Consider the following 119,242-nt stretch of genomic DNA (forward strand, 5'->3'; position numbering starts at 1 on the left):
GAGCGGCGGCCAGCCCGGGAATGGCTGCGCGCGCTGCAAATCCCTCCCGTCCCAGCGAGGGAGCCCGGCTCCGGCTCCAGCCAGTGAACGTGAAAGGGGCTACGCCTCCCCCAGCCAGCACAGAATGCACCCCCCCCCCCATGTACACAACTCTTGTTTTTAGAAACAAGAGCTCTGTCTGTGTAAGCTCCGAAGTTTGTCTCTCACCAACAGAAGTTGGTCCAATAACAGATATTACCTCACCCACTTTGCGTCTCTAATATTCTTGGATCAGGTACAACAACAGTGCATACAAACAGTAGTATTAACTCTTTCACAGCTGATCAAAGCATGTAAGAAAGGAGAGGGAGGGTCATTTTCAGAACTGCCCTGTCTGCACCAGCGCCAGGGACAGTACTACTACTTATTTTTAACCCTTCTCAATGGGGGCTGGATGGCAACCAACGTGTCTCACAGCCCCTTGTTCCTGAAGGACAGCCAGGGCTCCCACTTTCCCCGGCACCCCAGAGGAAGTAGCAGTGCTGGCCTGGCAAGAGACCACCCAGTGGAGCTGGAAAGCTTTCTTCGCCTTGGACTGATGGCAGAGGTTCCATCGCCTCTACGGTGGGGTTTGGGACACATGAGGGGACACCTAGCTCCAACGTCAGGTACTAGTTTGACTCAGCCACATCGATATCACTATGGTATTGCCAACCCCAAATGTTCAAAAATCGTGAGTCAGGCCCCACAAAAATCATGACATTAGCTCAGAAATCATGAGATTAGTACAGCAAGGGGTTTTCTTTACCTTCAGATTTTTGAACCCTTAGGGTATGTCTACACTGCAATTACACAGCTGCAGCTGGCCAATGCCAGCTGACTCTGGCAAAGGAGCTTGAGCTAAGTAGTTGTTTAATTGTGGTATAGATGCTCCCTCTTTGGCTGGAGCCCAAGCTCTGGGACTCTCCCACCTCACAAGGTTCTTGAGCCCAAGGCCCCAGCCTGAGCCCAAACATATACACTGCAATTGTCCCCACAGCCTGAGCCCCGCGAGCCCAAGTCAGCTGGATGTCTAATTGCTGTGTAGGTGTACACACGGGGTACATTTAGGTCACATTTTCAAGCTTTTCTTTACAGCCAAGAGGGCTAGAAACTTCCCATTTTTTTACCTGATTTTTCTATCACAACCTTTCAGAAATCTGGCCTTTCTTCTCCAAATAGTTTAAATGCTTGTCCACACCTTGGCCTCCAGTCTTGATTACTGCAACCTCCTTCTCTCAAGCTTACTTGATATCAATATCTCTTCCTTCCAATCCAGCCAAAATACAAGTTAAAAGGATTTTCCTAACCAGTCTATGAGACGCACTACTTTCCTCTTTGAATCTCTCCCCACTGCCTGCTACATCAAATGCTCCTCATTCTCATTTGAAGAATCTGTACAAATTTGCCCCAGCCTACACCTCAGATCTGATTACAGGTTATATGTTTCCTCTTGTTTCCTTCTCTCTACCAATGATGTGAGCTCTGTCATCCTTTCATTTCCTTCCCATCTCCATGTCTTCTTCTCTGCCACTTCATATGTAAGGAACAACCTCCTAGTCCCTGTGCATCAGCCTCTACATTTGCATTCATATGCCTCATGTCTTGGTTACAGGGCTAATTGTACCTCTGACCCCTTCTCTGATCTTCCTGAGGTATCCCCTCAGGTGTCAGGGCAAGTAAGTCTTTACCTCTCCTGGGGAGGAATCATGCAATTCTCCCACTCTCAGACTGGATCCTGAGCCACAGTACCTTGTGGATCAACCCTGATTACCAAGTCCAGCTGAGTTCGGCACCTGCAGTTTTTCCCCTCAGGAGCTTGTAACCAACAGTAAATAGTGACCAGAGTGCCTTCTCAGATCACTTATTGTTTAATCATAACAGTAAGAACAAAGCATAACATGGGTGAAAAGGGTTTTAAAATAACCAGAGGTCTATATACACATGTATGTTGCCTGGGGAAGTTCTACGGCCTGTGTTATACAGGAGGTCAGAAAGGGCATCTCGCACCCCCCGGTCCCTACCCATACGCAAAGTACGCAGCTGCATAGGGTACCAGGAAACTTGGGGCTGTGTGCTGCTCCAGCCCCTGCTCCGCCTCTTCCCCGTGGCCCCCTCTCCTGCTCCGCCCCAGTCCCGCCCCCACTCCAGGCCTTCCTCTGGGGACTGCAGCAGGGATTGGGCCCACCCTGCACTCACTGGTGGCGGTAAGTGGAGTGACCCAGCCACAGCCTGCTCCACGCCGCTGGCTCCCAGTGGTGCTGCCAGTAAGTGCTGTGGGGCGGTTCCCCCTGTCCCCCAAGCCCCAAGGCTGGGAGCCGGGGGAGCAGAGAAGAACGGGCTGGGGCCGGGTCACTCTACTTCCCACCGCCCCATGAGTGCAGGGTCAGGCCTGCCTTGCACTCACCGGGTGGCAGGAAGTGGAGCGACCCAGACCCAGCCCGCTCTGATAGTTGTCATACATTTTAATAGAGCAGCTCCACATCCTTCACACCTCAAAAAGACTTGCTTCTTCTGTGAAGCCCACCTTTGCTAACTCATGTCAGCCATCTCCACCAGTTAAAAAAATGATTGTCAGAGACCAAGATAAAACTAAATAATAATAATAATAAAATAATTATAATAATTTAAAAAAAAATTGCCACCTTCCTCTGAGTTTCCCAATGCACTGAGTCTTACTTGTGCCTCTTGAACTATAAATGCCTTTGGTCAAGAACTGTCTTTTTATTTATATTTTGTACAGGGCCAAATACATCAACCATGCTTAAAAATAATAAGAATATCAGAATGGCCCTACTGGGTCAGACCAAGGGTCCATCTAGCCCAGTATCTTGTCTTCCAGCAGTGGTCAGTGCCAGGTGCCCTAGAGGGAATGAACAGAACAGGTAATCATCAAGTGATCTATCCGCTGTCACTCATTCCCAGCTTCTGGCAAACAGAGGCTAAGGACACCATTCCTGCCTGTCCTGGCTAATAGCCATTGATGGACCTATCCTCCATGAATTTATCTAGTTCTTTTTTGAACCCTGCTATGGTCTTGGCCTTCACAACATCCTCTGGCAAGGAGTTCCACAGGTTGACTGTATGTTGTGTGAAGAAATACTTCCTTTTATTTGTTTTAAACCTGCTGCCTATTAATTTCATTTAGTGACCCCTAGTTGTATTATGAGAAGTAGTAAACCACACTTCCTTATCTACTTTCTCTATACAAGTCATGATTTTATAGACCTCAATCATATCTCCTCTTAGCCGTCTTTTTTCCAAGCTGAAAAGTCCCAGTCTTATTAATCTCTCCTCATACGGAAGCCGTTCCGTATCCCTAATCATTTTTGTTGCCCTTTTCTGAACCTTTTCCAATTCCAATATATCGTTTTTTGAGATGGGGCAACCACATCTGCACACAGTATTCAAGATATGGGTATACCATGGATTTATATAGAGGCAACATTCTGTCCTATTATCTATCTCTTTCTTAATTATTCCCATCATTCTGTTCACTTTTTTGACTGCCGCTGCGCATTGAGTGGATGTTTTCAGAGAACTATCCACAATGACTCCAAGATCTCTTTCTTGAGTGGTAACAGCTAATTTAGACCCCATCTTTTTACATGTATAGTTGGGATTATGCTTTCCAATGTGCATTACTTTGCATTTATCAACATTAAATTTCATCTGCCATTTTGACAGGTTTCAGAGTAACAGCCGTGTTAGTCTGTATTCGTAAAAAGAAAAAAGAAAAGGAGTACTTGTGGCACCTTAGAGACTAACCAGTTTATTTGAGCATGAGCTTTCGTGAGCTACAGCTCACTTCATCGGATGCATAGCATATCGTGGAAACTGCAGAAGACATTATATACACACAGAGACCATGAAACAAAACTTCCTCCCACCCCACTCTCCTGCTGGTAACAGCTTATCTAAAGTGATCATCAAGGAGGGCCATTTCCAGCACAAATCCAGGTTTTCTCACCCTTCCCCCCCCCCACAGACACACATACAAACTCACTCTCCTGCTGGTAATAGCCCATCCCTCTTTGAAACCTCTCTTTATAATGCGCATGATAATCAAGGTGGGTCATTTCCAGCACTAATCCAGGTTTTCTCACCACCACCCCCCCCACACACACACACACACCCCTCCAAAAACCACACACACAAACTCACTCTCCTGCTGGCAATAGCTCATCTTACAATGTGCACAGCAATAATCCAAGTTTAACCAGAACGTCTTGGGGGGGGTTTGTAGGAAAAAAACAAGGGGAGATAGGCTACCTTGCATAATGACTTAGCCACTCCCAGTCTCTATTCAAGCCCAAATTAATAGTATCCAATTTGCAAATGAATTCCAATTCAGCAGTTTCTCGCTGGAGTCTGGATTTGAAGTTTTTTTGCTTTAAGATAGCGACCCTCATGTCTGTGATTGCGTGACCAGAGAGATTGAAGTGTTCTCCGACTGGTTTATGAATGTTATAATTCTTAACATCTGATTTGTGTCCATTTATTCTTTTACGTAGAGACTGTCCAGTTTGACCAATGTACATGGCAGAGGGGCATTGCTGGCACATGATGGCATATATCACATTGGTGGATGTGCAGGTGAACGAGCCTCTGATAGTGTGGCTGATGTTGTTAGGCCCTGTGATGGTGTCCCCTGAATAGATATGTGGGCATTTTGTTATAGATATCTGCCATTTTGTTGCCCAGTCAACCAGTTTTGAGAGATCCCCTTGTAGCTCTTCGCTGTCTGCCTGGGTCTTAACTATCTTTAGTAATTTTGTATCATCTGCAAATTTTGCCACTCCTTTTTCCAGATCATTTATGGACATGTTGAATAGGACTGGTTCCAGAACAGACCCCTGGGGGACACCACTATTTACCTCTCCACTCTGAAAACTGACCATTTATACCTACCTTTTGTTTCCTATCTTTTAACCAGTTACCAATCCCATAATAGTATTATAATAATTATATAATAAAAATAATAACAACACTAATAATATTAATAAACAATAACATTAATACACACAAAAACTAAATTAAAAGACCATTATTAAGATTTCAAAGTCAAGCACTCGAAAGTTAGGACATGCCAAAATTAAAGCTGACTGTACAATCTTAATTTAGCTCTCTGTGAAATTTTCCAAAAAAAAAGACAGTCTGAGGCAGATAGCTGGCATGGATAATTTCAGCCCAAATTGTTAAAGTTTGGCAAAGTTATAAGCAACTGAAAATACAGTCTTATAATGGGCAGTGTCAGGCAATCTTAATAATAGTGTCTCTACCAGTCCCACCTATTATAAATACTCACCCAATGAGATTTTGCAGGTGAAGTAGATTGGCAAAGTGTATCAAATGTCCTAAGAAAGACAGCAGAGGGAAGAATTTTGAGGACAACAGACCATTAGGAAACAATGCACAGGTACAGAGCTGAATCTGTTTTTATGCCCTCTGGGCAATAAGCAAACACAGTATCCACCAGCCAGTATCCACACAGTAACTCCATTTTTACGACTGCCATTAACTGTTGACTCTTCTAATGCACAGCCCAAGGAGAAACAAGTGAGAAATATTGGGAAAGTAAACCAAAAAGGAGTCTTTTAAAAAAAGAGAAAGAGAACAATCTGCTGCACTTTTGGATAAGTGTGGGTGGAACGCAATTAGAACTTATTTGGGGCTCTGATAACGCAATCACTAGTCTTAAAGCCATTGCGGGGGTGGGGGGAGGGAGTTAGCTATTAGGATATTTTTAACTGGAACTTTGTACATTAGTTTTATAATGTTTTATTTTCAGTGGTTCATCACCACCATTTGGATGTGTTCACCCTGGTATAATGGAACTTCTGAAGCACCTATTCCATAATGCACAGCATTGTTGCTGGAAGCAGGGTCTTTTGGGTAATTTTTAACTGCAAAGTATTGCATTTTGAGTGATGGAATTAGGAACCAGGATAGCTGGTCTGTGTCTTTCTACACTGTGGAGAAATTGTTGATTGCACTGGCTGTGCTAGAGATGATCTAAAGATGTTGGCTGAGATTTTCAAAGCTGCCTAAAGAATTGCTATTAAAACTGGTGGGAATTTCATGTCCAAATCCTTTAGGTGGCTTTGTTATAACCAGCTGAGCCAACAAATGCTGAAAAACACCTGAGCGGCTGTTTTGTGTGGATACTAGGAATGCATGTGTGTTGCAAGCTGTGTTCTAAGCAATGCTTTGTTGCAACACCTCTTCACCTAGAACAAACATATCCAGAGATCTATAAGTGCAGTGGCAAAGACATATATAATAAATGTACCTTAAAGGAACTCCTTGAACTTGAAATCTAGTCATTTAAAAAAAATAGTTAAAAGTCATTTCAGGAACACTTGGTTCTGAGCCCTCCCCTGCCCCTGGCCACTTTTTGTGGTTTTAAATTTCAACATACCCATTTTTAAAAGAACATTTCTGTATCCCCTGGTGTTGTCTGAAAAATCCACACAAACAAAAAGGGGGAAATAATTGAATAACTACATAGAGGATTGAGTGAAAAGTCCATAATTCAAAAAATAAACTGGAAAAATAAAGAAAATAATTTCTCTAATGACTTTCATTTATAGTGAAATAGATTCAAACAGCAGTAGAGAAACATTTCAGATAAAAGTCTGATTAAGTTGACAGCGTCATTTAAATATGTTTTTGTGGTTTAATGATTAAGTTTTTTATTCTATTTGGCCAATATCTTTACTTTTTACTCAGTAGCTTTTACCTAAATACATTTTAGGCATTTTACATGGGAGGGATCATTTAAGTAACATCTTATCAAAGGTTTGACTCAAAGATACTAGTTGGGAATCAGCTAGTGGTGGCTGAAATGACATTAATGTGAACCTTGGAGGGAGAGGGAAATGGGGAGTTGGCAGCAGTTGTTGAGCAGCATCATTTCTTCCAACATCTGTTATTGTAAGGGCTGGCAAAGGGAATTGGCAAAATGGTTAGATATGACTGGAACAAAGATAATTACATTGATTTTGAGCTGAATACAAGATGTGTTTCTCAGAGGTAAACCTAATAGTATCTGTATATTGAACAGAGCTTGAGGGAATCCCCAAATGTTCATGGAGACTTTTGACACTTGGGGTGAAATCCTGGCCCCACTGAAGTGTGGCTGGGGTTTCACTCTTAGATTTCAAATGACAAAGTGTTAGGACCCACTGAGAGTGACACCAGCCCTGTGGGAGTAACCTTGGTGCAGTGGTCCACTGTCAGAATTTCCACTCCGGGAGGCAGGGGCAACGCCAGCCTCTTCATAGTGGGTGGCTGAGGTGAGCTAGACAGAAAACTGGGGGGTCTGCAGCCCCTTCAGCATGAGGCCCCACCCCCTCAATGGCCCTGGCCCCTGCTCCTCCTCAGGTAAGTTCCAGCCCCATCTCCTTCCCCCCCACCCCAAGGCTCCACCCCAGGCTTGGCTGGCTGCTCCTCAGCTCCTCCCCACCTTCTGACTGCTCATAGCCGGTACAGCCACCAGGGTGGGGGGACCCACCTGCGGGGCTAGCAGAGCCCTTGGGGAGCAGCGACCATGGGCATAGGGCCCAGAAGCCTGGGCAGGAGCAGGTCAGTTCAGGCTGATGTGGGGAGCCCCTGGACAGGGAGGGGACGGAGGTGGGGCAGGGACTTTGGGGAAGGGGTTTGAATGGGGGCGGGGCAGGGGGAGAAGGCGGGACCGGGTTGGAGTCAGGGCGGGGCCGGGGGCAGACGGAGAGTTGAGCACCCACCGGCGCCTGCAGAAGTCGGTGCCTATGGCTCTTGGACCCTCCGCCTGGGCTTACTCCTGTGCTGCTGCTGACAGGAGCACTGCCACCTTCAGAGCTGGACACCCCGCCAGCAGCCACCACTTTCTCTGCTCTGCCTTCACAGCTGGGTGGCCGGAGAGTGGTGGCTGCTACCAGGTGGCTACGGGCAGGGTAAGGTAATTTTTGGGGTGGCTATAGCCCCCGCAAGCCCCCTCCAGTGCCGTCCGTGAAGGTAGGAGACTGAAGTGGAGCTAAGTGGCTGCAATCCCCCCTCTACTGGAGGAGTCTAGCTGGGTACATGACTACCTAACACAATTTGAAACCACATCTATAGTCAGTGCTGTGTGTAGCTGCAGAACATGCCAACTAACCTCATTCAAAAATAAAGCATCACTTTTTTCCTAGACTGGACAAGGCCTTAGAGGGGCGTGGAACCCACTATTCTGTCAGGAAGGGGATGTAGCTGGAGTGGCTAAGGGACTGCTGATACTGTGTAGCCCCTCATTAGCCACTACCAGTGGGACAGCCTGTGAAGCCCCTGAATGTTGAGTGGCAAACAGGGGATAGTCTTATTCATACATGAACTGCCTTTTTCACACAGATTTTTGGAAGAAAACAGCCATTCAAGTTTTTGTGTGAACCTAAGCCCCATTGCTCAAATGTTCATGCATGGTCTGGTTACTGTGAGCCTCATTTTCAACCCTATAGTGCAGAAAAGGCAGATATGTTCAATAAATGTCTCCATTCTGTATTTGGGGGGAAAAACGGATGGTGCAGTCTCATCATATGGGCATGAGAGCACTCTTTCCATTCCACTAGTATCTCTAGAGGATGTTAAACAGAAGTTACAGAAGTTGTCATGGGATAAGAGGGAAGATCCTTTCATGGATTGAGAACTGGTTAAAAGACAGGGAACAAAGGGTAGGATTAAATGGTAAATTTTCAGAATGGAGAGGGGTAACGTGGTGTTCCCCAAGGATCAATCTTAGGACCTGTGCACCATAGAGGCTGCCACACCATAAAATGACAGGGAAAAAAAGAAAGACAAGAAGGGGCCTGGAGGGGAAGTCTGTAGTCACTTCCTGGGAGATGGGAGGTGTCTGGCAAGAAGACAAAGAAAGGAGTAATCTATGTTTACTCCCTGGGAAGAGAGAGTTTGGGTTGTTAAACCCAGAGAAGGGGCCAGAGAATAGAGCAGGGGAATAGGAAGGAGTCCAGGGAAATAGCAGCAGGGTCTGTGAGCAAGCAGACCACAGTTCCTAGACAAAGTCCCTGGACTGGAACCTAAAGTAGTGGGTGTGCCCGGGTTCTCCTACCAGTTGCTTGGGATGTGGCATAGAACCTGGCCTTGGAGCAGAAGACTGTCTGGAACTGCATGTGACAGCTGACCCAGTGGGACTTTGATACCCCAGAAAGCGAAGACTGTACAGTGACCTGGCTGGAGGTCTGAGGAGAAACGTGGTGTGAGCAACCACCAGTAGGGGGTATCAGACTTGAATGGAGCTAGTCCCCACTCATGGTCACAAGGAGGCGCCACAGTGGTGATTGGACCCCATTACACATCCTTTTCAGAAAGCAAAGGTTGAGATCTCTTTGGAAACCTTCCAATAAACTTCACCCTTGCTAGAGGGAGGGAGTCATAGAAACTGCAAGTTTCAGAGTAGCAACCGTATCAGTCTGTATCTGCAAAAAGAAAAGGAGTACTTGTGGCACCTTAGAGACTAACAAATTTAGATTCTAAGGTGCCACAAGTACTCCTTTTCTTTTTATAGAAACTGCAAGAAAGTGAGTGGTGGAGCGAAGATGGCTTTTAGGACACGGCAGCATCAGAGTAGAAAGGGAAGCTGGTCATCGAAAAGAGTGAGAGGTGCAGGCGTTAGGGCTGCAGAATGGGCTGGGCATGGTGAGAAGGCTAAGGAAGCAGCTCAGAGAATCCCATGAGAAATATCAGAGAAGACCATGGGAGTAGTTGGGAAGGGACTGGGGGAGCATCCCAGCTCTCCAGGGAATATCCAGCATCAGAGCAGTCTCTGAATTTAAAACCAGAGCCCAAGCCACAGAGTTCTGGTCTAACTTGAAGGTAAGGGCCTGTGTGGGCACAGCTCTGAAGGTCAATAAAGATAGATCTCAAAGGACCACTTTGCCTTCCCCTGTTCCTTAAACGTTCCTCTGTTTATATATACTATTCTACCCAGCAACATCCCAGAGAGGGAAATGCCATAGAAGTGCTGAAAGAGATAAATGGAGCAGCTGACAATAAATAAGAGGGAAAAGGAATTCAAACAATGTACACTCCACCCTCATTGTCATGTCATCTTTCAGAGCCCAGCTGAAAGGGAGCCCTTATTTATTATTTGGGGACATCAAATAACATAGTGGATGTTTCTGAATCCCAAGTCTGGCCTCCAGACTACTAACCCTCCCACCTTTGTGAGACATATGTATGCCAGTTCCTTAGGAGGAGCGTAGGGGTGGACAGTGATGAATTAATCCTTTCTGATGCCCTAGGACAAGAATGCTGTCCTTTCATCCCACCCCTTCCAAAATTAGAAAGGAAAAAAATTGCCCCTCTTTTCCCTTCGCTATGGCCTCTGTCGGGCAGAAGCATTGAATTCAACAAACCAGCAAAATGGCAAGAACAAATGAATTGAACCCAGTGTCCAAGTGATCAGAATACAACCGGTATGTCATTGTGAAATATATGTCCAAGTCTCATAAAAATTCAAAGAGAAAAATGTTTTTAAAAGTCACCTGTATACCCCTGCTCCAGTTTATTTTGACCACTGGATTCTAGCAAAATAAACCTGTGCCACCATTTTTTTTCTTTTGTCCCCCCAGACATGTTTCTTCTAACACCTGGAAAAGAAAGAGTGATGTAATTCAAAACCTTTCTGAGAAGTAGGAATATCCAATGGCATCATTGCTCTTTACATGCGCCAATGATTCTTTGATGGCTGCTGAGTCCGATCCGTGAGTGACAGTCCCGTCCTGCAGGTAGGGCACACCCACAAACTAGCAATGCTCCGTGTGACACCCTGGCACCCCAATATTCACCACTGTCACGTAATTAGGATATGTTTTGTAGAAAGTATGTTGTGTGAGGTATCATAGAATATCAGGGTTGGAAGGGACCTCAGGAGGTCATCTAGTCCAATCCCCAATTTTTGCCCCAGATCCCTAAATGCCCCCCCCCCCCGAGGATTGAACTCACAATCCTGGGTTTAACAGGCCAATGCTCAAACCACTGAGCTATCCCTCCCCCCATTCTAAAAGTCTTGATCTGCTAGACATTAATATCTTGTTGGACTGTGTGTTATCATCATATGTGAAGTGATGAAGTTTGGTTATGTATGTGTTACTGAAACATGTTGTGAGGTTGAAAACACCCACAAGCAGCCTTTCAGGTACAACAGTAAAAAGGCCAAACAATGTTAATTGCTTAATGAGGAAATGCACACAAGCACAAGGATTACCCCAGGAACTGTATACAATAGTATACTGTATACAATACTCAGAGATAGCACTACACAATGGGAACTGTTTGACCCAGGTCACAGAAAAAGAGCTTTCCAGCAAGTGGGAAGAAGATTTAAAAGGGGGACAATGACATCATGAGGATACCTCTCTTTCCCTGCAACAACACACCTGGAAACACCTGAGGGGCAAGGACTGAACTGTGGGAAGTGATGGTCCCAGGGTAGAAGGATCTTTAGCCTGTGTATGAAAACCTGGGAAAGCCAAGGCAGCTTGTGCCTTAAGAGTCTGCCAGCCTGTTTATCACTCAAGGTGTGAATTGCTAATTTATATCCTACCTCTCTAGTGTGTTAAGTTCAGTTTGCGGTTTTTGTTTATTTACTAAGGTAATCTGCTTTGATCTGTTTCCTATCACTTAAAATCTATCTTTTGTAATTAATAAACTTGTTTTTGTTTTCTCTAAAACCAGTTTGTGGAATTCATAACTGGGGGGCATAAAGCTGTGCATATCTTCCTCCACATTGAGAGAGGGGGCGGATTTCATGAGCTTACGCTGTATAGTTCTCTGTGCAGCGCAAGATGACACAATTTGGGGTTTACACTCCAGACTGGTGTGCACTTGGGTGCTGGGCAACTCTCTAGCTGAAGCCTTCCCATGTGGTGCTGATTTCAGTGTCTGTGTCTTTCTGCAGCTGGGTGTGTCCCTACCTGTGTGTGTGCTACAGGAGGCTTGAGGGCCTGGCTCAGCAAGACAGTGTAAGGGAGCCAAGGCTGGTGGAACAGGTAGGCTCACTGGTACCCCAGTACGTCAGGTGGCACCCGGGGGGGCGGGGAGGTAATCTATCACACTCTGAATCCAAACAGCGATTCTTTCCTCCTCTGATGCCGGACATAACAAAGCTTGATCCAGTCCACCCTACAATGCCTCAGTCCATCTACAAGTCTACTCCTCCAACCAGAGGAGCATTCTGCACTCCTTTCCCAATCATCCACAGAGATTCCAAAGGATGCTAAATCATCTTTGCAAACATCCCGAAATCTGCACAGCAGTCTGCCTCTCTTTCTAGACCCTTCACGAGCTTCAGAGTACAGCACACTCTTTGGGATCCTGTAGTCCAGCATTCGATTGACATGTTCAAGCCACCTTTTCTTCCCATGAACGTTCCCATGAATGACATACCAGCACAATTTAACACTTCCACATTTGTCACCCTGTCTTGCCATATTATTCAAAAAATTTTATGCAAGCATCTGATATGAAAAGTATTTAGTCTTTTGGTATGTTTGGCATAAGTCATCCATGTTTCTGAGCCATATAGAAGAGTGGATAAAACACGTCTCATAAATATGGATTTTCACTTTAGTTGACAATTTGTTATTGTTCCAGGCTCTGTCTTGCAAAAGACCAAAGTTCCTGGTTGCTTTGCCAATTCTACTAGTAAGCTCAGCATCAAGAGCTATATTGCTGGTAACAGTAGAGCTAAGGTAGCAAAATTAGTCGACAACATCTAGATGAATACCATATTAGGTGATATCTGGAACTGGTTCTGAAGAGTCTTGGTGCATGATAATAGACTTCTTCAAGCATATTGCTAGCCCAAATATTTTGCATGAATCAGAGAACTTGGTAATAAGATAGTGTTGATGCCCTACAACAAGAGCCACAAGGGCTGCATCATCTGCAAACAACAGGTCCCTCATGATGATCTCCTTCACCTTCGTCTTAGCTCTGAACCTTCCAATGTTAAGCAAAACTCCAGCATGTCTAGTGCTAAAATAGACACCATTTCGAACATCACAGAACACGTATTGAAGCAGGAATGAGAAATAAATATTAAACAATGTAGAAGCCAGTACACAACCCTGCTTCACTCCATTGTTGATGTTAAATGAGTCAGACTCTTGGTTTTCATACATTACAGTTGCCTTCATGCTGTCGTGTAAGCATTTCACAAGCCTCTTCAGAACAATGTAAAGCCTTGACTGACGAACCATGTCAAAGGCTTTTGTTAAATCTATAAAAGCCATGTACAGTGGAATACGCTTCTCTCTGCACTTTTTCTGCAATTGTCTTACAGAGAAGACCACGTCTATGGTGGACTTTCCCGAGCAGAAGCCACACTGACTCTTGGGATATATTCTCTCAGCTAAAGTTTGAAGTCTAGCTAAAGATTTTTCCCACTATGTGAAGAAGAGATATACCTCTGTGGTTATTACAATCACTTCTGTCTTCTTTGTTTTAATAGAGTAGGATGAAACAAGCATCCTTAAAATCTTGCAGAACAGTTTCTTCCTTCCAACAGAGTAGCAACACTTCATGCAGTCTTTGCACATTTGTAGATTTCAGCAGGTAAACAGTCAGTCCTAAAGCTTTGTTGTTGGGAATCTTTTTGATGCTTTGTTCAAGTTCCTCCAGTGTAGGTTTGGCATCCAGCGAAGTCATAACTTCAAACCCAGGCAATTTGTCTAACACTCGGTCTACTACAGGCTCCCTTGAGTATATCATTCCATAGTGCTCAATCCACCTCTCCAGTTGCTTCCCTTTATCAGTTATAATATTGCCATCCAGATCTTTCAGTGGAGCTGTTTTGTTCTTTATCAGCCCAATGGCTGTTCTAATGCCCTCACACAACCGTCTACTGTCACCTGCATCAGCCGCCTGTTGCATGCTGTCACAGAGACACAACCAAAATTCTTGAGCACACCTCCTGGAAGCTATTTGAACAAACAAACAATATCACAAAACAAACAAACAAACTATAGACTTTGATTTCTTGATCAGAAAGCATGTGCATCTCATTGCTCAAAGAAGGATCAGAAAACTCTAAAAATATTGATTCATCACGGTAAGAATCTATAGATGGGACCACTGTTAGAATAGGCCAGTTAGCCACAATTAACCCATAACCTCCAAATGTTCAAAGATGGTTGTCTCTAAAAAGCAACACCTGAATAAAAAGTACTTCTGTCTTGTTTTACCTGTTTGCCTCGCCCATTACACTTTAATTGTCCTTAATGTTGACAATATAAACAGAAATCCATTCATTAGTGCAACCATCTGTTAAATTGTTTCTCTCACAGCAGAATTTATTATTCAGTTTCTCAGCCCAAAATGAATTTCTCTTGAAAAGTTTCCCCCACACATAAAAATTAAACTTGTATGTAGATATATGTTGTAAGTGAATACTAGTGCGTATGAAAAGCACAGTAATGAGACTTCTGAAGGCTGAAGTTACTGTTGGCTGAACCAGAGAAGTAACAATGTAATCTTCCACCTGCTGTCCTAACAATAGGCCTCAACCTCATTCTGACCAGATGGTATTTCATTCTCCAAACAAATTCAGTTCTTGGCCTTTCAGGTTCCACTGCCAAAGAGGTTGTGATGCCAAAAGTCATCGGGTGGGTGTTTTTAAATGCGGACTTGTTTTCTAGGACTTGATCTGAAGCCACCAATTAATTTCACGTAGCCCACCTAACAGCCACAATTATGGCAACTAGCTTCTTGGGTTGTATTCAAACCAGTGATCTCGGAGTGAAAAACCCTGAAATCCAGTATCAATTCCTTGCGTCATCAAAGAAACTAACATTACATTTTCATATGGATGTGGACATCATACAAATATTGTGTTGTTATTTTTGTGTGTGTATATGGTCCCTAGCACCACAGGGTTATGATCTTTGGTTGGCATTCCAGGTGCTGCCACAATACAAATAAATAATAAATAAAATAATAATAATTAATAATGAGACAAGGTGGGTGAGGTAATATCTTCTATTCGACCAACTTCTGTTGTTGAGAGACAAGTTTTCGAGCTACACAGAGCTCTTCTTCAGTTACCACCTTGTCTCTCTAATATCTTGGGACTGACATGGCTACAACCACATTGAATACAATAATAACAATCATACTAATAATAACGATCACTTGTCTGCCCCTGCTACTTTCCCCACAGTTACTCCTTCTCTTATCTCCTGATTTAGTGACAGTGGAACATGGATGCCAATACAAACATCTTAAAGTTTAACAAGAATGAAAAAGAATATTTACTGTCCTGCTCAAATGCAGCTGTCTTCATCTTTTTCAGTTTCTCTGGATGGTACTGATATTACTTTTGTTTATCCTAGCTAAAACCTGAGCATATTTTACCCTGCTGTATTAAATCTTAAACAAACAACACTGACAGATTTCCTCTCTCTTTTTGGCTATCTCAGGACTTGCTCGGGCATGTTTCAGGCTACATACAAAGACGCTGATTCATCCCAATTTGTCCTTCACTGCTTACTACCAATTTTTGATGTACACTTTATGCAGTTCTCCTTTAGGTAGGGTCAGAATTATGTCCTGTGTCACTGCAGCTGAGGCCTGGTACAAGGGTTGCCATTAAAACTTTACATGTGAAGGGATTCTGGTAACACAGAAGCTCTTATCTGAAACATAAGAAGATACCAGGATTACTGAAGACTGCTGGGGCAGTGAAGGTTGAGTTTTAAATGGTCCCGCTGCCCCACTACCCCTAAGTCTGCCACTGTCTTTTATATCAACATTGAACCCAGTAGTTTGGACAACTTGTTGTCACTCATGGAGCCCTATACATGCTCAGGAAAATCTAAGAATATCCCTAGCTCACAGTGTACTGGAATTAGTGCTCTGCTCTGAACTCCTACCTGAAGAGAGACTGAAAGCGTAACGCTCTGCCCCTTCCATTCTGATGTGTGGCAAATGCTCTAGGATTGATATGATGCCACTTGCATGGTCTCTTGTAGGCTGGCTGACAGGAAATGCATTCCCAACTCCCATTTTACAGCTGCCTGGTGAGGACTTGGTTACAGTTTGAGAAACAGGGCTAAAATGAGTTTGAGCTGGGTTGTTCAGTAAGGTAGCTGTTACAGTGTAGATGGGACTTCAACACTAGAGTTCAAACCATATTAGTCAAAGCCATATTGAAAAATGGTTCTTGCTTGAAAGGCACTAGCACTGTTTCAAACCCTAGGGTAAGATTGTGTCTACACAAAGATATTTTATCAAATTGAGTTGTATTGGTTCTACACTCCTAGCATTTGTTGCATTCATTTGTTGCATATTATCTCACAGTAGATTGAAAGCTATTTTAGGGCACAGACTGTGTCCTCCTGTATGTTGGTACAGCACCTAGCGCAACGAGGTCCCAAACCTCTGGGTGTTAATAGAATACAATTAATAAGTAAAATACTAATAGAAGTATATGGAAACAATCATATGTCCATGGAAATGGCTGGTGGGGATAGGCTCCATTGTTGGCCATGAGATACCATCGACAGCCATCCCATCCCATCCCATCCCTTCCTTCCTTGAACAGGAGGGCGTCAGATTTATTTTAAGGAGCCCAGGATTAAATCAGTGACTCTCAACCGCTTTCATGAAGTGAACTTACACTACAACAAAAACAAATTCCTTCCCCATCTACTTCTCTTCCCCAACTGAAATCAACCCATAAACAAAGGGAGTCTGTGAGAAATCATGGATCAGGTCACCTCCCCTTTCCACACAATCCAAGTTGCAGCCGTTACATTGAGGGAGGGTATGTTCTCCCTTTGAACAGAACTTCCATTCGCTACCCAGCCAGCACAACTTACAGTAGGAATAGCTAATGAGACATTCAGGTATGCGCCAGGGGAGAATGGGTGTACGGGTCACAACCCAGGCTGATAGCACGTCATCAATAAAAGTGTTGTCATAGAGATAGAATGGCTCAGAGCATTGACATACCTCGCATCGTGGCTCAGAGCCCCCACCTAGATCAGCAGTGGTTGTAAAGAGTAATCCTCTGGTAACTGTTTAGTGGCAGCTGTGAAATGAATTTGGAGAGCTCAGTTCTCAGGGAATCAGCCACTTCCCAAAAGCCACCACCAAAGCCATTGTTACTAATTGGCAATTGTGTTATCAGAAAGAACGTGGATGGCGCTGTTGGCTAACCCGCGCCAGCTCCTGCGGGGAGGGGCAGGGGCTCTCCAGCTCAATGTTGAGTCACCCTGATGGGGTAGGGTTGCTCCTGCCAGTTGTACACAGGCAAGGATTTATATAGATGCTAAGGATATACCTTGCTGCTTCTGCAACAGGCTCCAGGTTACTTTCTCTCTGATTCAATTTTAGTGACTGTTGTGGGATGCCAATTCAAACACCACAGGGCCAAAATCATCCTTGGTGTAAAGGGTGCAACTCTGCCGAGGACAGTTGCTTATCGGAGGGCTGAATTTGGTCCCTCATCTTGTTTGGTCTGCTTGGCTGTCACTGAGCTCACAGCTCTCTAAAACGTGGGTGCGTTTGATCCCAGGCTCTTATCTGCTTTTTGTTTAGTTGTCGTTGGCCTGTTTCTTGATCAAGGTTCATATGTACTCAAATAGCTGGGCAATTCATCCTTCCCACATGAGTTATTGCAAGGAAACTTACACAGGCCATTTGTTTTGACACCCTGTTTAGTTTGCTCAAAATGCCAAGTACCGCTCTCTCACATTACACAGAATGCCTGTGGATCACTGCATGGTGGGGTCAGCACCCAGACTCTGTGCACAGGTAAAAACACACAGCATTCTCCCCACTTCCCAGTTTTTCCCACAGCATTAAACAACCTCACACAATGGTAGTAAGCGCACTCAGGGAGGCCCCCCTCCTTAGAAATGGGCTCTTCTTAGCTGAACAAGGAGGTTGCTCAACCTGTTCCAAGAACCACAATGGAAAATTGCCTTTCTTGTTCTTTTGGGTCAGTTCTAGGACACCCAGACCTCTTTAAGCCTTGTGTCCCTCTTTCCATCTCTCGCATCCTGTTGGGTGATGCTTGGCTACCTACTACCTCACTGGTATTCTGATCCTGTTGTCTGCCCCAGCCACCCCACTAATGACTCCTTCCCCCTTCTCCTCCTGTCCATGTGTGACCCAGGTCCCAGTGGGGACCAGCTGTGGTCACTCAATTAGGGTGAACTGCAAAGAATGGAGCAATCCCCCAAAAGCTGGTCGCTATTCCAAAACTTAGATTTACCAAGCCAGCATAAAACAGCTTCTTTATTACCTTACTCGTTACTCAGAAGTCCAAACAACACAGTTCCCTTAAAGTGATCCAGCCTCAGGACTCCATCCAGGTACCTGTAGTAAGATGAGGCCCTGAAACATAAACCCTTGGTATCAGAGGCCTGGTATGAGACCTAAGGCCTGAGTTAAAGTAATGGTCAAGACTTTGCTAACATAAAGCAAAAAGTTAAGCTGAGAGCCAGAGGCAGGCCCTGCTCACAGAAGCTGGCAAGGAAAGGGCTGATGTTGCATAAATATATGCTGTTGCACAAACATATATCTAAAGTGTATTGGATACCAGAGCCATACACAAATGGTACAAGAACATTCTTATACCATCCACATAGATAACAAGGACAGGGGCAAAAGGCTAGTATGATGGATAGAGTTGTTTTGTTCGAACCAACATGTACAAGGTGAGAGGCGGCACCTTACTGCATAGAAGGGTGGTGCATTGTTACGTAAAGGGGTTGCACCTCAAGATGTCAGGAGTGTTATATAACCTGTGTATAAGAATACATCCCTGGGGCGGTGTCTCTGTCCAGCCTAGGGGGCAATGGAAAGTCCCGCCACTGACTGAGCTGTGTCAATTGTCAGGGAGCACATAGGGACTAGCAACAAACCGTAGATATATAATCTGGGGAGCTAGAGATTGTGTTTCTCTTCAACAATAAACCAGGCCGACGTGCCATCGTACCTTACTGGAGTCTGGGGTCATTGGGGGTTCTCTAGGGGTCTGCTGTGCCAGCGATCTGCAAGGCCGGGGCAGCACAGAGGGGGGACACACGCACGCACACAGCCGACTTATATCAACATAGAGCAAAAGCAGAGCACCACATCGGTGGCATCTGACAACAGTGCCCATGTCAAATATGATGATTTCTGAAAATCTTATTTCATCATATAAAAGAAAAGGTTCTACCAGTCCCAAAGGATCGGACACATTACCTCCCAGGTTATTGAATATTCCAGATCTTACCCAAATACATGCTATAGCCAATTCTTATTAACTAAACTAAATTTTATTAAAAAACAAAAGAGAGTATGGTTAAAAGATCAATATACATACAGACATGAGTGCAAATTCTTAAGATTCAGATTCATAGCAGAGATGGTGAGCTTTGTAGTTGCAAAGAGTTCTTTCAGAAATAGTCCATAGGTTATAGTCCAATGTTTATATTTCAGGGCGATCCAATTAGAACTGGGATCTCAGTCCTTATGGCTTAGGCTTCCCATGCATGAAACCTTAAGCAGATCTAAGATGAAAAGGATCAGGACTGAAGGATCTTTTATACAAGTTCATGTCCTCTTTGACAAGCTGGAATTCCTCTGGGAACTAAAGGTAATTAGGATGACTCTGAAGGAGGTCCATCACCCATACTTAGCTATATGAATTAACATAAGGCAATTGGCTTGTTCCTCCACCATTCACAGATGATTTCCTATACATTTCAAAGAGAGATGAATACAAAGATAGCCCGTGTTTACAATTCATTTAAATGCTAGGATGTTATTTTGATCTCTGAATTATCAGAATACAGCATAGACAGGGACAGTTGATTATATCATTTACCATTACCCATATACACATGTAAATATGCAAAAACACAAACATTATCTCCCCACAGGTATTTAAGGGTTGAATTTGAGCCATTTATTTTGCAGGATGTTTAACACTTTCTAGCCATGCGTCATACTGTGAATGCCCCAGCCTCCATCCTGTGTCCCTTATTTTCCCTACAAAATCCAAGTTGTCTTGCTTTCCCCTGCTCCACTTCCCCTACCCTTCAAGCTTCCCATTATTCTCTCTCTTCTGCTCTCCTCATTCTTTGGGGGTAGAGAAATTAACATCACTTTGCTCTTCCATTTCTCCCCCAGCCCTAGGAATGTTTCCCCCTCCATTTCAGCTTTCTTGTAGCAGAAATTTAAAGCTAAGAAGGAGCCACACCAAAAATAATCATCTTCCACTGCAGCTGAAAAGGACAATGGCAAGCATGAAGGGAGCTGAAAACCCCCAAGGAGGCACTATGCCAGGGAAGTCCCTTTGGAGAATGCCAGAGCAAAGAGCCTATGCTGAGGACAGTGGGGACAGGACAGAAAGTCTGACAAAAACTCTGTCCTTGGAACCCCATGGTAAACGTCAACTCCAACATGTGTCTTCCTCCTCCATGCAGATCTCCCTTCCACTGAGATGAGAACATGACTGTAAGATCTACAACTGTAGGGAGAGCACACTGTTGACACTAAGATCTACCATGTGGCTCTAAAGCAGAATTATGCTTAGTGTTTATTAAAAAGGCCTGGAGTCCATCTGAGCTTGTGTTTCTTAAGTCACCTTGCAGTGCACAAGACAGTGGTGATTATAAGGTGATCTGGTCTCTTCCACACAGACAATACCACAAACTGTTCATTGACCGGGTGAATTTTGGCCCTTAACATTCTATGAGCATTAACTAATTTTCAGTTTCTTGTTTTAGTGACAACCAAACATGCTTGCTAACACTGATGTGTTACAGTTTAAAAATAATAAACTCTGTGGCTATTTACCACTTCTGGTGCATGGCTGCATTAATCTCGGAGTCCCTTTGGATAGCATTGAGAGTACTCCTGCCTGTACAACCTGCCCCCGGGCACATTTACTTCATTGTTACATCTCCAATAAACAACTCTGTCAGATTTTTTTTAGGACTGCTTGTGGGGAAAATCCAGATGTGCTCAAAAACATGCTGATTTATCCCAATTCAAACTTCACATCTACTACATCACAGTAGTGCAGTGCAAGCTTGCTGTGGCCATATTTCACCTCCCCCCCCCCCCCACTAACAGAGGTTTCACCTGGCTTGTTCAAAACACTGGGGTTGAGATTGTAATGCTGGGCGGGAGAGTGGGAGAAATCACACTGCCTCATTGAAGCTGTTGGGAATGATAGGCACCTTCCATTCAGGCTAAAATGAGGGAATAATTAAGTGCCCCTTTGTTTAGGGAAAGCTAACACAATGGAAAACCACCACCTAATGACTAGAGCACAAGCAAGCCTGGGTAATGGCATTTCCCAGGCATCTGATAAAAAACAGATGCAGGGGATTTGATTTGATTGCAGGGGTGTGTGACAGAGAGAGCGAGAGAGAGCAGAAACACCACAGAAGCACACACAGGAGGCAGCAAGGAAGCCTGACACACAGCCAGAGAAGCACTTGTAATGTGACTCTGCGAAAAAGCTATGAGAGAGAGCTTTTGGGAAGAGTGCTGACTGGAAAAAGACATGGAACTGTGAGCAAAGAAACTGTCTCTTGTTTGAGTCCTACTGTGTTCAGGTGAACAAGGCTTTATGTAAATTCTTTGTAAATAAACAGGATTGCATCAAAAACATACCTTAACTCCATTATCATTTTTCTCCTCTTAAAAGATATAGCCAAAATTTGGGGTCTTGTGGGTTAACTACATGGGTCAAAAGAGGTAACAATTTCGTTATACGAACCAAAAGATCCACTTCAACTTGGTTCTCAGAAACCTCAGTGAAGAGATGGCAAAATTCTTCTTATTGCCTTATTGCCTGGGCCTGGATTATTTGTAGAGGAGGTCAGTACATAGCATAAGACCATAAGTGGTGCTTTTTGCACTGCCTTCCTGTACAACGCTATTTTTAATATGCACTAACTCATGATAGACAGAGATTCTGACAGATTTCCCAGCTTCTGATTCCACACCAGCGCCCTGGCAACTGTTGGTTACATGAAAACGTGATACAAGGACAATATTACAAAAGGACACATTTAAAAAAAAAAACAACAATACAGTTTAATATGATGGGTTACATCCACCTCACTTCATAGCTGTGCAGTTCATTTCCTCTCCCCGGGTACAGGACTTGACATAGGTAAGCACTGTGTCTCCCTTTGTTGCATGTAGTTCCCTCCACCCTAATGCCTCAGGGTTCTATCTTTTTGGGTGTTTGTGGGTCCTACCCACACCCAATTTTAAAGTGAGAAATGTAATCATGGTTGAATTTACATCAAACCACCCAACATATAGCCAAATGAGATGGGCAGCAACCAAGCAGGGTGGTCAGATTTTGATATTCTTACTCATAAGTTCCTTATTTTACTAGTGTCCTGTCAAGGTTCCTTCCCCACTCTGAACTCTAGGGTACAGATGTGGGGACCTGCATGAAAACCTCCTAAGCTTATTTTTACCAGCTTAGGTTAAAACTTCCCCAAGGTACAAACTATTTTCCTTTTTCCCTTGGACTTTATTGCTCCCACCAAGTGTAACAGATATATAACCGGGAAAGAGCCCGCTTGGAAATGTCTTTCCCCCCAAAATCCTCCCAAACCCTACACCCCCTTTCCTGGGGAAGGTTTGATAAAAATCCTCACCAATTTGCATAGGTGAACACAGACCCAAACCCTTGGATCTTAAGAACAATGAAAAAGCAATCAAGTTCTTAAAAGAAGAATTTTAATAGAAGTAAAAGAATCACCTCTGTAAAATCTGGTAAATACCTTACAGGGTAATTAGATTCAAAACATAGAGAATCCCTCTAGGCAAAACCTTAAGTTACAAAAAGACACAAAAACAGGAATATCCATTCCATTCAGCACAGCTATTTTATCAGCCATTTAAACAAAACAGAATCTAACACATATCTAGCTAGATTACTTACTAAGTTCTAAGACTCCATTCCTGTTCTGTTCCCGGCAAATGCATCACACAGACAGAGAGCGCCTTTGTTTCTCCCTCCCTCCAGCTTTTGAAAGTATCTTGTCTCCTCATTGCTCATTTTGGTCAGGTGCCAGCGAGGTTATCCTAGCTTAACCCTTTACAGGTGAAAGGGTTTTTCCTCTGGCCAGGAGGGATTTTAAAGGTGTTCACCCTTCCCTTTATATTTATGACATGTCCCCTTATCAATGAGATCACTTGTGGAGTAAGGGGTTTCTGAATGTGAGTGACATTATCGGAATCAGGCTCTCAGAGCTTTGGACTAGGCTACAGCTAGTACAAAGAGTCACTTTGAAGAATAAGAACTGTGACAGAGACAACTCTGCGCACCACATGGGAGTGCTCTGTGGAATATAGTTTGAGAATCCCTGCTGCAGGCCACACGATGTCTTTCTACTGATCTCAGTGAGAACAAGATGTAGGAACCACTGAGCAAAATCTATGGCTTTATGCAGTTGGTCAACCCCCATAATAAGAATGGCCCCTTCTGGCCTTCACATCCATGAAGACTGCACAGAGCAAAAGCGGTATGTGGCCTCCGAGTCACAAGATGGGCTACTATTTGACAGCCCAAAACAGCTTGCAAAATAGTCCAGAAGAAATAAAAAAAATAACGAGCTGGGTGGAGCTCCCCTGGGGATCACCAGTGATCACGGGCAGGACTCAACATGGTAGTGATACACCTCACACCTAGTTTGTACTGTTGGATTTTCTATGCCCTTTGCTTTTTCCTCCACCTTGAAGTGGTTAACATTTTCTCCAGGATCCTCTCCTTCTCCTCGTAACCAGGGGGCATAGTAAAAGCTGTGGGGAAACATGTTCGGGAACCATGGCTTCCCCTTAGTGCAGCACTGTTAGCTCCATTACGTCACACACTTGCAAGGTGCTGGGCATCAGGATGGGATTGTTCACGACATCATCCATTCACTGACCACACAACCTGATGCCATCAAATGTGGGTTTTTTGCATGGTGCCTCCAGCTCCCACATGAGGTGTATGTGGAGTTTCACATCATCTCTGAAAATAAAACACAGAAATTAATCAAGGTGGGAAGAGGTGGGGCTGTGGCAGAAGGGGTGGATGGGGGCAGGACAGTACCTGGGGCTGAGTGGAGGTTGAGCACCCCCGAGGAAAATTAGAAGCTGGGTTGGGGGGTCCACAAAAACTTTTAAATCAAAATGGGGGTCCTTGGGTTGCTAGGGTTTGAGAACCGCTGCTGTAATCCATTATTCTGAACAGCATCCAGTGCGATATTTATTACCTTGGCTCGACTTCGCATTTTGCTTGGTGACTTCAAGTTATGTCCCAAAACCAATGAGCAGCATATTCAAGAATGATCCTACTATTTTCATAACATAGTTACAGGAAATATGGAGTGAATTACTCTGCAGGCTGAAATAGGAAAACTATCCTGGGTGGCAGATCTGTTGGATAGCTCAGGCACTCCAAGCTAAGCTTTCCAGATGCAGAGACACGAGTTACAACAGATGTGACATGCGACTCCTGTAAATGCTACCAAAGCAAATGTTCAGAGTCAACAACTTGAAAGTAGGGGAAAGGTCAAAGCAAAGAGCGGGGCGGCCATGCTGTCTCAATAGCAGCCAAGTAGAAATGAACCTGAGAACAGGGCAGGCTGTCTCTTAACAAAGGGGAGGTGGTTTTGAAGGATAACTGGCAGGCTTTGGAAGTGAAGACAGCAGCTCGGTGTTCTCAGGCTCAGCAATGCAAATACGTGCTCTACGTTTTATATGGGGTTGTCCTGAAAAACGGGTCAAACGTACAGCCCAGCATGTGGATACTTAATGTAAACATAAAAGGGGATACATTCCGCCTCTGCTGGGGCGTGAGTAAATTTATCCCTTGCAGCACTGGGACTCCAGTGACATGAACAAAACAGGAACTTAATTTTTCCACCACCACCACTTAAAAAGGGGGTTTGGTTTCAAAAGGCCTGTTTGTTCTATCAGATTGCAGGAGTATCATTTCTGATGCAGTGTAAGCATTATATGCCTACCTGATGTCACCCAGGGATGTGTGCCAGAGCAGAGATTTCCTGCTGTTTAGAAACTGGAATTGCAGGCTTTTGTGGCTGATTCACTAGGCCAGGGATGGCCAACCTGTGGCTCTGGAGCCACGTGCGGCTCTTCAGAAGTTAATATGCGGCTCCTTGTATAGTCACCGGCTCTGGGGCTGGAGCTACAGGCGCCAACTTTCCAATGTGCCGGGGGGTGCTCACTGCTCAACCCCTGGCTCTGCCACAGGCCATGCCCCCACTCCACCCTTTCCCGCCCCCTCCCCTGAGCCTGTAGTGCCCTTGCTCCTCCCCCTTTCACCCCAGAGCCTCCTGCACGCCACGAAACAGCTGATCGGGAGATGCGGGGAGGGAGGGGGAGGCGCTGATCAGTGAGGCTGCCACTGGGCGGGAGGTGCTGGGAGCATGGGTGTAGGAGCTGGTGGGGGGATGCTGATGTCTTACTGTGGCTCTTTGGCAACGTACATTGGTAAATTCTGGCTCCTTCTCAGGCTCAGGTTGGCCACCCCTGCACTAGGCGGTCTCTCTCCCCTACCAAAATGGAGAGTCTTGGCCCTGGGCCCTTGTGCCCCACCACTGCATGCCTCCCATTCAGTGAACGATCTAATTCACAGCAGAGCACAAACCGATCCCAGGCTGAGGTTTGGAATAGCTCATACGCCACTGATAGGAACTGAATGGTGGGCACTGGCTGGTGCCTCTTACAAATTGGGCCGGATCATCAACTGATTTCAGTGGAGCTATGCTGAGGAACAGCCCATTGACTTCAGTATCACTGTGCCAATGTACACCAGCTTGGGATCTGGCCCATTTAATTCAGAGGAGCAATGCCAATTTCTGCCGGTTTGGGATCTGGCCAGTGGATTCAGCAGAGAGGCAGCACATACAATTGGATTGTGCATGGGACTAGGTACCACAAGCCCCTGCCCTGGTCACCGACTCACCGCTGGCCTAGAACGAGTCACCTAAGCCAAAATTTTCAAGCACAGGGGCCTAAAGATAGTCCCCTAAATCCATATTTAGGCACCTGATTTTCTGAAGCCTCGAACACCCAAAGTCAACAGCAGCTGTGGGTGCTCAGCATGTCAAAATCAGGCAATTTAGGACCCCACATTGGAAAAGTTTAGCCTTCCTCCCACTGGGGAAATACATCTTACTTCCGTCTCACATAGGGCTGTTGTGAAGGCTTGCTTAGTTGATGCTTTTACAGGGCTTTGAAGATCTAGAAGTAAACTCTCTTCTCAGTTACACCCCTTCAGTACCATGGAAGTGAACATAATTGCATTGGTGTGGCCAGACTGTACAGTGGTATGTAAATGATAAGAGTCTCATGGCTACCCCCTAAAGGCTGGGAACCACCGTGCTAGAAGAGATAAGGGAAAGAAGGACTATGTTATAACGACAGGTTTCAGAGTAGCAGCTGTTAGTCTGCACTCGATTAGAGACCTAAAAGTGACAATTCTTCAACAAAAAAACTTCAAAAACAGATTCCAACGAGAGACTGCTGAATTGGAATTAATTTGCAAACTGGATACAATTAACTTAGGCTTGAATAAAGACTGGGAGTGGATGGGTCATTACACAAAGTAAAACTATTTCCCCATGTTTATTTCCCCCCTCCCCCCCCGTTTCTCAGACGTTCTTGTCAACTGCTGGAAATGGCCCACCTTGATTATCACTACAAAAGGTTTTCTCCCCCCCACCCCCCCGCTCTCCTGCTGGTATTAGCTCATCTTAAGTGATCACTCTCCTTATAGCATGTATGGTAACACCCATTGTTTCATGTTTTCTGTGTATATAAATCTCCCCACTGTATTTTCCACTGAATGCATCCGATGAAGTGAGCTGTAGCTCACGAAAGCTTATGTTCAAATAAATTTGTTAGTCTCTAAGGTGCCACAAGTACTCCTGTTCTTTATGTTATAATGCTGCCTTCTGTGATACGCCCAGTCCCCAGACTAACGAGTAACCGGAGTGTGGGATTCTCAGGGAAGGCTGAGTTTGGTCTGGGATGTGGTTTATGTTAAATTAAGTTGGTTTGATTTTACAGGTGCTACAATAAAACCCCTTGGGAGCACGTTGAATCTTCCTGCAGCTTTTGGCAGTTTTTTGTTTGTTGGGGAGGGGAGTGGAAATTGTGAGCATTTGGGATTTTTTTGACAGCCTGGGGCACCCACCTTACAAAGTGCCTGGCATAGGCAGAGCCTCACTGGTGCCAGTGGGGCTCAGTACATACATAGGAGTCTATTTGTATGTGCACATTGCACGGTTGGGGTCTAGGCCAAGTACAAAAACTCAGCAATAGTTAATAATATAGAATTTCTCTTAAAGCCCAATTTTCTGCCATTTTGGCTTTCTTGTGGGCTGTGTTCTTCATAGCAAAATGTGACTCTCTGTTCTCATTACAGAAAAAACCTCTTAAGCCCAGCAATATGTCCAAAATCCTCCTTACTATATGTTGCATGAGATGCTAATTATTTTGGTATGCAGCCAGGAGAAAAGTGCAATAGCTTGAAAGAGTTCCCAGGAGTGAAAGAAGCTGTTTTCCACCAGATGGCTTACCCTAGTCACATACCGTTACTTGGGCTGCTTCTCACTCCCTGGGTGTTTTCTTTTCCCTCGTTGGTTTTGTTTGGTTTTAATCAAATCTGTACGTAAAACTAGTTGATAGATAAAAAACTGACTTTCTTTCCTGGCACTTTGTGTTTCTACCTAATACATAGAAATTTGGAAGGGGGGGAAAAAAAAAAAAAAAAGGAAGGAACAACAGAGATGGGCCCAAATTAAAACCCTGGATCCAAACTCTCTTGGGCTTTGGAATCAGACTTTGTGGCTTGGACCCATTTCTAATTAATATCTAGGGTGGTAGGAGCTGGGAATTCTTCCAAGTTCATGGGGAAATGGCTCTGCCCTGAAAGCAGGGGAGGAAATGTGTCATATTCTCCAACAGTGAATCCTCTGGCAGAGTAAAGCCATGTTGATGGGCTCGAAAGAGAGCCTTCGGCAGTCCTCTTCGGCTGCCTAGAAACTGGGACGTGTGTTTAGATGCATCTCTATGGCTCAGCCAGGCCACCAGTTTAATATCTGTGCATTAAAACATAATATCAATAACTCTATAATTTCAGTGCTCTGATTTAAATCTACAAATTCAAGTAAATTCAGAGGTAAACCAAGACCACCGCCCTTCCTCCAAATCTTTTCACGGTCCCTTTTTCTGCATCATGTTCAAGCTCACCAGTCTCATCTTCCCGGCACCACCCCTACCCCTGTTTCTTCCTTCATCCGATTTCCACCCACTCTTACTCCTTATGCTCAGACTCTCTCCTGACTGCTCTGTTTGTCTCTTTCTTTGACTCCCAGCCTTTCATCTTCTTTAGTACCCTGCACCATGTTTGGAACAACCTCCCAACCACCCCCACCCCCTATCAAATACTGCCTTAAAACCACATTTGGCCGAGCTGCGCTCTGTCTCTCGTGCATGTTGGGTCTTGGTTTTGGTTTTTCTGCACCAACGTAGCTGCACTGGTGTGAGGCTCTTGCGTAGTGCTAATGAGCTGCACTGGTATAAAAAATGCCTTATGCCAGCGTAATGCATCTACTAAAAGTTTGCACAGAGTCAGCTGCATCCATGTAGCTGAAAAAGCCCCAATGTAGACAAGGGGTAACATTTCAAAAGCAGCTAACCTTAATTCTGCCATTGCCTAATTTTTGAGTGCTTGATGTTGCAACCTTAATAGGGCACTTGTAACATAATTGTTTGTGTATCAAGCTATGGCCACACAACATTCTGCAGTTGTAGTGTATTGTACTGTACTGTACTTCCTCTGCCCCTTAGAGCTTCCTATCTAGAGGCACAACTAGGTCCAATACAAACACAGAGATCGGTTGTGCTCATTGTAGGCGGAAGACATCATGAAAGAGTTGAGCTAGCTCTGTTCAGATCGAGACTCAGGAATCTTGGGTTCCCTTCCAGGCTCTGGAGGGATGTGTGCTCTAATGGCTCAGACTCTTCTGCCTGCTTCCACCCAAGCTTGACTTCTTTTGCCCCATCCCTTCCAACCTGTCCCCATTCCTGTCCTGTCTCTTCCCAATCCCTGGTTCCTCATTCCAGCTACATTCTCCTTGCTTATTGATCCTAATCTCCACTCCTCAAGCTTTGCATCCCAGTCCCACTATCCTGGCCCAGCCACTCCCAACTGCTCCCTCCCAGCTCCACATCTGATTGCTCTCTCCCCTCACCAGGTTACTAAGGAGTGACCACATCCTGAGAAACAACAGTTTTAACCATCCCCTCAGAGTGGGGTGTAGTTTTCAGTGCAGTGGAAAGTTACCAAACATAGAATAAAGAAAGCAGCCAGATGACCAGGAGGGGTTTAACTAAGGAAACACTGGAACAGAGGATTGTAGCTAGAGGGCGTGGTCTCCCTCCGTGGCGGTCGGAGGTGGGACCGCGAGCGCCGCCTGGATATCTGCAGCCACCATGCCTGAAGCAGAAGGGTGGGACAGGAACCGGATCTATAAAAGGCTGGCCTTCTAGCTCAGTTGGAGTAGAGCTGCCACAGGAGCAGGACATCTCTTCCCCCTGCCCCATTGCTGACAGAGGCCGCAATACTGCCAGAGACCTGGAGAGACTGCCAGAGCTGCCAGACACCGAGAAACTGTTGGGGCTGCCACTCACCGTTTATCTAGCCGTGCTGGGAACCCCCGCTGCAGCATAGACACTCTGGGAGAGGGTGTGTTTAAGGAGCGGGGGAGTCTGAAGGGTCCAGCTAAGCAGCTGGATAGTGAGCTCAAGTGCTCAGGGTGGGGTGCACAACAAAATGTCTGCCCTCTGAGAGTGCACCTAGGAACCTCCAAGACTGGGGCAGTGGCTGGACTCCATTCAGGCTCTGATGACTTACAATATCCAGGGACCAAGGTGTGGGTCCCCCTCAAAGCAGTCTGCAGGAGGCACCCAGCCATATCTCCGACATGGGTCAGTGGAAGAATCTGGCTCACAGCTGAACACAGGGTCACGCTGAGGCACCTGCACTGTAACTCCCATGAGGCACTGCAGCTGTTCAGGTGAATGCAGATGAGTGTCAAACTGAGCCAAAATAAAGCGTCCCAACAGTTCAGCAACGTCTCCACTCGGAATGTTCCATGGCACAAAAGAGTCACTGCTTGAACTTTTTGCCCTGATTCAGGATGAAAAAAAATGTTGAAATTCCAGTTTTCAACCATCTCTTGTAATAAACCATTGCATTTGGCTTTGGTACATTGCCCTATTGTAAATGTATTTCAATAGTGCCAAGATTTCACCAGACCCAGAATACCCTTTGTGGCATGCACTCACATGCACCCTACACCTTTCACGCATATAATTAAACTGGTTCTCATTTGGCACCCTCTCTGCCTGCCTCTCATTAGGTTTTTTTTATATGGGATACTGATGCTGCCTTGTACCGATCACGTCACTGGCATCCACTGATACAAGCAGTATGCATGCCAGGTTTGGGGCTCTCCCAAGATCAAAAGTCCATGAGAACAGGCCCTAACTTCTGCTTTTGGAAGCTGTTCCACCTACTCCCTGCTGCGACCTCACCTACCATGCCCCACTGACCATGCTCTCCCCTGACCCATTTCCTCACCATTAGGCCTTTATCTTCTTCCTCTGGGTCTTCTTGGGACTAGCTCCTGCAATGTCTCCCCTCCCCTAGCACCAGGGAGCAGAGACCCTTGCAAGGGTTTCTGGGATTCATTGCATAGAAGGCAGCAGGAGAGGCTGAAGAAAGGGAATGGCCCAGTTCACTCATGGGGCCAGGTGCTTGTGGGACTCTTGCAGCTTCCTTCCTCCCCAACAAAACTCTCCTTAGGGAAGGAGAAGCCTTACCTAGCAACTCCAAGAAGATGGCCACAGGGGAAATGGCCAGTGAAAAGCCTAGGACAAAGGGGAGACGGAGATCTTAACGCATACCCTGAAGAAATGTAGGGCCAAGTGAGTGGTGGGGCCAGGTCCTAACAGTCCTGACCATTATTTGTATTGCAGGACTATGCTGGGCCTGAAGTACCAGGTCCCTTAGCTCCTCACAGTCTCTGTGCCAGTCTCTGAAACACTTGCTCCTGCCTGTTCTGAAAAGCTTTATCTATACAGTCAGTTCTCCAAGCACTAGCATCTCATCCATCCGCCGTCCCCCTCCTCCTTCTCATTTGCAAATACAGGTTGCACATTTCTCCTAACAACCTGTCTAAATATAGTGCGCATGGGCTGGGCTTAGCACAACTAGACACCTACGTCCAAGTCAGGGACTCCCGCAAGGCGCACTGCGCTGCAGATAAGAGGTTTGCCTGCTTGACCCTCTCTGACGTGCCTGTGGATTAGCAATCATGTGCAAGAGACACCCTGGTCAGCCAGCACCGAGACCTCTGCAGCTAAAGGCACAACCTGCTTGAGGTTAAGCTAAAGAACCGGGCTCTGACTCATCCCCTCTGTGCATCAGGCACTGTGGGTCCCACAGACTTAAGCATGATCCAATATGCCCTTTGGAACTTGGCATCTATTCAGAATCACTGGGTAAGGCAACTCCCATCTTTTCATATGCTGTGTATTTATACCTCCCTACTGTATGTTCCACTCCATGCATCTGAGGAAGTGGGTTTTATCCCACGGAAGCTTATGCCCAAATAAATTTGTTAGTCTCTAAAGTGCCACAAGGACTCCTCGTTGTTTTTATAGAATCATAGAAGATTAGGGTTGGAAGGGACCTCAGAAGGTCATCTAGTCCAATCCCCTGCTCAAAGCAGGACCCCAACTAAATCATCCCATACAGCTCATCTGTGCCTTCCCTTGCATGAACGCTCCCATATCTTCTGGCAGTGCCTAGGGCCAGCCTTTGAAAAAGCTGGCCAGAACTGAGTGACATTGCAAGAGAGGGGTGAGGGATAAACAACCCTTCGCCTCAGAAAGGAGCGGAGGAAAAAAAAAAAAAACCAGCAACAGAGAGCATTATTGTGTATGGCAGCTGCAAGCCCCACTCCAGAGCCTGGCAGCTGCGCCAGAACGCCATCCAGAACCGCTGGTGAAAGCCATCGCACCGCGCCTGGGGGAGGTCGCCGTGAACAGCGTCATCCCCGCTACTGACAGCCAGTTGCGACCTGACGTGGTAGTCACTGACGAGGCCCAGAAAAAGATCATCCTTGTCGACATCACAGTCTCCTTTGAGAACAGGACCCTGGCCTTCCACGAAGCCCGAGCTCGTAAGCTGGAAAAATACGCCCTTCTGGCCGACACCCTGAGAGCGAAGGGCTACGAGGTGCAGATGGATGCCCTGATTATCAGAGCCCTGGGCACTTGGGACCCCTGCAATGAGCGTGTGCTGCGGATCTGTGGGATTGGTCGATGCCACGCACGGCTCATGCGGCGCCTCATGGTCTCCGACACCATCTGATGGTCCGGGGACATCTACATCAAACGCATCACCGGCCACCGACAGTACCAGGAGGTGTGAGCCGGTACGACATCGTGAATCAGCTATGGGAAAGGGACTGGGAGACTTTTTCCATTGGACCATATGAACTGGAACCATACACTTACTGAACATTAAATCCCACCAAATGAGGGTAGATCCATCCCCATCATCGTATCCACTCATTATACTCCACACCTGAACATAGCCATTATATAGACAACATACCCCCATATCTCAATGTCTGTACTTTGACCGGTTAAACTTTTACCCCCAATCGGGGAGACTGCAGATTATGTATTCCTTACGCCACCCGTTCCTAAACCGAATTTCGCACCTCTTGATAATCTGTACCTTATTCCCTGATAACCAGAAACTTCTATGCTTAAACTCTGTACCATTTTCTTTTAACTTCAACATTATCATAATAAAATTTATCCACAGCTGGGCGCTCTGCAGTGCCAAAGAGACACATTCCCTGCCCTAAAGAGTTTGGAGTCTGGGTTTAGACATAACCTGGTAAGTGACAACTGACAAAGGGAGAGCAGAGGGAAGGGAGAGCAAGGGCTGCAGTTAAGATCATGGGATTGCTTGTTTATTTATGTGCTTGTCTTGCTGGCAAAAGCAGGGTTGAGGGAGTGACCTTTGCAGTGAGCACTGAAGTTGATCCAGGGCAGGAAATCAAATGGGTAGGTTTGTGAGAGAAAGAAAGATGCAAGTGCGCTCATCAGCATAGAAGTCAAAGTCCCCAAGGATGAGGGGGGCGGGGAGGAGAGCCATCAGTGAAGGGGGCGGGGGGAAGCTGGGTAGTGGCAGACAACAGCAATGCTAGGAGACAGGACTAGTGACAGCAGGTAGCTCTAAGGAGGAATTAAATACACACAAGAGACTCTTCATACCTGGTTATTAGATCACTTGAGTTTTTCTTTTCATCAGATCAAAGAGTCTGATCTCTGCAGTCAAAGCAGCAGAATAAGGGGAACAAAGAGCCTGCGTGTGAAGAGGGTGACTGGGGATTTAAAAAGGGGGAAGAAAACCACATTGCCGCTATGTCACACAGCATCTCACCTCTCACCTCAACTTGTGGCCAAACACTGAATCATCAGCTTTCAACCCTAACAACAGGCAACCAGCCAATCCATTCATGCCATCCCTCCAACCCACAGGAGAACATGCACCTGCTGCATGATCAGGCAGGGTGGCAGTCAACAGCCAACTGGGCCACCTGACCCTCCCCCAAAGCACAGCAGGTACAGCCTAATGCTGGGAAAGCAGAAACAGCTCAAGCCAGGAGCCAGCTCTGAATTGGAATAGCTCAGAAGTGTTTGGCTAAAACCACAATACATGAAACACATACAGCTCTTTAAATCACTACGAACAAGGAGCCATGCTAGAGGGTGTTTCATCCCTTGGAGCTCCCCTCGAGAAAGCATGTTGACTCAGGCCCCTGTTCGCACATTGCCGCTAAGCAGCTGGCTGTTGACAAAGCTGAACAGCAGGAACACAGATGGAGCTGTCCCACAGGGGGGAATAAACCAAGCACCTGATAAATCTGATGTTACCAGGGCTAAGGTAAAAGGCAATAGCTTTTCAGCATTTGTTCTCATTGCTGTTTTAATGATTTACTTTTGGTCTTGGGGCACTGACCTTACCTTGGTCCTGGCAGGGGCTTTTGGAACAGCACGTCTAAATCAGTCCTCCTTCCCCGTGGCAGATATGTACATTTCTTGTTACTTGTACGGAATGTGAACAACAGTGGAAGTGGGGTCAAATAGTCTGACCAAGGGGCTGGGGCTCTGTCACTTGCTTGCTGTCACGTCTATCACCTGCAAAATGGGGGTAATGATCCAGTCCTTTGTAAAGAGCTTTGAGACAGTGGCATAGCTAGGAGAGGAAATTTGGGTGGGCCCAGACTTTTGGGTGGACAGGCAGTGACAGACTCTGCTAGCTCAGCTACTCCCCCGTCGCCATGCCCTCTGCCTAGCCTGGTGCCTGCAGACACAGGGCTTCACCTGCCAAGCTGGGCACACGCACTGGGCGGTGCAGAAAATGGCATAACAGAGCTGCTGGAGCATAGCTTTCTGAAGGGCGGGTGCATAGCTCCCTTCTGGATTTCTGCTGCCTGAGTGATGCTCTCAGCCACTGTGGCAACAGTACACCCCTGCTCACCTTTCGGGGGGCCTGGATGCTAAGCTGATGCTAAGCTGCTGTCCACCCTGGCCCACCCATGGCTACGTCCCTGCTTTGAGAAGTTTGGAGTTAAGACATCACCACACCTGTTACCACAAAGAATTATCACAGTGTCATTGAAGGAAAGTTAAGCCATGAAGAGCCTAGAGACCTGCCTGGCCCCAGAAGTGATCTACTGGACTATTTATTATTGTTTGCAAAGTCTATGCCTTTTTTTAAAAAAAAAATAAAGAGTAAAATTAGAGGTGGCATATTGCTGGGAAAATCCCAACAGTGTCCTTGACTGGCCTTTTGAGCCAGAGCCCAAGGTAGTACTCCTAGCTCTGTGGTGACAAATAGGTGAGCCACCCAATTCTTGGGCACTTAAACGCTCCCCCCTGCTGCACCCCCAGAGGTGACCACAATCCAAGGGCTCAGGTAACTCTCTTGGGTAGCTGTGGCTGGAGATATGTATGGGCTTTGTCAGTGTCTCTCTTTGAGCGCTCCCTTTGTCTCCATCCATTCCACTTGCACCTTCTTTCCCGCCACCCCACCTACTCGGAACAACCTCCCAGGGAACGTACACGCAGTCCCACTACTCTCCTCACTCAGATGCCTGAACCCCTACCTTTTCCATGGAGCGTTCGAGCTGCAGGGACTGGGAACTCCCTGTACTTCCTGGGGTAGCACTCCGGTTTGCATGGAGTTCTCTTGCCTTCAGACATTTCAGCAGGGTTGCATCCACTTGTGCCAGTAGTAATTCTAGCCCCAAATGTATAGAGTCAGATCCCCCAGCCAACTTGGCTCATTGTGCCAGACTGGTAGCTCTCGGGGCAGCTAACTCTTGGGCACACAGTGTTGCACCCTCCACCCCGAGCTGTGCTGATAGTGCTATGGAGTTAGTCATAGACCATGCATTACACCTGCTATTCAAAGCCAGCACTGGCTTCCAGGTGCAAATCAAGATGCCTAAACCCCATATGGTTTGGGTCCTGGATTCCTTTCAGATTGCCTTTCCCTTCCATCATGGCAGTGGAGAACTTCACTTCAAGCTCAGTGCAGGACCCTCTACTCTATAGTAGTTGGTTTTTTTTCTCCACGTTGGTCAAACAAAAGGCTAAGTTCATTGACCTACATGGCAGAGCACAGTTCATCTGTTGATTCAGGCTATTGCCCGAAAAGACTGATGATAGAGGTGGTGTATTGGAGTTCAGTACAGTTGACATTGGGCACTGGATTGTTTTCTTTGGTATATTTGTACATGCACCCAGAGACTGTGTGATGGGCATATTTTACATATTGCAAAATAAATCAAGCTTAATCTACTGAGCGTGCCATCAATTCCCAAACTGTGTGCACAGGCAATCAGACAATGGAAATATAGCTTTGTACAAATAAGAAACCACAAAAAACACTGACAAATATTTAAATTACCCAAAATAAATTTTAAAAGACCTGAAATACCTTTCACTGCACCATAAGTGATGCATCTAATGACAAGGCCAGGGAAAGAGCTGTCACTGTGACCTTTCTGCAAAGAGGCTGACAGCCTCTGGGGCAGATTTAGAATTCAGATTTCACATTAAAAAAAAGATTGAAGTCAAAGCAGCAGCCAACCCTCTGTTATAAAGCTCAAGCTCACCTCTCTGAGAGGTAACTTGGATCCTGCTGTAGGGTGGCTGGTTTAAAAGTACACGTTCTGAAACTCTGGGAGTTGATTTACCTTCAGCTCCATCATGCCTCTCCTTTGCAGATAAGAGGATTACCCCCACAACCAAACTCCCCCCACCTCCCCCCCGAGACAGTGAGTAAACTGCCAGACTTACAACTCTGGAGAACGCAATGACACACAAAGAGCACAGGCAAGAGCAGTGCCAGCTTTTCCATAACAATCTCACAAGAACTGGCTTGTTAACAGCTCCAACTGTGCTTTGGGCCTTGAGATCAAACCAATTTAATGAAGGCCAAAAAGCCATTAGGTTGTAAGTTTTGGACACCACCACCACAGGCTGAATTTGATCTAGCCACCTTAGATGAAAGGCTCTGCATCCATTAGCAATCCACTGAACTGCTCAGTTCCCCCACCCATAGCAGTTGTCGTTTCAGTCTTTGCAACCGGGCAAATCACAGCCGGCAAGCCTGTCCTTCCGCCACTGACGGCTGGCTTGCAATGGAACCAGTGCAAGTCGGCTCAAAGGTGCGTGCAGGGCTTCATGATTCTGCATCCCCCAACATGCTTGTACACACGCACTAGGGTCTTACTATGCCCCAGAATGCAGTAGGTCAGGGCCAGGGATGCTGATCCACTGGCCCTTTAGGGGACAGGGATACGAGTGCTACAGACATCGCTGTAGCTGAGCCATTCTGCCAGCTATGCTGCTCCTCCCCAAGGGGAGCCTTGTGTGCCCAGGAGCCTCCTTTCCACTAGGAGAAAGTGCCGAGCTCCAGTTCTGCTAAGGCTGTACTTAACCTAGTAGCCATGGGGAAGAGGGGCCCTGGCTGTAAAAAAGTAAAATGTCTTCCAAACAAACCCGGTACCAGAGAAAAGTCAGCGGCCTCCCCAAGAGCTACAGAAGCACCAGCAGCATTCCAGCTTCTCTCAAAGCTGCTGTTTGTTTCTTTTAAAAATTAGTAATTTCACAAGGCCCACCCAATGCTACACAGAGAAACAGGAGCGTTCTTCACAAATAGCCTTCACTGCAGCAGCCCGGGGCGGAAACACACAGCAAGGTAATTCTGAGTCCACAGTTGCAGACAAGAGCCGGAGACACTGCAAGAGTCTAATAGGAGAGACTGGGGGAGTGGCAGCGGGTTATAGAGCCTTTTGCCTGTACGCTCACCTTGTCTGAAACAAACACTGAGCAGGTTTGTATTGACCACAGCAGCTTGTGATAGGAACTTGGTGCTCACCAGGGACAGGTCAGGTGCTCATGTCACAAAAACCAAATCCCCCCCACCTACCGGCACCCTCATGAGTAGAATCAGCAGTCACTATCGGCCAGTGGTTCCCAAACTTTAACAACCTGTGAACCCCTTTCACTAAAATGTCAAGTCTCACGAACCCCCTCCTAAAAATGAATATTTCCAGGGATTTTCTCCTTTACCTGAGTATAAACTATAAAAGCAGTGATCTTGGAAATATTAAATTTGTTTTTACGACATTATTACCCATTATTTATTATAGTATTTTTATTACATTACGAAGACAACAAACACTCTTCCCAGATCTCACTTTTGTAGCTTGTATCACTTTGAATAAGCCTGTTATAAGACAAGGCTCCTATATTTCATCAAGGAGTATCAAATGTGAAACAGCATGAAGGTATTCAAGAAGCCAACTCAGAGTTCCTCCTACATAGCATTCAGGTCTGGAGCAGTCCAGGCAAACAACGCATGTTACAACAAAGCTTAAACTTGTTCATAATTTTAAAAACACTAGCTGCCTATTTAATTTTAAAAACAGCAAAAAATATCCACCTCCCTTTCCATTTCTTATAAGGAGTCTTGAAGTTTCAATCTCCTCAGTGTGATAGATATGCTTGCTTTGATCTGCATAGCTCTTGGAAGTCCAGGGGCTCCGGGCTGCTGGCCCCATGTTGCCTGGGGTCCCTAGAGACAGCTCTGTCCACCACTAGGAAGTGCCCCCCCACCCCCCCGAGAACCCCCTGTAATATTTCACGAACCCCGTTTGAGAACCACTGCTAAAGGCTGAGACGTGCAGCAGATCAAGGTGCGGGAGCTTGTGCTGCCATCCCCTCTACTGTACCTATTCTGTGGCTAAACAGAGATCTTCACGCTCCAGCCCACAGTCTGGCACTTCTCACCCCAGACAAGATAAGGAAGGATCCATTCATTCAGCTACTTAACTGTAGCTCTACACAGGCTTCTGTCAGCTCCCCTCGGAAAGCCAATGGTACCCAGTTGCAGCTAAAAGCAGGGAGAGGCTGATCCCTTGAGAAATGGCATGACTGGTAATGTCCAGTGTTCCATTCAGGGCTACTGTGCTGTAAAGTCTCCAGCCGGACAGAATTACGTTTGCAGAGGTACCAAACTGTAAACAATGGGCCAACTGCGTTTACCAAAGTGCAATCAGGCGCTGCAAATTGGTGCTTATGATGCAGCAGCTCTCCACTTTTTTTTGCCTTCGAGGACAGGCTGAGAGTTTAGAAAACGCTTCCTATATGACAAGAGGCTATACGGAAAGAAACATCTTCTGAACTTTTTTTTTAAACCTCTCAGTTCAATTAAAGAACTATATTAGTGACAGCAGAACTCCACAGTCATTAGAACAACAATGGGTGAAATCCTGACTCTACTGAAACCAATGGGAATTTTGTCATTCATTTCAATGGAGCGGCCCAATAATCCTTTACCTTAATAACCGTCAAAATATGCATGCATACGCACACGCACACACTCTCTCTCAAGTGATCTATTTGGCTTGAAACCAATAAATATTAAACACAGTGTTGGTGTTCGCTATGAGGAGATAAAAACAAAGCAAGGGGCACCTCTGTTGGCTGATATCTGTAAGAGAAATTAGGAGGCAAGGTTGGTTTTTTTTGTTTTGTTTTAAAATTGCATGTTAGTCACAGCAGAAGGGAGGCTAAAATTTGTTAATTACATGAGAGTCTCGTAATTAGAAATGGACATATAAAATTTAATAGCTTTGCTTTAAAATACATCTTCAATTATACAATTAAAAAAAAACAAAACAGTAGGCAAGACCAAAAACTCCAGTTTGATCAAACATACAACATTGCTATTATAATAAGACCCGTTTCCCAGAGTATTTTATAGTGGAAAACAACCCCTAACTTAAGTCACATACTTCGTTAAGATAACAGTACAAGAAATAATCATATCAAGTCTACTTCTACAAATGATCTAAATCTACTTCCCTAGCCCTAGACTGATTCTGTAATAAAACTTCCACTTCCAATAAAAATGAATTTGTATTTCTACATGAGTGTATAAGAATTCCCTCGCCACAGTAACATTTCCCCCCGAATTTATAAATGGAAGCCCAAATTGCAGTAAATTCAGAGAAACTTGAGTACAACAGAGTTCTGTTTTTTTCTTAAAACCAGGACGTGCTTAGGAGAGATTACATGCTGGTGCAGTCTCATCAATATGCCCATGGCATTACAGACATGTTTCTTTTTTAGGTTTGAGTCCTACAAACTGTCTGCAGTCTGCAAAAGCACTGAGCACTCAACGTTTGCTGAAAACCTGTACAGAGAGATTTTCACACAGCATGGAGAATATGGAGCGCTCAGTAGGTCAGCAAATCTCTGTCCCTGCACCAAATTGATCACTGAGGAATAATGGAGGGGTAGCAGGCCTGGTGCTGGAAGACGGGGGAATAGTCAGAGTAAAGGCTATGATACAATGCATAGCAGCAATTTTAAATATTTTTAATATTAAATATTTTAATATTTAACAGTGTTTTGGTCACAGGCAGCCACTGCTCAGTTTCTCTTCCCACAGCTGCAGGCTTGATGCTTCACAATGAACACGGAGCATGGTGTGCTTGCCAGCCTGCAGGGCCCACTCTCCGGACAGCTACTTGGATTGTGAGCATTGTGCTACATGGCCCTTCTGGTGGCTTGGGCCTTAATCTCTCAATCCTTATCTATTCACCTGCAGGATCAAGTTCTCGGGATCACAGGGTCTGCCAGACTGGATCAGCGTACTGGCTCATCTAGTCCAATATCTTGTCTCTGACAGTAGCCAGCGCTGGATTCAGAAGATGGTGTGAGAAATCCTGGAGCAGGCAGTTACGGAATAGCTGGCCGTAGGGAAAACTTCTTCATAAACCCAAGAGGTTGGCTTATCCCCTGGAAGCACAAGCACACAGCTCCTCTCAGGTTCAAGACTGAGAATACACAATCTCACTACAGGTACAGAATATGAGTAACACAGCCATTGTAGAACTTTATTTGGTAGTGTACAACACAAGTCTAACCCACCACACCTCACGGTGTACAGAGTGGGTCTGCTGTATGGTAAGCATCATTCCTTCTGCTTGGGAAAATCCTCTTTAAACAAGTCATCTCTGTGCGTTCTATGAATATAGAATGTGTGCTCAGGTTTGGCGCATACTAGGCTTTTAAATAGCTGGTTGCCTGCATATAGTATCCCTTTAGGGAGGGTTCATTGCATATATTCACTGTATATACATGAACACCATATTTTTTATATATATTATATATGACTCCTATGTACACATTTACAAACCTTCAAAAATATATTGCACCTATATACAATACAGCTTCATGTCAAATGAGTTCACACAGTAACTTAGGTAAGTTCTTCATGAGCAAGGCAGTTTTACATTCCCCCAAAAATTAAACAAGTGATTTCAGCAACATGCCCTGTTCAGCAGTAAACATTATTGAGTCTAGTCTCCCATAAGCATCAATGAGAGTTGTGCAGCTGCATCTACAAGAGAGCAGTCCAATAAGACACTATCAGCTGATAGGCTCACATGAATATTTAATAGATAAATAGAAGTTAGAATATCACCACTATTTCAAGGCTTCTCTCCCCATCCCCATTTGCTAATGTTTTGTACATAAATATTATTTAATTCCTGATATCTTTGTTCACTCATTTTGAGTGCACTGAGTTATGAGCATTGTTTTGTCCTTTGGGAAGAACAGAAACATGACTGTATCAACTTTGCTAAACACACAGTGCTCCGATCCCTGGAAGAACTGAACTCATTGGGTTTCTTCTAGAGAAAGCGATTAATGTGTTACCCGGCAGACTAAATTACAGAAAAATGTTCATCTGAGACCTTCATTTAAAATCCACAGAGGTTTGATGGCTTTGGTCTTAGATCTCAGTGAGAGTGAGCTTGTAAGATCCTCCAGCCTCTTCAACCTGTAGCTGGAAGGTGTCTTCATTCGAATAGTGCTTCACAATATTGTCATCCATGTTGATCAGGATTCTAGAAAGTAAGGCTGGTAAGTATTATAGTTTAAAGTGAAGAAGTTACCAGAAATGCATTAAGTGTTTCTGATTTAAAGCTAAGAGAACACTTCTGGATTGCCCAGAAATAACTCGGGATCTCTGCTACCCCTCTTTAACCCTTCATCTGCTATCATGGTTTAACTCAGTGGTTCTCAACCAGAGGTATGTGTACCCCTGGGCGTATGCAGAGGTCTTCCAAGGGGTACATCAACTCATCTAGATATTTGCCTAGTTTTACAACAGGCTACAGAAAAAGCACTAGCGAAGTCAGTACAAACTAAAATTTCATACAGACAATGAAATATTTATACTGCTCGACATATTACACTGAAATGCAAGTTTATATTCTTATTGATTTATTTTATAATTATATGGTAAAAAATGAGAATGTGAGCAATTTTTCAGTAATAGTGTGCTGTGACACTTTTGTATTTTTATGTCTGATTTTGTAAGCAAGTAGTTTTTAAGTGAGTTGTAACTTGGGGGTATGCAAGTCAAACCAGACTCCTGGAGGGGATACAGTAGTCTGGAAAGGTTGAGAACCACTGATTTAACTGATCTAATCTGCTTCAAAAGCTACTGTTGTGGCTTGAAGCCACACTTACAAACCACTGTCCACAATTTGAAAGAGCTGCAAGACCAGCGTGTGGGAAAGGGAGGGAGAATGATCTCAAAAATGATAAATAGAGCTGGGAGAGAGTCACACACACAAAATCGCCTGGTTGTGACACTCACCTGAATGCAAAACACATGGGAGAACCAGGTCCAAGACCATACTCTGTCTGATTCCACTTTGTATAAATAATTAAATATTCACTGGTGCAGGGACTTGGACAGGGGCCTCACATCCCGGGTGAATGCCCTAAGCACTGGGCTAGAGAGTCAGTCTCTCGCTTTCTGTCCCAATGAATATTTATTTATTTACTTATGCAAAAAGTAGAACAACTCCAACAGGAGAGACGGAGACAGACTCCATCCCAGAATAGCCTGGGGGATAAGGCACTCACCTGGGATGCAGTAGACGCAGGTACAAGTCTCTGCTCTGAATCAGGATGCTGGAGGCATCCCAGGCAAGTGCCAAAACCACTGGGCTTTGGTTATTCTCGGGTGCGGCCTCTATATTTTTGCAGAAAATATCAAAAGGTCTCAGGTTTGTCCCACAGCAGAACAGGAAATTTTTTGAGATTTGGAAGGTTTTCATTGGATGGGAAAACCTTTTCCAACACAGCACTCCTGACCCACAATCTTTATGATGCTAACTCAGTTTCAAGACACATGGACAGTTCACAAAGCTCTGAACTGGTTCAGCTGGACACCTAACAAATATAGAAACAAGGTGGGTGAGGCAGTATCTTTTATTGGATCAACTTCTGTGTGTGTGGCTCAAAAGCTTGTCTGCCTCACTGAGATCCTCCTCGTGTCTGGGAAAGGTACTCAGAGGGTACACAGCAACTAGACACCCGCCGCTGGCCCATGCCAGCCCACTCAGGCTTATGGGGCTGTTTCACTGCTAGTAGACAGCTGGGCTTGGGCTGGAGCACAGACTCGAGGACCCTGTGGGGTGGGAGGGCCCCAGAGCTCAGGCTCCTGCCCGAGCCCAAAAGTCTAGACAACAGTAAAACAGCCCTACAAGCCTAAGCCCACGAGCTCACGTCAGCTGGCACAAGCCAGCCACAGGTTTTTCTTTGCTGTGTAGACATACCCAGAGTGTCACAGCTAAATACAAGGAGGAACAGGCTGTTTAGCATAAGCAGTGAACACACATTTCAAGGGACCATTCAAGGTGAAGTGGCCATTTAACACAGCTACAACACTGCACACAACCTAACAATTACGGATGTGACAACAAAACGCAATGGGGATGGCAATTCAATTGCTGCAATCTGGATACATCACACCACTTCCTCTTTTCCTGAAATGGTCTTTATGGATACAGATGTCTGCCTAAATTGAATTGCCTTTGGTTAGCACACTTTCAATTCACACCTTTCCCAGGCAGTCCTGCTTTAGTATTTTGACTCATACGAGGACAGCTCTTTACAGCACATTCCAAAGGTATGCAAAATTAAAGGATTGAATACTGTGTCTAGTTCTGGTGTCCACAATTCAAAATAGATGATAAATAATTGGAGATGGTTCAGAGAAGAGCCATGTGAACGATTAAAGGGTTGGAAAACATGCCTTAACCTTACAGTGAAAGACTCAAGGAGCTCAATATATTTACCTAACAAAGAGAAAGATAAGGAGTGAGTTGATTACAGTCTGTAAATACCTACATGGGGAACAGAAATTTGATAATAGAGGGCTCTTCAATCTAGCTGACAGAGGTATAAACAAGATCCAATGGCTGGAAGCTGAAACTATACAAATTCAGACTAGAAATAAAGTGCAGGGTTTTTTTATTTTGTTTTAAACAGTGAGGGCATTAAAGACTGTGGTGGATTCTCCATCAACAACAATGTTAAATCAAGACTGCTGTTTTCCTTAAAAAAAAAAAAAAAAAAAAAAAAAAAAAAAAAAAAGATATGCTCTAATTCAAACAGGAATTAATTCAGGGAAGTCTGGGGTCTGTGTTATGCATGAGGTCGGACTAGATGATCAAAATGGTCCCTACTGGCCTTGTAATCAATCTATGCATTTTGGAACAGATTTAGCATCTGTGTTGCGTATGAAGGGAGCACGTGTGCATGCAGGGGGTTTATAATGTGTATTTTTTTTTTTTTAAAACAGCCGGACAACACCACAAGATATCACCCTTTCTTTGGAAAGCTGTGGTAGATGTTACTTGAGACATACTCACCCTTTTTTACATTTCTTGAAGATTTTTCCAATTTTATCAAAAGGAACATCATACTTGTCAGATATCTAGAACATAAAAAGAAAACAGAGTCCCTAAATGAGAGAGACTGTAGGCCACTTTGTTTGATTTACATCATTGTATCGTGCACCTGAGTAAAAGTGAAATACAAAAACCCTGCCTTGCAAGATTGACACTGACATTCCTAAAAAGTAGCCCAATCAATCAACAGGACATGCCAATTTTTAATCATTATGATTTCCAGTTTACCAGTGGATTAATTACTAGGACAGGAATGCAATCAATCAGTTTCAATGCTTAAATTTTCTTATTTTCACTTTGAAGTTTCTGGTCAAATTTTTCAAACATCCATATTTAAACAACTAAATAAAAGTGCTCTCATGACTGAGCCCTGAGCGAACCCTCCGATTTCAACAAACTACTGAATCATGTTTTAACCACAACTGCCTCTATCAGGTGGTAACTGGGTTCCACACCATGGTGGCTTTATGTATGGCAGAACAGGCCTTGAAGAAAACTGGCACTGGTCACCAGGGATCTTAGTTTTCCATGATAAAAAATAAAATAAATAAAATTCTCTGATAAAAACCCTCATTTTTCTGCAATTAAAACGAAATGCTAAACTTTAGTTTCCCTAGCCACTGGGGAGAGGGAAGGATATGCTGCCCCCACATCCCAGAAGCAATGAGGTGAGGAATGTGCATGCTCTGCTAAGGAAAGAAGACAGCTGCAAATATCCTACAATAATTGGCAAAATGAGGTCAGTATAAAAAACAGCAGTCACCTCATTAAGTATTTTATTACATAAACCACATAAACCTGTAAAACCCACAACAAAGTGGTTGTTATTGTTCTACAACCAATTTTCTTTGGCAAGCTGCTTTATCTACAGTATTGTTTTTGTTCTAATCTCACACTGATAGCAAATACCCATCTTGCATTACGTAGTAACAGGTGGGGATTCCCTGATTTAGATCTGTTCTAGTACATACATTCTGCTTGCTCCTACATCAGGGTCTGAGTAGAACATGCTACAATTGGGTCAATAAACTCTTCTTCCCCTGTACCCCCAAAGATTAGGTGCAAGTGCTTTGTAACACATCGTAAGTGCAAGTCACAAAAGCCATGATGGAATCTCAGATTAGGGAATGGATTTTGGATCCCAGGACTAAGGCTAATGAGTGCTTTCACTTATACCACCTTAAACCCTTCAACCGTCAAACCTTAACAAGGCACTGGTTGGACAAAGACAAGCAAGCAAAATCAAATGACCAAGAGTTTCAATGTTTGTTATAAATTCAACAGGTACTCCCCAAAGTAACCTCTACACTTTCCCTGTACCCCAGCAGGCAATTGGAGGAGTGGGTGTTATTTTGCAATTTAAGGGCTTGTCGACACTGCACCACAGTGCAGACTATGGGGGTGTGAATTGCAGAGCGCACCAAAATTTCATGCACTAACTGCCCTGCATGGATGCTGCTGGTGCAAAGAAGGTACCTACCTCGTGTGAACATAGTCCTGTTTGAAACCACAGACCTTTTTAGTTTGTACCAGCAGCCTCCACACAGAGCAGCTGGAGCACATTTTGGTGTGCTCTGCAATTCACGCCCTTGTAATCCACATTGTGGCGCAGCATAGACGTAGCTTAAAAATCACACTATTGTAGCCAGTAGCAAGAGCTGCAGTTAAGGTTGCACAGCAGTTTCCATTCCAACCTCTCTGTTTTCACATGCTCACAACTTCCTGAAATATTCACTTTTTTAATTTACATTTTCCAGGCTTGGTCTCAGACTAAAGAAGAATTTTATTTGTGAGTGCATGTGGGCATGTCTGTATAAAGTTAAAGCAAAATCCCTTCAGCCATTTTTTATTATGGATAATAAAACAACAACAACCAGTTTTCCCATTGCAAAAATAGATATTTTGCTGTAACCCTTGTTCAAAAACACCTTGAAATTTGGCATTAACATAGTCCCTTGGAATGAGGATACAATTCGCTAGGCTTGGAGGGAAAACAAAAAGTAATCAAGACTGATAAAAATATAAGCCATTTGGACATGCTCCAGAAACTGTTCCAGCAACTAATTAAAATGTTACCCCCAAACTATGAAAAACAGTCACAAAGTAGGACCCTGCAGATTAGTTTTGATACCAATGGAAAAATCTGAAAAAAGCTTCTTCTGCAGCTCGGTGGACAGAATCTGGATGAAAAATGAACCTAGGAGTGTATATTTTCCAATATGACTAGTGATTTTGGGTGCCTCAAGGTTTTGGACATCCAGTCTGAGACACCTAAAAGGTACCTGATGTTCAAAGAGTGCTGAGCAGCACCCATTCTTCAAAAATCAAGCCCCTTTAAGATGTCTCAAAGTTGGACACACAAAAATGGAGGCTCCTAAAATCACCAGTTACTTGAAAATTTAAGCCATGAGCTTCATCTGCTCTCTTATGCGCAGATTATTCAAACTCTGAATTCTTAAGTATAGAAAAATAGATCCCAGGCAAACATGTTTAATATTTCTAGAATCCAGCTATTCTTGACTGAGAGATCACTACTTCGAATGTATCTGGAACTACCACTAAACTTCCTAGAGCCCACTGCAGACTTAGCTGCTCCCCTGATGAGCTAAGCCCACCACAGCACCGGTGAAGGATGCCGGTAAGGAACGGTCTTTGCTTGCTCTATTTTTCAAAGTCAGCTTTAACTAGAAGCTGAGGAGTTAACTGCAGTGTTCTCCCCCTTACTCAAAGGTCACTTAGGCGGAGAACCAGCACCTACTTTTTAACTGGAAGCAACAGAAATATTTAGATGACTCAAACTGCAGCTACAATTCAAGCTCCGCCATACTTTAAGTATTTAGGGAACCAGATGTCATGCTCATGGTTTCACAGACAGGACGCAAGGTTTTATGAACTGCCCTGATACTTACAGCTTCCATTAGACCTTTCAGAGATGGTGTCTTTAGCATAAGTGCATCAAAGACTTCTTCCGACTCCTTTCGGACATACAGCAACACTGAATGCAAACCAGAGAGAGTGCTTTAATATATATTTGTTCCTTGAGGACAAGGCAAAGTGAGTGTTGTGAAAGCACAGAGTAACATACATTAAGGTAATGCAGCGAAGATATACACACAAACTTAGTTAAATCAAAAATGTACCTTTTATATGCTTGTTGAAAGAGTGACAAGCAACAAGACATGCAGAAGTGTCCCAAGCTCAGGTGCTAAACACCTTTGCCTTTGAAACTATTCTGCATTTGTCTCCATTTGTTAATGAGATAAAAGGCTACACTGGAAATGCTTTTAGAGAAGGCAGAGTAGTTGAACAAGTGGAACACACATCCTTCAGAGTCTCTTGGCTATGGCCCATGCTATCTGGCTGCCTGGAGAAACTGTTAAATAAAATAATGCAGCAGATACCAGTTCAGTTACTCATGCTGAACTTGCTACTCCTTCTCTTTAGTTTCTTGCAATGGTCTATACTTCCCCCCCCCCCCATTTTAATCTTGTCTCTCCCCCTCTTTGCTTCCCCATTTCACTTCCTTGCTATTGTTCAGCAATATTTATTAGCAATCATGTTGCTCCATTTAGTAGGATATGGATCTGATTCCCCGCTCCAAAGACTGGACTGAAAGAATGAGAAGCCAGACAGCCAGAGTGTCGTCCAGCTCATGGAGACGGAGCCATTACACAGAAAAACAGCCCCATTAAAAACTACATTAAGGCTGTGCAATAAGCAAATAAGAGCAGGGAAATGTGGACATGTAACAGCTTCAAAGTCCTTAATTCACCCTCTAATTACTAGGTATTGTGGCACATATTGTTTACTATGTTTGATAGCTCACTGCTCTGACGCACCTGTGATTTGGAAAAATATACTGTAACATCTAGGTCAAACGGGGTGAATTAAGCTTGGATGCTTGGAGATTTTTAATTTGGTGGAGGAGGGTTTAAAAATGAAGGCAGAAGGAGGGGGGCGGATTTAAAAGCGAACAGAGCAATAACCATGTATACAAGGGAAGCAGTGTGGCTTAGTGTACAGAGCACTGACGGACTCTGGACTTCTACTTCTGGTTCTTGCACTGGCCTGCTGGGTGACTTTGGGTAAGTCACTTCACCCCGTGCCTCAGTTTTCCCATCTGTACAATGGAGATGATACTGGCCTTCTTTGTCAACTGCTTTGAAGTCCACTGATGAAAAGTGCTATATAAAAGCTAGGTATTATTATAGAGCATAAATATGATGCTATGGCAGCTACCCACAGAATAAGGTCCCCATTTTACGATTTACTAAAGCTCTCATTAATTCTCATTTTCCCTTAGCAAACATCTTCATTTGTTTATCGCAGCCAGAGGGGAAGGACAGCCATATGGTTAAGTTTGTAACTGGGACTCCAGAGACATGGGTTCAGTTCCTCATCTGCCACAGACAAGTCCTTTAACCTTCTGTGCTCCACTTTCTCCATCTACGAAACGGGGATGATAGCACTTCCCTACTCAACAGGGTGCTGAGAGGTTAAAAACCATGAAAAAAAAAAAAGCCCCCAAGAAAGTGGTACGATTCTAGCTGGGGGAAACAGACACAGGGAAGTTAAGTGTCTTGCCAAAGTTTACTCAACAAGTCAATGTCTGAGCTGTGAATAGAACCAGAAGTCCTGATCATGAGACAAAAACTCCCACTGTTCTTAAAACCAAAAATTATGTATTTGCAAGTTTAGCTGGCTCCCCTGCTGAGGCACAAAAGGGAATATTTTCTTCCCAAAATAAGTGCTAGCAGGAGATGCACAGATGAGAATCAGATGGGCACATCAAAAGAAGCAGACACTACCCTCCCCGACCCACCCAAAGAAAAGCATTCCTACCCCTTACCTGGCTTTCTTTCATGGCAATGCAACAAATGTGTCCCCCCCCCCCCCCCCCCAAAAAAAAAGTTACCTCGTTTTGGTTCCTCTGTTCTGGTCAACTTATTGGGAGGTGCAATAAAATCATCTTCAGTTATATAAGGCCCCCTCTTCATATTAGAGCTGCAATAGGGGAAGAAAAAAAAGCAACATCAGCAGGAGCAGCCTTCTTGCCTGGAAGCAGGGAAATGGCCACGTCATGGATCTTATGATGTACATAATTTGAGAACCTGGGTAATTATTACCCTAATTACAATGGGCTTTACTTTCTACACAAGTCAATACACGTTATTTACAACTGCCCAGGTGCTTTGATTCTGCTGCTGCTGCTCTCTCTCTCCAACAACAGAGTCCCCTTGTGCTGCTTAAGCACAACACCAAATCAGCTATTTACCTGGAGATTCTGGGCAAGGCCCTTTGGAATGTGAATATTTTTTGGCACACACTGGAAAGCCCAGAGCAGCAAACCTGAGGGTCAAGCTGGCTGCATAGTGATGGAGAGTGCCTGCTATGCAAGATTTTCCATTTTGGAGAAGACGGCATCACTGACAGCCTGGGGCCTGTGCTGCTTATAGGTCTGACTATGGTCTGGGGCTTACATAAGGGGAGGAGTAAAACACCAAATATTAGAGTACACGGCAAGCTCTTTGGGGCAGGGACCTCACCTTCCTAGTTGATTTTACAGCACCATGCAATTCAATAGTGTTATAGAATGGATGAAATAGCGAGTCTCTTACCCTTCACCCTCCAGTTCTTCTGGTGCAACCGGAAGGACCTTTAAAACAAAACAAGAAAAAATTTTGAGTATACAGAGAAAGGTGCTCTATATTAGACTATTGGATGGTAAATGACATGGGACCATTAACTGGAACCTACCACAGTGTGTGTAGCTAGCTAGCTAAAGATAGATAGATAGATAGATAAAAAGTGGACCTGAGAAGCCAGCAATAGGAACATAGAGATCAGACCAGAGCTCCTAGACCAGTATCCTGTCAGTGGCCAGCTTCAAACGCTTTACAGGAAGGTGAAGAATTACCTGCCCACAAAGCAAGTTTTCTTCCTAACTCCCATTTGTTAGGCTTATGCCATGAAGCATAAAGGTTTATATGATCACACTTAATACTAACTTTTTGCTCCCAGTTGTTATACATTTAAGAACCAGCCCAGTGGCTATGTACAGTATCATTACATAGGCAGACAATGCCCCTAATTTTATATTAAGGGCACACAATGGCATCACATACATGAGTCCCACGCTGAAGACTGGAATGGTGAAGGTCAGGGATAAAAAGAACTGGCTGAGTGTCAAGATCTTGGGATGGCTTGAAGACAGTGACGTCTGTCCGCTTGTGGGAAGGCAGCATTGGCACTTTGACATCGGGAACTGTAAAGAGATATCAAAGATCGTAATATATGGATATTTGTAATATATCGATATTTAAGACAATGACATGGTTGTAGCCTTACTCATTAAGAGCAATGTATTGCTGTTAAGCAGTGATGTGCTGGGGTGGGTGTGAAGGGGAGGGTCTTCGGACCCCATTGTTAATTTCTCAGCCTAGTTTTTTTTTGGGGGGGGGGGGAGGGGGGGGGGAGAGTAGGGGAAAGTGTGAGGTTTTCCCTTCTCTGATGGAGTCACCTATTCTGGGGGCCACTAAATCACCCTGGCCAAAGATGCTTATTCCTTTTGGAATGTGTCACATGTCAGGTATTTTCAGTAAAATCTTCCCAAAGGATAGCTAAAAATCCTTGTGGTTCCTCCCACACACCCCAATTTCAAATGACAGAGTTTGAACACTACTCCACTTTCAGTACACTCCTATTTTTTCAGGAATCTACCACAAGCCTTTCCAGTGAGTGGCAGGAAGTGTTTGCCAAGTGGCATTGCTTCCCTCCTTGGCTGGGGTTAGGAGAAAGGGCTTTTGTCTAAACGGGTAACCAAATGAATTAACAGATTTCCCCCGGTAGCTCACTCCTTCTCTGTGAGCTCATGCACTCTGGTATATGGGCATGCCTTGTTTCAATATTGGTAGCATATCACTTCTTAAAAGCGCACAGAGCTGATCAATATTTGTTTCACTTAAGAACATTTATGAAGGATGGTCTTATGGGCACAGGACTGGAAGAGTCACATCTAGGTTCTAGTCCCGCCTCTGCCACAGACTTCCTGTGTAACTCACTGTACCTTTCTGCACAGTGCGGGGGATATTTCAACCTCACAGGGGCTGTGAAGCTTCAGTCACAGAGTATTGAAAAGCATTTGGAGATCCTCAAATGGAAAGCACTACAGAAGCATTGTTACTATTGTGGAGTAGAGTTCGGCAAGATGCCAACATGTTGCAGAATGGAAAGTTGTATGAAAAATTTTGGTTCACCATTGTGAATTGAAACAAAACAATTCAGTCTAGTTCAATATTAATCTGTTCCCTTGTTAGCCACTATGTGCCTCTTGGGAATGTCGTTTGGGTGCTTCTGGGGTGGACCACATGTACTATAGAGCACTGTGGTCACAAGACTCCAATGATGCAGCACATCAGTTCAACCAGCGGGAAAAACCACAGTGCATCATGGGAGATGTAGTTCAGCTAGGAAACCTAGCCTACAGAAAATGGAGTATGAGGTATCTAAACTACAGCTCCCATGAGGCACTCTAGCAGCTCTGATCAACAGAGATTAATGTCAAACTGACCCAAAATGAAAGATTTTAATTTGGGTTGGCAAACTGAAGTGATTTGATTTGGGTTAAGCCTGCCCAAAATGAAATATTTCATTCTGAATTTCCCATGGAAAAAAAGTTGAAAAAATTTCAAAACAATTAGTCAAAAATTTAAATTCTGTGGGAAAACTGATTTTCTAAAACTTCAACCAAAATTTACCAACCAGCTCTATTATGGAGCAATCCATATATAGATACAGCAATTGTGTCTCTGGAAGCCACTGTAATGCTTATAGCTCAAAAATAGCCAAACAATATGTATTCAACCTTAATGGGGAAATAAACAGTACATCTGGGCTCAGCCCAAGCATAGGAAGTTTAGCTCCATAAGCAGCATTTATGAAGATAGATACGAACTTCTACAAATGGGGGGTTTAGCATGCAATTACCCTTTCTCAGCCATTAGCTCTAGTACTGTGCACAGTCGTCTCTGGATCCTGCTTGGGCTACTGTACTTGGGATAGGAGACACACCCCCTCCCACACACACACACACACACACTTGTTAAATGCTAGCAAAGCATTGAGCCTTCTTTTTATGATATATTTAAAAACTCTGCACTCCCTGTAACTGCCCTTGAACAACCGAGTTTCCCTGTGTGATTGGTTTCTTCTGCGGCCGCAAGGCCTGCATTTGCTGTGTCAGGAAACCCTGTTTAAACAAACTGTGAGGTTAATGCTTATTGAACCAGTCAGACTGTTAAAAGCAGAGCTTCTGACAAGCACATCAAGTGGATGTAACATTATCTTCAAACAGCCCAGAGGAGAGACAAGGAATACACACTTTTCCTTGCTGCACAACGTGAAGGAGAAACAGGGATATAAACTTTACACCAAACAAACTCTGTTAATGTATAACTGACCATCAAAACATTGGCTCCGTAGGAGTCAACATAAAAGTATGATTTGCAGGAGAGAATTAAGAATGAAAAGCAAACAAATTTGGAAGGATATAGCTAGAAAACCTTTTGCTCATTCCAGCATCAAGCCCCTCGGGCTTACTTTTACATGCGTAGAAACAACGTCTAACTAGAGTATTAACTAAAAAGGGGCAGCTCAGCTCTAATGGGTCAAGTACAAGGCTGGGAATCAGGAGATCTGGGTTTGTATTGCAGACTCTGCCAGTGACTTGCTGCATAGCCTTGGGTAAATCCCTTAAGCCTGATTTGCAGAGGTTCTGGGTATCTCCAGCTCCTACTGACTTCAGTTGGAGTTGCAGGTGCTCCACCAGTTCTCAAAACTAGGCCCTTAACATTCAGTTTCCCATCTGTAGAAACAGGGATAATCATGTTTACCCAACTTTGTAAAGTGCCTTGCACAACACTTTTCATCTTAGATTGCAACTGCCAAGTGTTATTTCATGCTGGTCCAAATAGCACTGCCTTCTCCCTCTACTCTCTGGCTCCTAAAAGCCATAAAGTGATTGGATGTACAGTGGAGCCCACTCAGTGCACATATAGTTTCTTTTCGAGTGAAGAAGAATTGAAGTTCCTAACTTATCCTGTGCATTGCAAAAATACAGTTCACAATCCCATATACAGTGGATTAAAGTGAAGCTATTTTATGGGAGGAAAAAAAGGCAAGCAATGACTCCTTTCTAGGAAAATTCCATTGTACTGAAAACAAAACTAGTCTGTAAGTGACATGAGGCCTACGATTTAAACACTTGGCGGAATAATTTCTACTTACAGGCATTCATTTGGGAGCTGGGGTCAGTGCACTTGCCTTTTCTTTTGCTTTGTTTTCGTTCTTCATCCCTGATCTTCCTTTCTGCTCCCTGTCAGATGACAGATTGGGGAAGAAGGGAGAAAGAAAAAAAATAGTCTCTCAGTTGTTTGTTTGTAATACCCTCAGTTCAATGACATTGATCTTTACAGAGTAGAACACGTGGCGGTCAGTCTCACACTAACCACTTCATCAGGTCAGCCAGAAAATACCTCTTTTAAAATCTGTCCAGTACTTATTCTGAAGCACTGTCATCAAATCAAAATTTAATGGAAGTATGACAATCACTTGAATTTGTTTTAAGTATGGGACTGTGGTAAAATGGCAAGTTACCACACAGTTACTTCAGCTTTTCCATACACTTAAGAGAATAGCAGTGTCTAAGATATAAAACAGCGATCATTGAATTTTTCTCTGATCAAAAATATTCCTGATGCTATAATCAAGCTAAATTCAGAACCCCTAGAGTTTTACAAGGATGGAACAAGACATACTAGCATGTTGAAGAGTCTTGGTCAGCAGCAACTGTGCCATCTTTCACAGCACTAAAATAATACAAGCATCACTTTTCATCCTTCAGAACAGTGCTAGCTTCTATGGGATCAACAAACACCTAATACAGAATAGATGGAAGCAGAACCTACCTCACATTTACAGAATTCCCTGTCCCTCCAAAAAGAATGTGACCAAAAAAACCACAACAGCTAGTCAAGTTTTCTATGACGTATAAGAATGTAGATACCTCAGGAAGTAGGGATGGTCTAAGGCTCTGCCAGGACCCAATGAGATTTGAATTTGTTTCCAAACTCTGCCAGAGAATTCCTGTGTGATCTTGGGGCAAGCCACTCAGTTCTGTGAAACGGGGATAACAACTCTTCACTTTCTCCCAAATTTCATCTGTCTTGTCTATTTAAACTGTAAGCTCTGTGAGGCAGGAGTTTTTAAATGTATTTTGTACAGGACCTAGCACAACAAGGCCCCAGAGTGGGTAGGTGGTGCTGCTACTGGTTCTATTGCAATAATTCAAAGTGAAACAGTGATGGAGTCTCCTTACATTAGCTAAAACCTAAGAGTAAGCCATATATAGGCCGGACTATTAACTTCAGATTCAGAACAATCATAACCAAAGGATTGGCTAGCCAAAGTGGCAGCATCCCTATGCTCATCTGCATGTGCCAAACACCTAAGTCCACTGCCTGCCCAGAACATAGGATGCAGTGGAAAATTGTGAGGTGGGGAGGAAGATTTGGTGATTTGCTTTGTAAAAGGAAAACTCAGATTGGCTTGTAAACAACGCTTGGGGAAAGGACATGTCACACCAAACACAGCAGAAATGTAGTTTCTGCAGTTAAAGTAGTTGCATTTCTGAACCATTTGCCAATTTTCAATACAAAAGTAAAAATGGAGGTCCTTGCACACTGAATTCTCCCCCAACACAATGAAATTTGACAATCTGATCAGGAAAAACCTCTCAAATAAATAATAATAATAATAGGCAACTATAAGCTTCACACAGTGTTAAAGCAACTCCGCTGACAGCCAGAAGCAGTCACCTAGAATCCTCCTGTTATTCTCACCCACAAAAAATTGTGTAAGAAAATATACAGGCTAAGCAAGAAGAAAATGTACAGGCTAAGCAAGAAGAGTCACTTCCAAATGACTGGATTTCAGGCCAGAATTCAAAGTCGATTCCCTTGCAGTACTGACAGCCAATAGCATAACTTCATCTGCTGGGCTAAGCCACTGTAGCAGAACCAGCAAAGGGTTTTTGGGCTCAACAGCAAGGAATCACTTTAACAAAAAGAAACAAAAAACAAACAAAAAAATCACATTGCTAGACATCTGATAAATTAAGAAACAATTATACAATATAATGTAGGTTAATAACGGCGTTTGGACAACTCAACACATCTATAACGAGGCTGTTACATGAGGCAGTATTGTCTAGTGATTAGAACACAAACATTTGAGTTCTAATCCTGGCATTGCCACCAGCTCTCTCTGACCTGGGCTAAGTCACCCAACTTCTTTATATCTCAGTATCCCCGCCCCAGCAAATGGAGATATTTACCTACCTCATAGGGGAGATATGGGATTCATTAATGGTTGCATGGCACTGTGAAGATATAAAGCTATACACAGGTACCAAGCATTCTAGTGTCATTCTAAGTAAATTCAAGGGGGTGGTGACAGTAAGCACCAGGATGGAGAACTGGTCAGTAGCCCAGGAAAGATGGTATTTGAGCTGTGGTTTACAAGACCTATCTGTTTAGTGAAGCTTATGATCAACCTTCATAACTGGTAGTGGGCTTTTTGATTAACAAGCAGTGAGTTCTGCCAAGCTAGAATAAATATTATTTTATTAAAGCAAGGTCCCCAGATGCCTCAGTGAGTGGGGCCAGTACATGTTCCTTAATAAAGATGGGATGTGGAATCAGAAAGGCAGAATGACTTTTGGCGAGGGTGGCAAGAGCAAAGGTCAACCTCACCGGAGATGATGGGGGCTGGGGGGCAGAGGAGGAACTGGCAGAGCCGACACCACAAGCGGAAAGAGGAGGAGACACGAAATTAGAAATAGAGGAGGGGAGGCCAGCCAGCTCCAGAAATAAAATCAGTTCAAAGAGGAAAAAGATGACCCAATATTAGACTTGCAGCACTTCAAGGCAGCGACCAACATCTTTGTTCTATAAGGCACCCAATGTTTTGGTGCTGTGAAAGCAAGCAGCATGGATATATTCTATCATGAGTAATTTTTCCTTATGTTAATGGCCTGTCTTTGTCCCCTAAAAAATGGAATGGAATTAAAAAAAAAAATAAAAAATACCAAGGCTGCCACCATTAACACAACCCACTCTAACTTCAAGACTGAAGGGCACAACATCAGCCTGCAACATTAAGAGAGCAGAAGTGTTGGAATGCAACAGCAGTACAGAGTCAGTGAGGGCCAGATGGGTCAGTTCAAATTTTGCCTCAGCCCTATATTTTCTTGTTCACACAGGGTTAAGTCAAGTACTTACTGTCATTCATATGTAACATCTCAGAATTGCAATTTCTCTGTTGTACATTTTTAAGACGTATACGTGTGTATTTCCAATGTGTATTTGAGGAAATCCTCTTTTGTTACACACCCACAACCATACAGCTGCATGGAACTTGGTTTTTAAAAAGCGATGCTGGTTCTGAGTCACAGGAGCACATTAACAGCCTCTCGAATTCCACATACAACCAAATTCCACATACTAAGCTTTGGAACATAGGAATCTCCAGACTGGATCAGACCAGTCGTCCATCCAGTCCATATTCTATCTGTCACTGACGGCCAAGACCAGATGCTTCAGAAAAAGGCTCAGGAAAACCCCGTATGAAGCAAGAGTTAATCAACATGGAGAGTCTCTTCCCAATCCCATCAGTTAGAGGGTGGATTATGTCCTGGAGTTTAAGGGTTCAGATCCCTATCAAAACTTCTGGTTTGTGGAGTAGCTTTTTGTTTGTTTGTTTTTAAATCCTTAAGATTATAATTTCACTCCTGGGCCAGTTTATATCCATTTGTTCTTGTGTCCACATTGATACTGAGCTTAAATAATTCCTCTTCCTCTCTGGTATTTATCCCTCTGATATATTTATAGAGAGCAATCATATCTTCCCTCAGCCTTCTTTTGGTTAGGCTAAACAAGCCAAGCTCCTTGAGTCTTTTCATAAGATAGGTTTTCCATTCCTCGGATCCTCCACGTAGCCCTTCTCTGTACCTGTTCCAGTTTGAATTTATCCTTCTTAAAGATGGGAGACCAGAACCAGTTGAGACAATGATAGTCAAATTTCTTTTTGAGAATTGTTACCTCATGAAAAATTGGGTTTATTTGTTAAGCACCAACAACGTGCTTAACCCTGTACAAGCCAGACTCTGTTCTGAAGAGCTCATAATTTAACAAACAGGTAGAGGAAGCGTAACAGGATCCTCAACCCTAGAGCCACTAACAGCACCATTATAAGCAGAGCTGTGCGAGTAACTGATTATTCAGGAAAAAGAAAAGGAGTACTTATGGCACCTTAGAGACTAAAATTTATTTGAGCAGAAGCTTTCGTGAGCTACAGCTGAATGCATCCGATGAAGTGAGCTGTAGCTCACGAAAGCTTATGCTCAAATAAATTTGTTAGTCTCTAAGGTGCCACAAGTATTCTCTCTTTTTGCGAATACAGACTAACACAGCTGCTACTCTGAAACCTGATTATTCAGGGTGGTGGCTGCTCTAGAAATAAAATAAAATAAAAAAAAAAAAAAGAGTTTAGTTCAGGTTGAACTGCATCTGAAATTGTTCAGAATTTTCAGTGAAATGAAAATTTCAGGTTTGTTCCTGAGCAGAGATTTGAACCTATGTCTACCATATTGCAGGTGCATACTTTAATCACTTGGCCGAAGCTTAAAAACAGAGGGCAGCAGCACCAACACCTCCTCTGGCCATTTTGTGAATGGCTGAAACTGTGTGTGTCAAATTTGCAAATAATTTGGAGTCAAGCAAAAGTGCATTTTTCAGCAAATAATCTATTTGCTCAAAGTGAATTATAAAATCTGCTGTCTCTTCATTATTAGCAATTCTTGTACACAGCCAGCAACTGCCTGGAGTTTTTTTTCTGGCAGTCTGAGTAGAATGATTTTTCTCAATTCAGTGATAATATAACAACCTGGCATGGTGTACATGGCATGTCCTTACTGTGTGAAGTCTCATTAAATATGAATTAAATAATGAGATAAGCATCTAGCAAGTAAGTAACAAGACAAGAGCATACAGTAATAATGCATATGACATATGCATGTTGCAAGGCCAAAGGCCAGTGCTCCCAGTCCTTCTGAAGTTTATGGACAGCTCATTTCATCTGTACGTTGTGCAGTGGGTCACTACTATTCTATAATGCCTGGACTTCCAAACAGATGTTTATTACAGTGGAATATCCTCCTTGAATTGAAGTAAGCTTGGGCTAAAGGATCTGTATCGGGACAGAAGGAAAGGGTTCTTCCTTATTCTGTAATATACAGACCTAGTAAGTGCCTAACCCACCACCCCTGCAGACAGAATTGTAGGCCCTGATCCTGCAACTTGCTGCACACAGGCAGACCTGGGTGCCTATGCAGAGCCCTGGTGATGTCAATGGGGTTCACCCATGTGCAACAAAATACAGGCACATCTTTCATTGGCTGACTCATTAAGCAGATTAAGTGAGGGGATCTGGGAAGCAGATCTTTAGAGAAGATTTTGCATTTCATGAACATCTCTTCTCGCTCTCTCACCTAGTGGGACCGCTAAGCACTGAGGATGGGGTGGAGGTTAAGGAAATTCTAGGCATGGCCCAATATCTAAACAAATACTTTGCCTCAGTCTTTAATGAGGCTAATGAGGATCTTAGGTATAATGGTAGCATGACGAATGAGGATATGGAGGTAGATATTACCATATCTGAGGTAGAAGCGAAACTCTAACAGCTTAATGGGACTAAATCAGGGGGCTCAGATAATCTTCATCCAAAAATATTAAAGGAATTGGCACATGAAATTGCAAACCCATTAGCAAGAATTTTTAATGAATCTGTAAACTCAGGGGTTGTACCGTATAACTGGAGAATTGCTAACATAGTTCCTAGTTTTAAGAAAGGAAAAAAAAGTGATCCGGGTAACAACAGGCCTGTTAGTTTGACATCTGTAGTATGCAAGGGTCTCGGAAAAAATTTTGAAGGAGAAAGTAGTTAAGGACATTGAGGTCAATGGTAAATGGGACAAAATACAACATGGTTTTACAAAAGGTAGATCGTGCCAAACCAACCTGATCTTCTTTGAGAAAGTAACAGATTTTTTAGACAAAGGAAACGCAGTGGATCTAATTTACCTAGATTTCAGTAAGGCACTTGATACGGTGCCACATGGGGAATTATTAGTTAAATTGGAAAAGATAGGGATCAATATGAAAATTGAAAGGTGGATAAGGAATTGATTAACAGGGAGACTACAGCGGGTCCTACTGAAAGGTGAACTGTCAGGCTGGAGGGATGTTACCAGTGGAGTTCCTCAGGGATCGGTTTTGGGACCAAATCTTATTTAATCTTTTTATTACTGACCTCGGCATAAAAAGTGGAAGTATGCTAATAAAGTCTGCGGATGATACAAAGCTGGGAGGTATTGCCAATTTAGAGAAGGACTGGGATATCATACAGGAGGATCTGGATGACCTTGTAAACTGGAGTAATAGTAATAGGATGAAATTTAATCGTGAGAAGCGTAAGGTCATGCATTTAGGGATTAATAACAAGAATTTTAGTTATAAGCTGGGGAAGCATCAATTAGAAGTAACAGAGGAGAAGGACCTTGGAGTATTGGTTGACCACAGGATGACTATGAGCCACCAATATGATATTGCCATGAAAAAAGCTAATGCGGTCTTGGGATGCATCAGGCGAGGTATTTCCAGTAGAGATAAGAAGGTGTTAGTACCATTATACAAGGCACTGGTGAGACCTCACCTGGAATACTGTGTGCAGTTCTGGTCTCCCATGTTTAAGAAAGATGAATTCAAACTGGAACAGGTTCAGAGAAGGGCTACCAGGATGATCCGAGGAATGGAAAACTGTCTTATGAAAGGAGACTCAAGGAGCTTGTCTTGTTTAGCCTAACCAAAAGAAGGCTGAGGGAAGATATGATTGCTCTCTATAAATATATCAGAGGGATAAATACCAGAGAGGGAAGGAATTATTTAAGCTCAGTATCAATGTGGACACAAGAACAAATGGATATAAACTGGCCATCAGGAAGTTTAGACTTGAAATTAGACAAAGGTTTCTAACCGTCAGAGGAGTGAAGTTCTGGAACAGCCTTCCAAGGGAAGCAGCGGGGGCAAAAGACCTGTCTGTCTTAAAGATTAAACTTGATAAGTGTATGGAGGAAAATGTATGATGGGATAACATGATTTTGGCAATTAATTGATCTTTAACTATTCACGGTAAATAGGCCCAATGGCCTGTGATAGAATGCTAGATGGGGTGGGTTCTGAGTTAATATAGAGAATTCTTTCCTGGGTATCTGGCTGGTGAATCTTGCCTGCATGCTCAGGGTTCAGCTGATCGCCATATTTGGGGTCAGGAAGGAATTTTCCTCCAGGGCAGATCGGAAGAGGCTCTGGGGTTTTTTTGCCTTCCTCTGCAGCATGGGGCATGGGTCACTTGCTGGAGGATTCTCTGCACCTTGAAGTCTTTAAACCATGATTTGAGGATTTCAATAGCTCAGACATAGGTGAGAGGTTTATTGCAGGAGTGGGTTGGTGAGATTCGGTGGCCTACATTGTGCAGGAGGTCAGACTAGAGGATCATAATGGTCCCTTTTGACCTTAATATCTATGAATCCCCTCCGATTCCTCTTCCACCCATGAACCCTCCCAATATTCCAACAGCACCCCTCACTGCATACAAAAATCATGGCCCAGTGTTTAGAACACCACCCTGTGAGACCCAGGTTCAACTTCCTGCTCCACCACAGGCTCTCTTGTATCACTAAGAGTTAGTGTAATGCCGACAGAACCCGGTCATTGGCAGGCAGGATCGAATCGGGGACTTCTGGAGCTTAGTGCATGAGCCTCTACTACATGAGCTAAAAGCCAGCTGCCTCTTAGCTAAGGCTGTAGAGCAGACTCATTTAACTCTCTCTAAGTGGTCTCAATGCCACTTGATGGGACAGAACACCACACCCAGGAGGTGTGGGGGTTACATTAGTTTCCCAGACCTGAAGAGTAGCTCTGTGTAGGCTCAAAAACTTCTCACCAACAGAAGTTGGTCCAATAAAAGATATTACCTCACTCACATTGTCTCTCACATTAAAGATTGTGAGGCATTCAGTTACTATGGTAATGGTGATCACTTAAGTACCTAAGATAAATAGATGGAACACTTAAGATTCAAGCCTTGGCCACTGTTGACAAATAGTTCTTAGGAGGAGAGAAGGTGACTAATGAGTCATCCTCTGCAGTCAGATGGAGGCACTGCTGCAGGTTGGGACACACAACTAATAGAGGTGACCGGTCAAGTCTATTTTTATACTATTTAAACAGAGCTTGAGCCAATATTTGAGTGATCTGTATTGACAGAGATGTGTTCCCTATGTAAGTCCACTTCAGAATCTGGGTGAGGGACTGTCTATGTGCAACAATCACGCTAAGGAATTACATCCTCAACTTGACAATATTTTTTGGGTGCAAAGAGATGCCCACAGATTAAATCTGAAATATATATTTTACAATGCAGGTCAAATGTATGAGGTATAGGGAGGAGTCATGCAAAGAGAGAAGACAAAATCTAAAGTGAAAAATTATATAAACGGGGTAACTAACTAGATTTGCTGAAATTTATGATGCAGACTAAAACATTTTCCTCTGAAGCAATGAGCGAAGTGTGGATTTGCCAAATTAACAACTGGTTTATTAAAAGCGAGGGAGTTTGGAAGTCTGTTTTTTTAGCTTGTAACTGATTGAGGAAAGGTAGTCCAGGGGTTAGGGCACTAGCCTGAGTTCAATTCTCTTCTCCACCACAGACTCTTAGTTTGTGTCACTTAGCCTCCCTAGGTATATCTATACTGCACACTAAGCCCAGGCTCTGACTCAGGTTTGAGCCAAACACTCCCTTCCATTTACACATAAAATAGTTTGGACTTGAGTCCACAAGCACTCAGGACCTGCTATGGGGGTTGGTCAGAGCCCAAGTCCTGCTGTCACTCTGGTCCAAGCCCTGTTCAGTTTGGAAACAGGCCAAACGACAGACCTGAGTCACAAAACCAGGTCCCGCAGTCCCCGGCTTAGTGTGCGGAGCAAAGTGAGGATAACAGCACTTCATTTCCTCACAGGGGTGTTGTGGAGGGATAAATACATTAAATTGCAAAGACCTTTTATATACCACTTTTCATCAGAAGAGCTCAAAGAGACAAACTTATTTTTTAAAAATTATTGAGTAAATAGTGAGCAAAAGAAACCCTCAGGAAGAACTAAAGGTAAAATTTTCATAAGTGCCTAATTCCCATTTTCAAATAACTTATGTGTTTAGGAAAGTCTGTGGGATTTGGGAGTCAAGTCACATCGGGGAAAATTTTCACAAGTGCCTAAGACACTATTCTGGCCCTGCTTACAGTATAGCCCCTGTGGTGGGGCAGAATAAGGCTGGGTAAGTGTCCATCCACGCATTATAACTGGAGTGACAGTGACAGAAATATTAAGACTAAACATGCAGTGTTAGGCAATTTTTTATGGTAGCCTGCACTTTGGGATTGAGAATTCAGAATTTGGTTGGAAGAAGCCCTGGGCTCATAGATGTGCTTTTTGCTGTTCCTGGGAAAGTCTGCCCAGATTTGGATGAGTTGTAAGCCACGAAAAATTGTCATTTGTGAAAATGTGGTCAAGTTTTTAAAACTTCCACCTCCTACAATGCTGCACTCACAGCTTTAGGTGCTCTACACCTGTGGAGAAAAACCAAACCATAAGCACCAAGCAGAGCGCTCATAACTGAGGCATTCAAAACTAGTGGAGACTTGAAAATTTTGGCCTCAGTTTCCCCATCTATAAAATGGTATTAGCGATACTTCCCTATCTCACCAGGGCAGTAGGAAAACCACACACATTACTGGTGAGGTTCTCAGATATTTTTATAATGAGCACACTAAGAAAGCACACAAAGAAATAAAAAATTCCATATTTAGCGATTTTGGTAAAAAACAGACTTGTTTGTTCCCTGCCTCAACAGAATTTCAAGTTTGAACTGAAAACCAAGTATATAGGAGTTATTTGCCATTGGCAACTGTGACATTCAGTATCATCTCCCAATGACCATTCCCAAAGTCAACACTGATTGTGCCTACAAATGTTTTGCAACACTCCAGCATTCTGAAGGCAGCAAATTTGTCTGAGGTCACTTCAGCATCTCTAAACCAATTTTTCCCCCTTAAAAATGTCAAACACATACGGAGTTTTCAGAGATTATCTAAAATAGCATGTGTTAGAATCATAAAGGAAAAGGTCATTTACACTAAACAGAGCTGGAGGGACAGCCTTCCCCAAGCCCTCATTTGCAAACTGGCCTGACCTTACCTTGTCACAGAAGACTTTAATCTGGCAGTAGGCCCTGTGGATGGGTTTGTTACTCCTGTTATTGTAGCTGTAGGTGTCAATCTGAATGTTCAAGGGCAGCCCTTTAACTCCTTTCTGAGAGGAGAAATCTGTGCTGAGGCAGTTTACAGAAATAAAAACCTATAAAAGAAGAAAAAAGCTTCCATCAGCAGCGATACATACATTCTTAGTGTTTGCTTCAGCCAGCCATACTGAGTCACAATGTAACGACGCCACTTGGGTTTACTGTAGGATTTGAATCCAAGACCTTTAGAACTAAAGCGGTGAGTTTCTACCACATAAGCTAAACGACTACTCACATGAATCAGTGGATCAGTTACTAATGGGCGTACAAAGACCCATCCTCCTAGTGTGGATTACAGCAACAAATATCAAACCTCATGCAGACTCTAGTTAACTTCTGAAGATTTTTATGCCCCAAGAAACATTTTGCCTATTGTAACCCCTTTTTAGGGGCAGAAATCTTTTCAGGCCCCATTTTCACTGGCCAAAAGAACAGTGTTTAAAAACCTTACTTAAAACCGGGGTCAGACATGCTTGCAACAAGCACAACTGAAATCAGCTTGGACAGTAGCAAAACCATGTTAGCTCCATGATCAAATTCTACTCTTGAGACTGATCAGTTTTTAAATAGAGTTATTTAATACGGGTTCCAATCCAGCAAAGACCTAAGGACATACTTAACTTAGCATGCAAGCACTCCCGATGACTGCAGTGAGATTACTTATGGGTCTTAAAGGTAAGCACGAGCCTAAATCTTTATGGGATCAGGGTCTTGAACACTTCCTAGCAGTGTTCACAACATCCTGCTAGTGCTCAGAAAAAGGAAGTGGAATGTGAATCCTTTTTCATTATTCAAACTAAATGAAAATGTTAATGGGAAAAGTAATTTTTTTTTAAATAATTTCAGTTTCATAATGCAAGGGCATGGGTACTCTTGCAGATGTCGAGTGCTGAGAGTTAAACCCGCCCTCAGAGAGCGTAGTAGGGAAAGCACTGCAGTGTGTTCACACTGGCAGCTGCAAGCACACTGACATGGCCACATTTGCGGCATTTGCAGCAGCACTGGGAGCGGTGCATTATGGGAGCTAACCCACAGAGCACCTCTTCCCATTCTGGCGCTCTGGCTTGTGGGAAGGGGGTGGGGGAATGTGGGCATTTTGGGTCCTGTCCCAACGCCCCGTGATGCATCGCTTCGCATTCCAGCAATCCCTGTGCTTCCGTCCACATTTGGTGCCATCTTTCAACGTTTTTTGTACTGTGCGCTCTGTCTTCCCTTTCAGTCTGCGGGAATGGAGCCCGAACTGCTGAGGAATATGCTGATGGGTCTCGCCAGCACGTCACAAATGGCAGTCGAGTTACTCCTTAAGCTACAAACTGACAGTGAGGAGTCCAGTGATGATGTCGACTTGCATAATGCACATGACACGAGATGGCTTGTAGCATTCATGGACATTCACCGCAGTGGAACGCCGCTTTTGGGCTCGGGAAACAAGGACTGAGTGGTGGGATCACATCGTCATCAAGTCTGGGATGATGAGCAGTGGCTGCAGAACTTTCAGATGAGAAAAGCTACTCTCATGGGATGGCGCGCTGAGCTCGCCCCCACCCTGCGGCGGAAGGACACGAGATTGAGAGCTGCCCTACTGGCGGAGAAGCTGGTGGCTACTGCAATCTAGAAGCTGGCAACTCCAGACAGCTACTGATCGGTCGCGAACCAGTTTGGAGTGGGAAAGTCAACCGTTGGAATCGTGTTGATGCAAGTTTGCAGGGCCATTAATCGCATCCTGCTCAGAAGAACCATGACTCTGGGTAACGTGCACAATATTGTGGCTGGCTTTGCACAAATGGGTTTCCCTAACTGCAGAGAGGCAATAGATGGCACGCACATTCTGGCACCGGACCACCTAGCCTCTGAGTACGTTAATCGGAAGGGGTCTCTCTCTATGGTTCTCCAGGCGCTTGTGGATCACCGTGGGCGTTTCATTGACATTAACGCAGGCTGGTCTGGAAAGGTCCATGATACATGCAGCTTTCGGAACACAGGCCTGTTCAGAAAGCTGCAAGCCAGGACTTTCTTCCCAGATCAAAAGATCACCATAGAAAAAGTCAAAATGCCCATTGTGATCCTTGGAGACCCCACTTACCCTTTAATGCCGTGACTCACGAAACCCTACACAGGAAGCCTTGACAGCAGCAACAAGCGGTTCAACAGGCTGAGTCGGTGCAGAATGACTGTGGAGTGTGCTTTTGGCCATTTAAAGGGCCGCTGGTGCTGTCTGTATGGGAAGCTGGACCTGGCTGATGACAACATCCGCAAGGTTATATCTGCATGCTGTACCCTCCATAACATTTATTATTAAGGGAAGGGTGGAAAGATTCACTGAGGCATGGACCTCAGAGGTACCAAATCTGGAGGCTGGATTTGAACAGCCAGAGAGCAGGGCAATTAGAGGGTCCCAGCATGTGGCTGCAAGGATTAGAAATGCCTTGAAGGAGTAATCTGAGGCTGAAAGCCACCAGTAATGTTTGCTGCCCTGCATGGGAGTGAAGTGCAGTGGTTCCAATGTTAGTAGAAATCTGTTTGCTACACTGACTTGCAGTGCCTGTTGCTTTCCTGGGCTAAGGTATCTTTTACTTAATGCAATAATAAAGAATGTTTTCAAAGCCAAAAAATCCATTTATTAAAAAGAAACAATCGCTTGGGAAACAGAAAGGGCAAGGGGGTGCGGTTGGGCGGGGAACAGTACAATCACAGATTTGCATATGTCCTGTTATCATACTCAGCCTTCCTGCAACGAGTGCTGCACTTCTGGCTGGCTAAATGCATGAGATGGGGTTGAGTGCAGTGGGTAAGGGTCGTAGTTTGCAGGGCTGGGTGGTGAAGCTACAGGTGTTGGATGCAGCTGGTGGCGATAAGAACCCGGATGTTGGGGAAAGTGGGTTGGAGGTGACATGGGGGCACAAGGGAAAGAGTTTTGGGACAAGGGCTGCAGTGGAGGAGGGGAGAAGCATGGAAGTGCTTCGCCTGTAGAGTGTCTGCTTGGCACTCCATAATGCTTAGCAGCCGCTCTGTGGTTTGGTGCTGGCAATCCGCATTCTGCTGGTGGACCCTCCTTTCACTCTCCCACCACTCCTGTGCTTTTTGATTTTCATTAAGGGACTGCTGCATTAGTCATGCAGCATGTCCTCTTTGCTTCTATGTGGCCGCTTCCTAATTCTTTGGAGTCTTTCGGCCAGTGATAACACGGACGGCTGAGATCTCAAGGTTGCATCTGTAAAGCCAAAATGCAACACTTAACAGAGGCAGCATTGTTCACACCAGACAGAGCAATGATTCGGTGGTACTTAAAGACAGTCTACACAAATAGCAGAAATTGCACGTCCCAAAGCAAGCGCACATAACCCACAGGAGCCCCAAAATGGTGAGTAAGCAGATGGGCAAGTGGGACTGACTGTTTCACGGCTGTACTGTCCTCTGGGGTTCTGTGCCTTGGGGAGAGCTGACAGCTGCAAGGGGCCCCTATACTGAACACTGTCCCCACATTTTCCACAGGAGTTCGTCCTGGAAGATATCTTGCTGCTGACGGTGACCTGGGAAGCAAGGGAGGGTCTTCTACTACAATGCAGTTTCCGCCATGGCCCATATGCAGCTTGCCCGTGTGTAGCAATGGTCCCCCCGCCCCTCACGGACAGCGGTGTGGACATGTTAGCCTCACTGGGACAAGGAGCACAGTAGGTCTTGCCAAGGAACCTGCATAAGCGGATTGCCCAGCTTCTGTGTGAGACATTTGAAGAGATCACTGAGGCAGATTACCACAATGTGAGAGAGAGCACATCAACGCTCTATTCCGCATCTAGGCATGCATGCAGCCCTAACCCTCCTTGCCCCAAGAGCCCGCACCGAACAACTTCCTTCCCAAAATAAAAGCCAATTTCCGGGCACCTCCTCTGGTGTTTGTTCTTTCCCAAGCACCATCCGCTGCGACTGGCTACCTTCCTTCTGGCTTGAAAACAGCTCCTGGCTGCATGCATCTAGGGATGCCAGGCTGTCTCCCTCCTCCGCAGCACCCTCACTCCTGCTTTCCTCGTCCTCCTCCTGCCTTGTTGAACTAGGCTCTGAAGTGTCCATGGTGGTCTTCGGAGTGGAGGTGGGGTCACCCCCAAGTATTGCGTCCAGCTCTTTGTAGAAACAGCAGGTCGCAGGGGCAGCATCAGAGCAGTGGTTTGCCTCGCGGGCTTTGTGGTAAGCATTCTGCAGCTCCGTCACTTTAACCCTGCACTGCAGTGCGTCCCGGTCATGGCCCCTTTCCATCATGTCCCTTGATATCTGCCCGAAGGTACTGTAATTCCTGCGGCTGCAGCGCAGGTGGGATTGGACAGCTTCCTCCCCCAAACACTGATGAAGTCCAGCACCTCGCCATTGCTCCATACTGGAGATTGTCTGGAGCGTGGAGGCATGGTCACCTGGAAAGATTCGCTGAGCGCTTCCATGCCTTGCTGACCAAACAGGAAGGGGATTTTCAAAATTCCCAGAGAATTTAAAGGGCGGCTCTGACGGTTGGTCACCTGAGGACAGGGCAGTAGAGTTCAAAGTGATGACCAGAGTGGCTAGAACAGGCATTGTGGGACACTTCTGGAGGCCAATGAGAGCCATTAATAGACCAGGGCGTCCACACTGACACAGCAGTGCTCCAGCCGGGGCGCATCAAGCGTTATGCTTCTTGTTGAGGAGCATTACCAGGAGCACTCCAGCAGCGGAGTCCGGGCGCTATATGTGCCTTGCAAGTGGGGACGCATCATGAATTAGGGCACCCAGGGCTACTTTAATGCTCCCTAACTTGCAAGTGTAGCCATGCCCCTAGATCTTAGTAGTAGCAAAGGAATAGAATTTTCTAGTTGTCCTATTTAGGGGCACTCTGAATTAGTACTTCCCCAAAAGATGCACCCATTCAAATCCCAGGCTCTTATACAAGGGTAGTCCTCATTATCAAGAGGGCTTAGAAGCAGCTGAAACCAATGACAACGAATTACCAGTAAGTTATGGATCAAGATCAGTCAAAGCATTAGAATGGATTCCTCTTTCCTTTCATTCAAGAATAAAAGATAGGAATCCCTTCCCATCCCCTAAAGAAAGCAAGGATTTCAGAGCCAGAGGCCACAGCAAGTACCTTAACCAAGACTTTGAAAAATATTGCTCCAACATCTAACTGCAAGTTTGTTTTGCTTATTATAATAAACTAAAATTCTAAATATCAGTAGTGAGTGAGGGACCCCTGCTGGTATTTAACTGGTACTACAATTTGCAAATTGAAAACAGCTTACCCAGTTTAAAAAATAAAGGTGTTTTTATGCAGCATTGTTGTCAAATTGCAACACGTTTTACAAGTATTATAAAAAGGGGGGCAATCTAGTAAGTATTACAGGTGAGAGACAAGTTATTCCTGTTTCCAAGGGATTTTTTATAAGAATACTGTCTGCAGCACTGAGAAGGTAGCTTAATTATTATGAAAGAAGGTGCATATCTGCACTAGATTTGAGGTTCCCTGATAAAATTGTTACTAAAGTTTGATTTTCAAAAATGCACATGCAATTAATATGAACAATGGCATGCACAATTAAGAAGCACAGCCAACATGACTGTCGAGTCAGGAGAGTTTCATGCAAATGGCCAGATATGAAGGTAGCTATTGGCACGCACCCTTACCATAGTATTGCATTATCACTCTAATCGAGCACACAAATCAGTGTAGTTTTAAGAGTCAGTCCCTTAATGTCTCTTTGGTTGCCCACAATCTCTGGGAAAAGATCTAGCGTTAAAAACACATGAACTGTTCACACATTTTTCAATAAATATCTATGAATCACTATGGCAGTAGTATGGCAGCTAGCCCCACTTCTGAGAATTTTATAAGAACGAACAAACAACTGCTACCTGACATTTTAGGCTGTGCACTGAATGGATTTTGCATGGAAGCAGCAGCTAAAGCCCTATGATCCTGTCAAATTGATTCTATACACTTTTGTGCAATATTCTAAAGCAACAGTGCTTCAGGTTTTTGATTTGAAGGAGGCAAATATATAGCTAAATACCATTAGAGCTGGAAAAACGTTTTAAGAGTTTTAAAAGTAAACCACCTATAGTAAATTCACCAGAATGGTTTGCCAGCTTCTAAGCCACCCACTCCTCCCTGATCCCCCACAAGATGGTGTGGGCATATCAACACAGCCATTATTGAGCTATTTATAAGATGCAATGCAGATCTAGGGCCTGCTCATGTAGCCTGTACTCGGGTAGAATGCTCTGACTTCAAACAGATGTTTTGTCTGAGTAAAGACTGAAGGATTGGAACACCTGAGAGCATTTTGCATTGCATAAGGGAGTGAGTGGAGGACTGAGGAGTTTCCTCTGGTTTTGGATTTGTATAATGGATAATGTTGTCTTATAAGCAGAAGTGTTATTTTTAATTAGTACCGACTCCTATTGGTTGCATGTATATAGCTTTGTCTGACCATAATGAATGTTTATTGGTGTACATCCCTTGTGTCTGTATCACTTTAACAAAGTAGGAATCTTTGAGAAAAAGCAAGGACTGTTCTCCTCCAGAACACATGTGCAGATACAGCTATTACAACTGGTTTAACAGAGCCTTGGAACTTTCAAAAATATATCATTTAATATTACACCTCTAAGCTCCAAAGCACATGGGGGGGAAATCTTTAGACTAGATAGGCATCGATTCCTTAGTGCTGTTTTCCTTTGGTTAGGAGGTACTGGCATTCTCAAACTCTAGGTCTCTCTTTACAGATTTCTTTGCATTTGCCAGAGGTGGCGGTGGGGGGAGAGGTTTATGTAAATTCTAATCGACTGACCATGCAGAGCATCCTCAGCACTGTAGTCTGAAGTTAGACGTTTCTGTCTAGATGCTAGACATGTACAACATTGATGGACTTCAATATACACATCCCCTATTTAATCCACTAGTTCCATGTGAATTTGCAATTATTCATCTACCAGGTAGCAAGGATTTTTGTTCCATTTGAAAATAGCCTTCATTTGATTAAGTCTGGCTTTAAAGGCTGAATCCATTTCTAGGATAAATATCATTATTCAATCTTCTACATTCTAGAAGAGGAAGAGAGAGAGAGAGAGAGAGTCCTAAACCCTAGTCTTTTCTCTCTACCCCTTTTGGATACAACAGGAACCAGTCTAAACTGGTCCATATGCGGAAACTCAGCTTAATTCAACATGATGTGTCCAATCCACCCTTTCCATAGCAATATGCTAGTCGTCTGATGCCAAACAGATTGCTTTAAAATCCCACCTGAATGGAGTCTACAACTGTGTTCTTGGGAACAGTCTTTCTAGTTAAGTGTAAACTTGATTTCACAGATCTTGGGAGACAGACCAGTCCTCGCTTACAGACAGCCCCCCAACCTGAAGCAAATACTCTCCAGCAACCACACAACAAAAACACTAACCCAGGAACAGGAGTACTTGTGGCACCTTAGCCCTGGTCTACACTAGGACTTTAGGTCGAATTTAGCAGCGTTAAATCGATGTAAACCTGCACCCGTCCACACGATGAAGCCCTTTATTTTGACTTAAAGGGCTCTTAAAATCGATTTCCTTACTCCACACCTGACAAGTGGATTAGCGCTTAAATCGGCCTTGCCGGGTCAAATTTGGGGTACTGTGGACTCAATTCGACGGTATTGGCCTCCGGGAGCTATCCCAAAGGGCTCCATTGTGATCGCTCTGGACAGCACTCTCAACTCAGATGCACTGGCCTGGTAGACACGAAAAGAACCGCGAACTTTTGAATCTCATTTCCTGTTTGGCCAGCGTGGCAAGCTGCAGGTGACCATGAAGAGCTCATCAGCAGAGGTGACCATGATGGAGTCTCAGAATCGCAAAAGAGCTCCAGCATGGACCGAACGGGAGGTACGGGATCTGATCGCTGTACGGGGAGAGGAATCCGTGCTATCAGAACTCCGTTCCAGTTTTCAAAATGCCAAAACCTTTGTCAAAATCTCCCAGGGCATGAAGGACAGAGGCCATAACAGGGACCCGAAGCAGTGCCACGTGAAACTGAAGGAACTGAGGCAAGCCTACCAGAAAACCAGAGGGGCAAATGGCCGCTCCGGGTCAGAGCCCCAAACATGCCACTTCTATGATGAGCTGCATGCCATTTTAGGGGGTTCAGCCACCACTACCCCAGCTGTGTTGTTTGACTCCTTCAATGGAGATGGAGCCAACATGGAAGCAGGTTTTGGGGACGAAGAAGAAGATGATGATGATGAGGTTGTAGATAGCTCACAGCAAGCAAGCGGAGAAACCGGTTTTCCCGACAGCCAGGAACTGTTTCTCACCCTGGACCTGGAGCCAGTACCCCCCGAACCCACCCAAGGCTGCTTCCTGGACCCGGCAGGCGGAAAAGGGACCTCCGGTGAGTGTACCTTTTAAAATACTATACATGGTTTAAAAGCAAGCATGTGAAAGGATTACTTTGCCCTGGCATTCGCGGCTCTCCTGGATGTACTCCCAAAGCCTTTGCAAAAGGTTTCTGGGGAGGGCAGCCTTATTACGTCCTTCATGGTAGGACACTTTACCACTCCAGGCCAGTAACACATACTCGGGAATCATTGTACAACAAAGCATTGCAGTGTATGTTTGCTGGCATTCAAACAACATCCGTTCTTTATCTCTGTGTGTTATCCTCAGGAGAGTGAGATATCAGTCATGGTCACCTGGTTGAAATAGGGTGCTTTTCTTCAGGGGACACTCAGAGGAGCCCGTTCCTGCTGGGCTGTTTGCCTGCAGCTGAACAGAAATGTTCCCCGCTGTTAGCCACGGGGAGAGGGGAGGGTTGAGGGTGTAGCCACGCGGTGGGGGAGGCAAAATGCGACCTTGTAACGAAAGCACATGTGCTATGTATGTAATGTTAACAGCAAGGTTTACCCTGAAAGAGTGTAGCCACTGTTTTATAAAATGTGTCTTTTTAAATACCCATCCTTTTTTTTTTTTCTCTCCACCAGCTGTATGTGTTTCAATGATCACAGGATCTTCTCCTTCCCAGAGGCTAGTGAAGATTAGAAAGAAAAAAACGCACTCGTGATGAAATGTTCTCTGAGCTCATGCTGTCCTCCCACACTGACAGAGCACAGACGAATGCGTGGAGGCAAATAACGTCAGAGTGCAGGAAAGCACAAAATGACCGGGAGGAGAGGTGGCGGGCTGAAGAGAGGGCTGAAGCTCAAATGTGGCGGCAGCGTGATGAGAGGAGGCAGGATTCAATGCTGAGGCTGCTGGAGGACCAAACCAGTATGCTCCAGTGTATGGCTGAGCTGGAGCAAAGGCAGCTGGAGCACAGACCGCCGCTACAGCCCCTGTGTAACCAACCGCCCTCCTCCCCAAGTTCCATAGCCTCCACACCCAGACACCCAAGAACGCGGTGGGGGGGGCCACCGGCCAACCAGCCACTCCGCCACAGAGGATTGCCCAAAAAAAAGAAGGCTGGCATTCAATAAATTTTAAAGTTGTAAACTTTTAAAGTGCTGTGTGGCATTTTCCTTCCCTCCTCCACCACCCCTCCTGGGCTACCTTGGTAGTCATCCCCCTATTTGTGTGATGAATGAATAAAGAATGCATGAATGTGAAGCAACAATGACTTTATTGCTTCTGCAAGCAATGATTAAAAGGGAGGAGGGGAGGGTGGTTAGCTTGCAGGGAAGTAGAGTGAACCAAGGGGCGGGGGGTTTCATCAAGGAGAAACAAAGAACTTTCACACCGTAGCCTGGCCAGTCAGGAAACTGGTTTTCAAAGCTTCTCTGATGCGTACTGCGCCCTCCTGTGCTCTTCTAACCGCCCTGGTGCCTGGCTACGCGTAACCAGCAGCCAGGCGATTTGCCTCAACCTCCCACCCCGCCATAAACGTCTCCCCCTTACTCTCACAGATATTGTGGAGCACACAGCAAGCAGTAATAACAGTGGAATATTGGTTTCGCTGAGGTCTAACCGAGTCAGTAAATTGCGCCAGCGCGCCTTTAAACGTCCAAATGCACATTCTACCACCATTCTGCACTTGCTCAGCCTGTAGTTGAACAGCTCCTGACTACTGTCCAGGCTGCCTGTGTACGGCTTCATGAGCCATGGCATTAAGGGGTAGGCTGGGTCCCCAAGGATACATATAGGCATTTCAACATCCCCAACAGTTATTTTCTGGTCTGGGAATAAGTCCCTTCCTGCAGCTTTTGAAACAGACCAGAGTTCCTGAAGATGCGAGCGTCATGTACCTTTCCCGGCCATCCCACGTTGATGTCGGTGAAACGTCCCTTGTGATCCACCAGGGCTTGCAGCACTATTGAAAAGTACCCCTTGCGGTTTATGTACTCACCGGCTTGGTGCTCTGGTGCCAAGACAGGGATATGGGTTCCGTCTATGGCTCCACCACAGTTAGGGAATCCCATTGCAGCAAAGCCATCCACTATGACCTGCACATTTCCCAGGGTCACTACCTTTGATATCAGCAGATCTTTGATTGCGTGGGCTACTTGCATCACAGCAGCCCCTACAGTAGATTTGCCCACTCCAAACTGATTCCCAACTGACCGGTAGCTGTCTGGCGTTGCAAGCTTCCACAGGGCTATCGCCACTCGCTTCTCAACTGTGAGGGCTGCTCTCATCTTGGTATTCATGGGCTTCAGGGCAGGGGAAAGCAAGTCACAAAGTTCCATGAAAGTGCCCTTACGCATGCGAAAGTTTCGCAGCCACTGGGAATCGTCCCAGACCTGCAACACTATGCAGTCCCACCAGTCTGTTCTTGTTTCCCGTGCCCAGAATCGGCGTTCCACAGCATGAACCTGCCCCATTAGCACCATGATGCATGCATTGGCAGGGCCCATGCTTTCAGAGAAATCTGTGTCCATGTCCTGATCACTCACGTGACCGCGCTGACGTCGCCTCCTTGCCCTGTATCGCTCTGTCAGGTTCTGGTGCTGCATATACTGCTGGATAATGCGTGTGGTGTTTAATGTGCTCCTAATTGCCAAAGTGAGCTGAGCGGCCTCCATGCTTGCCTTGGTATAGCGTCTGCACAGAAAAAAGGCGCGGAACGATTGTCTGCCGTTGCTCTGACGGAGGGAGGGGCGACTGACGACATGGCTTACAGGGTTGGCTTCAGGGAGCTAAAATCAACAAAGGGGGTGGCTTTACATCAAGGAGTAGTTCAGGCAGGACTTCACGGAGGATTCCAATAAGAAATGGTGCACCTAAGTTATTGTTCTTATTGGAACAAGGAGGTTAGCCTGGCCTCTGATTGATACATGGCTAGATTTACCTCGCTGCACCTTCTCTGTGAGTGACTGCAGTGTGACCTAGAGGGATGAGTCCCCTAGACGGGGGGGGGGGTGCTGAAGCAAATGAGTACAAAACAAATCTGGTCTATTTCTTGTTTTGATCCACTCCATCTATCTTTTACATCTTTGGCTGGCAGCAGACGGTGCAGAAGGACTGCGTGCCATCCACATCTCATGGCTGCTCGGCAGAAGATGGTGCAATACGACTGCTAGCAATCTGTATCGCCTGCCTGCTCACCATAAGACGGTTCAATAGGACTGACTGCAGGACTGAAGAGAATGACCTGGTCAAGTCACTCCAAATTTAGTCCCTGCGCCCATGTCTGCCCAGGCGCTCCTGGCCGACGTGGCCAGGAGCACCTCGGACATGACGATGACAGCTACCAGTCATATTGCACCGTCTGCTGCCAGAAGGCAATGAGTTGCTGCTACTGTGTAGCAATGCAGTACCGCGTCTGCCAGCACCCAGGAGACATAGGGTGACGGTTACCTGAGCGGGCTCCATGCTTGCCGTGGTATGGCGTCTGCACAGGTAACTCAGGAAAAAAGGCGCGAAACGATTGTCTGCCCTTGCTTTCACAGAGGGAGGGAGGGAAGGGGGGGACTGACGATATGTACCCAGAACCACCCGCGACAATGTTTTAGCCCCATCAGGCATTGGGATCTCAACCCAGAATTCCAATGGGCAGCGGAGACTGCGGGATCTGTGGGATAGCTACCCACAGTGCAACACTCCGGAAGTCGACGTTTGCCTCGGTACTGTGGAAGCACTCCGCCGAGTTAATGCACTTAATGCACTTAGAGCATTTTCTGTGGGGACACACACACTCGAATATATAAAACAGATTTCTAAAAAACCGACTTCTATAAATTCGACCTTATTCCGTAGTGTAGACATAACTTCTAATAAATTTGTTAGTCTCTAAGGGTAAGTATCCTCACACCTTCTTGTCAGCTGTCTAAATGGGCTATCTTGATTATCACTACAAAAGTTTTTTTCTCCTACTGATAATAGCTCATCTTAACTAATTAGCCTCTCACAGTTTGTATGGCAACTTCCAACTTATCTGTATGTATATATATCTTCTTTCTGCACGTTCCATTCTATGCATCTGATGAAGTGGGCTGTAGCCCACAAAAGCTTATGCTCTAATAAATTTGTTAGTCTCTGCTACAAGTACTCCTGTTATTTTTGCGGATAAAGACTAGCACGGCTGCTACTCTGAGACTTGATTTCTTTCAGTCACTTGATTCAAATCTGTCCTGAACAAAGTTCTTAAAAAAACACAAGGGTGAGTGACTGACCCAGCTACATCCCCACCCCAACATTTTCAGAAGAGAGAAAAATGTAACCACAGAAGTCACTCAGCATCTTTAGCCTGTTCAGCAAGATTCCTCTTCAGCTGTCCAACCTATTTTTCTGAGGGCAGTTCCACATTCTTGGCTAGATTAAGATTTGCTTGTTACTTTTCAAAAACATTTTCATTTTCATCTTACCTCCCAGGATTCAGCTTTAAAAAGAGATGGCATTTAAAACACACAGGATCATCAGCCCCAAATGTTCAAAACCCAAGGGTCAGGCCCCAGAAAGTAAATAGCTTGGCTTAAAAAGCATGAGATTGTTACTGAAAGAGAGACATTTTGGGTTATTTTTGCCTTCTCATTTTGAGATGTTAGGCGATACCCGCATCACATTTTTAAACTTGTCTCTGCCACCAAGAGGTCCAGAAACTTACTTTTATTCTTAAAGGAAAGCTGAAATTCCCCCCTAATCACACAGCTCCTGGAACTGGAAATTTGAGGGGGGGAAATATTGTGAGTGTTGGCAATACTGCATATACAATTTAGTATCAGGGAAGATGCATGTATGTGTTAACTTTTATTTTACACTTCTATAGTCCTTTCCATCAGAGACTCCCAAAAAACATTACCAACAGTAATTAAGTTAGCTTCCCAATGCCCCTTTGAGGTCTGTAAGTATTATTCCTATTTTACAGAGCGGAAAAGTAAAGCAACAAGATTAAAGCAACTTCTCCAAGGTCACAGAGGAAGCCTATGGCAAAGCAGAGCAGAGAATCCAGATCTCATGACTCTCAGTCTGTGCTTTAACCACAAGACCATCTCATATTTCAAGGAAACCTACTGTACCTACCTTAAAATCTACAAGAAACACATCATTAATTTTAATAAACGCAGGGATCTTTTAAAAAAATTGATAAATTAAGTCAGAATATCTGTGATGTGCCCTCAAGGAAGAGCAGCAGATGCAGCCAAGAACTTTTCCACACAGCAGTTTTTACTAACAAGACCTGCCTTTCAAACAAACCAGGAAAAATGAAAAAAAGTGTAATTAAAGCACAATCAAAGCACTGCAGAAGCTTCCCGGTCACTGAGCTGAAGAATGGCTTCTTAATGAAGTCCTGTGTGCCCAAATCCCTTCTCTCCAGTTTATCTTGGCACCATACAAATGATTCCCACAATTTAATTTAGTCAGAAGCCTAAATAGTGGAGCTTTCAAATGAAGGTAAATGATGTTCACTGTATACATAGTAATAAAAAACAGGAGTCACCGAAAAGCAAGCCAACAAAATGGTTTGGGAGATATTTATATTCCCGGATCAGGGCCCAATCCAGTGTGGCAATTCCTATGCTCCTAATATTCACTGTGGTTTTATTTTTTGAAATACTGCAGGCAAATCAAATCCTATTAATTTCCATTCATGCTACATTATTCTTGTACCCAGAAGAGTAAGATACGGTCCAACAATTCAAAGACACATTAGGTACTGTTTTTATAGTCAACATTCAGATAAAGCTCCAATTCTTTTCTAATATACCTGAAGGCAAAGTGCCTCTAGTTTTTGACAGAAAGTTCTGCAGCCTCATTTGCATCTCTTCAGCTACGTGCAAGTTTAAGCTTTCACAGATTCCAAGCCCAGAAAGGACGACTATGATCATCTAGTCTCACCTTCTGTATAACACAGCCCATAGAACTTCTCTATAATAATTCCTGAAGCGTATCTTTTAGAAAAAAAACAAATCATTGATAAAGAATCCACCACAAGCCTTAACAAGTTGTTCCAATGGTTAATTACTCTTACTGTTAAAAACATATGCCTTCTTTCCAGTCTGAATGCATCTAGCTTCAGCTTCCGGCCACTGGATTGGGTTATACTTTTCTCCAGTCACACCCTGGAGACCAACCCAGACCTCTACCCTCATCCCCCACCCCCAAAACTCCTGCACAGCCCATCATCAAATATTTGTTCCTCATGTAGGTACTTATATAGACTATAATCAAATCACCACTCAACCTTCTCTTTAGGTTACTGTACCAAAGTCTTCACTAGCTCCACATGCAGAGGGCATGCTCACCAACTTATTCTGCACATGTAACAGACTTATTTCCCAACAGAATATCCTCACATTTATCAGATGTGAATGGTCTTCACTGAAGACTGGCTCCTTGGCAAGTATGAGGTTTTCAGTTTAGCAGTTCTGACTCACCAAAGTTCAGAAATAAGTACTGGAATCATTTCCTTAAGGTAACACTCACTCCGATAAGTCAGCCAATTTTTTAAGTTTACTTTAGAGCCAACAGACATCTGGAGAATATTTAAGCCCAGTGTGTATTTAATTCATGGAGTCACATACACTGTGAACAGGAACTTGAAGTGTGCAAGGCACCACCAAATTTCCACTTTGGGCTCTATTCACAAATGCTTAAAATACTTGGTTAGGCCTCCCTCGAGCCTTGGCATGCAGAGGCTAAGCAGGTATCCCCCTCCCCCCCGTCTACGATACAGGATACCCTCCCTAGCAACTGACAGTGGTTTATTGTGCTTTGAGTAGGGCTGCTCTTCGGCACTGCAGCAGGGAGCATTGAGCAAAGGGTAGGGCAGCAGGTGCTACATGCTGGACCAGCCAGCACACAGGAGAGCACACAGGCAATCGGTCCACTCCCTGGGCTCAGCGGTGCAATGCCATGCGATGTGGCCTGGCTGCCACTGGCTCACAGGACATGTTCTGCTCACCCAAGATGCTTTTAGATTTTGGTTTGACTCAGACTTCTTGCATCAATGCACAGTATCTGGAATTCATGTGATCGAGTTTATGCTATTTCTAGCTCATTAGCTAGAGGCAGGTTAAACTGTAACAAGCACCTTCTTAAGGATTTCATTTGGATACTTTATTCTTCTTGAATTCCAGTCCTAAAATGTTAGGGAATATTCCTGTGTCCTCCTAAATAGGTATAACATTCCATCAGAGAACTGACTGTATATGCTGTACCTAGCATCTTGGGATCCTTTGGGCGGACAGTCACTATAACTAGGCTTGGAATTTTAATTGGTAAATGTTGGTTTTGCCATACACATACAAACCACCCCAAAAATATTTCCATCAATAAATCAAAATGTACAGGGCAAAATAGCAAAAACGCTGTTGAGAACCTAGAGTCTAAATCCAGTGATTTAGACTTATGAATTGGGCTGGTTACAAATGGACTAGCAAATGAATAGTAAAAACATGTATGATTGACTGAAAAATATTTACTTTGTATATTTTGACATGTGATTTAACAATTTGTGTTTTAACAGTTTATAAAATTTTTACTTTTGAATCTCACTGTCTACTGTCATTAAATAAGTTCGACCCCCATAATTTCCTGCAACTGAAAATTTAAAAAAGCTTAAAACAAACTGATATTATGTCAAAATTATATTTAAAAAATTTGAATTCTGCCAATCCTGTCTATAACAAGCCACCACTGCCTGTTTGGATTGATCTCCAGACCAAATACTGTTCACAGGAACAAATCTTAGCCTCACCAAATGTCTTTGAATAAGGAGAGGCCCATCAGGTCTTAGCTTGCCTTAACTTAGCTTACTTAGGAGGCCTTCACCTGCCTTCTCTGGAGACAGTGCACTAATTTATATGGTCTCTTTGCTAGGCTGCAGAAAGACTGTCACACTAAAACTATCCCTGCATAAACACAAATGTAACTAGGATGCCTACAGTACCTTTCTTGCCATGGTCTGGGGGATGCAAACTCCAGGGCAAGCCCCCGCCTGGGCCAAAATTTAAAAGCGTTCAGCAAGGGGATGCAGAAAAGAAGATGTGGGAGCTCCTCACCACTTCTAAGTGGGAGCCAATAAAGCCAGTACATTTGTCCAGACTAAATAAAAGGGTTTGAGGACTATTCAGTAAGGGATAGTCAGGCCAATTTATTATTCTGCCTGCACTAGTTCACTCATAAGATTGCTATGTCTGCGATTGTGTAGTGAGAGCGCTCATATACTTCAGAGATGGAATACAGATGTGCCTAGACTGACACCACTACAGCTTCATGATACTCTGTCAGCATCCGGACACAAAATGGTATTCTGGGCATGGAAAAGAGATTCTAACAGAGAGCTGCTGGTAGCTTTGCCTTCTGTTCATGGAGTCAACTCAGTCTTGCAAAAAGGGTTATATTACAACTCCTTTTGATGAACGGTTGACTAAGCAGCTTTAGGCCTGGATTCCACCCAAGTCATTCATTGTCCACCCAAAGAAAAGCTGCATTAAAGCAGAGAGATTTTTAATTTAATATGGATGGCCCTAAGCAAGTTGTTTTTCTAAGACCACCTTCAGTAAGTATTGTGAAAACAAAGGGAAAAAGTCTCTAAAGACAAACTGACAACTCTTGCTGGGAACATTTTCACTTCTAAAAAAGACAGTGCTCATGAAGATCAAACAAGATGTAGCCAATTTTGATGCTGTCACAATATTTATTCCTTTACCTCCCACATGCTTCATGGTTTTTGCATCACAGGGAGGGGAAGCCAGGGGAGCAGACATGGAGATAAAAATTGGGCAACACATGCATGTGTGGGCTTCACACCCAAAATATGGATTGTTTGGTAGATGTGCAGTCCTATTGCATGTGTTATGGCATCACTCTGGGTATCCCAAGAACCAGTCTATCCAGAATCTACAGTGGCAGGACTGGTGAAAATGGAAACAGGAAGAAAATCCCATGAAGGACATTCAGCAAGGGCATGAGACAGAACAATACAGCAACATCCAAAGCTGAAATCTTGCCATGGAATGAGTGTGTTAGTTCAAGTTTGACAACTATGGATGGGAAGGAAAACCTTCAGTTTTCCACAGCAAAAATAGATATTTCAAGACATTCAGTTAGCTCTTCCTCTAATGGAACATCCCAAGGCTGTCGGTACCTGTTACCACTGGGCAGCAAAAGGTGGTAACTCCACGGAAAAAAAAAAAAAAGCTTAGATCACCAAGCCCTGTGTTGTATTGCACAGGATCTGTTCTAATGCATCAGAACTTAAATCAAAAATTTGCTTCCAGCTTGCAAGTGGTTAAGAATGAGTGAAACTTGGGTTTGTGCTCCAGAATTCCAGGATAAATTATTTAAAAATCCGTTCCTCAGAAATGTGTACGTTTACTACGACTTCCTCTCCACACTTCATATGCTGCACTCACTTTTGCCCCATGTATTTGTGGTTTTACAGCCTTTGCTTTAACCTGACACCTTTCTTTTACTGGAAATGCAAATAGGCATTTGACTCACCATCCGCCCATTCACATTTCACAGTTTCATTCCCAAACTAACCAAACCTGTACCTTCTTAATGCAACCAAAGATGGCAACACCTTATTTTAATGAGGCATATGACTGATGGTTCATTAGAATGGCATCCATATATATACATGCAATATTCATATAGAAAGTTAAAATTGTTCCTACAGTGAACGCCAAACAAAAATTATGCTAGAATGTATTAAAATAGTATCTCAGACCCACCCAAACAAAAATAAGTCTTCGTCAAATCACAGTGAGTGATCCACCCTCTTCAGAAAAGTCAGTTCAGTGAAACAGACTCCTGCTTATTGCAATACATGGGCAGGTTCCACTGTACAGAGAACACCCATGCTAGGCAGCCTCCTGTTTCAAGAGACCAGCCCAAACTATCTACAGATGGTTTGGGACAGTTCTTCTCCATTTTTAGTAGAGCAATTAAACAGCTGATTGTCTGTCATTTAAGATGTCACTGAAGTCAGGTTACCCTGCAACTTTTCTTAGGCAGGAAAGAGTGAAAAAAATACTAAAACTATGTCCAATTTCCAGGATCACTCACTATAAAGGTTCTCTGGCACCAAATGCCAGAAGTGCTGTACATATTACTACCTTCTGTACCCTAGCTTTAATGAACACAAGTGAGGGAATGTCTACACTTCAATTAAACACCCACGGTTGGGCTGGGTCAGCTGACTCTGGCTCATGGGGCTTGGACTATGAGACTGTAAAACTGAGATGCAGACATTTGGCTTGGGCTGGAGCCCAAGCTCTGGGACCCAGCCAGAGCCCAATCATCTACACCTCAGTTTTACAGCCCCACAACCCCAAGTCAGCTAATGCCACCCATGGGTGTTCAACTGCAGTTCAGACATAACCTGGCCTAAGGGACATCTACCTTGGAACTGCAGGAAGCTATGCTGTTGATTTAGAAGGTGAGTCTCTTTAGCCAGCACAAAATTGCATTGGGGCACTGTACTGTTAAAGATGTCATTTGTACCGGATATAAAATCCCCCAGTATCCCATGGAATCTTTATAAGAGGAGTGTTAATATCTGTATCCTTGTCAAGTTTCAAACTGGGTAAGTCCATTCTGTCTAGCTACATCTCTCCCACAGTTTGAGCTGAGCAGGCTTCCTTGCCCCAAACTACTGGCTAGTACTATTAAACTGCTATTACCTTTCACTCAAGAAGTGGCCATATTTCCACACGGGGGAAATGATCCCTGGATATTGTCAGCCTTGTACAGTAGAACTTATGGATAATAGAGGATTTAAAAAAAATCAGGGGAGCCAGTTCAGAGCCATTAGACTCCAGATTCCAAAGTATGGTGGCTAATTCGGATTCCTGCATAGCCAGCCAGCCTTGAGGAAGCCTGACTGGCTGCATTAGCCAACTCTCACAGACTTGAAACCAGGCCATGCCCCCAAAATTTAAGGGTCAGGATGTTCTGCACATCTAATGTCACACCAGTAGAGGTGGTGGGACAGTGGCGCTTGTTGTGACTGGAAAAATGGAGAGTGCTGGGGCCAGGCCATAAGATTTTTATATAGAGACCATATTTTTGAGAGTGAGGGCACCAGTGATGATATTCATGGTTATTAAAGCAGTACCTAGAGGCTTCACCTGAGAGGAGAGAGCCATAGAGTAAGAGACAGTTCCTCGCCCAAACAGCTTACAGTCTAAGTCAGGGCTGAGCAAACTTTTTGGCCCAAGGACCACATCTGGGAATAGAAATTGTATGGCGGGCCATGAATACTCACAAAGTTGGCGTTGCGGTGCGAGAGGGGATGATTTAATTGGGGATTGGTCCTGCTTTGAGCAGGGGGTTGGACTAGATGACCTCCTGAGGTCCCTTCCAACCCTGATATTCTATGATTCTATGACTCTGCCTGGGGTTGCGGGCTCTGGGGTGGAACTGGGGATGAGGAGTTTGGGGTGCAGAAGGGTGCTCCTGAGGGCAAGAGGAAGATCAGGGCTGGGGCAGGGTGTTGGGGTGTGGGAAGGAGTGCAGGCTCCAGCTGGGGGTGTGGGCTGCGGGGTGTGCCTGGGGATAAGAGGTCTGGGGTGCAGAAAGGTGCTCTGGTCTGAGATCAAGGAGTTTGGAGGTTGGGAGGAGAATCAGGGCTGGGGCAGGGGGTTGAGGCACGGGGGAGGCTCAGGGATGCAGGCTTGTGGCGGCTCTTACCTCAAGCGGCTCCCAGAAGCAGCAGCATGCCCTTCTCTAGCTCCTATGCAGAGGCATGGCCAGGCGGTCTGCACGCTGCCCTGTCCACAGGCACTGCCCCCACAGTTCCTGGCCAATGGGAGCTGTGGGGTCAGCGCTTGGGGAGGAGGCAGTGTGCAGAGCGGAGCCCCCTGGGTGCCCCTACATGTAGGAGCCAGAGGGAGCCATGCCGCTGCTTACAGGAGCCGGGTGGAGCAGCCCCCGACCCTGCTCCCTGGCTGGCGCACCAGAGGGGGGGGCCATACCACTACTTCCAAGAGCTGTGTGGAGACAGGGCCAACTCTAGGCACCAGCAAAACAAGCAGATGTTTGGGGCGGCACATTTCTAGGGCGGCATTCCGGCCCCCGCCACCCCAGCTCGCCTCTGCCTGCTCCCCTGAGCATGCCACCGCCGCTCCGCTTCTCCCTCCTCCCTCCCAGGCTTGCCAGGCGCGAAACAGTATTCCCACAGTATTCTTGCCAGCAAGTTAAAGAAGTATGGGCTGGATGAATGGACTATAAGGTGGATAGAAAGCTGGCTAGATTGTCGGGCTCAACGGGTAGTGATCAATGGCTCCATGTCTAGTTGGCAGCCGGTATCAAGTGGAGTGCCCCAGGGGTCGGTCCTGGGGCCGGTTTTGTTCAATATCTTCATTAAATGATCTGGAGGATGGTGTGGATTGCACCCTCAGCAAGTTTGCAGATGACACTAAACTGGGAAGAGTGGTAGATACACTGGAGGGTAGGGATAGGATACAGAGGGACCTAGACAAATTGGAGGATTGGGCTAAAAGAAATCTGATGAGGTTCAACAAGGACAAGTGCAGAGTCCTGCACTTAGGACGGAAGAATCCAATGCACCGCTACAGACTAGGGACCGAATGGCTCGGCAGCAGTTCTGCGGAAAAGGACCTAGGGGTTACAGTGAACGAGAAGTTGGATATGACTCAACAGTGTGCCCTTGTTGCCAAAAAGGCCAATGGCATTTTGGGATGTATAAGTAGGGGCATTGCCAGCAGATCGAGGGACGTGATCGTTCCCCTCTATTCGACATTGGTGAGGCCTCATCTGGAGTACTGTGTCCAGTTTTGGGCCCCACACTACAAGAAGGATGTGGATAAATTGGAGAGAGTCCAGCGAAGGGCAACAAAAATGATTAGGGGTCTGGAACACATGACTTATGAGGAGAGGCTGAGGGAACTGGGATTGTTTAGTCTGCAGAAGAGAAGAATGAGGGGGGATTTGACAGCTGCTTTCAACTACCTGAAAGGGGGTTCCAAAGAGGATGGCTCTAGACTGTTCTCAATGGTAGCAGATGACAGAACGAGGAGTAATGGTCTCAAGTTGTGCAGTGCGGGAGATTTAGGTTGGATATTAGGAAAAACTTTTTCACTATGAGGGTGGTGAAACACCGGAATGCGTTACCTAGGGAGGTGGTGGAATCCCCTTCCTTAGAAGTTTTTAAGGTCAGGCTTGACAAAGCCCTGGCTCGGCTTTGGCATGCCTGGGGGCGGAGGGGGCACGAAAAAAAAAGTGGGGGCGGCAAAAATCCTAGAGCCAGCCCTGTGTGGAGCAGCCCCCGACTCTTCTCCCGAGCTAGAGAGGGACAAGCCCCAGACCCCGCTCCCCAGCAAGAGCTTGAGGGCCAGATTAAAATGGCTGGCAGGCCAAACCTTGCCCATGGGCCATAGTTTGCCCACCCCTGGTCTAAGTAGACAAGGCAGAGGAAAGGTAGGAGCAAGGAAGTGCTATTGTCCTTATTTACAGATAGGGAATGCAGGCAAAGAAAGTAAGTGACTTGTTCGAGGGGACATGCAGTCTGGGGCAGAACAAGGGGCTGAACCCAGATCTGCCAAGTCCTAACCCAGCGGGTGAATCACGCTTCCCATTCTTCCCATGTGATCAATGGCATCAGCCATGTACACCTAATGCCCTCACCAGCACCCTGCCCATTCATCCATCCCCCCGGCTCCAAACTTCTGAGCAGCATCAAGCAGCTTCACTGGTTAAGCCACCAGCCATAAAACAATCGTCTTTCCCCACATCACATTCTTCCTCTCACACACCACCTTTCAAATTAAGTAATTCAGAAGTGAAGGTGGGGAAATATTTAGTCAAAGATCTCACATCTATCACTGGCTCATACAAGCTGGCAGGGCCACCTTCAGCATTTCCCACCCTTCATTTCAGTATTCTCTCCCCCCTTCAGTTCCAATGCATTTTCCATGATATCTTTCAATCTTCCTTCATTCTGCCTCCCACCCACTCCAAAAATGGAACCCCTGTGGAAGGATTCTCCCCTGCCTTTCAGACCAGGCTTCCTCCTGCCCTTCTGGAGCACCCTCAGCTCTTCACCACCCCAAGGGAAGGCAGCACCAGGGTCTCACCCCTTATAGGGTTTAACAGTCCACTGCTCAGCCCAGTGAATACCCTGACCCACCTACTCCACTATCATTGTGCGGCTTTCTCGAGGCTCTTTGTGCTGTCTCAGAGTAGCCTGCAGGGGGCATTGGGGAGCTGCTGCAGGGATAGTAGTAGAGTACAACAGAACCTGCTTCTCTAAACCATTTGATTTTGGAGTTACAAGCTCCTCCCACACTTTTACATACATGAGTGCACAAACACGGTCAGCTACACTGTCACTGTCTTTGCTCAGAGCATCACTATATCCTGCATCAGGTCTCTGATGCACCACAGTGCCAACGCACATGCAAAGCTCTGGGGTTGCAGCTGCACAGTTACGGGCATTCTCCCTGCAGAATACCGCAAAGAACCAGGCAGCACTCAATGCAATGCACACTATCCCTTAAACACGTGTTTCAAGCTACTTCAGTTTCATGAAATAAGCGTTTTCTGTTTTATACACTGAAATGCAGGAATCTGAAGGCTTTTCATGTTTAAAAGACAAAGAATATTTTCATGCCATAACAGTGTCATTATATTTTACAAAATCCATGATGCATACAAACTCCATTAGAAAATGTACATTTCCATGGCTGACTTCTCTTTTCTTTTGACAAAGCATCTCCGCAGCTGTGGATTGTTACTCCCAGGAACCCCACTTCAAGGATGTGTGCTGGGAAGAAAGGCTATGTACCCACAATGCGCTGTATCACAGTTGCTGGAGGCAGTGTCATGGGATATTTTACTTCACGCTTCTAAAAAACACATTTATAGGTGTCAGTCCAGTGCTCAGGTTGCCTATCCCATAAATTACATCATACACATGAACGAAGACTTGAGCTTGGCAAGACAACTGGTATCAGGGGCGTGCACGGGGGGAGGTGGGGGAAGAGAGAAGCAGCAACACAAACTCCCCCCAGTAATCGTTGGGGGCACAGAACTCCTCTGGCCTTGGTGCTGTGGGGGAGGGAAGAACAAGTGCCTGCCAGGGCTGGGGTCGGGGGCATAGAACATGCCCCCCCAAAAGGCATCAAAGTTAAAATTCTGCGCATGCCCCTGGCTGGTATGGATGCACAGCACCCACTACCATTTATAACTTTCTCTAGCACAGGCAAATCTCTAAGATTCAGCAACAGCCCAAGCCATTCCCACAGAAGACTAGAAACCAGAATGACTGGGGGAGGGGGAAAGAAAGCCACACAATATCCCGGGATGAATCCTTTGGCTATGGGCCTACCATTTCAGATAACGGAAGGGGCTGAGTAAGCACCCACCAGATCATCAAGGCTCCACTGTACATCAGTTTGTTAAGCGCTTTATCAGTGTACTATCACTGTCATCATTAAAAATAAAGCATTGTACTTATTGCTTTGAAGGACTTCCCTGTAGCATGGGAAGCTCAACTCTTGCCTCATTCCCCACCCTCTCCATACACTGCACCACACAAGCTTTTGTAAAAAAAAAAAGTGAGATAAACGAACCATGCAATAAAAATTGTTGAAATTGGCTCAGTCTCCTCCTGATAAGATCACAGTGTTGGGAAAGAGCTACAGCTCCGTCGATGAGTAAGCTGATCAAGATTCACTGTCAAATGCATTTGCTCAAGGGGAAAAAAAAAAAAAAAAAAACCAACAAGGTTTAAATAGGAGATGTAGAAACCCAGTGTGCTTGTTACAAAGGCAACCCTTTGTGGATCTGTCTCATGTAAAACCTTAGGGTATGTGGCAGCTGGGAGGGAGCCTCCCAGTCAGGGCAGAAAGACTCAAGCCGAGTGCATCACAAATAGCTGCGTGGATGTTGCACTGGGTCTGAGCTTGGGGTGGCTAGCCCAAGACACTGCTAGAGCCGTAATCTCCCCCTGCTATTTTTAGAGTGCTAGCTTGAGCCCAGTAGCGCAAGTGGCTCCCCAGGCTAGGAGCCTCACCCCTAGGTGCACTGTAGAGATGTCTGTGCTTAGCACTCTAGCTAACACCACACTCAGGCCCACAGGTTCCTTGCTTGCTTCAGTCTAAAAATCTTCCATTAAAATATCAGTTTTACTTGCTTTTGTAAGTTTCCAACAGTCAGGACTCATGCTCAAAGGCCTAATAGCACCAATTTGGGGGTTTGTCTAACCTATAGCTCCAGCTATTTTTGTGCGTGGATTTAATGCCAAACTGACACCCCTGGAAGCTGCCAGTGTCTATTTATCCACAGAACAAGCAGCACAAGCTTCCCCACACAACTCCTCCAACATGGCACCTCAACCGCACCGGGAGGAGTGGCAGTGGGGGAGGTGAGAGAGAAAAGTTACTTCACTCTCTCCACATTCAGTCCCTGGGCTGACTGCCAGTAAGGGTGCCAATTGGTAATTTTGATGTGAACACCCATCCACCAGAAAAACGGGCCAAGACCACCTGCTTATTTCACACAGGACATCACAGACCAACGGGACAGACATGACTTTCGTCTCTACTACCCTGCACTGGATTTGAACCAGTGATTTAGAGGAGAATTGTTCCCCTCTGCCACCCAATCCTCCAAAGGTATTTTCCAGACATTCAGGTCTCAATCCCTCTTTCATAAACCCAAGATGCACATCACTGTCCCAGAAAATACTGTCCCCTCTCCCTGGTCAGGCAGGTGCGCACATTTCACAGGATCTGTAATGAAGTTCACTTATGTATCCAAGATCAACACTGTGCCTTTAGTTCACATCCTTGTCTACTCTCCTGCTTGTGCATTTACCAGTCACAACTGTCTCAAGAACTAAACTAGCCTTTTCATAACAGTGAAACAGAGGGTCTCAGTTTCCCAATCTGTAAATAGTTCTTACCTACTTCTCCTGGTTGTTGAAGCTCAGTTAAATCGTGTTTGTAAAGGACTGAGTTCCTTGGATGTAAGTATTATTAAATCTTATCTGCAGCGGTGAGAAAACATGTAGCTCTTTACTCTTGGATCCTGTACAATCTACTGATGGCAGCTATTATTCTATCCAGTTTCCTGAACAGTCCAGCACTTCCATGCCTCAAAACGCATTCAAACCTTTCAGTACATGTGCATGGGAAAGGCACCCTGCTGCCCAATTCCAGGGTAAAATGGAAAACCATCCCTTTTGGCATGAACAAAGCCAGGACACTAGATTCTAATTTCAAGGAATTTTAAAGATACCAGACTCACTAGTAATGTTTAAGTGAAAACATGCTGCTACAAAACCATTCAGGTTGGAGGTATAAAAGCCATCAGAGCTGGGCAGTGAAGAGTAGATATTATTTACTTTATTTAGCAATAAATACTTAGAACAGCTACCTACTGCCCATCTCCTAAGTGCCTCTACCTCTCCACAATCCACTTTCATTAAGCGGTCAATACGGTTTCCTTCTCCAAGGTCTTCACACTTCCCTCTTGAACGGTTATCCAGTGCATCTCCGAGGCTGACAGACTGTGCTGGGCACTGGCCTTGTCTTCTACATGTGCTGTAAAGCACTGACATTTAGAGCTCGACAGACAGACAACCCTGAAATACTTTTCAGTGAGGAGTTCTGCCATTCACCCATTAGTACTATTTCCAGATGCAGCACTTCAGAGTCCTTCCGGATGACAGATGCTGTATACGTTCTCAGTCATCTTCACTTTGTCTGTTACTAGCTTCAAACATGATGTGTGAGATATGATCAGCTGCTCTCAAACAGGAAGGAAAACTCTGTAAACTGGAGACTAAGCCTTATATCACCAGCATAGGGATGAGCCTTAGGAATTACACAATTGACCAGCAAGAGTCAGTAAATTACAGAAACCCTCGAATACTTTGCAGCTGCAACTACATCAGCTCAGTGGTATAATCTGATCGAAACTGGACCCTTTTTGCTCTCTTTAGACAGGTGTTCTAGCACTTTGAAGATGCACAACTCCTCCACACATTTACTTGGGGTATGGCTTCAAACAGCAACAGCTGCAATTAACAAAACACACCAGTTGTGAGAGTTGCTGACACAGTACATCTACCACCTAACACAGTGGCCCAAAACACTGAGTGAGGATCATATGGTGGCTCAATGAGTTCACCTAGAGGCCACTCAGATTAAAATTGATCCTTGCATGCTAGGATCTGTAGTCTCAGTGGAACATACCTCTATAAGGGCAGCTGCAATCTATTCTGTTTAATGCAATTTAGGTGCAGTGGTCTAGGATCCTGGCAAATTGCCAAACTGGCCCCTCTGTTGGAGCATCCCAAAAAGTTACTGGCAACTATCACGACACCATATATTGGTTCCCAACTACACTAAACCATATCTCCAGCACCTCTGCAGCACTCTTTAGGAAGAAGTTTGGTGCTTCCATGCGTCAGTATTTGTCCAGCAAGATAGATTTCCCTGCTAAGAAACTTAGAGTCACTGCAAAGCTTTTAATATTTGCTCACGCAAGCCTTCTTAGCCAGCAAGATTTTCCCTATTTCTTAACACAAGACCGTAAACAAACTCATTACATGCTAATCATCAGGTCACACACCCCTCTCTTTCCCCATATGCTGGAAGAGCAGGAAGCATAAGATGGGTCACATACCTTTGCTTCATCATTAATGTCCCAGTTGAAGGATATGGCATTGTATGCAAGCTCTTCAATGTTACTGATTGTGTTGAAGCTCTCCTTATAGTCGGCTGTCGGGAGGGAGAGGAGAGCATCTTAAACCATACAAATCAGACAAACTGAATAGCAACTGCAGCTCTTCCACAGTACCCTAAGGGTTAAAGGCTCTGAAAGGCTTTCAGAGGCGGATTGTTAATAAAGGTTGAAAGCAGTTCATTATATACAAAAAAAAGAGAAGAATTAAAAACAAAAACTAAAGTGGGAAAGGCAACGACGCCAAGCATGGCATGTATCTGTGCCATACCCTATAGTTACATATGAGAAATGTCACACTGCATGACAAGAGTATAAGCTCTCAAAGCTCCTTCAATAATAAAGCTGACGCGCATGCAAATCTTTAAGTGCCAAGTGCTTAATCCCTGCCTTTATTCACAGAAGGAAAGGGCTAGGAGCACAACCCAGCTTTCAACCAAGGAAATCTGGAAGCCAGCCAGTCGCAGCCTTGTCTGTAGGCAAGTGGAAATTTGCAATGTTTTCTTTTTAACTGAACCGAGGACTCACTGCAAGAGCAGCAGCAGGAAGGAGACCAAGGAGCATATTTCAACAGGGAGTTCGTCCCCTGAAAAAAACCACTTACTGTTTAGAAAGCTTGCAAAGCCCAGAGAGTGCAGTTTGACTATACGGGCCAAGATTTTTAAATGCAACTAGTAATTTGGGGGTGTCTCCATTTTTGGATGCTCCAACTTGAGACATCTGAAGAGGGCCAGTCTTTCAGATGGTGTGGGGAGCGCTTGGCATTTTCTGAAAATCAGGCATTTTCAAGGCATCTAACATTAGCACACCCACCCACCCCCCAGAATTGAGGCTGCCAAAATACCTAGTCCCTTCTGAAAATACCTTGGCCAAAAACTTCCCTTTGGTTTTGCCACAAAGGTATGGACAGTGCTCAGCCTGGTCTGAAGGTTCCCTTTAAAAACGAAGTACCACTAGAAGGTTAAACCCTGCCAAGGAAATCAGGCTTGGAGCTTGATACCAGTAATTAGAGTGTTTCTTACCAATGTCAATGCATCTTTGTTTGGCTGTATGTTGCCTCGAGTGCCAGTACTTCCAGTGCCTGATTTGATCTTCTCTTGTTTTGTCTTCGGCAAACACGACCAAGATGACACTCTTCGTGAAGAGGAAGGGGGCAGGGAGAGAGAAAAACTTTAAAGGCCACAGAGAAAATTTGTTTTGGAAGCTTTTACTGGCTATCAGGTTTTCTGCATTTGGCGTGCAAAGCTTAGGAAAAGCCAAGTTACGCCTGGCAAAGTAGAAAACCCTCTTTAGAATGGGAACAAACATGCTAATGTTCTTCAGGGCCATAAAAGAACAATGTGGTCAGAAGTTGCCCACATAAAGAGAGTTGGGTGCTCTCCTTCCAGGTGTCCATGTCACATAAACCCATCACCACTACTGACTTGCTTGCTTGGTAGGCTTAGAGACACCAGGGACCAAATAGGCCTGGAGACCAATTTAACCTCTTCTGCTCTTCATTGGCATGGCAGAAAGGAAAAGCTGGGCTTGCTGCTGTGGACTTCAGTCTAGACTTGTGTGACTACGGGACTTCAAGGCAGTCAGCCCAGCACCTCCAGTAAACAATAAATACCCACAACACTTCTCCCAAGAAGCTGTAAGAGTTGCCACTCACTCTGACTTTGCTGATTGGGTGGTGGACTCCTTCACTGCTGCTGACTTCTTTAAGAGTGATCGGATAAAACTGACCCTTGTTTAGGTATGTCATTGTGCTGTCCCCTGGCTTCTGACGAAGTGACTTGGAAGCTTCTAAGGTGTATTCAAAGTTATTCCTAGGAGACAAAAAGGACATTGATAGCTTCCTGGCAAACTCTTTAGCAAAGTGTTTTACATTTAATTTGGAGAAATTCCAGACTTATTAGTTGAGACACTAAACCCTCAATAGGGAAGGGAGGGGGAAGCAAGACTAGCTCTTTGTTGATAATCAATTCTCTTCATGAGAAAACATTTAGAAAGCTCTTTGCAGAGAAAATCAACATGTAGGATTGGAGGCTGCCTATTCAAGCTTACTGCAACATGTTCATTTACGTAACAGAAGAGTTTCTATCAGTGACCAAAATGCTGTTAAGAGTCATTCAAAGGCTGCTAGGTCCCCTCCTCCTCCCACCAATGTTTCATTCCCAATTAAAAACAAACAAATCCACCCCACATCACCCATTCCCCATCGTAGGTCTCCATACACAAAATCCACACACAGCAAACCTCCAGTGCCTGCTGTAGGTTCTCAACATGGAGAGAGCAGGCAAGCATCTCTAGGCATCTATCGGGGTGAGGCACTTGGGAGCCAGCTCCAGGAGGGTTCTGCAGTAATTCTTATTCTCTTAAATGACTAGCTGGATCACACCATACCAAGTTGGTTAGAAATCAATGTAAGACTCCTAGATGGCAGTACAGTGCCATTATCAACCCAACAAAGATAGTTTTCCTAAATATTGCAGACATGACTTTCCAGGTTGTTGAGCACTCAGCTTCAGCTAAAACCAATGGGAGCTGCTGGTGTGCTCAGCACCTCTGAGAATCATGCCTAAAGAAAGGCAACGCAAAAGAGAATTCATAAGCAAGCCACACCGATTAGTCACAAACAAACTGGCTATAAGATCAGGCGGCTACAGGACAACGAAGCTTGAAGTATTACCCAGCAATGCTGTCAAAAACGTAGTCCTCTGAACTCATGCTGGCCATCCGGAGATTTAGTTCAGCAGGAAAGAAAACCTGAAAATACAGATAATTAATTCAGCAGCAACAGAATCAAGATTTAACAGCTGCCAGGTTACAACCCTGCTTCAGCTGGCTTAAATATCCGATAGCTAGGGATTGTGGCTAGCATATAGAGTAGGCTGTATATGGGCCCCAGTCAAATAATGCTTTATATGCCAATTAAGCACAAGATCTAGCAAGCGCACTCTGGGCCAGCTTTTAAAAAATCAAGCCTTCCTGAAGCTTGCTAACTACTGGAAGTTATGGACATCACTAATATGGACTTAGAGCTTAAAGGGAAGCATTGGTGAACCCTGTAGATTTCAATAGCTGCAAGAAAAATTAAAAACAAAAACCAGATTTTTCTATGAGCTCAGCTTCCATTCAGACACCTAAATAAACTTGCCAGATTTTCACAAGCGCCCAGCAGCTCCCATTGAGGACAATGGAAGCTGAGCACTTGGGAAAATCTGACCAGTTTATTTAGGTGCTTAAATGGAAGCTTCAGGCAGAGCTCTTGTAACCTTGGCCCACTATTTATTTACTGTTGCTGCTAACAGATTATTATTTCCACAAGCTATTTAGCCAAAGCTTCCGTCATTTGTAAGATTAGCCATTTGCTTTTGATAATGATTTTGTGTTTTATAGATTTAGTTCACTAAATTATACCTATGGACTTTTCTGGGAAAGTCTTCTATTTCTAATCCACAGGACTGAGATTTCAGGTTTACATAACTATTAGAGGTGCAACGTGATACCTATGCACTGATTGGGTTGCGCAAACACACACACGCACAGAATATGGTGGGTGATCCCTGTACCTCTTGCACTCCTTCTTTGAACGTCTCCGAGAAGGTGGAGTCCGGCGTGCGCCTCTGCGAGTTCTGAGGCTGAGCACTGGAACTAAACTGATCAGGGTTGAGATTCCTGTCGAAAACCACCACCCGTTCTGGGGGCTCGGGGTGGTAGCCAGTGGGAGGGATGCCCACAGTGAAGCCATGTGGCTGCGTTTCTGTTTTAATTGAATGCGTGGGCATTGTTGCAATGGAAACAGTGACAGTGGTGTCGGGGGTCGTCAGGTGGCCTCTCTTGTCCATGGCCATTTGAGTAGCGTGAGGAAGAACAATATTGAAAGGCACATTTTTCAGAACCTGCACTCTGTTTTCTCCAGTAGAAATGAGCGATTGTTCTGTCGGGATGCTGTTCCTTTGAGAGGAAAAAAAAAAAAAAGGTTCAAAAAAACCCAAACATTGAATAGCAGAACTAGAAACATTTATTGGGCTTTTGGCTAAGGTGAAACAGAATAGCAGCTCCCTGTACTGGTGATGATCAACTATATCTAGGGTTATGGGCTCTAGAATTTATAAAAATCTTTATCCATTTCTGACTCCTAGGACCCTAATTTTGAGCTAGAATACTATACTTGACCTTAAAATATTAACAGCCCATAAACTGAGTTACCCAAAACACAATACACTAAGAGCCCCGCTGACAGGGTATCAAGCACTGAGGGACTCACTTGGTTAGCTAGTATATAAGTTAACATACTATACCACCACACTGATTTCTGTCTTCCTTAACAGACAGAATCAGCTTATCAGAGCTGGAGCAATTTAAACTTGTCTTGGTCAGCTCTCTCTTCAGCTTAGTTGTCATAAACATACAGCTAAAGATAGCATAAAATCCCTCCTTTACCTGTAAGGGGTTAAGAAGCTCAAATAACCTGGTTGGCACCTGACCAAAAGGACCAATAAGGGAAGAAGATCCTTTCAAATCGGGGGGAGGGGGGGTGTTTGTGCTCTCTTTGTTGTTCTCTCTCAGACAGAGATGGACCAGGACAGGAAAAAATATCTCCTAAAACCCTACCTGAAATAAGCATCCAAGATTACAAAAATTGTAAGTAATAGCAAGGAAATGCATTCTGACATGGTGGTAGTGGTAGGATGATAAGGTGTTTGGGGTTTTCCTTGGAATGTAAGTGGGGCCTTGGGCTGCCCCCGGTGGTAAGATGTTGTTTGGGGTTGTCCCTTCCGATATCCACTCCAACTGCTATTAGCTTTTTTCTGGTTTGGTTCTGATCTCCCCCGCCTCGATTACAGTTCTGGGCTTCCCATCTGGGATGTACCTATCTATTTCCTCAGGAACACCCTCTAAGAACTGCTCCATTTGCATTAGGAAAGACAGATCTTCCAGAGATTTAACACTTGCTCCTGATATCTAGGCATCCCAATTTTTGACTTTGTGGTAGGCGTGTTGGGAAAATGCCACGTCTGGTTTCCACCTGAGGGCTCCGACCCACTGACAGGCATGCTCAGGTGTTAGCCCCATTCTAATTCTGGCCTTAAAAAAAAAAAAAAAAGGTTCATAGCTGTTTATGTGTTCCTTAGGCATTTCAGCTGCCACCTCTGCTAAGGATCCACTGAGCTGCGGCCTCAGCTCCACCATATACTGGTCTGTAGAGATGCTGTACCCAAGGCAGACCCTTTCGAAATTTTCTAAGAAGGCCTCTGTATCATCGCCTACCTTGTAGGTGGGGAATTTTTTGGAATGGGGAGCAGTACCTGCAGAAGGATTGTTAGGGTTATCTGGTAATACCCAGCTTAGCCCTTTCCAGATTTAAGCGCATCAGCTCTAACTCCGTATCCAAGCATTTCACCTCTGCCTCTAAGCGTTTCATCTCCATTTCCGTCTCCAAGCGTTTTGCTTGTTTCCTCTCCTCCGCTTCCAACTCCAAGCGCTTTAAGGCCATCTGTCTTTCATGTTCTTTGTCTCTCTTCAGCTTCCAATCTGGCTAACTCTAGTTTCTTTTGGACCTCACTTTCCGTCATCCTAGTCTTCCTGATCTTAGCCTAGCCTAACCCGAGAGCGAGAAAGAAAAAAAACAAAAACCCAGCTTGTGAATTCCCTTGCTGTAACTTAACTCCTCTGCCTCCAGGCAAAGAAAAAAAAAAAAAAAAAAAAACTCCAGCAGCTTTCAGCTTAAAAAAAAAGTATCCTTTAAAAAAAACAAAACAAAAAACACACCTCCCTGGTTTTCAATCAGCCAAAAGAAAAAATGTTTTTAAAATCCTGAGGTCTGTAATTCTGGTTCAAAATGATCCCACCGCGCTGCCACCATGTCAGGGTTCCTTCCCCACTCTGAACTCTGGGTACAGATGTGGGGAACCGCGTGAAAGACTCCCTTAGCTTATTTTTACCAGCTTAGGTTAAAAAATTCCCCAAGGCACAAATTCTTCCTTGTCCTTGGACGGTATTGCTGCCACCACCAAGTGAGTTAGACAAAGATTCAGGAAAAGGACCACTTGGAGTTCCTGTTGCCCCAAAATATCCCCCCCAAGCCCCTTCACCCCCTTTCCTAAGGAGGCTTGAGAATAATATATCAACCAAATAGGTAAACAAGGTGAGCACAGACCAGACCCTTGGGTTTTTAGGACATTAAAAACAAATTAGGTTCTTAAAAGCAGAACTGTATTATAAAGAAAAAAGTAAAAGAAGCACCTCTGTAAAATCAGGATGGAAGGTAATTTTACAGGGTAATAAAATTTAACACACAGAGGATTCCCCTCTAGGCAAAACTTCAAAGTTACAAAAAACAGGAATAAACTTGCCTCTTAGCACAGGGAAAATTCACAAGCTAAAACAAAAGATAAGCCAACGCATTTCCTTGCTATTACTTAGATTTTTTTAATTTTGGATGCTTCTTTCAGGTAGGGTTTTAGGAGATGTTTTTTCCTGTCCTGGTCCCTCTCTGTCCGAGAGACAGCAAAGAGAGCACAAACAAAACCTCCTCCCACAGATTTGAAAGGATCTTCTTCCCTTATTGGTCCTTTTGGTCAGGTGCCAACCAGGTTATTTGAGCTTCTTAACCCCTTACAGGTAAAGGAGGGATTTTTTGCTACCCTTAGCTGTATGTTTATGACATTAGCGTTATAGGAAGAGGGCAGCAAGGAGTGGGACTTAAAATATCATGAATATAAATTAACCTTATGACCCCATGGTTTGTTGGTAGGTTCCGCCCCCACCCAGAATAAAAAGAAAAACCTGCAAAGTTTATGCAAGTGAAACTAATGCATCAGAACCACAGATTAACCAACCACAAATACATTGCAAAGTTTATGGCACCCCACTCAAATTAATCCTGACTACATATTCCAAATGCATCCAGTCCCGTAGTACCTAGTAACTGATGGAGTTTTTGTAAGGACCGGATCTTGAGGGTGGTTGGAAGATCAGGACCGGCCCACTAAGGCTCAGTCATGAGCCACCTTGTGTAAACACTGGGGAGTAAATGCTTATCAGCCACCTCCTTACTCCCCTGAAAGGGGTATTGTCACTAGTTCATGCATGGGGGAAAGAGAGCAGTTCCAGTGCACTACTATTCCCTCTCTTGCACAGGAGGTGGTGGGTGGATGGGCAGGCAGGGATGAGAAGTGGATGGAGCCTTGACTTTGAGTCAAAGTTCAATCCCTAGTTGCTCCTGGGGCACTTCAAGTACCAGCTGTCCCGGACTCCAAAGCCTGTGGTAACTCCACCATCTAACCCTTGGGTTGTAACAAGAGTTGATGTGCCTAGATGGTGCAGAAGAAAGGATTGCAATCTCCATTACAAATGCAGGCGAGCTGGTGCAGGTATGGCAGCAAACTTCATTTAAGCAGCCTTAGTGATATATCAGGATGTCGGTTAAAGCAAACGTGCAACAATAGAATCCAGTACCTTTTGCTATGATCTTGGTCAGGGTGATCTACATCTGGTTTTGCTGTTGAAGTCCTTCTTTCTCTGGGAACCTGGAGGTATTATACATGTGAGAGTTGAACTGTTCTTATCCAAACAAGGTTAGCTCATTCTCTCCCCCGCCAGGTTTGGAAAGTTAAGTATCAGTCTGTTATGCATCAATTATTTAAAGTACAGTTAACACCTGTAAAGAACTTTACAATGCCAAAATTTACCACCACCACTGTTGCTTTGGGAAGTCAAGTCTATTCCATATTCTGCTAAAATGATCCCAAACTAATACAATGGAGCAGTACTTTGGAATTTGGATTCCTGCATAGAAAAAACAAGACAAACTGCTTAAACCTTAGGACAAGGACAAGTTTCCAACCTGGCTGGAAAGATCATCATCTCTTATCAAGTGTCAGCAACTGGAATAATGGAATTGGAGGGAAAATAAAGAGTTGTCACTAGTAACTCTGATAAAGAAAACTAACAGGCTTCAATTTGTCTGGTGACTTTATTACTTAGGAAAGATCATCTCAACAGCTCTGGAGAGTGACATCCTCAGTCTACCCACAGGGGTTGTCTATATCAGTTTCTCATTGCCCATTCACACCTTTGCCTCTGTGGACACTTTTGGTCGGATATTTTTTGGGACTGGTCTTGGACACTTTCCCTAGGAACTAGAATGAGATTACTAAGTTTAATAATGACAATACTTGGTCTTTATAGAGTCTTTTATATTCACAAAGCAATATGCAAACATAAGCTAATTCTCACTGTGCCCCTGTAAGGAAGATGATATCCTCATTCTATACATGGGGAAGCAGAAAGAGAGGTTGATGGCCTGCTCTTCAGTGGATCTGAGCTCCCACAACTCGAACTGAAATCAGTGAGTGTTTAACACCTTTGAAAATCAGGCCCTGAACAATTTGTCCAAGGCCACAGAACAAATCAACAGCAGAACTTGGATGAGTTCCTAACACCCAGTCCCATATCCTGTCCAATCACACTTTATATTAAAGATATATTTATAAATTAAAAAGGATTAAACAGGATTAATAGATAGCTTTAAGCATATCAGCAGAAGGCGACTATAAACCATGGTTATAAGAAACATTGACTTTTAGGACTCTAAAAATGTATTAAAATATCTAAACTTGTGTATTAACCCTTTATGTTAAGGGTATATTTATAAAGGGTGATTCTCGATCAACTAAACTATGATGCCTCTGATGTAAGTCATTGACCAGCTCTCAGTAATGGCTTTTGTCATCTACTGACTGGAGCTAGTTATGAACCAGTAACCTGGACAAAGAAAAATTCTCCAGATTCCATTATTACCCATCGTCTGAGCTATCTAGTTCTCCACTTTACAACATTTTACTATTTAAAGAGGACTGCTACTTACAGTCCTAACCGGCAAAACCCCAACCAGTATTTTATAAAGCTTTGGGGAATATATGATGTACATTGGGGATTAAACCGAGACCTTCTAAAGTCAGGATACTGGTGATCAGGATATTTGCATTCAGACTCAGGACTTTAAGGTCAGAAGGGACCATCATGATCACCTAGTCTGACCTCCTGCACATTGCAGGCCACAGAACCTCACCCATACACTCTGGTAATAGATCCTAACCTCTGGCTGAGTTACTGAAGTCCTCAAATCATGACTTAAAGACTTCAAGTTATAGAGAATCCACCATTCACACTAGTTTAAGCCTACAAGTGACCAGTGTCCCACACTACAGAGGAAAGTGAAATATAAAAATATATCCTCCAAATATAAAAAGGGGCTATCGTCTCAGCACACTGTACCACCTGGTCCTTCAAAATGTAGATCAAAGAGAGTTCATTCTATTTAATAAAAATCGCCAGAGACCACATGCCATAGGGTAGTGTAAGGACACTCACTCTATACTATGGTAACACCCTGTTAAAGAGAGAGATCAGATTATTATATTCTTGTATAATCTCTAAACAAAAGCTCACTGTTGTAATTATTATTATTGTTTTGTCTCTGATAGTTACATGGCAAGGATCTGTAAGCTTGTTAAAAACTTCCTAAATATATTGTTAAAAAAATACAAATGCAGATCTCTGATTTATTATTTGGCCATTAAATTTTATTTATCCTGAGGTTCCAGGCTACTCTGATAAAACACAAAAGCTACAAGACACTGATAGTTCTTGTTCATTTAAATGGTATGTGCTAATACATTAGAAGGAATTAACTCCAGACCTTCCAGCACTGAAACATGCTGCATAAGCATGATCAGATACTGCACCTTCACCTGACAAATGCAAGCTATTTAAATTATATTGGAAACGCCTAATTTTTTATAATAGTAATTATAGGCTGATGACAGAAAACCTTAGTAGAAACAGTACTTTTCTAAATAGCTTCCAATTAAAACCTTTAAAATCCAGTGGCTTTAAGTAGTGTAGAGAATGTAAGAGCATCAGAAAATCTTGACCTACATTCTTCTGGAATGACTAGGGATTTTGGGAACTTCCATTTTTGGGTGCCTAATTTAGGACATCTTAAAGGGGCCCAATTTTCAGAGGGCATGCGCTCAGCAGTTTCTGAAAACGAATCCCTTTCAAGGTGTCTCAGGTTGGGCACCCAAAAATCACTACTAACTTTTGAAATTGTTGCTGTAAGTTTCCAAGTAACACTGTCAGAGTTAGGCTAGTCTTGGCTCAGGAGAAAAAAAATTGATTTTTTTCCTACAAAAACCTTTACAGGTGGCAGCCCCACCAGGCTTTAATTTTCTATTCCAGACCTTGGAAGCTCTCACCTGCTCCTTTAACTTAATCTCAGAAAATGACGGATGAATTCTTCCAACATTTTATACTTTTTTGGCATGTAAGCTTGCCCTCCCCAAACCTTTCCTACAGTTTATAGATGGCATGAGTAGGGAAGGAAACCCTGAATAAAATACCAATGCACAGCAAGTTCTTTGTGCTTCACTAAAAGCTCTTCACTACAGCTTCCACCAAATTTCTCTTCACAGTTTTTCACATTTAAAAATGGATTTAGCAGATTAAAATCCTCTGACAAGAAGGCTTTTTTAGTGGCATAACAAGCAAGCACAGAGGGGTATGGCTTTTTAAGGCAGAAAAAAAGCTTTCCTACAAGTGTCACAGTTATAACTATCTTTACACCAATTATTTTGTTACACGCATTAAGGACTAAACTGAGCTTTGCAACACAGATTATAAAATACTTGTATATATACACACCATGCAGTTTTATGTAACTATACTGCTTGAAAAATTGGTTAAACTCTTAATAATAGGCATGTACTTTGTATATAACAAGTGTAGTAGCTCTAAAGGCTGGAAAATATGTTTGTCCATAACTAACAATGTTCTCAGTGCTCTTCCAGACACCAAATGGAGACAGTCCCTGCTCTGATCCTGCAAACAGATCGGTGAAAGTAAATGGGATTCAGGAACCTGGCTGTCTTAGGCTCCTTAGAAAATCCCAGCCTAAATCTTCTTCGTATTATTATTTATTAATATTGTGGTAGCGCCCATGAGGCCCAGTTGAGGTCCAGGATATCACTGTGCTAGGCACTATACAAACAAAGACAGTCCCTTGCCCTGCATTTTTATATTCATACACACACTCTCCAGCGTTTCAGCCAGTAACGGCTAAAACCTGTACCCTGAAATTCCTGAGTCAGTAGGCTACACAAGTACCCTGACCTATTACAAAAAAGATTCCAGAACAACCGATGTCTACTTAGCTTAAAAGAAATCTATTGTCGGAAAATCAAAGTTGTGTTTAATTTTTTTTTTTTTTTGGGGGGGGGGGGGGAGAGAGAACCACCAACTTAGAGTCCTCATTACACTATTAATAGCTACTATGCCAACAGCTACATTACTGTTTCATTCCCTAGCAAATTATTGTTTCATATGCAGGCAAAACAAGTAGAACCTTTGGTTGTTAGGTGTTACTGGTGCCAACTTACTTTGTAATAGTCATATAGTAATCCCAGGGCAGCTGCACTGTCTTCGTCGCCATTGATGCTCATCATGGCTTTGGTGGCTGCTGTAAGGGGATTTTCAAGGAAGGACTTCCAGGCTTCATCTTCACTGGTGTATGGACGCCTCTGGGAGTAGAGAGAGTCATTCTGAAGAACCAACACGGGCCTTTTGCTTTGGTCATAAAAATATGAATCTTTGTTATAATGCATCCAAAAAGTATACAATAACATTTAAGAATTAGCGGGCAGGTTTTTACTACGTTAATATTATGACTTAATGTGACACAGTGGTTAGTCAACAGAAAGACTAGGGATACAGTTCTGATCTCCTGTATGTCAGTGGAAATCAGGAGTGACCTCATTGAATTCAATGGTATTACATCAGTGAAATCACAAAACTGCTGAAGATGATAGCTGGCCAGCTAACAAATACTTGGACTCCAACATAGAACAATAAAAATGTTATGAATTTATTAGCCTAAGACACACAGTACTATTAGCATATTACTAAACAAAAAGATATTGCACAGCAGTAACTTGCTACTAATTCATTCAAGCTCTCTCTATGCACTATAGAGAGTCAATGGTTTCATGCTTTGTCATGCAAGACTAGAGAGAGTTCACATTAACAAATACCACTGTCATGTTATAAAACAGAGTTAACTCTACTTTCCTATGTCTGACAATTCCCTCAGAAGACAACTTATTTAATTATTGGGGTATATTTGAAAGGTATTGAAAGCTGCTGATATTCCATGTATAGTATACATGGAATGTAGCCAAAGGAGACCATAAATCAACAAGGCAGTGCAATTTTCTGGCAATAGAAGCCAAGCGGTTTATTGTATGTTTACCTTTGAGATAATCTGTGATAATGTCTTGAGAGACAATCCCAGTGGGCTACCAGGAAAGAAAATCTACCTACACACAACTCTCCCCCCCCCCCCCCCACACACAAAAAGTATGGGTATTACCACCGTGAAAATAATTAGATTTGTTCAAAACATTTTGTTCTTATTGTGAAGGAGAAAACCCCAAGCACTCACACAGGTGGAACCAGGGAGAGATGCTGTTTGCTGCAAAACAGTTTTACCAGCCTAAACAAGTTAATATTTTAAATTCAGTTTTTAAAATATATGCTTCATCCACATTGGCCAGACAAACAAACAGTGTTTAAACCATGTTAGCTTGAACTGGTTTTAAACCAGTTCAAACAGTTCCCCCATGCTTATTCCCACCTCCAGTGTGCACAGAGGCCTAGTTGATGTTTACTACACATTCTTTGTTTTTCAAAAGTCAAAAGTCTTTTTTTTTTTTTTTTTTTTAAAAGAAACAACCAACCAACCAAAAAAAAAAAAAAACCACAAACCACTCCACACCACACAACCACTATCCATTAAGAAACAGGAACATCTTTTTTGTTGAACTTACTCCCAGGACTATTCAAAGATTGTAACATATTAGAATATTGAAGGAATGAAATACTATCGTCAACTTAATAAATATCCTGCATTTATAACTCCTTTCACCTAGGAAAATTATTAAGTGCTTTGCAAACTATGGATTTGAATCTGTAAACCCTTACTCACCCAAGCGGGCTCAGTGACGTCATGGGGACTACTTGCATGATTTAAGAACAACTCATGTGAGTTAGGGTTTGCAGGTTCTGGATAAAGGGGGATTTATATATACACACAGAGTGGCTGTGTGTCAGTCTGTAAAATGAGCCACCTCTGGTGTAGAGTGTAGCAAATTGACACACAGCAAATTGTACAACAATGGGATGAGTTTGAATTTTCTCCAAGGACACAGGGCAAACACCTACTCTTTTGGAAATGACACAGAATTTTTAGATGTTCACACAGAGCGGACAGGCCCTCGAATTAAGGTCATATAAAAGATTGAGCCACCTGTAGTAGCCTGCATGAAACTCATTTTATCTACCTTCTTAAAGTTGAAGGGCTGAGTCAACCTCGCTTGGCATTTAAACTTGCTATTGAGACTATAAAACCATTCCCTTTCAGCAATGTGAAAAGATTCATATGGAAGAAAAATTAACCTAAATGCAAAACTATTCAGAACTGAACAAGCACTAAACTGAAATCCAGTAAACTCAGAAACTACATGTTTTTTGTAAGACTCGTCTCTTGTTGCAACACCCAAATAAAATGCACAATTGCCCTAAAGGTAACCTACCTCCTCTAAAAGGAGTGTAGAAAGAATTATCTTTAGAATTATCAACAAAGTGTAGGGTTTGGCAGTAACTCAATCTCTTAACAGGATTACAGGTTCTTTTAAGAAAATGAGAACATATTTATAAAAGACAGTCAAACATGTGTTTTTCTGACGATTGACCTGTGATGAGTTTTAGACTTCCATATGTATATTTGGCAGTGATCTGTGCATAAAAGTACTGGACGCTATTAGCAAGTTTTAGAAATAAGTCTTCTAGTGTGCATTTAAATACTTGAAAAAAGTTGATTGATTTTCTGCTTGACCAAATTGCAAAAAGGTAGGAAAACGTGACAGGAATGTGTGTTCTCTGCACTGTAGTGATATTGTGCCAATGCTGATCTCATGTCACACTTATTCCTGGCAATATTTTCCTACCTTTTGGGGGGGGGCATGCGGGGGGCAATTTGTTCATGCAGTAGAACCTGTTATTTCTGACAAACCCAATAATTCTCTCTCAAAAGAAAAAAATCCCAATGTCTAAATCCATTTACTAGCGCACTCAATAATAGAGTGCTTTTTATTGTTATTTGTCTTACACAGAGCGTGTGGTTGGTGCTGTAGCAAACACACAGATAAAGACAGTCTCTGTCCCAATGACTTTACAGTCCAGAAGACAGAGAGAGATTTAGACATGGGGCTGTTATGCCTCATATCCATTAGGGAAATGCTCAACAAAATTCCCCATGAGGTCTCCCATTTTTTAAGACTTACCGGTACTTTTACAAAGTAGCATTAGCCCACTTACTAGAATAATGACAACTCATAAAAGACCCAGCCTACAACTGTCCAAGTAAACAAAGCATATTTTGTGATGCATTCAGACTTACAGCTGCCAGTTTATAAAGTTAAAAAAAAAAAGTAGTCATTTGTAAGAAGTCTTCAGGTCAAAATTGAGAATTAGTAAGGCTCTCTCTGTACTTATCTGGCACCCATCACCCTATTTGGCCACCTTGAACAATTTTGAATAATTATTCATATTATTATAGCACCAAATAGCCCTCGTCATGGACCAGGACCCCATGATGCTATATTTTGTATACACAAACAACAAGTATGCAGTACATATATACACATACATCTAGATTGGTAACCTTTATAATTATCTATGTAATTGCAAATCAGTTTGAATTCAACTACTAGCATCCAACACTTTAAGCACAAACATGTTCTAATAGAAACATCTACACTTTGCAGTACTATAATGTATTGTTTATAAAATATACTATAAAAAACCCAGACATCTGAACACTAGTTTTTGCTAAATACCCTCCTATGAAGTGAAATCTTATTCCTGTTTAGTACTTAAATTGTCAAAATCTAGAGCTAGTAGTAACTGAATGACTGATGGATCTCAAACCACTAACAAGGACCTCAGAATATTGCACAAAGAAACTTTGTACATATTTGATGATTGGCTGATTAACATTACCGGAATGTGTAACAAACCGCCATACAGAGATTAAGAATCAAATTAATTTTGGAACATCTGCACATGCACATTTCCCTCTCAGAAAGCAGGAGCATTCCACATGTAATAAGAAAAGGAGGACTTGTGGCACCTTAGAGACTAACCAATTTATTTGAGCATAAGCTTTCGTGAGCTACAGCTCGCTTTATCGGATGCTACTCTGAAACCTGTCATTATGCAACGCACTGCATTTAGCCGTATGGAGTGGAAATCCATCAACTGCATGAAAATACAGACTAACACGGCTGCTACTCTGACACATGTAATAAGAAGCACTGTTTCAAATATCAAGCATACATTCCAAATTTGAGGGGAGAGATTTAAAGCACACATTCTTATTTTTAAAATTTTATAACATGTTCATAACTTTTACAAACTTGAGATTTTAAAATAGATCTTGGTGGGGAAAAAAGCATTTTAAAAGTCATTTTTAGATATTGCCCTGTATTCCATGTTCTTGAATAGAAAACAGCCTACATTATCCATGCTGGAAATGCTACAAGAAATCACAGAACTGGAAGGGATCTCGAGAGGTCATCTAGTCCAGTCCCCTGCACTTGTGGCAGGACTAAGTATTATCTAGATCATCCCTGACAGGTATTTGTGTAACCTGTTCTTAAAAATCTTCAGTGATGGAGATTCTACAACTTCCCTAGGCAATTTATTCCAATGCTTAACCACCCTGACAGGAAGTTTTTCCTAATGTCCAACTTAAACCTCCCTTGCTGCAATTTAAGACCATTGCTTCTTGTCCTATCCTCAGAGGTTAAGAAAAATAATTTTTCTTCCTCATTCTTGTAACAATCTTTTACATACTTGAAAACTGTTATGTCCCCTCTCAGTCTCCTCTTTTTCAGACTAAACAAACCAATTAATTATTTGTATTTAATGTGTGTATTACACATACAATAAGGACCAGTCCAAGTGTCTGCCTATACAAGGCTACCATTGCTCCACCACAGCACCTACTTGCACAGAGCAAATAGTGACTACGACTTTATAACATATAGGCACAAAGACAAGGTCTCTGCTCTCAAAGAGTTTACAATATAATATTTTGGACTTCTGAAAATGGTAAAGATTGTTAGATTTTCCAACCGACACTGCTAAGAACACCAGATTACCTGGGGAAGTCCATTTTTCCAGTAGCGTGGGTTTCATAAAAATCCATCAGATCTTGGTCCTACAGCATATAAGAAGCTTGTATTTTAAAAGACAGTTTTTACAAATCTGTTGCATCAAGGTCTAACACTGCCAAAGGCCAAGCCCAGGAAATCTCTTTAAATTAGAGCAACAATGTTCAAGTCATTAAAAAAACCTAGGTGTGCCTCAAATAATGATGTCCCAGTTAACGCTGCTCTCACTTCCCAGCCCTTGTTCTTAAATCTTCAAGAGGAGAAAAAAGCAGCACACCGCGCAATTCGGTAAGATCCTGCATTAGAAAAGCTCATCGAAACAAGTGCTGTGGGCAGGGTGAATGTCTACAGCCCCCTATGCACTTCTGAAGGCTGAGAGGCTCCTCCTGACAGACACGGACTGATTATTCGCCGCACTCAGCATTTAAAGAAGAGTGGAGGAGGAGGAGGAAGAAGATGGTGACCAACGCCTCAGTACAGGTGTCGAGTTTCAAAGCCGGACTGTCTTCTCTATAGTTTGATTATAACAGAAAGTGAGGGAGAGAAGAGAGAGCGATTCCAAAACAAAGAACTAAACTAAACTTCAGACACAGGAGGATCCTGAAAGAAAAGGAGTACTTGTGGCACCTTAGAGACTAACCAATTTATTTGAGCATGAGCTTTCCTGAGCTACAGCTCACTTCATCGGACGCATTCAGTGGACCTTGATCCTCACAGCTTCCCCCAGCAGCAAGCGGGCCATTCGAGATCCCATCGCTGCACGCAGGGTTGATGGGTCCCAAAGATGCAGGCTAACGCTCCGAGACCACTACAGAAACCTATGGGCTAAGTCAGAAGTTTTCCTCCCAGGCGGAAGACGTGAGATTTCCCTCTGCCAGAAATAAATGCCTGACTTTGTGGTTGTTACCCGATCCGCGCCCCGGGAGCGCTTTATTTAAACGGGGCAGAACGGGTTCGGAAAATCGACAGGGGGGATCTCGGCGGATTTAACGCAAGAGCTTGTACCATGCAGCCCAGAGCGGGGAGCGCCTGACCCTGGGTCCACCTGCCGGCCCTATGCGGGACAGAGATAACCCGCACGCCCAGAGGCCCCGCGCTGCATGGGAAGGCGGGGGTCCGTAGAAGGAGAAAGGAGGGCAGGCGCTAGGTTCTGGCTGAAGTTTCCGTACCTCACCCTCGGCAGCCGCAGGTGCTCCAGAATCTGCCAACGTACAAACACACACAGCCCCGCTCGTGGGGGACACCCCAGAGATCTGCTCAGCGCCCCCCTCACCGCCTGTGTCCGGCCGGGCCGCTTGAAAGGAGCAAGACTATTTCACCAAGGGCCGAATAGGGTGAGGTAGGTGCCCGGCTACGGGGCACCCGCCCCAAACCCACCAACAGGGAGAGGCTGACGCTAACCCCCAGTCACTCCGGCGGCTGCTGCCACTCCCTCCTAGAGATCCTGCAATGCTACACGGCCAGCCACCTTCATCCGCTACTCCCGAGCTCTCCTCCCCCGGCACCCGTCCCGCAGGAGCCCACAAGACAGGGCGAGGATCACCAGGTCACCCCTTTTCCCAGCCGGTGGAAAGAGACGGGCAGCAGCGCCGGTCGGACCTGCCCAGACGACTCCCCGCTCGCTCACTTACTTGTCGTAGTCTTGTGTCATGTCTGGCAGCCAACGGGTGGCAGAACTGGCCCGGCGGGTTGGGACGGTGGCTGGCGGCAGCCCGGGCACTGGGGAGGGGGCTAGAGCCAGAGCAGCGCGCAACCTGCCGCACAAACGGGTTTTGTCAGCTTTTCTGGCTAGCTCAGGTGGCTCTGGGATCCGCAGGTGGATCGCACCTGTGGCCCGCTTCCCATTGGCTCGCAGAGTTCCCTTGGGGGCGGAGCCTCAGTCGCCCAACTCCCCAGGGAGACGCCTAATTAGGCGTCTGGAGAGAAGGGCGGGGTTTGGTAACGTTGCGGGTTCTAAATAGAATCTCGGCCGCCAGAGGCTGAGATCGCGCTTGCTGGGCAGGTACCTGCTGAGCTCCAGACGCCTTCTGAACTGCAGCCCTCTGCCACTGCAGCACCCATGGGACCCTAAATCGTGGCCCACTTCACCACACAGCCCCTAAGAGATCCTCCCTCCCCCTTTGCCCCGACCTGCTTCTGCTACAGACTCAGCAGCGCCCAGACCCTAGCTGGAGAGAAGTGGAGGATGCAGGATGTGTTACAACACAACACAGGTGAAAAAGACACCTAAGTATGACAGAAATTGGGAAGTGGAAGAGTCAGCTAGGCCCTGAGCCTGCTAGACAAACACTGGCTGCTGCAGCATGGGCCTAGGCCTTGTTCCAGTCCCAGGTGGGAATTTGGTTATATTAAACTGTAAACTGAGTTATGATTCCTTATTGTCCACCTTTCCCCTGAACATGGGATCACTCTTGTTACAGAGGGGAATTCTCCTGTGGGCAAGTCACTTTTCCCCTGCAAAATACAATCATCTCTTAACTAGAGGCTTGCTTTAGTCCACTTTACTATCTGCATGTTACAAAGCATAGGAAGTGTTCGGGCACATCCCTCTATCTTACTTGAACAATTTCATGAGCTTGTTTCCACAATGTTTTCTGAAATTTTCCCACCACAGCACTAGAATGAAGCCCCTAATACAAAGACAGTCCCTGCCTGGACAAGCTTCCCAGGCACTACTGCAATTTCTAATAAAAACATTTCTCTCATTGCACATTGGTTCCCATACTTCCCCCTCACTCCACATTAGCCTCAGTCTTTTATTTTTCTGCATTACTTCCATGCTTAAAAAATGTTAGTCTAGAGAAGATTTAAAGAGACAAGAAATGTGTGTGAATCCTGCACATATTGACAAATTATATTGTAACCAAATGCAATTACACACCCCCATCATAGAAGACTGCTAACAGAACTTTTTTGGCACAAAAGAAGGGAAAGTTTAAGACAGAACTAGAACTGCAGCAGTGATAGCTTCAAAGCCTTCTTGGGTTCCACCATTGCTGCAAACAACCAAATATCTATATACCCAAAAAGATGCATACAAACATCACCTCTGAGGCTATGTCTACACTGCACACCTTACAGCAGCACAGCTGACAAAATAATACCACCCCCCAAGTCCCTACACTACTATAAAGGATGTACTCCAACATAAAACCCATAGAAGGACAATTCCACCAACCAAAGGAAATATGAAACTGAAGGGAACAAATCCTCACTAAGGGCCTGCATACGGAATTTTACCTTCCTCTGCTTCCACTGGCTCTTTTGAAACTAGCATTCTAGCAACCAACATTTTCATGAGCAGCAAACATCTAATATCATCTTGATAAGTACTGTAATCTAATTTAGACTCCGTCCTATCAAAGTGAATGATAAACTGCTTTAGACGGTCCTTTGTGCCACAAAATGAAAGTCTGTTTTATTTTTAAAAAATACATACAAAATATTCCCCTTTTGCAGCCCAGAATAAACAGAAAATAATTCCTTATGCTCTCTGTATAGCGGATGATAAACTAGAATCCAACTATATAATACAATGCTGGGTATTTCTCTGAAAATCTGGGTTGGTTCGTTTCTAGTATAAATCACAAAAGCAACTAAGTTAGAAGCATAGGGAGACATTTCCAACTTTCTTAGGTGTTGTATATTTTTGCACTGCTCACTTTTGTTCTGTCTTGAAGTTGCTAGGGGTGCACAGATGCAAATTTCATTTGAGTCTATTCTCTGCGGTGCTTATGCATAACCATTATTATTATTTATTATTAACAACAACAAAATACCACCACACTTGGCAGACTTTATATGGGCTCAATTCAGGCATGGTGTCGGAGCCACACCCCTGAAGTCAGGGGTCACCCTATTTACATCAGGTCTGAACTGCTAAAATCCCATTGAAGTGTCATATATGTTCTGCATTTCTTTCCAAATAGAATGATTATCAGGGTTTGTTTGTTTGTTTTTTAAACTTTAAATAGAAGTTCCTGCCTTTTTAAAGGAACTCCTCTTCTTGCCCGATTGATTCACTGATGACAGTCCACTTTGGCTACATCTACGCTTGGAGCCTGGGTCTAATTCCCAACTCAAATAGGCACTGGCACTATTGAGCTAGTGCACTAAAAATAATCGTATAGCTGCGGGAGCATGGCAGCAGTGGCATGGGCTAGCCATCCCAAGTACATATCAATGAGGTCCAGGCAGGTTATACTCGCAGTGGCTAGCCCTTGCTGCCACTGCTTTTGCTACCACGGCTACACTAATATTTTTAAGAAAAAAGAAAAGGAGTACTTGTGGCACCTTAGAGACTAACCAATTTATCTGAGCATGAGCTTTCGTGAGCTACAGCTCACTTCATCGGATGCATGAGCTGTAGCTCACGAAAGCTCATGCTCAAATAAATTGGTTAGTCTCTAAGGTGCCACAAGTACTCCTTTTCTTTTTGCGAATACAGACTAACACGGCTGTTACTCTGAAACCTAATATTTTTAAGCACGCTTGTTCTGTCAGAGCTAGCACAAGTATGTCTACTGGAGCTGGGAATCACACCACTAGCTCCAAGTATAGACATAACCTGAGTGATATTACAATAATTTCAATGGTGAGGAGACACAATGGTACAAATCTGGATTGACACCCCATTGACTGACCTGCCAGTCACACGCTAGACTTTGTAATACCATTGTAAATACCTCTCCGATGTCACTTGCAGGACTGCATAAGTCACTGAATGCAAGAGGCCCAAGCGGATATTTGCAATGGGGTTACATCGTAGAGACATGGTACTGATTCTCTACCATCTTGCACCTTGTAGTCATTCACACTTGTGCAAAGTGATATAGAGCTGTACCACTCTGACTGGGTAGCATTTTGAAAGGAGACTCTCTGCCATGTGTTGATTGGCTGTTTGCTCCATCCCCCTCCCTCACAGTCCCTGCACCTCAGCCTCATTCCACTCTTGCCCCTTATACCTTCTTTACTTCCTCCCCTCTCTGTTTTCCCCTGTCCTGTCCCTTTCACCCCCCCTTGCTTCACTTTTCCCTCTCTTTTCCCTTCTGTTTAGAAAATCCCCTCCTAACTGAACCCCATCCAAAAGGAAAAACAAAAAAAGAAAAACTGGAATTTACTTGCTATTTGCTGCCATCACACTGATCATTCTGCTTGTGCATCACACTGATCACCCGGTGTCTGTCTTGTCTATTTAGATTATAAGATCTTCTGGATAGGGAATGTCTACTACTGTGTTTGTACAGTGCCTACCAAAATGCGGCAGTACCCTAATGAACAAAAAATAATAAAATGTTATACTAACTTTGAAAAGGTGTCAATGCCTCCACAAGGTACAAGGCAGTGGAGAATCAAGCCGAAAGTGCTTTATATAAAATCTGTATGACAACAAAGTCCCTGCCCATAGAACAGATCCCGTGTTAGGGGTTAGCAATGTAGGTGGCTACAAAAAGTGCTTAATTTTCCCCACACTGCTTTACAGAAAACAGGAAGGATTTCAGCACTCTGTACAGTCTGTCTCGTTAGCAAAAGCTTCCTTCCCCTTCCTGCAACAGGCTCACAAGGTTTCCTGTGACCCCTGGAACATGGATTTGGAAAAGGGAGGAGACCCTGAGTTTGGATCCCAATTCCCTTCATAGCTAACCCCAAGGCAGAGGATTAGAAAGGAGGGAGAAGTGCCCAAGAGCTGAGGTTTCTGCAAACATAGGGAAATAAGAGAGTGCAAAGAGAAAAAGGAGACGAGTAAAAGTGAATAAGATAAGGGGACTCAGGGAATGTGGAGAGGGCAGTTGGGATGGGAGGGAGAGAGCACCTGGGGTAAGAAAGAGAGAGAAGAAAACAACGAAGAGGGAAGAGATGGACAAATGTGGATAAAAAAAGAAAATAAAGGGGAAATATATAAAGTATGAAGAAAGAATGGGAAAGTAGTATAATAAGTTTTATTTTCACTTCATTTATATCCCTCCACGCTAAATTGTGTTTTATAAGAATCCTTTAAGGAGTTGATGTTATTTTAAATACGTATTCACACACCCACAGCTGAAATAGTTGCCATTTTTTTCCAGACTGAGTCAGAGGCTAGGAGGTCAGGCTCCACCAGTCTAAACTAGACATGATACCGAAAAGGGGTATAATACAAAGTCATCCAATATTCACTTGGCTCACATTTTATATATTATTTTTTGTTCATTCAACTTAAGGTCTAGAGCAGAGGTGGACAAACTTTTTGGCCCGAGGGCAACATCAGAGTTGTGAAATTGTATGGAGGGCTGGGTAAGGAAGGCTGTGCCTCCCCAAACAGCCTGGCCCCCACTCCCTATCCGCCCCCCCCATCAGAATTCCCAACCCATCCAACCCCCGCCCCTTGTCCCCTGACTACCTCCTCCCGGGACCCCCCACCCTAACCATCCCCTGGAACCCCACCCCCATCCAACCCCCCCTGCTCCCTGTCCCCTGACTGCCCTGACCCCTATCCACACCCCTGCCCCCTGGGACTCCCACGCCTATCCAACTGACCCCTGCTCCCCGTCCCCTGACTGCCTCAACCCCCAGAACCTCCGCCCCATCCAACCCCCCCTGCTCCCTGTCTGCCCCCCAGGACCCCCTGCCCCTTATCCAATCCCCTCTCCCTTGCTCCCTGCCCCCTTACCATGCTGCTCAGAGCGGCAGGACTGGCAGCTGTGCCGCCTGGCCGGAGCCAGCCGCACTCCCCGCGTGGTGGTGAGGGAAGGGGGATAGAGGGGGAGGGGCCAGGGGCTAGCCTCCCCAGTCAGGAGCTCAAGGGCCAGGCAGGATGGTCCCATGGGCTGTAGTTTGCCCACCTCTGGTCTAGAGTTCCATATACAGGAAAGAATTTGGCACACTAACCCCACTAGGCAGTCCTATTAGCAGTTCCTTTAAACACTCTTCCCATCCATGCATAAAAGTGCTCCCACCTTTGCATTGGTGTTTCAACTGCACTTAGGATGAGACTTGCTTTGTGCAAATCTAACTACCACGTGGTCCTCCATTGGGTCAGTATGGATGGAGATTGTATTATTGGGACTGCTCCATCAGCTGTCTTTTCACAGCACCCTAGTCACTATTTAGTGTTCCTGCCTAATCATCACACACTGTTGAGTTGGCCAAAGGCCACTTACCTGTACCCACAGATAGCGCTGCACACTTCAGATCTCAGTTGCAAGTCATTTTCACAGTGAACAATTTCTAACACAATCTTATATTGGGATGGCTCATCTTATTAGGCTGATGCTCAGGCACTGTTGTCAATCTGGGGAGAGGAGATCCAGAGCCAATTGAACAAAATAATGCTCAGTGCTCTGGAGTGTGACTATTTAGCCAAGCAACAGGCAGAAACGGGCATCAACAGGAGCATCAAGCCATGCTGTAAGAAGACAAAAAGGGTCTGGATTTCATGACCTCAAGGTCCCCTCCAGTTCTAAATTTCTATGATTCTGTGAAAAGGAGCTGAATCCAGCTCATGACTATAATCATCAATCAGGACTGGAGTGGGAAACTTAACCACTGTTTGAAAAGCTGGATTAAATCCCAGGATCCATCTCTCCATTCAGACAGATAACCTACTATAGTGGTTCTCAGCCAGAGGTCCGGGGTCCCCTAGAGCGGTGGTTCTCAAAGCCGGTCCGCCACTTGTTCAGGGAAAGCCCCTGGCAGGCCAGGCCGGTTTGTTTACTTGCCGTGTCCGCAGGTTCGGCCGATCGCGGCTCCCACTGGCCGCGGTTCGCCACTCCAGGACAATGGGGGCTGCAGAAAGTGCCGCGGGACGTGCTGGCGACCCTTCCCGCACTCCCCATTGGTCTGGAGCAGCGAACCGCGGCCAGTGGGAGCCGCAATCAGCCGAACCTGCGGACGCGGCAGGTAAACAAGTCGGCCCAGCCCACCAGGGGCTTTCCCTGAACAAGCAGCAGACCAGCTTTGAGAACCACTGCCCTAGAGGGCCACAAACAGGTTTCAGAGGGTCCAACAAGCATTAGACTTACTGGGGCCCTCAGCAAAAAGCTGATGCCCACTACATGGGTCTGCAGCCCAGGGCCCTGACCCCGCCACATGGGGCTGAAGCCAAAGGCTGAGCAATGTAGTGCCATGGGGCCCCACGCAATTGCCATGTTTACTAGCCTCTAACACCGACCCAGGCTTTTATATGCAGAAAAACAGTTATTGTGGCACAGGTAGGCCGTGGAGTTTTTATAGCACAGTGGGGGGGAAAGGGAAGAGGCTCAGGAAAAAAAAAGTAAAAGGTTGAGAACCCCTGTCCTACTAGATGCCATGGAAACACCTTGTGGTCTGATCAGTAGGGATAGGCAGCCTGGGTGGATGACAAGCCAGAACAGGTGATGCCCCTCACACTGCTGCATTCGCAGGATTTCCAGACAGATCCAAAATTCTGAGCTGCAAACTGCACAGACCCACAACCTGCCCATTGTAGCTGAGCTGGTTTAACAGGAGAAAGAACCAGGGATGAGCGGTTATATAGCTTTTTGATATCTCATACCGCTGGGAGCCGATTTTTCATATTTTGGGGAAGGGGAAGAGTTTTCTTGGTTCTTATGAACATTGCCATTAGCAACTGTAGAAAGGACCACTACAGGGTCATGGGGACAGAAGCATTCACCTCACTTCTCCTCTACTCTACTAGCCTCACTCTACCTCTTATTAGTGCAGTGGGAAGAGCTGGTTCCTGCACACCTGTTTCAATTTTCAGAGTCTTGCATCTCCTTCAGCTTTTCTTTCTGGCTGCATGGCCAGTGTTCTGGGTCAGGGCAGAAGTGCTAAATTCAACATACACAGTGGCTGGCTGAGCTATGTCATATGTCCAGACTCAGAAAGCTGGACAAATGAGGGGAGGAAAATCAGAAAATAACATAGCAGCTGAAACAGGAGAAAACAGGAGTTTTCTATTGGAAGAAATTCCCCATGGGGTACTATGGCCAAAGCATAAGTTACATTTCATCTGTTGGCCCACATACCAGCCTACTCACCTAGATAGTACATATGACTCTTACCTACCTGAAAACACATTTCATTCTGTCTTGAAATGAAAGATGCATAAAAAGTAGTCCTAAATAAATTCCTTCTGTCTCACTAATGTTTTTAAAGCAGCACAAGACGTAATAATCAAGCTGATGGGTGGCTCACTCAAGTGAAGAGCGGTAGGAAAAAAGACAACAGACTAAGTGAGATATCTAATGATTCCAGGCCTTAATTTTCCCCAGTTACTCCAGTTAGTCTATGGATCTCCAAAAGTACTGCCCTTCACCAAATCACCACTACTGCTGGAGATGCCTCACAAGTACCTTTTGGGAGCTTCAGCAGAAACCTTATTTGCCAAGCAAGGAAACAACAGAGTTTATTCAGACTTCCATTTTGAGAATGGGATTTAGGGGACTCTTCCAGGGGATTAAGGGAGTTGGATTTATTCTCAAATTATGCCAGAAGGCTTTCCAAAATCTCCTACAAGTCACTGCTTTAGAAAGCTGTGCTGGGGACTGGGCTACAAACAATGCTACTACAACTGTGAACACCACGGGTGGGTAGACAACAAACCTGAACCAGCCTGGCTTGCCTTCACACTGTACCACTGACACATACACTGGTGCTAACCCACCAGTTAAATGCCCTAGTGTAGACCACATTAGAGGCAGAAGAGAATGGAGTCAATTTTTATTACTATATTTGGAGAATGGTAAAAGCTTTTTTAAAGTTTAGTTAATAAATTGTTTTCAATGGAAAGGAGTACTTGTGGCACCTTAGAGACTAACCAATTTATTTGAGCATGAGCTTTCGTGATGAATGCATCCGATGAAGTGAGCTGTAGCTCATGCTCAAATAAATTGGTTAGTCTCTGGGGTGCCACAAGTACTCCTTTTCTTTTTGCGAATACAGACTAACACGGCTGTTACTCTGAAACCTGTTTTCAATGGGTTTGTGTAATTAAATGACTATTAGTTTAACATTGTCTAGTGTTTGAATGGAGATAGGCAATTAAGTGGAGGTACAATTCAAATTTTCTCAAATTCCTTTGAGAGTCATAAGGTTTCATTCAAAAAAATAAAAGATTTCTTATTATATAATGTTTCCAAGTAAATCTTGATAGAGGCTCAGAAAGGGTAACACTTTGTGTAGTCATTTGCCCTTTCTTTTTTTGCTAAGTCAACAGAAGGGCAAGCTGAGTTCTGTGAATTCTTCTTAGTCTTGAGGTTATATTTGCGTTCCTGGAGCTGGAAACATGCATTAATATACAACAATAGACAAAGCCAGGGCATACATATGTACCACAGGGGAAGAGGAAATAAGTTTTAAAGTACTCACAATCTCATGCAGATCAATAATTAATAACTTTACAGTGTGAAAGACTTAAAGCTGCTAAATATTTTAGTGCATTTTAATCTATGCACTGTAAAATGATAATTCATCTTTTAATGATAAAAGTCAAAAGCAGATATCAATTATTTTCATTTGTATAATTTCCCCTTTTCAAATACCTAAAGTAAAGAGCAAAGCAAAAAATGTTGACTTTCCTTAAATGTTGTTAGCAAATGATTATAAAAAGAAGATGTAACAAAACCAGAGAGAATAAGGAGTTAAAGCTGCTGGGCTGAAGTGGACACCCTAGCCTCGGGCTATCCAGCCCCAGTTGTCTGCTTAAGAAATGTGGCTCCACCTCAGTGCAGTGTTGACTGGACTCAAAGTAGTTGTGTCCCAAGAGAACACAACTACACTTGAGTGAAGATAAGTCACCCTGTGGTTCATCAGCTTGTTGCTAACTATCATTACACAAAATAAATGTTGACTGATTAAACTGGATGGGACTGACATCAAGCACATTAGAAGCACACCCTTTACTTTTAAATCCGACTCTTACCCTATGTGTCCAGGAGGCACAAACTGCTTGGTGATGAACTGCAAGCTTTATTTCTGTTTATTAAAGCACAACTTTAATTTATTCCAACATCTAAGGGCGCATTGTTACATTCGCAGATTGAGTATGCACACACTATTTTTACCACTACAGTAGCTTTAAAAGAAAGCTATGTCTGTAATTAAGCATATGTAGTCTTTCAAATGAAGTTAAATACAGCCTTTCGTATTACTTTAAATACTATGTGTCTTTTAGCTAGTGAACCTGAAACAAATGATAAATACTATAGTAACAGGAATAAGGCATTTTGACTAATAAAAGGATAAGTAGTTTACAATTAAGACAGTGTATAAAAGGAGAAAGTATTTCAAACTTTTTAAAAAAGTGACAAGGAAACTTACATTATTCTTTAACAAGAATGTGACTGCTGATAAAAATAGCAACTGGGGCTGTGTATCTCATAACCACATCAGAAATTTCTTCCAAAAGGCCTAAAAACTCTAGGAAGGGTCAACATAAATAACAAATCTTAAAATCTAAACAAAAATTGTGGCACTAAAAACACAATGCATGAAATTTATCTCTGAGTCAATTTACATATAAAATTATCAGAATTGGGTCTCTCTCTTTATGCCTGTCTGACGTGCCCAGTACAATTTCTATTTAGATCTTAGATATGCCTAAGGCACCTAAGCACTGAACAAGCGCTATGAATCATTGAGTATGAATGTGACACAAGTCACATCTCAGTCTCCTCCCTCGCCCTCAACACACACTTATTTTTGTTGTTGTTGGCACTATATAATCTCCCTAGTATCAGAGCATGTCACAATCTCAAGCCTACTACTCTGACTCCCTGTTTGTGTTAAGACCACCCTAAGTTTCAGATTTTTGTTTCAAGGTAGCAAGATATCACTTTCACTGACCTTCTGCTCAGTTTTGAATGAATCTTCCCCCTTGGTGTGCAAAACTTTCCAGGT

At 44.2% G+C, this 119,242-nt stretch overlaps 1 protein-coding gene across 3 annotated transcripts; it reads right to left on the minus strand.

Moving 5' to 3' along the window:
• Nucleotides 1-39,436: 39,436 nt before the first annotated feature.
• GRHL1 (grainyhead like transcription factor 1) lies at nt 39,437-109,132 on the minus strand. Of its 3 annotated transcripts, none has more exons than XM_074947670.1 (16): nt 109,015-109,132; nt 102,530-102,716; nt 98,547-98,617; nt 94,655-95,039; nt 93,772-93,848; nt 92,752-92,908; nt 92,120-92,231; nt 91,041-91,135; nt 63,911-64,069; nt 53,805-53,856; nt 50,609-50,748; nt 50,102-50,139; nt 49,399-49,487; nt 47,393-47,478; nt 44,445-44,509; nt 39,437-41,621 (listed from the first exon to the last, which is right to left on the minus strand). In XM_074947670.1, exons 1-16 carry the CDS (start codon nt 109,032-109,034, stop codon nt 41,507-41,509), a joined length of 1,848 nt encoding a protein of 615 aa, XP_074803771.1. In that variant the 5' UTR covers nt 109,035-109,132; the 3' UTR covers nt 39,437-41,506. The 3 variants fall into 3 exon arrangements, with proteins under 3 accessions (XP_074803771.1, XP_074803768.1, XP_074803770.1); XM_074947667.1 differs by lacking the exon at nt 109,015-109,132 and adding an exon at nt 107,372-107,503 and having other exon boundaries at nt 53,769-53,856; XM_074947669.1 differs by having other exon boundaries at nt 39,438-41,621; nt 53,769-53,856.
• Nucleotides 109,133-119,242: the final 10,110 nt, after the last annotated feature.

Source organism: Natator depressus, chromosome 3, assembly GCF_965152275.1.
Source record: "Natator depressus isolate rNatDep1 chromosome 3, rNatDep2.hap1, whole genome shotgun sequence".
Taxonomy (NCBI): domain Eukaryota; kingdom Metazoa; phylum Chordata; order Testudines; family Cheloniidae; genus Natator; species Natator depressus.

Bases quoted from the DNA above. Each gene is read 5' to 3' on its own strand.
- GRHL1 (XM_074947667.1), bottom strand. From the start codon at position 107,418: ATGGATTTTTATGAAACCCACGCTACTGGAAAAATGGACTTCCCCAG. The intron at 98,618-102,529 runs GTAAGTTGGCAC...TAATACCTCCAG, and splicing joins TACTATATGACTATTACAAA to GTTCCCAGAGAAAGAAGGAC. The intron at 93,849-94,654 runs GTACAGGGATCA...CTGTATTTTCAG, and splicing joins TCAAAGAAGGAGTGCAAGAG to GTTTTCTTTCCTGCTGAACT.